Source organism: Epinephelus fuscoguttatus, linkage group LG8, assembly GCF_011397635.1.
Source record: "Epinephelus fuscoguttatus linkage group LG8, E.fuscoguttatus.final_Chr_v1".
Classification (NCBI taxonomy): Eukaryota; Metazoa; Chordata; class Actinopteri; order Perciformes; family Serranidae; genus Epinephelus; species Epinephelus fuscoguttatus.
In genome coordinates this window covers 44,607,579-44,730,861 of record NC_064759.1, presented here as the reverse complement: position 1 = coordinate 44,730,861, position 123,283 = coordinate 44,607,579, and the positions used below count along the sequence as shown (strand labels likewise).

General features: G+C 40.5%; 1 protein-coding gene across 2 annotated transcripts; it reads right to left on the bottom strand.

Moving 5' to 3' along the window:
• Positions 1 to 24,106: 24,106 nt before the first annotated feature.
• On the bottom strand, positions 24,107 to 120,880 carry LOC125892859 (aldehyde dehydrogenase, mitochondrial-like). 2 transcript variants are annotated; one of them, XM_049583180.1, is made up of 13 exons: positions 120,651 to 120,880; positions 82,585 to 82,689; positions 82,262 to 82,402; positions 73,976 to 74,055; positions 71,002 to 71,113; positions 68,310 to 68,438; positions 63,439 to 63,552; positions 57,689 to 57,791; positions 55,337 to 55,521; positions 50,474 to 50,638; positions 36,993 to 37,150; positions 24,837 to 24,951; positions 24,107 to 24,469 (listed from the first exon to the last, which is right to left on the bottom strand). In XM_049583180.1, the coding sequence occupies exons 1-13, from the start codon at positions 120,765 to 120,767 to the stop codon at positions 24,437 to 24,439; spliced, it is 1,557 nt and encodes a 518-aa protein (XP_049439137.1). In that variant the 5' UTR covers positions 120,768 to 120,880; the 3' UTR covers positions 24,107 to 24,436. The 2 variants fall into 2 exon arrangements, with proteins under 2 accessions (XP_049439137.1, XP_049439138.1); XM_049583181.1 differs by lacking the exon at positions 68,310 to 68,438.
• Positions 120,881 to 123,283: the final 2,403 nt, after the last annotated feature.

Sequence of the window (123,283 nt, the reverse complement as noted above, 5' to 3'; positions counted from 1 at the left end):
CTAGCTCCACACAGTTAGTGCATCAGTATAAACACATTTCAACATAAAAATTACAGGAATTGTCCCATCTTTAACATAACCACTCTTGGGACTGGCATGTTTAATAAAATTATAACAGACAGTTATGTTAATGACTTAAATAAAGTGGTTTCATTAGTACAGTGTTTGGAAACCCTCCTTACCTTACAAGACACAAAACAAACTGTGAACTACGGTGGCTGCGGAGGGTCAAAAAGACTCAAAACTACAGTGGACCAAAAAGGACAGAAACATAAATACCGCCCTCTGCTGGTGAACATAAACTCACTCCCTTACACACACACACACACACACACACATATATATATATATATGTATACATATATATATATATATATATATATATATATATATATATATATATAGTCTCTGTTATGGTAATGTCTTTGTGACATGTCATACAACTCCGGATAGACGGACACGGCCAGCAGCTTCTCCTCCATTTTCTCTGGTTATAAGGGTGACGGAGCGGCCGCACAAAAAGGAGGAGCCGCCGGAAAAAAAGACGCTGGGCGCAGCGCATTTTCCCTAGGCTGCCGCATGCTGCCGCAGACGCTCCCTCCTCATTGGGAACAATTGAAAAAAGACCGTGGCCTTCTGCTTTTCATTTTCTCTTGATTCCCAGTAGTTGTAGCGCAGATTCAGCCGTTGCCGGCAGTTTTTTTTCTCCCCTCTCGATTTAATTTATAAATCAATAAAAATCGTATAATTATTCAATATTCTGTCTCAAATTATTTATTTAACTGATAATTAGCCGTGTAATAAAACAGCTCCCTTCAGGGGAATAGTAGGGTATGGGTGAATAGCAGCTACAGACAAAATTGTGCTAAGTGGTAAGATTAAGATGTCCTTTAGCCTACTGAACGCAGGCACTGTCACACAGTGCAAATATAAAAATAAGAGAAGAATAAAATCTAAACAATTTGAGTAAAAATATACATATGATGTGAGAAAAGTATTAATAAAAGGGAAAGTATGTACAAATAAATAGGGGATAGTATGTAGCCTATGATACATGCTATATACAGTACAGCACAATGGTGCATATTAACAGGCAATACAATAAAACGTTGTTGCATTACTTCATTGCCTGTCTGTGTGGGTCGAATCTGGTGAGAGGGACCCAACTGCAGTCAAGATGGCCGACTAGGGCGCCGCCATATATCTAGGCTGCGTTCCAAAAACAGTTTGAGTCGCCCTCGCTCACTTGCCCTCAGCCCTTGCTATGACGTCACACGGAGGCCACTTGGAGGGCGGAGGGAAAGTGGGCGGAGGGGGAGTGAAAGAGGTAAATGGAACACACCTGCCCTCGTTCACTCACAGGCCAGACAATCATGGATCAACCACATGTTGTTGGAGTAGCGCTATACTGCCTATTCCAAATCACACAAAATATACGGAGACTCATGTCATTAAGACGGAGACGTATTCTGCGCTTGATGGCAATACGTCGGTACCTGGTAATTATCAGAATTATTAGTTTTGTATCAAATGTTATTTGGGCAATTCATTATTTATTTATTTATTTGTCTTTACCTTATAATTTGTAGACAGTTTTGTTGTTTAAATACATTTAACCTACTTTAAGTTTAGTTGACATTAGTTTTAGTTTTAGATTGTTTTTTCCTGATTATTAGGTCTGTTACCACCACCATCCTCCTCCTCCTCCGTGTCCGGAGCCCGGTCGGGACCGGAGCAGAGACCGAAGACGGGCCGACAGCGCAGCAAGAACGTGAGGAAGAGGAAGATGAGCTACTGAATGAGGAGGGATTTAGAAATAAAAGCCTCCCTTCCCTCTTGTGGTCATAACGTAGGCTATATTTTTGATATATAGTCGCTTTTGAATATAGGTCGCATGGTCAGCCAAACTAGGAAAAAAACGCGACTTATGGTCCGGAAAATACGGTACATTAAAACCTTTAAAATTAGCACACAACAAAGAAGCAAGTAACAGAAATACATTCATATGCAATGCCACAGTAAGTTACAAACAAACTCACTCCCAGGCCAGCTTTGAGGCATTTCTTTTGCCAGTAAAGAGAGCTTCATTTCTCATTCTGAACTTTATGAGGAGCTCCGTCTCCTCATCAGACCCTGTAACAATATGGAAACAATCCCTTAATCACACAGAATGCACAACAAACGACGTGACATCAGAAAAATAAAATGCTATTTAGATACAAGTATTTTGCTTTCTTTTTCTTTTGTCTGTGACAAATAGCTTATATACTTACACTTGTAAACGTGGGTTCTGCCATAACTGCCACGGACAGTCTAATTGCACAATTAAATACCGACCCGTGCTGGCTCCTTAATTCATTTTCTTCTTCTTTGGTGGTAAATAGACAGCAGCCAACGGTGTTTGAGGTTCATTATCGCCACCGCATGGACATATTTTTCGTGCACCACTGCAATGCATTGTGGGTGACATACAGCTCTGGAGTGACCATCGTTGTTGACTCGATCACTCAGCCCTCAAGGGTCGATCTCACCAAGTTCACTTCAGCTGTTTAGAGAAATGGAACAGCCCTTATGATGGCGGCGGGGATTCCCCCGAGGGCAAGTGCTGAGGGCAAGTGAGCGAGGGCGACTCAAACTGTTTTTGGAACGCAGCCCTAGTCTATACCGGAAAGTTGGAAAGTCCCAAGCGGAAGTTTCTTCTTCGTGTAATTTTTTGCTTATTCCGTGGCCATACTGATTAGCGGGTTGTGTTCAGAGAACGAGAGAACGGTAAGAAAAATAATCTTTTAATTATCACCCAACGAGTGTGGTATGGTTTCTAAGATGTAATTCGTGCTATTTACAAATGCGATGCATCGAAGAATTAGAGTGTCATGTCTCGTAAAGGCTGTTTCTCCGCTTGACTCGATGGTCTGGGCTAACGTTAGTTTAGCCAAAGAAAGTACGCAAAGTCGTATGGCAATTTTTTCAGCGTTTTTGGTGTGTGTATTACCCTATACACACACACGCGCATATTTATTTCTTACATATATATGTATGTGTGTGTATAAATAGATACAAACAGTCAGTGTGGGTCAAAATGCCGTAACAGGCTGTTTTATTATGGTGGAGGGTCGCTAACATCAATTTGAAAAAGTTAAAAAAAAAAAAAAAAAAAGTCAAATATTTCGCTGCAGGTGGTGGTGGCACACCGGTCAGCAGGCTGGTGCACTGGCTGTGTACTATATGTGAACAAAACAAGAAATAATTAAATGCCAAAACTAGAAAACAAAATAAACCCTCTTTACCCCAACAGAAACACACCCAAATTAATACCAGTGCCACAGCGAACCTTAAAGGATAACACTACAAATCGACAGGTGAACTCCCACTGCACCAGCTGCTCCTGTGACCAAAGGCCAACACCAGCTGCAGCACTACAACAAAAAAACAGAGTTATAAGTTAGCCATGTACTCCAACTACTAAAAACAAAATCCAAATATAATAGTAGGCCGTAAACGGCAATCAGCACTTTCCCTGTAAATTTAACAGAGCACGTGTTAAATCTCAGGCTACAGACATGCAAACAATGGTTGATAATAAGGAGGCATTCTCATACCTTGCCCCTGGCACTACTGTAGGACTGTTACAAAAAAAAGAATAAATTATTGGCAGACCCACATATTTACACAGTTTCTATATTTACATACTATATACAAATAAAATACCTCAGGGTGCAAAATATATGTATGTATATATATATATATATATATATATATATATATATATTAGTTCGTGTGATCCTGGTCACATTATTATTACCATCAAGGAACATATCTGTTGCCCGGACATAGAACTGTTGGCTGTTGGACTCAGGCCGTGTTATTTGCCAAAGGAGTTTTCACATGCTATTATTATTATCCCTCCTCATCCTCATCCATCCTTCAATCATGTCACCATGGCAACGACACTTTGTTTTTTTTACACTAGTATGTGTGCCACTGCTGTATATATTGTTGCATATATTCTATTGTATTGTACATATTGTTGTACATTTTATATTTCTATATGTTATATATTATACTACAGTCTTTGTTGAATAGGAGCAACTGTAACACTAACAATTTCCCCCCGGGGATCAGTAAAGTATTTTTGATTCTGATTCTGATTCTGATATATTCTTTTCTTCCAGATGCACCCTTCTATAATTGAAACAGGCTGAAGTGCACAACCGTGTCGCCATCTGTATTTGCGTGTCCTCTCTGCCCCAGATTCACTACCAAAAACGAAAGTGTCATCCAGAGGCACTTGGCAAATCATGAGGCAAATGCAGTGCATTTCAAGGGTATGTTCATCAAAACATCAAAAAAAAAATAAATCTGTGCACACCTGAGTGTGTGACAGGTGCGTCGGAGGAAAATTCAACTCGAAGAACAATTAGGGAGACTCCCGCACACTGTCTCGCTTTGTCTTGATTTATTGAATAAACGACGTTTCGGTCTGAACGACCTTCATCAGGTATACTTGCAGCCTGCAAACATTTCTACACATGTGCACGACTTAATGTAGCACTGTTATGTCTGTTGTATAACTCTACTTCCCTACCTGCAATACTGTATGTTTACACTGTTTTTATCTCTATGCAATATTTATTCCACTGTGTATCGCACTGTAAAATCTCGCTGCTAATATTCTGTGTAATCCGTAAATGTAAACATAGTTTACATTGCTTACATGGCTTAGTATGTACATTGCTTAGTATTTTTATTCTTAATGTTACACACCATGTGTGTATTGTACAACTCTGTACACAATTATCCTGCACATATATCCATATCTCTCCCATATATATGTACAAGTGAAAGGTGTATATACTGTAAGTAGTCTTGTGTGTATAGCCCTGCCCATTTAGTACTTAATATTTTATATTTGTTATATTTGTATATCTTTGATTCTGATATGTATATACAAATGTTCTGATTTTTAGCTTAATTTTATAAGTATCCTACTGTCACTTTCTCCTTCCTATCTGTACAGCTTGAGCTGCTGTGACATGACTGAACTCAGTAAAGACGTTGTTTACAAAAAAGAGAACTCCAAGTGAAGTTATTATTGCCAGTATGATAGTATAATATTGTGTTTTATTGGATTCCAGAAATAAAATAGAATTAACAGAAGACTGACAATAGGAAAATATAATTATTGCATTCATTTAATAGCTAAACTGGATAATGAACACATCTCTAGACCCAGGAAATGCCTGTTCTGTTGCAGTAACAAATGTCTGGCGCCATTGTGTTGCCCATGATGTCCCTGCTCATCCCTGAAGATCCCTGGTGGATGAAAATACAACCAGCAGGATTGAAGTCATTTCTCTAAGCTGCTGTTCTGTGCCTTTGAACAAACGGGGTGTGGGGAGCTGTGTCTGCACAGTGTTTGAATGATATTTGTAGCAGAGGCAGATTAATACACCATGAATCTACAACAATTTTCCTTCCTCCCCAGCAGACTGCAGCATAAAACAACACACTTGCCACCACAGACTGATAAAACATCTGCAGCATCTTACTACAGATGTCAAGAGATCTGAGCTTCCTTAAGAAAAGAGGTGGCTCTGCCCCTTTTGTAGAGAGCGTCTATGTGTAGGGACCAGTCCAAATTATTATCCAGGTGTACACCTAGATACTTATGACTTGGCACCACCTTGATGTCCATCCCACAGGTATTCACTGGCTGAAGAGGGCTTGGACCTGCAGAAATCTATAATCATTTCCTTGGTCTTTGAGGTGTTCAGTAGGAGACAGTTCTTGTGACTCCAGTCACTGAAGGCTTTATCAGTTCTCTGTATTCAGATTCCTGCCCATTCCTGATACATGCCACAATGGCAGTGTCGTCCGAGTATTTCTGGATGTGGCAGGACTCAGAGTTGTATTTGAAGTCTGCTGTGTACAGTGTGAACAGGAATGGAGCCAGGACAGTCTCCTGTTGAGCCCCCGTGCTGCTCATTAATGTCCCAGAAGCACAGTTCCCCAACCTGACATACTGTGCGCTTCCTCTCAGGTAATCTGTGATCCAGGAGATAAAGGAAGGATCATATGATTAATGCATAATGTCTGGGCAGTACAACCCTTACACTGTACCACCAATGATTTACAGTGCTTTCTTTTTTACTGTTAACATAAATTAATATTAACCATATGCTAATGTAAAAGTAAGTATGACATTTGTTGTGACCATGTGTGCATGTTGCAACTGCAGCCTAATCTGAAAGTGCTGTTTATTTGGTTGTGTAAATTCTCATTTTTTATTAAATCTCAGTTTATTTAATCTGAGAATTCAGTTTATTTAACTTTAGTTATTCTTCAGTCCTATTGTGAATGTGTGTGTGTGTGTGTGTGTGTGGCCACCACCACACAAACATAATATTTACATTCGTATTCATAACGTTGATATTAAAGTTAAATCCATGAAACGTTAGCATTATAACTTAGTGATATTATTGTAGGCTTTTAACTAACTTCTGAGTTTTACAGTAGCCTATAAAGTCGTGGCGAGACAATTAACTAGTCACTTATACCGTTACGATAAACATGTAACTGCACAAAATGCATAAAATTATGTTATGTGTAAACGTACGTGTTTTTTAAGCTTTTATTTTTGTTTTAGCTCGGTCATATTTCCGGGATCGAGCGGCGATTAACCAACTTCCGGTTGTGACTTCCGGCATGGATTGGATGTATGGGGCGGCGCCCTAGTCGGCCATCTTGACTGCAGCAAGGTACTCTTGGCGCCTTGTCGGCCATCTTGACTGCAGCAAGGTACTCTTGAATCTGGTCAGGGTACCTTCAGGACGGAGGTACCTTTTAACCGTTTGTTTTCCGGGAATAACTGACATAATCAGAAACATAGAAACAAGTCTTTATTTCGTTTTTTCATTTTTGGGAGAAAAACAAAAAAACAAAAAAACGGTTCGTTTTTTTGTTTTTAGTTTTTGGCAAAAAAAACAAAAAACAAAAAACAGAAATTCAGCTCAATTTCTTGGTCAAACTAATAGCTATTAATTTAAGTGTCCATTTGCACAAAAGGGGAAGACAGAGCTGAAGTACTCCAAAAGTAATGGAAAGTAATCAAGTTACATTACTATTGTGGTAATTAGATTAAATCCAGGTAAGGAGGGCTCTGAGCAGTGAATATGATATACATATATGTAATACATAATGTCACACAGTGCGACATCTGCTGGTCATTTTTGGTAACTACTTTTGGCGTCTTCGCTGTGGGATAATATGGGGATATAGGACATCTATTTTTTTGATAACTAGTGCAGTGTCCGTTGACAGACTGTCATAGTAGGCCTACATCCTGCCGAAGTGTTTTCATCTTCAAAACAGACATAATGCGTTATGGTCACTCAGCTGCACGAACAGGCAATAGCTAAATAAAACGTTGCATTATATAATCCACGCAGCCAGCGACAAAACAAAAGGTTAAACGCTGATTTATCACGCCATAGTCCCCCAAACACTCCTTTTAATACAGTGGAAAGTCGCTGTTTAATTCTGCTATATGCGCAGCAAACCTAAATATTGAATAGAAAAAGTCACAAAGACAACTTTCTGTCATAATTTTAAAAATGCTACAGTAGTCAATAATGATCAATTATTAAAAGCTTAAGAATCTGCTGTCTATTACAGTAGTAGTGTCTATTTACAGTAATATTTTTGTGTCGACAGTGTCAAACGGAAGAACTTTTATTTTGAAGAGTACAGTGAAAGGAAGTACACTTGTCAATCGGAGGGCCCGCCCACCAATGAAACGAAACATGGAGTGGTAAATTTGTTTTGGGTTTTAGCACAGAAAACAAGGAATTGAGCTGAATTTCGGTTTATTCGTTTTTGGCAAAAAACGAAAAAAGGAACCGTTTATTCGTTTTTGTTTTTTTACCCAAAAACGAAAAAACGAAGTAAAGACTCGTTTCTGGGACCAAGAAATTGAGCTGAATTTCTGTTTTTTATTTTTTTTTGCCAAAAACTAAAAACAAAAAAACGAACCGTTTTTTTGTTTTTTGTTTTTCTCCCAAAAATGAAAAAACGAAATAAAGACTTGTTTCTATGTTTCTGATTATGTCAGTTATTCCCGGAAAACAAATGGTTAAAAGGTACCTCCGTGGTCCGTGTATATTTTGATAGTTTGATGTTTCGTTTTCAAAATAAAACGGATTTACAGAAATACGGCCGTTTTTCCGTTTTTCGTTTTGAGACACAAAACCAAATAACGGAAGTACTTCCGTTATTTGACACAAAACCAAATAACGGAAGTACTTCCGTTATTTGGTTTTGTGTCTCAAAACGAAAAAACGGAAAAACCAAATCGACAAAACGGCCCAATTTTGATTTCTGCAAATTATTATTTTTTTCTTTTTTCTTTTTTTTTTTTACCGGTGACAACGACCCACGGGAAGCGGATAATATAATTGTCATTTAAGCTTGAGTGCGTGAATGCATTTTGTGGAAAAACCTTACGTTCCCTGAGCATCTATAACGTTAAGTCACAGAGGTCCCGGTCAATAGGCTAGTGGCCTGTTAGTATTGCAATTATTATCAGCAGCAGGCATTATTGGAGGCATTATTTACAAGCTAATCATTTGAAAATGAGAACTTGTTATGGCTTTAGTGTACTTGGTGTTTAGCCACAGGGTGGCGCAGTGTTTACACAAATAGTAGACATGCTTTGAGGTTCAAAACAGCAGGCTCTGTGTCTCATCAATCATTGCATTTCAACCGAGGTGTGTGGAGGTCGATTCAATGGGGAGCTGCAAGGAATACAAATTGTGTTTTATTAGTCCTTTGGCGATCATTTTATCCGACTGCTAGTCATTTCTCGGCTTTGCACGGCGTCATCGGTTGCTATAACAACGGCGACAGAGACTCCTTTCCGAGTCAAAATCCTTGAGGCCAACTGGCCGTGATGACTTCTGTATTTTAACTGCTACACTACTCAGCCGTTATAAGCAATGTAAACTGTAATGTGACCTCAATTTAACAGGCCACTAGCCTATTGACCGGGACCTCTGTGACTTAACGTTATAGATGCTCAGGGACCGTAAGGTTTTTCCACAAAATGCATTCACGCACTCAAGCTTAAATGACAATTATATGCCTATCGCATTCTTCCAAACAACCAGCTCTTATACTTTCACAGTAGTAAAATAAATATGAACCATATGGTTTAGAAAGAGAGCGGTAGCCTGTAATATAAGAAGTTAGCAGTTAGCACGCTAAAGTTTTATTTTGAAGTTCTTACACTTAACTTCCGCTTCCCGTGGGTCGTTGTCACCGGTAAAAAAAAAAAATAAAAAAAAAAAGAAAAAAAGAAAAAAATAATAATTTGCAGAAATCAAAATTGGGCCGTTTTGTCGATTTGGTTTTTCCGTTTTTTCGTTTTGAGACACAAAACCAAATAACGGAAAAACGGCCGTATTTCTGTAAATCCGTTTTATTTTGAAAACGAAACATCAAACTATCAAAATATACACGGACCCCCTCCGTCCTTCAGGCACTTCGTTTTTTTTTGTTTTAAACCAAAAACGAAAAAACGGAAATACCACGGGGTTTTTTTTGTTTGTTTTTTTTTTTTTTTTTTTAACTTTTTGGTTTAAAACGAAAAAACAAAAAACTGAGCCGTTTTCCGTTTTTGTTGTCAGAATCAAAAAACGAAAAATGACAAAACCAAATTCAAATAACAGCCCGATTTTTTTTTTTTTTTGCAGATTCATTTTTGTCATTCATTGTTTTGGACAAAAAGTAGAACTGACATCAGAGGCGGAAGTAACTTCAAAATAAAAGACAGGAAGATAAGCTTGCCTAAAACTTATAAATATCCTAAAAAACTTTCCCATGTATCTTTTATTTCCACTTACACCTGATGTTTTGCGCATTTTGAAAAGCAGCCTGCCATTGCTGTGAGGAACTTTTTATTCATAAAAATAGAAATAAAATGTTACGATCGCAAATTTTATGGTTACAGTAAAACTTGTTGTTCAACCATAACGTTGCTTTTCAGAGGGAAATCGTCATGCATATTGTTCCCATGAGGGACGTATAGGGATTCCCTCAAAGGTTGTGTTTTAATATTCATTCGCCTAATTGTTTGCAATAAAATAATCGAGAATATAATAAATTATTGTGTGTGCTGCGTTGTTACAACCTGGTTCCAGACCATAGACCCCGCCCACTCAACTGAGTAGGCTTGCATCTCTGATCTGGCATACTTCAATGAATTTGCGATTTATCTCGTCCAAACGATGGACGGACCAGTGAACGCCGGGGGTCTAGCAATTAGCCAATCAGCGCCACGCTGATGTCAAACTGTACGCCGGTGGGTAACTGGTGAGGATAGCAACAATGGCGACCGCTACGTATTCTACAGACCACATTAACGATGCTATCGAGGTATTTCGCCACTACTCGTGTTAATGGAGGACCAAATTAAGGAAGCTGCTAAACTGGATTTAACGGCGATGCAGCTGGGCGTGCACGACGACGGAGACATTTTAAACGGGCAATGCTCGCTTGTTTTCGGCACCCCCGAGGCATGGATACTAATGACATCAGATTCTGGGTGAGCCGTTGATCTCTACTGATTGGTTAGGGAAAAAATCAAATTCCCTCCCCCTTGTCAATCGCCTTCAATGGAAGCCATGTCAGACTGAAGGTTTTGGAAGCTTCAGTCAGGCTAGCGTTGTTACTGTTAACACGGGTTTTCTCCATAACGCATCGTTGTGTCAGTGAAGTGTCAAGCTGATGTTTGTCCTTTTTACCAGCAGATGGCAGTAGGCCTATGGATTTATTTGCTGTCATTGAATGCCTGGTTTTCTCTTAGTTTCTGTTGGATTATACAGACCTGCAATTCTTCAGGTTTTTGATACGGACAATTCAAATTACATGCAGCACATATTTACTTGTATTCGTTTATATTGTTGTATGACATAGGCTTATGCATTGTTGGCAGAGATGGGCAGCATTTTAATTACATGTAGGCCTATTTAAAATGTTTTATCACCTACTATGACAATAGAAATGTCATACGCAAATACATCCTGTGCCTTTTTTCAAAATCTGATTAATCGAATAAAATAATCAATGATTAATCCATTATTTTTTTTAAAAAAAATATATAAGTGGCAGCCCTAACTGTATGCAACACATCTGATTCATATTATTTTAACCTGTTAGTGTTTCTTGCAATGTCCCTCACAAATAAACTAATAAATACATGAATACATGACTAACTCCTTAGCTACTGTTGAACATGTGATTGTGATGAGGAACCTTTAATGTTCATATGAAGGCAAGTGAAGGAGCTGCTATGTTACGTTCTGATAACCTTTCCTATTTTAATTTAAACTTTTTTATGTCAACCTCCCAGTGAGGTGCAGTTTCCTCATCGCTGCCCTGTGCATTGAGGCCCTCCACACTGGACTGCCACGGACTGCTTCATCTTTGGTTTGCAGTCCGTCGACCAACAGTAAAACAAGGAAGAAGCAGCCACCGAAAAACAACTCAGCTGATTTAGACAATGCAAACTTTTTTGCATTGCTGCGGTAGTTAGCCAGCCGGTGCGGAGCCACATAGCATAGCCTTAGTCTCTGCTAGCTGTCCTCCGGTAACTCCCGTTCAGCCGGGAGGTTGGGTTATGGTTCACTAGAGGCACAGCTCCAAGCCGAAGCCCACGGCTCACCACCAGCCTGTTCACGTTTCCAACCACTTTTCCCCACTCAGTGACTCACCCGCTGAGGTTAAAACTCTGGTTATTTGCAGCTCTATTCTGAGGAACGTGAAGTTAGCAACACCGGCAGCCATAGTCGAATGTATCCCTGGGGCCAGAGCAGGCGACATTGAATCAAATTTAAAACTGCTGGCTAAAGCTAAACGTAGATTCAGTAAGATTGTTATTCACGTCGGCGGCAATGACACCCGGTTACACCAATCGGAGGTCACTAAAATTAATATATTGCCTCGGTGTGTGAATATGCAAAAACGATGTCGGACTCCGTAGTTTTCTCTGGACCCCTCCCAAATCTGACCACTGATGACATGTTTAGCCGCATGTCATCATTTAATCGCTGGCTGTCCAGGTGGTGTCCAGCAAAAGATGTGGGTTTCATTAATCATTGGCAAACTTTCTGGGGAAAACCTGGTCTTATTAGGAGAGACGGCATTCATCCCACTTTGGATAGAGCTGCTCTCATTTCTAGGAACCTGGCAAAATTTATTAGTAATTTAAATCCCTGACAACCCAGAGTTGAGATCAGGACTCAGAGTCGAGGTCCTATACGCCTCTCTGAGCTTCTAGTTCAGTTACCCAGCCATAGTTTTCATAGTTTTATACAAACGGTGTCTGTCCCCCGACCGCCTAAATTATTTAAATCTAAAATTAAACAAAGAGGAGTTGTGCATAACAACCTCATAAAAATTAAAACCTCTTCTGTGACAGAAAGGCAAAACAGGAGAATTAAACGTGGACTGTTAAATATCAGGTCTCTATCGTCTAAAGCAGTGTTAGTAAATAAATTAATATCAGATAAACATATTGATTTACTCAGTCTCACTGAAACCTGGCTGTGTCAAGATGAATATGTTAGTCTAAATGAGTCCACTCCTCCCAGTCATAATAATACCCACATTCCTCGAGGCAGCGGCCAAGGAGAGGGAGTTGCAGCCATTTTTAACTCTAGCCTGTTAATCAGCCCTAAACCTAAACTAGATTATAATTCATTTGAAAGCCTCGTTCTTAGTCTTTTACATCCGACCTGGAAAACCTGGCAGCCACTTTTATTTGTTATAGTGTGCCATGCTCCTGGCCTGTATTCTAAATTTGTATCTGAATTCTCAGAGTTTTTATCCAGTTTAGTTCTTAAATCAGATAAAGTTATTATTGTAGGCAATTTTAACATTCATGTCGACGTTGATAATGGCTCCCTGCTTACCGCGTTTATCTCATTATTAGACTCCATTGGCTTCAGTCAGGGTGTACATAAACCCACTCATTGTTTTAACCATACCCTCAATCTAGTTCTGACGTATGGAATTGAAATTGATAACCTAACAGTCTTTCCACAGAATCCTTCGCTATCAGATCATTATCTGATTACTTTTGATTTCTTTTTACTCGATTACACGCCACTCAGCAACACTTACTATACTAGATGTTTATCAGATAGTGCTGTCGCAAAATTTAAGGAAATGATTACTCCGTAGTTAAATTCAATACCAAGTCCTTCAGTAACAGAGGCTTCCCGTACAGACTTTAACCTCTCCCGAATTGATCATTTTGTCGATAGCGCTGTAGACTCGCTGCGAACAACACTCGACTCTGTAGCTCCTCTTAAAAAGAAGTTAACAAAGCAAAGAAAGTTGGCTCCTTGATATAACTCTCAAACCTGTAAGTTAAAACAAATATCGAGAAAGTTTGAAAGGAATTGGCGATTAACCAAACTGGAAGAATCTCGTTTAATTTGGGCAGACAGCCTCAAAATGTATAAGAGGGGCCTCCGTAATGCCAGAGCAAACTATTACTCAGCTTTAATAGAAGAAAACAAGAATAACCCCAGGTTTCTTTTCAGCACTGTAGCCAGGCTGACTGAGAGTCAAAGCTCTATTGAGCCTTGTATTCCTTTTGCCCTTAGCAGTAATGATTTTATGAGCTTTTTTAATGACAAAATTCTAACTATTAGAGGCAAAATTCATGACCTCCTGTCCCCAGATAGTAGGCCTACCTATCTAACCTCAAACACAGCTGTAAGACCTAAATATATTTAGATTGCTTCTCCCCAATTTCTCTTCAAGAATTGACCGCAGTGATTTCTTCATCTAAATCATCAACTTAGACCCCATCCCAACTAGGCTGCTTAAGGAGGTCTTACCTTTAGTTAACACTCATATATGTTAGATATGATCAATATATCCTTATTAACAGGCTATGTACCACAGTCTTTTAAGGTAGCTGTAATTAAACCTCTACTAAAAAAGCCCACCCTGGATCCAGAGGTGTTAGCCAACTACAGACCAACATCTAATCTTCCCTTTCTTTCAAAGATCCTTGAGAAAGTAGTCACAGACCAACTGTGTGATTTTCTCCATGATAACAATTTATTGGAGGAATTTCAGTCAGGATGTAGAGTGCATCATAGCACTGAGACAGCACTAGTTAAAATTACAAATGACCTTCTGATTGCTTCAGACAAAGGACTCGTCTCTGTACTTGTTTTATTAGATCTTAGTGCGGCGTTTGACACTATTGACCATCAAATTCTGCTACAGAGACTGGAGCACTTAATCAGCCTAAAAGGTTCTGCACTAAGCTGGTTTAAATCTTATTTATCTGATCGTTTTCAGTTTGTTGACCTTCATAATGAGTCATCCTTGTGTACTAAAGTTTGTTTTGGAGTTCTGCAAGGTTCTGTGCTCGGACCAATCCTATTTACTCTATATATGCTTCCTTTAGGCAACATCATTAGAAATCACTCTGTAAATTTCCATTGTTATGCAGATGATACACAGTTGTATTTATCTATGAAGCCAGAAGAAAGTAATCAATTAACTAAACTTCATAATTGCCTTAAAGACATAAAAACCTGGATGAGCACCAGTTTCCTGATGTTAAATTCAGACCAAACTGAAGTTATTGTTCTTGGCCCCAAACAACTCAGAGAGTCTTTATCTGATGACATAGTTTCTCTAGATGGCATTGCTCTGGCCTCTAGCACTACCGTCAGAAACCTCGGAGGAACATTTGATCAAGATTTGTCTTTTAATTTTCATTTAAAACAAACCTCACGGACTGCATTTTTTCCATCTGTGTAATATTGCGAAACGTAGGGCTATTCTGACCCGAAAAATTGGTCCACGCTTTTGTTACCTCAAGGCTGGATTACTGTAACTCTCTATTATCAGGTAGCTCTAGTAAGTCCTTAAAAACTCTCCAGCTAATTCAGAATGCAGCAGCACGTGTACTAACAGGAACTAAGAAACGAGATCATATTTCTCCTGTTTTAGCTTCTCTGCACTGGCTCCCTGTAAAATCCAGAACTGAATTTAAAATCCTACTGTTAACTTATAAAGCTCTAAATAGTCAGGCTCCGTCATATCTTAGAGAGCTCATAATGCCTTATTATCCCACCAGAATACTGCACTCTGAGAACGCAGGGTTACTCTTGTACCTAAAGTCTCCAAAAGTAGATCAGGAGCCAGAGCCTTCAGCTATCAGGCTCCTCTCCTGTGGAATCATCTTCCTGTTGCGGTCCGGGAGGCAGACACCGTCTTCACATTTAAGACTAGACTTAAGACTTTCCTCTTTGATAAAGCTTATAGTTAGGGCTGGCTCAGGCTTGCCTTGTACCAGCCCCTAGTTAGGCTGACTTGGGCCTAGTCTGCCGGAGGACCCCCCTGTAATACACCGGGCACCTTCTCTCCTTCTCTCTCTCTCTCTCTCTCTCTCTCGTATCCTATTACTGCATCTTGCTAACTCGGTCATATCGCAGCGGTGCCTGGATAGCGTGACGTGTGTGGTTGTGCTGCTGCTGTAGTCCTGCCAGATGCCTCCTGCTGCTGCTGTCATCATTAGTCATTAGTCATACTTCTACTGTTATTATACACATATGATTATTGTCACACATGTATACTGCCAGATATTAATATATACTTTGAACATATTGTACCACACTAGCCAGAACTATAACTATAATATTATTACTTTCATTAATGTTGTTGTAAGCTACTGTCATTACCGTCTGTCTTGCATCTCTCTCTCTCTCTCTCTGTCTGTCTCTCTCTCTCTCTCATTGTGTCATACGGATTACTGTTAATTTATTATGCCGATCTGTTCTGTACGACATCTATTGCACATCTGTCCGTCCTGGAAGAGGGATCCCTCCTCAGTTTTCTTCCTGAGGTTTCTACCGTTTTTTTTCCCCCGTTTAAAGGGTTTTTTTGGGGGAGTTTTTCCTTATCCGCTGTGAGGGTCCAAAGGACAGAGGGATGTTGTATGCTGTAAAGCCCTGTGAGGCAAATTGTGATTTGTGATATTGGGCTTTATAAATAAAATTGATGATTGATTAAAAGAATCAGAACAGGAATCGTTAAAATTCAAACAATGCCTGATCCTAGTGCTTTTTTTTAAAAAAAAAATCAATTCACATGAAAATTGCAATTCTTTTCTTCGATGATTCCGAATCGATTCATTAATCCAAAGAATCGATTTTTTTTTAAAAAAAAAAAAGAAAGAAAGAAAGAAAGAAAGAAAAGCACTAGGATCAGGCATTGTTTGAATTTTAACGATTCCTGTTCTGATTCTTTTAAGAGGTGGGTTCAAAATGTTTGCATTGTCTAAATGAGGTGAGTTGATTTTCAGCGGCTTCTTCGTTGTTTTTCGGCGGCTTCTTCCTTGTTTTACTGGCGGTTGATGGACTGCAAACCAAAGACGAAGCACGGATGAAAACTGTTTACAAACTGTTTAGGGGAATCGAAATTAAAACTTCTTAATGATTCTGATGAAACTGAAATGTTAGAACAGGTTCAATTCGATTCTCGATGCCCAACCCTAAGCAGCACTTTCAATTTATTTTTTGATATCTTGAATCTATTATTCTTGAAGTCACTGAGAATTCAGTTTTCATTTGTGCAAGTTAAGCATGAATAAATGTTACCTTAAGTTTGCCTTTGTATGTTTGATTATTGCAATCAGTTGATTTGACTTTTTCACATATAAAAATGACATAATTTTGAACATACTTTACTCTGCTTTCATGCCATAATTTTCCACACTGTCTCTTTTCGTACAAGCAGACTGGAGTAGAAATTAAACACCCCTATGTACTGAATCAAGAATCAATTTTTGAACCGGGAATCGTTTTGAATCAAGAATCGATTTTGAATCGAATTATGACCCCAAGAATCAAAATGGAATCGTGAGGTACCCAAAGATTCACATCCCTAGTCGTCATGGCTCAGGCAGGATGAAGATGGGGCCTCTGCGCAGTATGTGCTGCTCCTGAGAATCACCGGCCCAAACCTCCCGGCAGACACGTCCCCGGCAACGCTGAGCACAGCGAGAGTCTCCTGACAGTTTCATTTTTAATTCCAGCCAGGACAAAACAGGAGTTTTTTTCTCTTGTGTTCACTGAACAGTAAAGATTTGTAAAAGATTTGTTATCAGACTGCTTGTGGTCCCCACTTTATGCATGTTGTGGTCAACACAAGCCTGGCCTTAATACTAGTAACTTTAACTGGTAGGCCTACACACCTACATTTTGAATCTGTCATTACTGTGCCACTTCAATATTATTCAGTTTGGATTTGTTGGATCCATTTCGATCAGCACCCGCTGGGCGGTGCTGTGACAATAATATACCTGTTTATTTAAAGGCCACACTAATTGACACAGGTGTGTCGCATACTGGAGGTCTGTTGTTTTTGACCGTAGCATGGACTGTGTGATGACAGTGCTCTTTTTGTTGAATTTTGTGAACTCCAAGCGGTAAAATAAATGGATTGACATATCCGCTCAAAAGCCATATGAGTGTGGACGGCTGATTTTGTGAATTTTGAAATATATTGGTGTTTTTTACGACAACGGAGGACGAGAGCACGCCAGCCACAGGAGGAGCCACGCGTCCTTTAACAGAACCAAACAGTGCGTCAACATTAGTCAAAACAACCTCTTAAATTAATCATATAGAAAAGTTAAATTATAATCCCGACCTGTTCGTTGTTCATCACAACCTCGGCTCACGCTGGCTGACGGGGAGACCTGAGCATGTGTGTGTATATACACATTATATATATATATATATATATATATACACACACACACATATACATATATACACACATATACACATATATATATATACATATATATGTATGTATATATATATATATATATATGTATATATATATATATATATATATATGTATATATATATATATATATATATATATCTATATATAGATATATATATATATATATATATATACATATATATATACATATATATATATATATATATATATATATATATATATAGAGAGAGAGAGAGAGAGAGAGAGATATATATATATATATATATATATATATAATATATATATATACATATATATATATATATATATATATATATACATATATATATATATATATATACATATATATATATATATATATATATATATATATATACATATATGATATATATATGTCTTATATATACATATATATATATATATATATATATATATATATATACATATATATATACATATATATATACATATATATATATATACTTATATATATACATATATATATATATAGATATATATATATACATATATATATGTATATATGTGTGTGTATATATATATATATATATATATATATATATATATATATACATATATATATATATATATATATATATACATATATATATGTGTGTGTGTGTATATATATACATACATACATACATACATACAGTACAGGCCAAAAGTTTGGACACACCTTCTCATTCAATGCGTTTTCTTTATTTTCATGACTATTTACAGTGACTGTGTTTACAAGGTCTTCAGTATCCCGGTTTTGATTGGGTTTTTTAAGTATCCTGTTTTTGTGTTTGTGCATGTAAACACCATATCCTGAATTCAGAAACCGGGTTATGCCCTTTTCCCGGTTTCAAGAAACCCGGTTTTGCCACCTGGAGTACTCCGATAGAAGCCGGGATACTGGAGCATGTATACGCCTTATCCCGGTTTCATGAATGGTTCAACTACGTCACACAGCCGGCTGAAGAATGCCCTGCTCATTCTGAAGTTTTTTCTCCACTCTGAATCTGTAAACTCCATGAGAACGATCCTATCCCACCAGTCACAGCTATGTATTTTCATCCACTGTTGCCTTGTACTGCGTGGTGGCAGTGACAGCCGAATACCTATCAAAGTTGGTAATCAAAGTATCGAATATTTGTTGTCGCTCTCTCCTCCCATTGCTGAAGATGAAGTGGATGAGCCATAGCTGTAATGCGACGTGAGTATTTACTAATGCTAAGCCCGCCAGAAGCCACAGAGGTCTCATTTTTGTCTTACTTCTGAATATAATAAATATATCACATTTCCCGCTCATTCTGTTGCAAACAAAAGACGTAAAAGATGTAACACATACCTGCGCAGATAGGATGCAGTGATCAGAAAACGGGTTACTGGTATTTATCATGTATACAGGGATGTGAATAACCAGGTTTCTCTATGTTCCATGTAAACATCATATCCCAGATATGCTCAAAGCCGGGATAAGCCTCAAAACCGGGATACTAAAGACCTTGTAAACACAGTCATTGTAGATTCTCACTGAAGGCATCAAAACTATGAATGAACACATGTGGAGTTATGTACTTAACAAAAAAAGGTGAAATAACTGAAAACATCTTTTATATTCTAGTTTCTTCAAAATAGCCACCCTTTGCTCTGATTACTGCTTTGCACACTCTTGGCATTCTCTCCATGAGCTTCAAGAGGTAGTCACCTGAAATGGTTTCCACTTCACAGGTGTGCCTTATCAGGGTTAATTAGTGGAATTTCTTGCTTTATCAATGGGGTTGGGACCATCAGTTGTGTTGTGCAGAAGTCAGGTTAATACACAGCCGACAGCCCTATTGAACAACTGTTAAAATTCATATTATGGCAAGAACCAATCAGGTAACTAAAGAAAAACGAGTGGCCATCATTACTTTAAGAAATGAAGGTCAGTCAGTCCGGAAAATTGCAAAAACTTTAAATGTGTCCCCAAGCGGAGTCGCAAAAACCATCAAGCGCTACAACGAAACTGGCACACATGAGGACCGACCCAGGAAAGGAAGACCAAGAGTCACCTCTGCTTCTGAGGATAAGTTCATCCGAGTCACCAGCCTCAGAAATGGCAAGTTAACAGCAGCTCAGATCAGAGAGCAGATGAATGCCACACAGAGTTCTAGCAGCAGACCCATCTCTAGAACAACTGTTAAGAGGAGACTGCGCGAATCAGGCCTTCATGGTCAAATAGCTGCTAGGAAACCACTGCTAAGGAGAGGCAACAAGCAGAAGAGATTTGTTTGGGCCAAGAAACACAAGGAATGGACATTAGACCAGTGGAAATCTGTGCTTTGGTCTGATGAGTCCAAATTTGAGATCTTTGGTTCCAACCGCCGTGTCTTTGTGAGACGCAGAAAAGGTGAACGGATGGATTCCACATGCCTGGTTCCCACTGTGAAGCATGGAGGAGGAGGTGTGATGGTGTGGGGGTGTTTTGCTGGTGACACTGTTGGGGATTTATTCAAAATTGAAGGCACACTGAACCAGCATGGCTACCACAGCATCCTGCAGCGACATGCCATGCCATCCCATCCGGTTTGCGTTTAGTTGGACGATCATTTCTTTTTCAACAGGACAATGACCTCAAACACACCTCCAGGCTGTGTAAGGGCTATTTGACCAAGAAGGAGAGTGATGGAGTGCTGCGGCAGATGACCTGGCCTCCACAGTCACCGGACCTGAACCCAATCGAGATGGTTTGGGGTGAGCTGGACCGCAGAGTGAAGGCAAAGGGGCCAACAAGTGCTAAACACCTCTGGGAACTCCTTCAAGACTGTTGGAAAACCATTTCAGGTGACTACCTCTTGAAGCTCATGGAGAGAATGCCAAGAGTGTGCAAAGCAGTAATCAGAGCAAAGGGTGGCTATTTTGAAGAAACTAGAATATAAAAGATGTTTTCAGTTATTTCACCTTTTTTTGTTAAGTACATAACTCCACATGTGTTCATTCATAGTTTTGATGCCTTCAGTGAGAATCTACAATGTAAATAGTAGATTATAGAATAGATATAGTAGATAATAGAAAATAAAGAAAACGCATTGAATGAGACGGTGTGTCCAAACTTTTGGCCTGTACTGTAAATGTTTCTCTGAATAATAATGTATGATATAGTTTTTCCGCAAAAAATTCAATTATCTTGTTAAAATCCTTAAAATGACATCTACACCTTCTCCCTCATTAAAAATGCTAGAATCTATCAATATGCCAATTTTATTCTTCATCCCAAAGGTTTCACTGTTAAGTCCATTCTCAGTGTATGTGCACTGGAGGCTTCAAGTTTCCACATCACACTTGTGTGAGTTGAACATTGGACCATGACTGGCTTCTAAAATATTTGTGATGTCACAAATCATGCTTGTAGCCCTTCCAAAGAATAAACGACATATTTAAGTTTTTGGCTTTTGATATGCAGACATATTTTAATTAAATGGTTCAAACACAGGCTACATAAGCCACCAACATAGGCTCGTAGCCCTAGTCCTTAAAATCATATGAACATTTTCAGCAGATAAATGTGAAAACAGCCTTCGAGTGTCAAGCTCTGCACATACATCATTCTACACAGTGAGGCTCAAACATTCATCTGTAGGAACAAGAAGAAAACACTTTTTTGAGTGGAGGAGGATTAAGTTATTATAAACCATGGTTTTTAAAACCTTACAACCTGCACCTGACCCCCTATGAGAGCCAACCCATCCCGCAGCGCCGCTGTCCGAGGTGCTGAACAGGTACTGTAGGCCAGATGCTGCAGAGAAATCCGTATTAACAAGAGGCAGAAGAAAATAAAATAAATCCAATTAAATGACATATTTGATGCCACAGAGTAATTCTGTGAACTGACAAGGAATGACCAGTGTGTGTGTGTGTGTGTGTGTGTGTGTGTGTGTATGTGTGTGTTTCTGTAAGTTATTTCTAACTTACTCAGAACGCTGCTGTGTCACTCTCTGACCCGCCCCACCCGACTTGCGGGTTGCTTGTCAACACACACATCACTATTGGCAGGTGTATAAGTAAACAAACAAACAACAACAACCACAAAGATCATTATTCAGTCTCATATTACATTTGTGGGAAGTTATTACAGTTTAGATTTTCACCTTCCCACATGTAATAATTTCCTGCAAATGTAATAGTTATTACATTTGCGGAAAATTGTGTGTTACGTTTGTAGTAGGCATCTGCTATTACATTTGTGGGAAATGTATTACATTTGCGGGATTATTACATTCAAAGCTGCAGATTTGTATTACATTTGTGGTTTATTACATTTGTGGGCGGCTATTACGTTTGCGGGTGTAACAGTCCTCTAGTAGGACCTGTGCTTACAGCCCAGCACTGTGCAACTCGGCATTTGCCAGAGAACACCAGAATTGGCAGGTCCACCATTGGCACCCAGTTCTCTTCACAGATGAGAGCAGGGGTACACTGAGCACATGTGACAGGCGTGAAAGAGTCTGGAGACGCCGTGGTGAACGTTATGCTGCCTGTGACATCATCAAGTATGAGCAGTTTGGCAGTGGGTCAGTGATGGTCTGGGGAGGCATATCCTCGAAGGGTCTCACAGACCTCCATGTCACAGCCAACAGTATCCTGATTGCTGTTAGGTACTGGGATGAAATCCTCAGAGCGACTGTCAGATGTTATCCTGGCTTCCTCCTGGTGCAGGAAAATGCCCAGCCTCACGTGGCCAAAGTGTGTAGGCAGTTCCTGGATGATGAAGGCATTGATGCCATTGACCCATTGGCCCTCTTGTTCCCCTGACCAAAATCTAATTGAGCTCCTATGGGAGGTTATGCATCGGTGCATCAGTTGTTGCCAGGTACCGCCACAAACTGTCCAGGAGCTCACTGATGCCCTGATCCAGGTCTGGGAGGAGATCCCCCAGGACACCATCTGCAAACTTATCAGGAGCATGCCCAGATGTGGTCAGGAGTGCATACAGGCACGCGGGGGCCATACATACTAATGAGTCACTGTGATGGAGCGGCCTGATCACTGACTGTGGGCAGCGCACACACGCACGAATATGTGTACGTACGCGCGCGCGCGCACACACACACACACACACACACACACACACACACACACACACACACACACACACACACACCCCCTGCTACCTTTCTGCCTCATGAAATGACTCGCGCATCTCTCTATTTTATCTCTTTCCCCGCTGTTTAGTAGCGCAGCCAAGGGTGCACACTTGGGTAATCTACTTTCCTCTTTTATGCATACATTTATCAGTTTATGGACGCTGACTTACCAGGTGACGGTGTGATGAGTGTTCACCTCGTATCTCCTGATTAGTCGGTCAAACCAGGGCTTCCGGTATAACTGTTTGAGCGTCGTGAGTTTCCTTGGTCACATGACCTGTCACATGATTTACGTTGCTGAGATTTTTCTAATTTATTAGTTTTCTGCAAATATATCTGGTTTTGGGATTTAAAGTGAATATTTCTGAATATGTATTTAATTCCTGTTTATGACGTTTATGTACTGAGAGTGATTAATACTTTAGTTGAAGAAGGGTTGAATTTATTGTATTTTTTTCCCTGTATTGTTATGCATGATGGGAATGGCTTCAGGTTTAAAAGGAGCGGTTCAGCTCAGGTAATGGCAGTCTTGGTCTGGTTGCAGAGAAGGCAACATCTTGGATTCACCTGTGTATTGGACTGTGAGTTTCTTTCCCTCTTCTGAGTTTTTCCTGATTATTGAGGTTTGTTGAAGAACTTTTTTGAAATAGTTTTTTGTATTCAAACTTTTTGCATTTCTTTTTGTATTTTATTTTTTTCGTAAATAACTCACAATTTGCACCTTGGGAGGCCGACAAAATCAAAAGCCAAAACTTGATTTTTCGACTCTGCCTGTGTTTTTGGAGTTTTTGAAGAGTTTTCAATAGAGCCCCGCTACAGTCACATTATGAGTTGCCATGATAAAATGAACACCAGCTGAATCAGCCTGTGATTTCAATTTTTTACTTTGATTTTTGGTGTGATTTTGAATCCAGCCCTCAGTGGGTTGGTGAGTTTGGTTTCCATTGATGGTTACTGCATCATTTTGTTTCACAACATTTGTTCATCAAGGTCTGATGTGTGATTTTAGTGTTCCCTTAATTTTTTGGAGCAGTCTGTATAATGACACACACAAAAAGACATTGCAATGCAAACTAGAAATTGGCTCCTGCTTTAACATTTCTTGTAAATAACACACACAGATGACAGCTACGTCCCTCACATGCATTTATTATTAAAATCTATAAATGTCAAAGCCCACAGGTTACAAACACGGATAATGTCTGGATTCGTTTATGATTACATTGAATCAGGTGGAAAAGAGTGTCATTATTGATGGACAGTGGGTTGATTTTTTTTACAGCAGAAAGAGCTCATATGAATGGGATTTCTTCCTACAATGGGTTTGTTCTGTGCATGATTGACAGACAGCAGTAGAATTACTTTTGTAGCGGTGCACAGGAGCAGTGTGTCAGTCTGCTGTCAACCAGAGAGCAGCTAGGAGGAGACATGAATTAGCTGCTAACTGGGCTCACTGCACATGTCTAAGAGTTCTTCTGTGGCACCTTCATGGTCACCTGACAACACAGACAAAAAGATAGCTAATTCTCAGGAGTTCAAGGTGTAGAATATTTAGTTGTTGTGTATCTCAGTGTATTATCAATCACATATTCAAATAAATATTGTTAACTCAACTCTTGGGACTAATTTAGTTTCAGACTGGAAATTAGTGCTATTCTGAACGTAACATCAATTCTAAAGGAATACTAACAATGTTTCCGAATTGTAATATTATATTGCTGACAGATCATGTCTAATGATGTTAAAGCTGATAAAGACTGACATCGGCATTAGCATTAGCTTTGCATCCTGGAAGCCCTGATTCAGAGCAATTCATCTGATAAGCTTAACATATTTATGATAGTTTTTTTTTTTTATAATTACCGTCTTGACTTCGGTGTAGTTGTCCAGGCCATACTCTCCAAGCTCTCTGCCATTACCAGAAGCCTTGTAACCTCCAAACGGAGCCTGAGCCCCAAACACATCATAACAGTTGATCCTGCAGAGGAACATAAAAACATGCATTAAACTCTACAATGTTTGGGGATAGACAACCTGCATCCATCTATTAGGGGTGCAACAATACACGTATTCGTATTGAACCGTTCGATACAATGGTCTCGGTTCGGTAGGCACTATGAAACGAACAATACGCAATTTTATTTATTTATTTTATCAACTTCTGACGATGCGCTCTATGCTGAAAGCTCAGTGGATCTGCGCTCGACTATGCCGCCTTAGGCAGCATAGTCGAGCACAGATCCACTAAGCTGCGCCTCTCACATTCATTCAGACCAAAACAAGCTGCTGAGACAGAAGCTACATGCGAAGCTAGCTCGTTGCAACATGGCTAATGCCTCAAATATACCTGAAATCGAAGATCCTCCACCATCCTTCAGATCTGGCGTGTGGAACTACTTTGGTTTTCGTTTTAAGTATGACCCTGATGGCAAGCGTGTCGTGGACAAAAATACAACGGTATGTCGCAAGTGTCACACAACGATAAACTACAACAGTGGAAATACAACAAACATGACAACACATTCACGCCGACATCACCCCGATGCGAAAATAGGTGGAACCAAACAAAAACAAGGAGCGACAACAACACACAGGCTACAAACTTTACCCGGGGCATTTAGAGAGCCATTAGCACATGATTCAAAGAGGGCAAAAGAAATCGACCGGGCGATTGCTACTTTTATTGCTGTCGACATGCGACCCTTTTCTGTTGTGGAAAACGCCGGGTTTCAGGACATGCTGCGGACACTTGAGCCCCGTTACAAGATTCCTTCACGAACCTATTTCACCGATACTGTAGTTCCTGCTTTGTACAACAAGACAAAAGCCTAATTTGAGACAGCAGTGTCCGTAGCACCCGCTGTTGCTCTGACCTCAGATGGCTGGACGTCAAGAGCTACACAGAGCTACCTGACTGTTACGGCACATAGGGAGCTATTTCTTTGTAATATATACTCTGCTGCTAAGAATGCACCACAGAAGATGGGTGATTTAAAAAAAATGGGGCAGGTATAGCTGCACCAGATACATTTAATTTAATTTAAAAACTGTACTTTTGAGTTGAAACAAAAATGTTGATAATTTTAATAAACTACAAGTAAAAAAAGGCATGGAAATTTCTCTTTTTTTGTATCGAAAAAATATTGAACCGTGACACTAAAATATTGAACCGAACCGAACTGTGAATTTTGTGTATCGTTGCACCCCTACCATCTATCCATGTGTATGAATCGTAAATGGACCTGCACTTGTATAGCGCCTTTTTAGGCTTCCGACCACTTTACACTACTAGACACATTCACACACACACATTCATACACTGGTGGCCGAGGCTACCAAGCTCAGTTTATTAACACACTCACACACCGATGGAACAGCCATCTCAGGAGCAATCAGTATGCAGACATGCACACTGGAGGAGCTGGGGACCGAACCGCCGATCTTCTGATTGGTGGAAGACCTGCTCTACCTCTAAGCCACATCGATTTGAATGCACCATAGTTTTAATAATGAGGATAGATAACTTGACAGCTCCCCAAAAGTGAAGCAAAATACATTTTAATCACCCCTTGGTGTCCAGCTGCAGCGTAGGTCATAAACCCCACCCCAGGTGAGCAGATGGGACGTGGGCCAAAATAAAAACTCAAAGTACACATCAAATAAATTTTTCCCAAAAACTGTTTCTGTCATTTTATGTAGTCCTCCTAAACCTCTCAGTGCTGCCTGGTGTATCTGGTACCTTCTTCCTAACCTCAGTAGGGTGAATAGGCAGTTATCTGAGCAGCATCTGGTATAAACATGCTTTATGCAGGGTAGATGAGCACCTATAGTGCATTCAGCTAAATTAACCACTCTTTGCAGGGCCTTGTGGTCCTGTTTGGTGCTGTTCCCGTACCAGGCAGTGATGTTCCTCGTCAGCATGCCTTTGATGGTAGAGGAGTAAAAATTCCTCAGTATTTGAGGGGATACCCGGAATTTCCTCTGGCATCTCCAGTGAAACATTCACTGCCTTGCTTTTCTCACCACTGAGTCAGTATGCAACACCCAGGTCAGGCTCTCGCTGATGTTGACACCAAGGTATTTAAAGTTATCCATCCTCTTCACTGTGGACCTGTTGATACTAAGGGGAGCGTAGTCCTTTTGCTGCTGTTGTTGTGCTGTGCTGACATTCAGAGTAGGTTGTTATCCTAACACCAGCTGGTCAGGTCTTCAGGTAGGTGTTTTTATTGTTTTCTGTGATGAATCCCACCACAGCTGTGTGGACAGCAAACTAAATGACGGTGTTGGAGTCAGAAGTGGCTACATTTGATGTAAATACTGCAGATATTGTGAAGCAAGGACAACAGAATTCACCTTCTCTGTAAACTAAATTCCTCTTCTGTCAGTCCCATCATTCTCTGTCGTTTCTATCAGTCTTTTAGTGAGAGCCTCCTGTGGTTTTCATTTATCTGCTGATTTCTCAGCCTCACATAGAAAGACAGAAGCAGTCTCAATAGCATTGTTAAAATCTGCTCTAAGATCACAGAAGTGACACAACGGGACTTGGCTGTTTTTTGCAAATAAATCCTCCTGAAAGCCACAGGTATTTAGGCTTCTTCTGGAGAAGAATCCTCTGTTGCCATCAGGACGTCATTATTCAAAATCTTTTATTCCCTCTATTAGTCTTTTAAAATCTCTGTAAATATTTTTATTGCTTTTTAATTTTATTGATAACCAGTCTATTAACTTACAATAATAATAATAATAATAATAATAATAAATAACAATTATTATTGTTGCTGTTGTTTATAGATTCTTTTATTCCACTGAACTTCTTAGCATATTTTTTTTATCTTTGATTTTTATTTATGTGCCTACATGTAACTGTATGTTTTAGTCTGAGTGCAAGGCAAGCTGTTCAAACAAATTGCCCCTGGTGGGATTAATAAAGTTGTCTGAATCTGAATCTGTCAGTTGTGTGTGTACCCTCCTTGAATTGTTGTTCCACTTGCTTCCTGTAGTCCCTGTTTGCCTCTGTTACTGCTCTTCTTGCATTTTAAGCTGCCGCTTTACAGGCGTCCATGTTTCCAGACTGCAGTCCTAATTTGTAAACTTCAGTGTTTGTTTATGGCATCCCGAATGTTTCTGATTGATGTGTATGTATGTATGCATTGATGTACTGATGTATGTATGTATTGATGTATGCACTGATGTATTGATGTATGTATGTATTGATGTATGTATGTATGCATACATGCATACATACATACATACACACATACATACATCATCAATCCATGCTTTTATAACAAACAGATATGATATCTTGGCTAAAACTGTCAACATTAATATTCTTGCATTGTCTAAATCTAATGTATTTAGGTGGAGAGCTAGGGATTTTAATTTTCCAAACACAAAATATAACAGAATGGTCACTTAAACAGTCAGCCATAACACCCGATTTGATTATTCTTTCCGGATTGGTAACAAGTATCCAGTCTAACAGAGAGGAAGAACGAATATCAACTCTGGTTGGTTCGTTAATTGACTGAGTTAGATTTATACTGCTGAATAAGTTTTGATGACTGGAAGAGGAACGGTCAAGCCAATTAATGTTGAAGTCACCTAGGATTATCATTTCATTGTGTTTCTTGAGAGAAGTAATAGTGGACAAAATGCACATTGTAGAGTCACTTGGAGCAGATAAAGGGCTATAAATGTTGCCAATAGTTAAATGTTTGTTTTCATGGAGACTAATGAAAATAAAAATTCATTCAAAATTAAGTGGTTCTACAGTAGGAGTAACACGCTCAGCAACAAGATTTGCAGCAACATATGTGGCCACCCCACCTCCTCTAGTAAAAGTTGGTAAGACACAAAACAAGCACACACACAAACAGAAACAAAAAAAGGTCAAAATGGCCAAACAATTGACCCAGGACCACATGGGCCCATAGGTTTTGGATAATAAGCCAAAACCACAATCAATCAGAAGTGCTGATCTATTTCATTGGAAAGTTTTATAAATGTAGCTTAGAGAAGTCAAAATTAAAGAAACAAAAAGCCAGAGCCTTATGAAATAAAGGAGGCTGCTGCTTATAAATAACTATGATAGCCGGATAACAAGACTCAACAGAAAACTTGCAGTGCAATAACAGTTTTAATAAGAAGTGAAAGAAAATCATCCCTCAGGGGGAACGCCAAAATTACTTTACAACACTTTACGACAGCTGGATATAAACAGAAAACTAAAAATACTCATGAGTCTACTGAATATAAACAATACAATCACAGCAACAAAAAATAACAGAAAAAAACAACAATGGAAGGCAGTATCACTGAACAACTTCAAAAGTCACTGACCGTAAAGCCAAAGAGTGTCAACTTGGAGTTATAGCGGGACGGTTTCACCAACTCCATGGCAGAAAGCAGACTGAAGCCAGCCATCGGTATCAGCAAAAGTTTAACGTTAAGTTGAAGAGTTCGTGGGGGAGTTCATGGAGGAGTTTATAGGCGGCATGAAAGTGGCTTAAGCAGCTTTGTGATTGCTGAATTTTTGTTCATTGCCATCGACCCACACACACAAAGTGCAGGGTTATCGGAGGGAATACTTTAATTTAAGCTCCTGGAGCCTGTGTTTCACCAGGTTGAAGGACCAGCGCCTCCTCGTCAGGTCTGCACTGTAGTCGGGGTAAATGAAGCCTCGGGCTGGATCTGTCATTCTGACGGAAAGTAGGGGTGCAATGAGCCCTCTCGATGGCCGGTAGAAACAACGAGATCCACTTTTAAGTCAAAATATACCAGCATGTCGATTTTTGACTGCTGGATGGAATCAGATAAAGTTTTCAGCTGGCTGATGGATCCATTGTGTGGAGACTTAGGCCTCTAGTTTCGCAGACCGGGCGAGGCGGAGGCACAGCACACCTGCGCTTCGCCAACTGGGTGTGGCCAGGCGGATTTTGCAAGTTTGGCACACCGTGCGCGCTGGTGCAGCTACTCCTCTTTCCCACCTCCGTCCCTCCTACCTGCACAAGTCGGAAAGAGGGAGGAGAGAAGGCGTGGAGTGGGTTTTACACATCCGATTCACATCACACCAATCAAATGAGCCCCTCTCCTCGCCCTTTAATGCGCCGTGCGAAGGCGTAATGAGAGAGTTTACTCAATTCGCCATGGCAGAAGAGAGCAGCAGTGTCAGACGGCCAAACTTCTCCCAGGAGGAAACTGATGTTTTGGTCCGAGAGGTCCAAGCTCGCAGTATCCGAATATACGGAACTGCGAGCAGACCTCCACAGGCTGATGATGCAAAGGTAGCCTGGGAGGAGGTCACCACAATTGTAAATCAATGTTGCGTTTCTCTCGTGTGCGTGCTCTCTCTTTCTCTCTCGCAGTCTCACTCTATTTCTTTTCTTTTGACTTTTCTAAGATGACAGATGCTGAATATATACTCCCTATCTGATGTTGTGGTTGTTTGTGGTTGGCTGAGAGGGATGTGAACTTATTAGTTTGCAGCTGTGTTAATCAAATCAGGTTGGGTTTCCATTACGCGTGCCAAATGTGCCAAATGGTGCCAATCCCCTTTGATCTGACATCAGATGTGAGGGGACAGTTGCTATAGAGATACATTTATGTGCTGATTGCAGATGGTTGCATTGAATAGTGGTTTTTGTGGGTATTTATTGCATCGTTAATGTGCCTGACATTCTGGAAACCTGCCTGTGAGGTTTTGGTGACGTGTGCGCACTGTCCGCCAGTCAGCCAAACTTCGACTTACACCGGCTGCGCTGACAGTAGACCTGGATTCAGCTGGCGAGCTTTTAGCGCACCTTTGGCGAAGCCTTTTGGCACGAAACTGTTACTGCGCCAAGCTGGATCTGTCGACACCTCCCCCGGCTGTGCCGCCACACCCATCTCAGCGCACCTCGATCTGCTAAACTACCAAACTGAGCGCGCCTCAGGTTGTGCTGCTCAAAACTAGCTCTGCACGAGGTTTCGCCACCCTGCGCCGCGCTGGGAAACTAGAGGCCTGAGGCTTGAAAGTTTCACAAGTGAAAAAATAATAATCAGTCCAAACAGCAGACACAGTTGTTCAACTGCCAAATATTTAAAAATGATTATTTAGAAGTGATGTGAGTTGGAAGCCATGAAACGCCACAAGTTCAGGAAGAAAAGGCAAGCAGACACCAGCTCAGAACAGCTTACTCTCTCTGTGGCCGTATTTCCACCATTTTTTTTCTTTTTTCTCTCAAGGCTCCATCGTGGTACCCATCTTATTTGCCCTATGCCTCTGCGAACCAGATAAGTTGCAGTTACAGTTAACATCATGACCAAATTAGTTGTTCCTACAAAGACGAGAGAGGAGATGCTTGAAAAAATTCATGAGGCACATATAGGAATGTGCAAGAGACATCCTGTTTTGGCCAGGAATGGCAAAACAAATTGAAGAAGTTGTGCAGAAATGTGCAGTGTGCAACAAACACAAAAACAACGATCCCAGAGAGCCCTTGACACCTCATCCAGTTCCTTTAAGAGCGTGGTCAAAAGTTGGAATAGATCTCTTCCATTTCAATAATGCAGAGTACATCATGTGTGTCGACTACTACTCAAAGTACCCAGAGATTTCAAAATTAAGTGGTACTACAAGCAAGCACATCATTACGGCACTTAAGTCTGTTTTTGCCAGACATGGTGTACCTGATGAACTTTTTTCTGACAATGGGAGACAGCTGATAAGTGCAGAAATGCAAGACTTTGCGACCCGCTGGGAGTTCAAACACTCTACCTCGAGTCCAGAGTTTCCACAGTCAAATGGACAAGCCGAGAGAGCTATACAAACAGTGAAGAATCCATTGAAAAAAGTACAGGAAAGTCTCAAAGACCCACATCGCTCTTTTGGAGTACAGAAACACGCCTTTGGAAGGAGTAGGCTACTCTCCTGCGCAGCTGCTTATGGGAAGGAGGCTGAAGACAAAACTACCTGTGTCAAGGAACCTGTTAAAGCCAGGAGTGTACACACATGTACGGAGCAGATTGATGAACAGACAAAAGAAGCAGAAACGCTACTTTGACCGTGGAACAAGGAGATCCCTGTGGTGGGAGAAGGAGAAAGAGTAAGAGTCAGACAGCAGAACCAAATACAACCTGCTGTCATACTGAAGAGACATGATCAGCCAAGGTTGTACATAGTACAGACTGACAATGGGCAAATCTACAGAAGGAACAGGAGACACATTTTGAAAACCAAGAAAACCTCAAGATCCCCACAAGCACAACATGAGACTTTTGACAGTGGTCATGATTCTTTGCCACTGATGGAGAGCGGCCAGCAGAAACTGAACCAGAACAGAGTGACTACCAAGAAAGTCACATGCCTGCAAGGTCTCTACCACAAACACCGAAGTCATCAGTGATAAAAGAGACTGTGAGCACTGATAATCGTGCAAAAACCTCACGTTTTGGTAGACCTATAAGAGTTCCCCTTAGGTACCAGGAGTAATAGCTGAAACTATGTTCTGTTAGGTTCTAAACTGTTTTATTGAGAAGAACTGAAAAAAAAAAACAATCTAAAGAAAGGGAGATGTTATGTATTATGTTGTAGTACTGGAGTCACCACTAAGTGCTGTGCTGTATATGTTGAAGCTGCACTAATAAACACTGTTCAGTCTGATTCAAGCCGTCTCCTTCTTGAGTCCCATATATTACAGTCTGGGTCTCTTAGTTCAGTGACAATGTGTTCCATCCTTTTGGCAATAACTGACGCAAATAATTTGTAATCCGTATTTAAAATAGATATTGGCCTATATGAACTGCATTCTCCCTTCTCCTTGCCCTCTTTGGGAATAATAATAAATAATAATAAATTACTGCTTCATTCCATGACTGGGGCATCTGACCCTCTTTAAGGGTGTAGTTAAAGCATCTGAGGAGCATTGGCATCAACTCTGGCTTGAAAGTTTTATACCATTCACCGATGAAGCCATCAGATCCAGGTGCTTTATTTGCCTTAAGTCGGGAGATAGCATTATTCAGTTCAGTAATGGTTATCTCTGTATTCAGTGCACTGTTTTGGCTTTCTCCTATTGAGGGAAGATCAGAGAGTTCAGGAACTGATCAATTATTGAGATATCGGGTTTATTAGGTTGGGCTATTAGGCCTTTGTGGTAGGTTTCAAATGTTTGCTGAATTTCTTCTAATTTGTAACACATTTTATTATTGTTTGGATTTCTTATTTTGTAAATTGTCCTCTCAGCTTGTTGTTTACGTAATCTCCAAGAGAGAAGCTTTATAGCCTTAGGGCCAGTTTCATAATACTTTTGTTTGGTGAACCTCATTTTCCTCTCAATTTCTTCAATCACAGATCTTATTAATTTCTTGTTGGATACACTTTAATTGGGCCAAAACTTGTGGATCTCTTCAAGTAGCATGTTGAGTTTCTAAGTTTCTCATTTGTAACTGCAGGTCTGAGAAGTGTCTTTGTTTTTCCTTTTTCCTAAAAGCTGTGTAAGTTATGGGTTTACCTCTTAGTACTGCCTTCCAAGCATCCCACATATTGGGTGATACTGATACATTATCATTATTTTGCAGGTACTCTTTTAATTCTTCCGTTATGTATTTCACACACTTTTTATCATTCATTAGACTGGTATTTAACCTCCATAGTGTGTCCTTCTGTATATTATCTAAATGCAGTGTGAGGTACACTCCGGCATGGTCCGAAACATCTCTGACACCGATCTCACATTCACTTATCCTGTGTCTATCTATGATTGGGATGAAAAAATAATCCAGTCGGGAGTATTCTGCATGACAAGGGGGAGTAGTAGGTAAATTGTCTGTCTGAGGGATGTCCCTCCAAACTACATCGTTCCTTCAACAGTTTCCGCATAGTTGATGAGTTTTGGTTTTGCTTTTTTATAGAGTCAAGTTTATGTTGTATCTCGATATTCCAGTCACCCCCACAGATTAAGGTTCCTGATAACTCTTGGGTTAGTAAATTAAAGTTACAATGTGTAATTTACGTGGTTGTTTATTAGCAAATATCAACTATTGCTTTCATAAAATATATATATATATATATATATATATATATATATATATATATATTTACTAAAGTGTAATGCAATTCACATACAAATGGAAGCCCTCTCATAGGCTTAAGGCCAAAACACACCAGCGCCGTATGACGCGCATCAAAACAGCCGCCCCCATTATTTTCTATTTACAAACCCACACGCGTCGACGTGCCGCACCGCGGCACTTTACGCTATTGTCCTATTTTTCCAGTGTTGCCGCCCTTGAAAAAGCGCTATTTTGTACTTCCCAGCCTAGCGGACTGGAGTGTGCAACAGAAATCCGGTTGACGCCCCGCAGCGCAACGCTTTTTGTGTGTGTTGGGGGTGGCACTTGACTCGCGTCAATGACACCGCCGTCATATGACGCCGCCGGTGTGTTTTGGCCTTTAGAATGATTTCTCTATATACACACAAGCAGGGCGCAGTCTGCTGGAGGCTGCCCTCTTGCGTCGCCATATTTGAATACAGTGGCCGAAAGGGATATACGCGCTTCGCCTTTCGCGTTTACCTAGAACTTGCCATCACTGGAGACGGTTAAGGTGAAGATCAATCCGGGGCGCTTCTGCGTGAACCTGCTTTGTACTTTTATGATTCTGTAGCACTTTAAATGGAGGACCACACATGTTTTACCCCGTGAGAGGGAAACCACGCCACCAAATAAAAGAAAAAGATCAGATAAGTGAGGACGGGACAAAACGTGAGTGAATATCGCGTTGCTTATTCCAGGTGGAAAGAACTCCTGAAGGAGGATTTCACAAGGGATGCGGAGGTTGCCTGCTTTCTGCTAGACAGGTGATTCAATCTGATATTTTAAAATCGTTTTGGCTTCATGTTTGCAACTACTTTTCCCTCTCGTCTAAGTTCGAGTGATGGCTACGTTTACGTGCTAACCTTATCCTAGCCTTGGCTAACGTTATCCCAGAGCTACAGCTAAATGGTTAGCCTAGCCTACAGCCTAATCTGTTGATTCCTCTCGCGCTGCTGCGAAGGCTGCCACCCTCTCCTCCTCCTCCGAGACACACCTCTTCGCCTACCCGTTCCTGCACCGCCTCTACCCCCTCGCCCCCTTCCTCTCCCTGGTCTTCCTCATCTCCCTCTCCCTCTTCCTCATCTCCCTGTGTCCTGCGGAAGAACACTTTGGAAACGCATATATTATAATCGTACCAACCTATATTTGCTGCACTGTGCCATGACTATCACATAAAACGTGTTATTTTAGCATTACTGTGCTAATGTTTGCTCATGTTACCAAAACAATTAGAAATAAAACACTCCTAACATATAGGAGGAGGAGGAGAGGGATCCCTCCTCAGTTGCTCTTCCTGAGGTTTCTACCGTTTTTTTTCCCCCGTTAAAGGGTTTTTTTTGGGGAGTTTTTCCTTATCCGCTGCAAGGGTCCTAAGGACAGAGGGATGTTGTATGCTGTAAAGCCCTGTGAGGCAAATTGTGATTTGTGATATTGGGCTTTATAAATAAAATTGATTGAACTGATTGATATATCTCACAGATAACCTATATCTCACTGGTAAGGTATAACAAATCGTAACATGGTTTAGATTCCTAAATAAATATTCACCTCATCGCTAGATACTCCTGAAAATCTCGAAAAACTCTGCTGTCTGCACAAGGCTTTTTGTCCTACGAGGCCACCGTCACTTACCCAACGGGAGGGTGAGTGAGTGAGCGCGAGTGAGCGCTGCAATCTAGAATCTGAACACTGATGTCACTGTTACTCACCATTTTTACACACTGAGGCTTTAAACATTTTTTTAAATAAAAGATATATCATGACCTGGTGGCATATACACGTTGCACATCTTGCCTTTAACTAAAATAAAGTGTCCTTCCTTATCTTTAATTTGAGTAGTTAATTCAAAATTTACCTTATTAGGAAGGAATGTAGCCACTCCCCTCTTTGTCCTGATTTGTGGGATGAGTGAAATGTATTCATGTACCCTTTTTTTTTTTTTTTTTAATTTTTCATGCTCATGTCCCCCTTTTTTAAGATTAGTTTTTTTCAGGATATACGCAGCATTTTGCAATAAGTTTAATATCACATTGTAACCTGACTTATGTATCTTAATAATATCAAATCATGAGGCCTCTGGTGATTCCAACCCCTACAAAAGCACACACCTCTTCCCTTTTTTTCCTCAGAGTCCTCTGTTCTGTCACATCCATATAGGGGAAAGGAGTCACCTGGTGAAATGTCGCTGTCCGGTATCTCAGGACAGGGCCAAGTTTCTGTGAAACAAAGTCCATTACAGTTCCTGATATCCTGCTCGAAACTGATGTGGGTGCAGAGATCGTCCAGTTTATTATCCAGTGCCTGTATGTTAGCTCATAGGTTGAGATCTGAGCTGGTGTTTGATCCCTCCACGTTTGCCTCCGTGCCTCCTCAGATGCAGAGGTGGATGCAGAGATGGTCTTGCTTGTCCATGCAGTCAGGATTGTAGCTGGAGCTCATCTTTCCCACTTTTCCCTAATGTCCTTAATTTCCACTGGCCAGTTAGCAAAGTCAGCAGGAGGAGAGTTCACAAAGCGGTGAGTTGATTTAATTATCCTGATGAGTGACTCAAAGTCGTCGGTTATCACAGCTGATAGTTGTAAATAACTTAAATAGCATTGGTTAGCATACATTTTGGGGAGCTGACAGAAAGGTGTCAAAAGTCCGTTCCTAGCAACCATCTGTAATGTACTGTAATCTGTGTGATCTATAATACTTCTCTATTTTTTCAAATTTTAAAAACCTGGTTCTTCTTTTCATGATTTTTCCCTGCTGGACTTCACATATCCCTGACCTGAGCAATGATAGTGAGAATAATATAGCTGATCGAAATAAAACAAAATCTTTGCTGTAAAATGCCAGTTTTTTCTGTTAATACTCATGTGAGAACCCTGACAGTTCTTAATATCTGCAACTGAGGGACTTAGGTTTGCACAGTAATTATTTCAGTAACAACACCCCTACCAGACTGTGCCAGCACGGAGCCCGTTGGAGACATAGCTGGCCTTATCGATGTCCTTAGTAAACACAGCGGCTGCTAGACCATATTTGGTATCATTGGCTCTGTTCACCACCTCCTCCAGTGTTTTAAACTTCAGGATCTGCATCACTGGACCAAAGATCTGCAAGAGAAATGTGACAGAAAAAAAGGAGCAAAGATTAACAACTCAGTTCTATGAATAATTAACATAAGACGAACAAGCAAACCATTTATTCAAAGTTTTCTCCTCTAACATTCACATCTCCACCGCCTTCCACATATCCACAGGAGGGAACACACCAGACAAACAAAAAAATTCAGTTGCCCCCTTGTGGTTGTATGCCTCTTATCACCAATTAAGTTTCTAGGGTGTCTCCAACATGTTTGCACCTGTTGTCATTTACGCAATCACTCTTAGTAAATCACCTGCAAACCACGGTTCAGCCCCACATGCAAAATTCTAGATTGCGCAGGCAAATTAGTACACGCAAATTGGGATCTTAGTAGATCTGGCCCAAAGTGTACATAAACATACAATATGAACTATAACAACCCCACCCCCAACCCACCCACCAAGCATCTCATCTATCAAGGTTAACAGAGGAAAAAAAAACAACCAACCAGTAAGTAAATGAAAAAAAAAAACAAAAAACATAAAATTACAAAATTAATTACATAGTGCAATACCATTAAAATGTATACATACAACAGAGTGACACTACCCAGAGGACTATAGAGCCAGTGTAGAGCAAGGCATACAAATATTATTGCGATACACCTAATAGCAGATAAATTTATGGCATAAAAAAAATAATCTCTTTTTCAAATTAACATAGAGTGCCTATGTTATGAGTACTTACAGGACACGTTAGGAGGGAGTTTCAGGATCAAGGGTATATTGCAGATCTGTTTTTTCAAGAAAACGTAAGAAAAGGCCCCAGATTTCATAAAATTCACCAAGCCTATGTTTAAGACTACAAGTCAGCTTCTCTAATGCCAGACATGATGATAATTCTTTAAGCCAATGACTAATAGGGGGACATGACATATTTTTCCAGTACATGGCAATGAGACATTTTGAATGGACAAGGCAAAGATTAATCAATTTGATTTCATGCGATTTTAAGGAAAGATTTTCAGGGTAGAGGCCTAAGATACAGAATTTAGGAGAGATAGGAATAGGTTTGGAAATTATTTGGGAAATTATATGTATTACTTCTTTCCAAAATGTTTGCATCTTCTCACATCCCCAGATGCAATGGAAGAGGGTGCCTTTATGAGTTTGACATTTCACACAAGTGTCTGGAATGTCTGGATTAAATTTATTCAGCTTTACTGGGGTAACATAGGTCCTCATTATCCAACTATATTGTATCAATTTAAGTCTAGAGTTAATTGAAAGGCTCTAGGCCTTTGAGCATATCTGACTCCACTCACCGTCCAGCACACATTCATGTAAATCCTCACTCCATGACCTCCTTTTTGAGTCAGATGACTCTCTAGAATGAGATGAGAATATACAGTCAGGTCCATAATTATTTGGACAGTGATTCAGTTGTCATCATTTTGGCTCTGTACACCACCACAATGGGTTTTAAATGAAACAATGAATACCTGCTTAAAGTGCAGACTCTCAGTTTTCATTTAAGGCTTTTTTTCAAAAATGTAGTATGAACCATGTAGGAATTACAACCATTTCTTCACACAGTCCCCCGACTTTAAGGGCTCAGTATTTAGATTTAGTATTTAGACAAACTAACATAATCATCAATTAAACAGTCAGTTTTAATACTTGGTTGCAAATCCTTTGCAGTCAATGACTGCCTGAAGTGTTGGACACATAGACATCACCAGATGCTGGGTTTCTTCCCTGGTGATGCTCTGCCAGCCCTTTACTGCAGCCGTCTGCACTTCCTGCTTGTGTTTTGGGTGTTTTGCCTTCAGTTTTGGCTTCAGCAAGAGAAACGCATGCTCAGTTGGATTCAGGTCAGATGATATGACTTGGCCATTGCAGAACATTCCACTTCTTTGCCTTAAAAATGTCTTTGGTTGCTTTTGCAGTATGCTTCAGGTCATTGTCCATCTGCACAGTGAAGCATCGTCCAATGAGTTTTGAAGCATTTAGTTGAATCTGAGCAGATAATGTAGCCCCAAACACTTCAGCTTTCATCCTGCTGCTCTTGTCAGCAGTCACATCATCAATAAATACAAGAGAACCAGTTCCACTGGCAGCCATACATGGCCATGACATAACAGTACCTCCACCATGCTTCACTGATGAGGTGGTGTGCTTTGGATCATGAGCAGTTCCTTCCCTTCTTCCTTCTCTTGTCTTCCCATCATTCTGGTAGTTGATATTTGTTTTATCTGTCCATAGTATGCTGTTCCACAACTGTACAGGCTTTTTAGATGGTTTTTGACAAACTCTAATCTGGCCTTCCATTTTCAAGGCTAACCAATGGTTTGCATCTTGTGATAAACCCTCTGTATTTATTCTAGTGAAGTCTTGTCTTGCTTACAAGAGCAGCAGGATGAAAGCTGAAGTGTTTGGGGCACCATTATCTGCTCAGATTCAACCAAATGCTTCAAAACTCATTGGACGATGCTTCACTGTGCAGATGGACAATGACCTGAAGCATATTGCAAAAGCAACCAAAGACATTTTTAAGGCAAAGAAGTGCAATGTTCTGCAATGGCCAAGTCATATCATCTGACCTGAATCCAATTGAGCATGCGTTTCTCTTGCTGAAGCCAAAACTGAGGGCAAAACACCCAAAACACAAGCAGGAAGTGCAGACGGCTGCAGTAAAGGGCTGGCAGAGCATCACCAGAGAAGAAACCCAGCATCTGGTGATGTCTATGTGTCCAACACTTCAGGCAGTCATTGACTGTAAAGGATTTGCAACCAAGTATTAAAACTGACTGTTTAATTGATGATTATGTTAGTTTGTCCAAATACTTATGAGCCCTTAAAGTTGGGGGACTGTGTGAAGAAATGGTTGTAATTCCTACACGGTTCATACTACACTTTTGAAAAAAGCCTTAAATGAAAGATGAGAGTCTGCACTTAAAGCAGGTATTCATTGTTTCATTTAAAACCCATTGTGGTGGTGTACAGAGCCAAAATGATGACAACTGAATCATTGTCCAAATAATTATGGACCTGACTGTATTGTAAAGTGTAGAGATCTGGCCTTTGCTTCACTGATGCTGGGTTGCAAACCGTTCTAACACTGTTAAAGGGGGACAGTTAGATGAATGATTTAACTTAGAGTGTACAAAACTTCGCAGCTGTAGGTATTTAAAAAAGTGAGACTGTGGAATGTTGAATTTATCTTTGATTTCGTTAAAAGACATACGTAAGTGTATCACCATTATAAAGGTCTATGATCCCTCTTATCCCTTTGTGTGACCATTGTTTGAATCCTAAGTCATTCTTAACCAGGTTTGAACTCTGTGTTTCCCCAGATAGGTGCAAGGCAAGACAAAGGTGGGATGTCACCTACAGCATTATGAGCTTCATGCCATTCTATCAAGGTGTTTCTAACAAATGCATTTAGTGTGTTTTTCTTCAAATTCTTAAAAGAGTCAGAATATAAATCTGAATTTAACGCTAGCCCTCTTGTGGACGATGCTTCCATTTTTACCCAAAGTAACTCTGGATGTGATGAGAACCACAGACGGGCAGCTCGGGCTGCCCAATAATACCATAATAGGTTTGGTACCTCTAGGCCTCCTCTGTCAAATGGGAGGTATAGTACTGTGAGTTGAAGTCTTGGGCGCCTATTTTTCCAAATGAACTTAGTAAGAGTTTTTTCATGTCTTGGAAGAATTTAGGAGGAGGCGGGGGTGGGACTGACTGAAACAGATAAAGAAATTTGGGAAGGACATTCATCTTGAAAACATTTATACGTCCAATCTCAGACAAGGGGAGTGAGATCCATCTGCTTATAGATTCCTTCACTTTTAAAATAACTGGGTCCTAATTGCCAGAGATTAATGAGTTTAGATTGGGAGTAATAAAGATACCAACATACCTAAATCCTTAAGGTGCGTTCATAAACGGGTGCCGGACCGTGGGACGGGGTCTTTCCCACTCATTGAGGAAGAGAACAGAGGATTTGGTTTTGTTAAGTCTGTATCCTGAGAACTTCCAAAACCTATTAATCACATCAGCAAGGGCGGAGAAAGACTGCTCCAAGTTCGTCAGAAAAAGTAATGTATCATCTGCGAATAAGGCTATGCGATGCTCTACATATGCAATTTGAATTCCTTTAATAACAGGGTGATTTCTAATGGAGATGGCAAAGGGTTCTAGCGCTAAAATAAAAAGCAGGGGGGGCAAGGGGCACCCCTGATGGGTCCCACAATGAAGATTGAATGGTTTGGAAATAATGTTATTGGTCATAATCTCTGCGCATGGTAGTAGTACAAAAACAAAAGTCTGATCCACTGCCTAAAGTAAACACTGAAAACAAAGCAGGAGAGTACTTCAAATAGATATGGTCATTCGATTCTGTCGAACGCTTTTTTAGTGTCTAGTGACAGAATACATGAATCTTGTGTCTCTTTTTTCATAAATTATATTTAATAATCTTCTATTATTATAATATGCCTGGCGGTTTTTAATGAATCCATTCTGATAAATATTTATTAGAGATGGAAGGCATTTCTCTAACTTTAAAGCTAAAACTTTAGCAATTATCTTTGTATCTGAGTTCAATAGAGAGAAAGGTCTATAGGATTCACATTTAGAAGGAGGTTTGTCTGGTTTTAATGTCAATGTAATAAGTGCATTTCTCAGTGGGGGGGGGGCAGAGTACCATTTTGAAAAGATTCTTCATACATATCCTTCAATGCACTTATCAATTCATTTTTAAATAATTTATACACATCAACTGGGAGTCCATCAGGACCTGCTGTTTTCCCTCCTTTCATGTGTTTTATAGCTTCACACATTTCCTGACTTTCAAGTGCATGGTCCATACAGGATTTATCGTCTTCAGATATGGTGGGGACTGGGAGTTGGCTGAGAAAGGGAGTTTGATCCTCCTCTAATTCTGATCATTTTGATTCATATAGGGTCTGATAGTATGCAGCAAAAGTATCATTTATCACTAAAGGATCAACAATTATATCACCATTTGGAGTTTGGATACTATTGATGGCTCTTTCTGTATCTAACTTTTTTATTTGCCAAGCTAATAGCTTTCCACTTTTCTCCCCTTGTTCATAAAATGTTTGTTTTAATCTTATTAAACAATTTTCCGCTTTAGCAGCAGAAAGTGCATTATATTTTGCCCTGAGGGTTGCTAATTTCTTGTGTATGAGGATTTGTCTTGTCTACCTCCCTCTCAAGTTGTTTAATTGACTTGTCTAAAGTTAGCATTTCTAAATGTTTTAGTAGTTACTGAACTCGTGTAACTAATTATTTGACCACGAATATAAGCCTTAAATGCCTCCCATCTCACAGAGGCTGAAGTCTCATCCTTATTAATGTCAAAAAAGTAGTCTATTTGTGTTCCCACAAATTTCAGAAAGCTGGGATCATTTAGCCATTTAGGGTGGAGCCGCCATCTCCGAACACCCCGCATAAGTTTTTGGTTGTTATATATAAGAGTAGGGATGCACTGAAATGAAAATTTGTGGCTGCAGCCGAAGCCAAATAAAATTAAACGCTCGGCCGAATACCGAATACCGAGTACGGATGTTTAGTTTTTCATTAGTTTTTGCAGATGAACCCCCTCCAGATTAGTGTTGTCACGGTACCAAAATTGGGACCCACAGTACGATACCAGTGAAAGTATCACGGTTCTGAGTAGTATCATGATACCACAACGAAAATGAGGCAGATGTGCCTTTTATCATTTATAAAAAGATAAATCACTTCTTTATAATACATCAATGATATTTGAATGGAATAAATTACTTATTGACTTATTCATACTTCAAAAACAGCATCAATAAGTGATTAACATAGGGGGGATCAAAATAAAATAAATAAATAAAATAAAAATCAACCAGCGACCCTCCTCCCCTGACAAGTCACTTCATAAGTAATGAACAGTCCCTAAAGTGCAGTGAGGTTTGTGGGCCGTTACCTGCCACAAAGAGAGAAATGTGAATGGCTCGTTTCTCCTCTGACACGTCACATACCTGTGTGCTGCCACGGCTCGGCTGTCCAGGTACTTTTGGGCAGTCATGACGCCAAGAAGAGGACATTATTGGAGCCAGACTTCTCGGTCGCCGGTAAGCCTTATCTTGCGCAGCGGAGCACTATGGCCGCCGTATTTGACAGGAATGCGTATTCCTATCTGTGTCTGTGTCTGTGACCCCCGTTCAACCCACAACCGGCAGGATTTGGCTTTCGTTTCTGCTGCTGGTTGAAATCTGTACTCACACAGTGTGCTCCTGACTCATTTATTTTGTGCGCACAAAACCATTTTTTAGTTGCAAATGCAAGTGCGGTAACGGACGGAGTAAAATATCGCCACACTGCCGACATTTTACTCCGTCCGTTACCACACGCTGTTTGGCTGCTTTATCAAAACACGGCGCTATTATTCGGCCTTGCTTTTCACTTACTCCACCAAATACCGAATGTGTGGGTTTTTTTTTTTTTGCAATATTCGGCCGAATATATTCAGTTACTGAATATTCGGTGAATCCCTATATAAGAGATGCTGGACCATGATCTGAGATTACGATGGAGTCATAAACACAATCTGTTATTCTCGGAAAAAGATCACTGGACACCAAAAAATAATCAATCCGTGACTGGCCTTTGGATACATTTGCACAACAAGAGTATTCTTTGTTATTAGGAAACAGTCTCCTCCAGGGGTCAAGTAAATTTAGCTCTTTTATAAAATTCTGCAGCGTTTTCCTACTCTGTATATGAGTTGTGTCAGTGCCAGAAGAGCGATCAAGGTGAGGAGAGACTGTGCAGTTGAAATCTCTACCAATTTGTAATTTTCCTGGTAGTGAGGCTAATGATAGGAATAGCTTTTCAAAAAATTTGGGGCAGTCACCATTGGGTCCGTATAAGTTAACCATTGTAATATTTTCATTAAAGAGTGAACCTTGCAAAATCAGATATCTTCCAGTAGGGTCTGACAGTTTTCACAACTTGAAAAGGGAGAGACTTGTGAATTAATGTAATGACTCCCCAAGCATTAGTAGAGAACGAAGCAGAGTAAACTTGGCCCGTCCATTGCTCCTTACCTTTAACATATCACTCGACATTAAATGAGATTCTTGTAAAAATATAACTGTTGATTTAAGATGTTTAAGCCTCGTCATAACCTGCTTTAATTTAGATAGTTCCCCTAAGCCTCTCACGTTCCAAGTAGTTATCTTAATACTTGAGTCACCATCCATTATCATCAGTAATATTTTGTAGTGAGTACCGCACTGAGTGTCGTTTAAACACAAACAGTCAAAAAGCGTGTGGAATGATTGAAATGAAGACAATAAAAGATCTAATAGCACTATGACATTAAATTGAAATCCAATGAAAGATGAGAAAATCCCTCCCCTCCAGAACATGACAGCATTCCCTGCGAACCCAATCAGTTGAAAACACAACATACGTAAGGCTGGTCTGATCCTACAGAGAGCAGCAGAGTAACAATACTCAAACACATCCATCATCAGGTGCCCCAACCAAACGGCGTAAAGAGAAAAAAAAACAGAATACTCAAAGAAAGAAAAGAAAGCATTTAACAAAAGCACACTTCCTCTAGCTGTCTCGTTATTTCCATAAATCTTAAGTAAAAAAAGATAAACCAGGAATTTCCACTATTATCCTCAACCTCGGTAGTTATGTCCGTCATGGTGTTATTCCCTACAGAGTCCATTCAAGAAAGAAAAAAGAAATTCGAATGTTCCATTCATTATCCTCACCTTCAGGATCCAGACCGGTGTCCGTGACACATCGTGCCACCCAAAGGAGAGACTTCGGGCAAACGCCACAGCATCCTCCAGGTTGTCAAAAATCTGGGATCGACCTGTGTGTGTCACCCACAGCCGGGCTGGGTGTAGGATTCCATACTGGACGTTCAGGGCTTTAAGCTGCTGCTTCACTTCGTCAAAGTGCTTCCTTTTGATGTGTGTCTCCCTGGCAACATCCTGGAAGAATTTCACCTCCTGCTCTTTAAACATCACTTTTCCTTTGGCCCTGACTGCCCGGGTCACTCTTTCTTTATCTTTAAAGTTGAGGAAGCGCATTATTAGCGCCCTGGGGACACTGCCATCTTGGCAACCTTGCAGGCTGTGGGCTTGTTCGACGAAGACCGGGTAAGGGAAGGATTCAGCCCCAAGTACCTCGGGAAGCCATCTCTCCGGTGTCACGTCCCTCTGCTCCCTCCAGCAGGTTGATGAGGCGAAGGTTGTTGCGCAGGCTGCGGTTCTCCTGGTCTTTAGTCTTAGCAGTGAGAGAAACTACCTGCTTCTGTAGCACAGTGACTACCTTTTGCAAAGTAGTAACATTGTCCTCCGTGTCTCCAATACGCTGTTCAGCCTCCACAAGTCTGTTAGAAAACTTGCTGAAGTCATGTTTAATACCTTGTATGGCTGTTAGGACCCCTGCAAAGTTTGCCAAGAACTCGTCTCTCATGTCAGTTATAGCTTTCATGATCATGTTTCCCCCATCAGTTTCCATGCTGCTAGCTGCACTGCTCACTGTTAGCATGTCTGGAGGAGCAGAGGCAAGTGGGCCCAATTAACAGGATTAACAGGATTAACAGGCTGGTTTGTCTCGTTTTTCTGCTTTCTGGCTCCCATTTCGAGCACAGAAGTTGTAGCGAATCAAATGAGATATTTTCGAAACTATTTTTGAGTATTCAGGATACTGACTGCAGGATTAGCCGCTAGCTCAGAGGGAGCCGTTGAGACTCCATATTTATATTTCAATAAACATTTATAAGTTTATGCCTTCATTGTCATGTTTTCTTCATATCAAAAATTTTATCAAATATGTATATATATCTCTCTCTCTCTCTCTCTCTCTCTCTCTCTCTATATATATATATATATATATACAGAGAGAGAGCGAGATACATAGATAGATAGATAGATAACATAGATATAGATAGATAAATATAAATATATTTTAAGGCATTTTGTCAAAGTTAGATTTGGTTTTCTGGTATCATGACAACATTACTGTTAAGTTACACTGTTCTTTGTGTGTAAACACACACAGCATCTCTTTCATTGGGCAGTCTGTTGTGAACCAGCAACAGAAAGCAGTTCTGTAGCTGAGAGTATTTTCCTCATAAGTTAGGTCCTATTTACCGACTTGCAGTCCATGGGTGTGTGCGTAACAAGCAGAGTAAGTGCGCTGTGAACCCATATACACTGTATGTAGGTGGATCTTACTATCTGAATATGCACTCTTAAAAGAGCAGGAAAACACTGTGCTATTGACTTTAGAAAAGGTTTTTGTTGTTAAATGGCGCAATCGTTTTTTTGCTGCCTCATAATAATAATGTGCCAGACATGACCCTATTTTAAGACCTACACACTTATGGGTGCACAGACGGATACGGAAGTAGTAAAAATAAAATAATACTTATCGAAGTACTATTCAAGCTTGTACTTTATGAAATATATATACATGTGTTGCCACTGTGTCCTTACAGAGAGAGTAGTGTCTCTCTGTCCACACTGAGTCCACTAAATATGAGCTTCTTTTATGTCATGTAAACAAAGCACATAGCTTTCAACTGAGTGCTCAGATCAGACTGGAGACTTAACCATTTAAAGGATGGGTGAGCGGCCTACTTGCTGTCTTCTTATGTTTGGACTTTTTAAACATAACACACATATTTTCTATTGTGATATTTACTGGAAATGACAAACAATATAGCCAACAGCATGTAAGCTATTATTAGTGATTGTCATTTACCAGAACCCTTCTGCTCCCTGCCGATCTCCCTGCAGCCAGCTGCCACCTTATTTAGGTTTTTGTAGTGAAATGAGGAGCTATTATGTGCTGTGTTTTCCCTTTACATAATGAAAGGCCAAAATATTTTTTTCTTTTTTAATAATAAGCAAATCATGATGAATAACAAAAACAGTTGTTTTGTCTATGAACCTTAACAGTTGTTATTGAGCCAAATTTCAATGCTGTGTTAATGCCAAAGCCATGTTTTATGTGTGTCAGTTAAGTCAATTTAACTGATAACTAGAAAAGCACTCGGAGAGCGCAGACCTCCACCAAGCAACTCAGATTTCCTGCCTTTTTATTATTTTATCCACGCTTCAACCGATCACCACCAAAATTTTATCATCTGTTCCTTGTCCCATTATCAAACCTTCCCAAAAATGTCATCAAAATCCGTTCAGAACTTTTTGAGTTATTTTGCAGACAAACAAACAGACAAACACCGGCGAAAACATAACCTCCTTGGCAGAGGTAAATATTAGAATTAAAGCCCTGACAGGGCAGAATCCTATGCAGTTTGAGCTGGTTTATTATTATTCATTGACTTCTGTCGTGTCTCAATTTGCTGTGAGTTGGAATGAGCTACATATGTGAAACATGGCCCAGTAACTCGATATGATTTGCAAATGCTTCCCCCTATTCGGTCACATGGTCGCGCTGTAATTAACACCCAAAAATATGATTTAAGAAGGGCCACACTCCTTACACGGAACGTGCGACTGACTTGAAATTTAGGATGTATATCCGGCTCAATGGGCCTTAATCACCAATATCTTTATCAATATCAAGTTTTACTTAAATTTGTTATCCACAAATGTCCTAAGAAAGGCTATGCCAGATTCATGATGTGTTTTAAACAATGGAACTGTTAACACTTGTGTTCTTATAATGATGAATCCTATTGTCCTCTTAAATGAAAAGCATGTGCCAGGTGATCTCATTCTATTAGTACCAAATTTGGTATACAGCATTGTGGGTTGGATCTAAACAATTCCCAGGCATGAAAATGGTGGGTCAGGGGTGAAAAAGGTGAGAAGGATACGAGACCCGGCACCTGCTAGGGGGTCCCGGGGTTATGCTCCTCAATTGGTTTTTTTGGTGGAAAAATGAGCTTCTAAATGGTCATATCTGATTTCTCCACACACAGGCGCGCGCGCGCGCGCGCACACACACACACACACACACACACACACACACTGGAGTCCCCACACAGTCCATTCGTTAGTAATGTTAGTACCAAAGTTAGCCATCTAACGTTAGCTAACAATTCATGTTTCATTAACGTTACTTACATCGGGCTTTGCGACTGTCACCAACTAAGTGAGCGGAGTCCTCTCACCATACATCCATGGTTCTCACAGCAAACAAGTGCAGCTGACATTCTGTACGTTCAGGGCTGCCCCTGACCAAATTGGGGCCCTAAGCGAAATTTTATTTGGAGGCCCCAATCCCAAATGTATCATAGGTACAAAATGACCGTACAACAACTTGCCATTTAACTTGACAACCTTTACTGGCAATAACAAATGTACTGTAGATACAGTAGTTTGGCTGTATGAGTCAATTAAAATAAAAAATTCAACCTGAAATAAATAAATAAATATTAAATAAAAATAACTTCAAACTGAGTCACAAATAGCCATCAATTACTCATCGAAAGAAAGTAACTTCCACCACCTCAATCCCCCACCCTTGATTAAACACTGAAAATAAAATAAAAGAGGGAGACAGGTTTTTCCTATTTAATCTTATTTTGTTATATTTCTCCCTCTCCCCTCTCTGGAGGCGTCCGATCTCCCTCAGTCCTCCGCCTCTCCCACCTTAATTAAACACTGAAAACAGAAATAAAATACAGAGACATTCTTTTCTATTTTCATTTTAGCTATATTTCTCCCTCTCCCCTCTCTGGGAGCATCTGACCTCCCAGCCCCGCACATACCCCCGAGGCTCGGGTCTCTCCCTCCGTGGAGCCCGCCCACCCTCCCGTCCCTTCACATACTCCTGAGGCTCTTTTGGACGACATGTGGACAACTCGCGCACCCCTCTTATTGTTCAGATGTCCAGTGCTGTCAATCATTGCAGCGACGCATGGGCGGTCAGGTCTCTTCTCTCCTTCCTCGCCCTGATTCTACGCGCACCTCACGGTAGCGCATGTGCGCATCCATTGTGCATATGCGCAAATGCGTCCCCTCGTGCAAAATGTGGCCCCCCCATGGAAGATGAGGCCCTACGCACAGCGCGTGTTCTGCGTTTAGGGAGGGGCGGCCCTGTGTACGTTGCCCGACCAACAGCCCAAAGCACTTCACGCTCATAGCCACGCTGTACTGGCTCCGTTTCATTAATAGCTCCATGATTGGCTCCCTTCACCAAGGAGTTTCACTCGCACATTCTGTTTCAGCCCTTCACCCGCACGCATATGTTTGCTACGTCTTTTTTCTGTGGCTTCACTCCACAGCCCCGAGCACTAAAATTCTAACACAATGTGAATATTCAAAATAATAAGGAATTCAAAGGGGAGTATGGACGATGTGATGGCCGCACTTGCAGCCACACAGCTGCATTAAGGTCTGTCCCCCGGTGGCACTCACACTTTGGTTTCTTTTACATTTGTAGTTCATTTTTCCCTCATTTAGCTAATCTTAATTACATTTCACATTACAAACAAATAAATGACAACACATTGGATTTTGTTTCATACATCATACTCATTTTATTTTACAGTTTTGACAGTACATTAGTTTCTATTTGTAGCGCGCACATTTGGTTAACTTTTGTACAGTCACTAGTTTCTTTAAATTGTTCTAATTTTCATTTCTTGAGTTACCAGTGTGCAGGTGCTGCTCCTGAAGGACATCTGGCCACGCTCGAGCAAAGGATGTGCCCCAGGAACTGAAACTGTTAAATACAGGAAGTGGCCAATTGGGCTGTACCAATTCCTGCCACCTCATAGGGAGAAACTGTTATTTTTCCGTTTAGTTATATTGTTTGTTTCTCTTGATTAAAAATTTAGTTTTGGTATTTTTGGTTTGGTTAATTTAGTTGAGTTAACCTTTTTTGGGGGAATTATTCTGTTTTGTTATTTATTGCTTAGTTGGTAGTGTTTGTCTGTCTGTCATCCCTCTTGTGTCTTAATGGTCTGATCAGCCAGTATATATGTTCCCCATTGTGTCCACTTTGTAAGGTCTGTTGTTGGTGTTAAGGTCACTTCAGTTCAGTTTTGTTTATTTGACCTCTTTTATGGGCCCAGAACTTTAGTTATACATTTATCATTTGTACCTTTTTTTTGTAGTATTTGTGTAAAATAAAAGCCTTTTTTTGAAAACCACCTGAGTCTCCTCTTGTCTGCCAGCTCGGTCCCTTACAGAGGAGAATTAACAGCTCTACAGTAAATACATTCATAAAAAGTAAATCCATATAAAAGTGTGCACTGCATTTCACTTAAGAGAGATAAGATTGTAACTGTCATTTGTAAGATGAGTTTTTATTTAGTCATTTGAATCTTCCATACTGTCCTACCTCCTCCCTGGCAATGGTCATGTTGTCCTGGACATCTCCAAACACAGTAGGCTGGATGAAGTATCCTCTGTCAGCAGCCACTCCTCCTCCACACATCAGCTTGGCTCCCTCTCTCTTCCCACTGCTGATGTAGCCAAGAATCTTGTTAAACTGCTCCTGATCTACCTGGTGAGATCATCACAGAGGGAACAGTACTGTGGGTAAGAATGCATGCCAGAGTAATGACAATCTCCATGAGTATAACTGCTAAATAGGCTCCTGAAGTCCCTATTATTTTTTTTAAGTTATACACATAAACACTTTTCATACTATTGATGCATAAAATGACTATGTGAGAGGGATTGCTGTTTTGCTAGTGATATCAAGAGCTCTGTAGTTCCTCTGAGTGCTATGAAGCTTTTAGCGTGTGTTCTATGCATTCTGTGAGTGTGTGTGTGTGTGTGTGTGTGTGTGTGTGTGTGTGTGTGTGTGTGTGTGGTCAGCTGCTGTCAATGTCAAATCATTAGTAAATTATCAGTATGATTTAATATGCTTAATAACTGGGTATTTATACTTTTAGATGCCCCGTGGCAAGTCCTACCGTTGCTCTGAGGCGGCTAAGTGGAGGATGGCGGAGCGACAGTTGGCCTCCAGTGACGCTGGTGCATGTATGTGGCGTGCCTTCTTGAAATCAACTTTTCATGTATATCCTTGCTGTATGACTGAGTTAAACTCTTAACTTTGTGTATTTTTATAGTCTTGAAAAGTTCACATATTGTGTTGAAGTGCTTGAACTTTGAATTTGGTCTCCTTTTTAAAAGCACACTGGGCGCCAGCATAAATTGGTCATTCCAGTTGACGTCCCAGGCAAGACGGTATGTACAATTCATAAAGATTTCACTGATGATTACAAGTTTTAGTTGTGTGTTTTCAGCCTAAAAGAAATCCTGTCTTTTGTTCCAGCTTGTTCTTCTTGTAGGGGCGTCCCATCTGCGCTCCCTTGCAGATGGGATTGTGCTGATGCCAGAGAATTGCTACACCTTTGGCGTCATGTCCACTCCAGGGGTGTCCACTGACCAGCTCACGACTGAGGATGAAAATGCTGTTCTTCCTCGGATCTCTGATGCTGTCTGTGTCATGGCCCCTATCAACAAGCTGACGGCCAGCAAGATGCCTAAGCAAGGAGGCATAGCTTTTGGCCACTGTCTGCAGCGTCTGGCCGACTGCACAGGCAGGTTATTCATGTATTCTTTTTAACGAGGCTGATGTGTACAGATCAATATGATTTTGTCATTAACCATTATTATTTTGTTTAGGTCTTCGCTGGGACCTTGTCCCACACTTGACAGTCCTGGGGGATATCCAAGAGTTTTTTCCGGCATGAATTTCACCGCATGTCAGGACATCTCGGTATGTTTGAAAATAATGATACATGGTTCTAAACAGTTTTATGAAGGCTTATGAGAATTATATATTTTACATATAATTTCTAATATTATACCCATTATGGTTTTCTAATAAGAAAGTTGACATTGCCTTTTTAAAATGTGTTTTTCAAAAACTGTGTTTCTTTTCTTGTTCCTTTTTTTTTTAAAGGTGTGAAATATTTTCACCACGCTGACCGCTTCCCCCTGAACAACTGCAAGCTGTGGTGCTGTGATGGTGTAAGTAGAATATATTATTTTCATATCATAAATAGAAAATTATTCAACACAGTATGTTTGACAGTAAAAGTCACATTTTTCAAAATAATATTTAATTTTTTTTTTTTTGTCATTGTTTTGTGTTTGTAGATGCACCCCAGTGATGACACGGGGATGCCTATCCTCGTGGAGTCGCTGTTGGCTGCCACCAAACAGCACCTGGAGATACCAGCACCTAAGCCACAGGTATCGCACCCGGTGTCTCCCAAGCCTCTGCCAAAGGTGGTTCCACATGTGATTGTGGTGGGGGAGGTTGTAGTTCCACGCCCCCCCCCTTCTGAGTGGACGTCTGTACAGTTGGGCAGGAAGGTAAGAGAATGAACTTTGTAAATATGTTTCATGAAATAAAGATAAGGTTGTGAATTGATCCACATTTGTTTTTTGCTTTTTGTCATTACAGAGGAACCACTCTGAACATGAGCATGGCTCTGGTTCATCACAGAAATGAGTGGTTCATCATGTGGTATGTGATCTTTCATTTAACCATGATATTTACATAACAGTGATAGTTTGTGTGCTTTATCTAAGAAAATGACAAATGTTAGAAATAATCTACATGTCTGTCAACACTCTGCCTTGCGAGAGTGTTTCATTCATATTGTATATGGATTACGCTCGCGTAATATCACATAGGATTACAATTGTGCGGGTCCTAGTCCTTTTTTTGTCAACCAACTGGTCTTTTTGTGTGTGCTGGGGTAGTTCCTAGGGGGTAGTCTAGCTGTTCTTAAGTGCATTCACAAGACACCCGAAGAAGCCCATAGAGATACTGTTTGTGTGTCACAGAGGATAGTCAGGTGTCTGGTTATGACAAGTTCAAAGAGACAACTCCGTAGTTCTGGTTGGAGGAGGGTTCCTTGGGGGTAGTCTAGCTGTTCTTTTAAGTGCATTCAATGGCACAAGACATGTTCCTGATCAAATATGTAATGTAATTAATGTATGTAATAATTAAGCAATATCACACGAGAGGGAGTGATATTGTACTGTGATATTGTCACGGCTGTGATTCGGTCGTAGGCACGAGGCCGCAGGCCTACAACGCAACTGCTGACCTAACTGACACTAACCGTCAGTTTTGATTTGATTGTTGATTGCAATAAGCTGTGAGGCGGAGTGATACACACACAGTGAAATAACCGTGATGTTGTACTCCAATATCATCACGGTTTTACTGTCTCTCGACCAATCAGATTGCAGGGCCGGAGCTAACTGTTGTATAATTTGCAATAAAATTGTATGATGTTTTACACCCTGGTTTCACGTCTCACCTGAATACTGAACCATGATACTGAACTGGTAAATGGTAATGAATGGGACAGTTTCATCATCAGAAATTGTAAGAATGTTGTAATTTAAGAGTAAAAGTCAAGGAATGAGTTGTTTATATGTAGTCATTGTTTAATAGTAAGACAAAAGTAATTAAGTGGTAATCATGTAGAGTTTCAGTAGTAATTCAAAAGGGTTGTGTAGCAATGAAAAGTAATTCAATAGTGATGAATAGTGATAAAACCCTACACACACAGAAGGATGTAGTAATTCCATAGGGATTGTGAAGACATACAGCAGTAAATATGTAAGCATTGTGTCGTAATTCAATAATGAATGTGAAGGAATGAGTAGTGATTATATAGTAATTTCCCAAAATCCAATAGTGAGACAGAAGTGATTAAGTGATAATCATGTACAGTTTCAATAGTAATTCAAAAGGGTTTGTGTAGAAATGAAAAGTAATTCAGTAGTGATAAAACACTACATACACAGAAAGATGTAGTAATTCCATAGGGATTGTGAAGACATACAGCAGTAAATGTGTAAGCATTGTGTAGTTATTCAATAATAAATGTGAAGGAATGAGAAGTGATTATATAGTCATTTCCCAAAATCCAATAGTGAGACAGAAGTAATTAAGTAGCAACTGTGCAGGGATTTGAATAGGCATCATGTAGTAATTGTCAGTAGTGATCAGTAGTGAAATCACCCAATACATTACTCATTACTATTCAAATCACTACACAAATCACTACACAGCTCAATAGCAATCAAGTAGTGAAACAGTAGTTTTTGTGTAGGTATTTAGTAGTAGTGATGAGTAGTGATTCAGTAGTGTTTTTTCATGAGGGTTGTGAGGAAAACATGTTCAGCAAAAGACGTGTTGTTTGAAAATGGCGTTATGGTGTTTAATGTGTGTTTTGAATCAGTCAGACTTTACAGCACCTTACAGAAGCCCCACTGCTGACTAGTATTTTGAATCTGTAACTGCAGAGTGACACAGAAACACCATTGTACAAGTATATTATGTATTAAAAGGACATGAATACATACAGGACCTGTATGAACCAGAGAAAGCAACTATACTGGAACTCCTGAGAAGCGCAAATGCTGTTGCATTAACCAGGGAATTGGATGTCAGTTAATAATCAAAATTATATCAGAGTGACTGCACTTTCTCAGTGTGGAACAGAGATATCCTCACCAAAAAATCATCAAAAACAAACAAACAAACAAACAAACAAACAAACACCCTGCATTTGACATACTCAGCACTTTGAAGTTGTCTCCTACGTCAAAGTCATGGTTTCACACCATACTGTTGTAGCAGTGCAGCACTGATTTGAAATAAATAAATCTAAAAGTCAAGATCATAAGGTGAATTTCTTTGCATTCCCAATCAAGACACTCGGGTAAGAGCTACTTCACCTTGTTAATATGGATTTCAAAACTGTTTTTAAATGCAAAAAGAAAAGAATTTTAAACAAGCTTTTAACTACTGAAATTCAGCGATAAACATTAACAAAAAAAAAAATTCAGTGATTTAGATTGTGAACAAAAAAAGAAATTCAGCAATTAGCTGATTAAAATATTAACTGTTTGACAGCCCTAGTACAAAAATATAAATTTTAATTCTTTTTTCACTTTCTCTCTTTCTTGAACTGCATTTTTCGCTGTTGTTTGTCACTTGTAAAAATGCTCAATCAATAAAATTAGTAGTAATCCTGGACATTATACAAGGATTAAAGTGTCATATTAATGTAAACATAATTAATTTGGACGGGGTCTGCTCTAAAAAAAAGAGAGAGAGAAGTGAGGGTTTTGTTACTGTAGGTGTGTTGTGAAAATAAGAAAACAATGTTGCCATGAACAGCAAAGTAGCAGTGTGTAACAGAGAGTGAGTGTGTGTTACCTGAGGACCCTGCTCGGTCTTTAAGTCAAAAGGATTTCCCACCACTCGTTTCTTAGCTCGCTCAACACTCCTCTCCACAAACTCATCATAGATGTCTGCCTGGACGTAAGTTCTAGAGCCAGCACAGCAACACTGGCCTTGGTTGAAAAAAAGAGCAAAGTGGGACTGCTCCACTGCATCTTCCACTGGAGGAGGAGATGACAAAGACAAGCTTAACTTTCACCATGGCAGAATTCCAAAAAATAAAACAGAGTTGCAAGCAGCATTCCCATTCATTCCCGGCCAACACAAGGAAGCAGCTCAATTGCCAAAATTATAGCCGCAAGCAGCAGTGAGCAGGTTCTTAGGCTTCACAAGGCTGAGAAAAGTCACTTCAAGTAAAACCAATCACACACTGGTTTGCTCATTATGATGTATGCACACTTGAAAAAAAGTCTATTCATATTACTGTTTTTCAAATTATGCAAATAAGCAAAATCCCATTATGGTGGACTTTCAGGCTTTTTGGAGAGAACACTAAGCTGCATATGTGTGCCAACTTTCAAGTCATCTGGACTACAGTGTGAGAGGCATGGCCTCTCCAGAATCACATTTTGGGCCTTCATCACAGTGTCACCACGTGGCCAATTACAGCCATCCTTCTAGGGAAGTAACACAGAGTTTCAATAGGTAATCGCCATTAATCACACTTTTGAATTGCAGGTTTAAAATTCCATTGTTTTGCATTTCAATTTTATTTTCATTTGAAGTCCATATTAACAAGATGAAGCAGTTCTTAGCATTGATTGGGAATCAAATAAATGCAAAGAAATTTACTTTCTGATCTTGACTTTTAGATTTCATTATTTCAAATTAGTGCAGCACTGCTACAATAGTGTTACAACAGTGTGGTTGACCCTCTGAGACCCACATACTGTAGATCCATCATTGTCTTTCTTTAAAGGGTTTGTGGTAGTGGTGGTGGTGGTGGGGATTTTTTATGGAGAACATAGTGGTATAGATCACCTGAAAACTGGAAACCTTAAGATTAACTTGACATGCAAGTCAGCACTGTGTCAACTCTTTCTAGTCACAAATCAGTAATAAACACTGCAAAACAGTGCATAGTTTGTATCCAAAACTGTACAGGACCAACATTAAGTGGACATGTCTGTAAAGGGGAGACTTGTGGGTAACCACAGAACCCATTTTCGTTCAGGTATCTTTAGATGAGAGGTCAAGGGACCTCCGTAAATATGGCCATGTCTTTTCCCTCACCATAATTCAGCCTAACTTTGGAGCATTATTTAGCCCCCTTCCTGAAAAGCTAACATAACATGGTTGGTACCACTGGATTCTTTAGGTCTTCTAGTTTGATATGATCCAATCATATGGTATCATCACTTAAGCTATAAAACTCAACACTATTAAAAAAATGTACACATAATGTTCGAGCATATATCGCATCGCGAGAAATGTACATGTATATTCATGTACACTCAGAAGGTCACTTTATTAGGTACACCTATTCATCTGCCCGTTAATGCAAATAGCTAATCAGCCAATCACCTGGCAGCAACTCAATGCATTTAGGCATGCCGACATGGTCAAGACAACCTGCTGAAGTTTGAACCGAGCATCAGAATGGGGAAGAAGGGTGATTTAAGTGACATAAAATGTGGTATGGTTGTTAGTTGAGTATTTCAGAAATTGCTGATCTACTGGGATTTTCACACACAACCATCTCTAGGGTTTACAGAGGATGGTCTGAAAAAGAGAAAATATCCAGTGAACAGCAGTTCTCTGGGCAATAATGCCTTGTTGATGCAACAGATCAGAGAAGAATGACCAGACTGGTCCAAGATAAAAGAAATGGTTCAGACTAGTGGTGGTGGTGTAATGGTGTGGGGAATATTTCTTAGAACACTTTGGGCCCCTTGGTACCAGCGGAGTATTGTTGCTGACCGTGTCCATCCCTTTATGACCACAGTGTAGTCCTCTGATGGCTACTTCCAGCAGATAACGAACCATGTCACAAAGCTCAAATCATCTCAAACTAGTTTCTTGAACATGACAATGAGTTCAATGTACTCCAATGGCCTTTACAGTCACCACATCTCAATCCAATAAAGCTCCTTTGTGATGTGGTGGAACGGGAGATTCCCATCATGGATGTGCGGCCGACAAATCTGTAGCAACTGCATGATGCTATCATGTCAATATGGACCAAAATCTCTTTTACGTTTACGAAAGTTATGAATGACCAATAACCAACTGCCCCACAGTGAAGCTGCTGTTTAGGATGTGAGTGCTGTAGTTCTATCTGTAAAGCATACAAACACAGTAGTACACAGCAAGAAACAGAATACATACTGTTGGCGTCAGATAGGATGATATTAGGACTCTTTCCTCCCAGCTCCAGAGTGACTTTTTTCAGGTTACTGCTGCCTGAAGCCTGCTGGATTAGATGACCCACCTAATGGACACGGACAGGGAAAGAGATAAACCATTTTATTGGTATAGAGGTCAGTGCTATATAAACTTCTGCAGCTAACCTAAGGTGGCACTGCAAAGTACAACGAGTCCATTATTAGTCAGACTCACTGGTTAATGTTTCATTTAAGATCCTCATATGAATCACCTACAAATCATATACTGTACAGGCAAAAGTTTGGTCACCCATGGTCAATTTTTCTTTCTTTTTTTATTTTACTGTAAGTGAAAAAAGATGACCTGATTTCCACATATATATATACACACATATATATGTATATATGTATACACACACACACACACACACACACACACACACACACACACACACACACATATATATACACATATACAGTACAGGCCAAAAGTTTGGACACACCTTCTCATTCAATGCGTTTTCTTTATTTTCATGACTATTTACATTGTAGATTCTCACTGAAGGCATCAAAACTATGAATGAACACATGTGGAGTTATGTACTTAACAAAAAAAGGTGAAATAACTGAAAACATCTTTTATATTCTAGTTTCTTCAAAATAGCCACCCTTTGCTCTGATTACTGCTTTGCACACTCTTGGCATTCTCTCCATGAGCTTCAAGAGGTAGTCACCTGAAATGGTTTCCACTTCACAGGTGTGCCTTATCAGGGTTAATTAGTGGAATTTCTTGCTTTATCAATGGGGTTGGGACCATCAGTTGTGTTGTGCAGAAGTCAGGTTAATACACAGCCGACAGCCCTATTGGACAACTCTTAAAATTCATATTATGGCAAGAACCAATCAGGTAACTAAAGAAAAACGAGTGGCCATCATTACTTTAAGAAATGAAGGTCAGTCAGTCCGGAAAATTGCAAAAACTTTAAATGTGTCCCCAAGTGGAGTCGCAAAAACCATCAAGCGCTACAACGAAACTGGCACACATGATGACCGACCCAGGAAAGGAAGACCAAGAGTCACCTCTGCTTCTGAGGATAAGTTCATCCGAGTCACCAGCCTCAGAAATGGCAAGTTAACAGCAGCTCAGATCAGAGACCAGATGAATGCCACACAGAGTTCTAACAGCAGACCCATCTCTAGAACAACTGTTAAGAGGAGACTGCGCGAATCAGGCCTTCATGGTCAAATAGCTGCTAGGAAACCACTGCTAAGGAGAGGCAACAAGCAGAAGAGATTTGTTTGGGCCAAGAAACACAAGGAATGGACATTAGACCAGTGGAAATCTGTGCTTTGGTCTGATGAGTCCAAATTTGAGATCTTTGGTTCCAACCGCCGTGTCTTTGTGAGACGCAGAAAAGGTGAACGGATGGATTCCACATGCCTGGTTCCCACTGTGAAGCATGGAGGAGGAGGTGTGATGGTGTGGGGGTGTGTTGCTGGTGACACTGTTGGGGATTTATTCAAAACTGAAGGCACACTGAACCAGCATGGCTACCACAGCATCCTGCAGCGACATGCCATCCCATCCGGTTTGCGTTTAGTTGGACGATCACTTATTTTTCAACAGGACAATGACCCCAAACACACCTCCAGGCTGTGTAAGGGCTATTTGACCAAGAAGGAGAGTGATGGAGTGCTGCGGCAGATGACCTGGCCTCCACAGTCACCGGACCTGAACCCAATCGAGATGGTTTGGGGTGAGCTGGACCGCAGAGTGAAGGCAAAGGGGCCAACAAGTGCTAAACACCTCTGGGAACTCCTTCAAGACTGTTGGAAAACCATTTCAGGTGACTACCTCTTGAAGCTCATGGAGAGAATGCCAAGAGTGTGCAAAGCAGTAATCAGAGCAAAGGGTGGCTATTTTGAAGAAACTAGAATATAAAACATGTTTTCAGTTATTTCACCTTTTTTTGTTTAGTACATAACTCCACATGTGTTCATTCATAGTTTTGATGCCTTCAGTGAGAATCTACAATGTAAATAGTCATGAAAATAAAGAAAACGCATTGAATGAGAAGGTGTGTCCAAACTTTTGGCCTGTACTGTATATACATATACATACATACATACATACATACATATATATATACATATATACATACATTATATATATACATATATATATATATATATATATATATATATATATACACACACACACACACACACACACACACACACACACACATATATATATATATATATACACATATACACTAGGGGTGTAACAATACACAAAAATCACAGTTCGGTACGTACCTCAGTACACAAGTCACGGTTCGTTTTTTTCGGTACAGTAATGAAAAAAATAGACAACTATTAATTATCTTTTACTTATTGGTAACCTTATTAAAACATACCGCCACAGCAGTTAACTCTTTTTGCACATTTTTTAAATGAAACAAATATACATAAAATCCTGCTTTTTCACATTGTTTGAATGAAAATAGAAATATTAAAATTAAAAATAAAATCCTGCTGTTTTTTTAACACATTGTTTGAATGAAAAATATAAATATAAATTTCTGCTTAAACAATTTTACTCAATTAAAATAAAAAGTATAGTGCAGCTGGTCAGCTTTAAAGCCTGCTCAGATTCAGTTTTACTAGGAACTTACTTAGCTTTCCCACTCTGTTAAAGTGCAGTAAACAAAACATGCTTATATCTAAAGTGCAGCTTAAACAATTTTACTCAACTCCAATGGCGTTGGTTATTTCTTTAGCGCGATGGTCAGGGAAACGCTCTTTCTTTTTAAACGACGACGATATCGTAGTTTGCACCAGATTGCTTTTTCTAGTCGTGCCGGTTAACGTTCAAACTCGGGTGGTGTCGCTTTAGATGCGTTAGCATGTTAGACGTGTTTCCAAGTACATACCCGACCACTGTTCTGCAGTGTCAGCATACTGCTTTTGTCTTGTCAACTTGTTTATTTCCATCTTCGTATTTTACCCTGAAACCAAAGTGTTCCCAAACGGAAGACTTAAGGTTTGCGGGTGGGTCTTCAGGTTCGTCAGGCTCACTTGCCATGTTGTCAAAATGCTAGAATGTGCTGCACAAAGCGAAAGCGGAGATTTACGGTCGGACTCGGTCCGTCACTCAATTATGACGGTCGGAGAACTAGATATTTTAAATGGTTCGGCTCGCAAAAACGGAATTAAAATAAAACAAAATAAAATAAAATAATATCCTGCGCCCAATAATTCGGTATAGGGTCGTGCCGAACCAAAAGTTGCGTACCGAACGGTTCGACACAAATACATGTACCGTTACGGCCCTAATATACACACATCTATATATACATATACATATATATAACAATAAAGGCAAAGGACCTGAAGCAATAGTTTGGGCATCCTGCATGGTCAGTGCTTATTAGTGTCCCCTTTGGCAGGTATCACAGTTTCTTAACGCTTTTTGTAACCTGCTAAGAGTCTTTCAATTCTTGTTTGAGGGATTTTCATCCATTCTTCCTGCAAAAGGCTTCTAGTTCTGTGAGATTCTTGGGCTGTCTTGTATGCACTGCTCTTTTGAGGTCTAGCCACAGATTTTTAAGGATGTTTAGGTCGGGGCAGTGTGAGGGCCATGGCAAACCCTTCAGCTTGCTCCTCTTGAGGTAGTCCATTGTGGATTTTGAGGTGTGTTTAGGATCACTGTCCTGTTGTAGAAGCCATCCTTTTTTCACCTTCAGCTTTTTTACAGATGGTTTGATGTTTGCTTCCAAGATTTGTTGGAATTTAATTGAATCCATGCTTCCCTCCACCTGTGAAATGTTCCCAGTGCCACTGGCTGCAACACAAGCCCAATAAATTATCGATCCACCCCCTTGTTTAACAGTTGGACAGGTGATCTTTTAACAAAATTCTGCACCCTTTTTTCTCCAAACACAGCTTTGCTCATTGCATCCAAAAAATCCTATTTTAACTTCATCAGTCCACTTGCAAAGTTCTGACGCTGAATTTTGTGGTAAGGATGCAGGAAAGGTTTTGTTCCATGAAAATCACATTAGTACAGGTGTCGCTGCACAGTAGAATAGTGCACTACCACTCCAGAGTCTGCTAATCTTCCTGCAGGTCTTTTGCAGTCAAATGGGGGTTCTGATTTACTTTTCTAGCAATCCTACGAGCAGCTCTCCCAGAAGGTTTTCTTGGTCTTCCAGACCTCAACTTGACCTCCACAGTTCCTGTTAACTGCCATTCCTTAATTACATCACGAACTGAGGAAACAGCTACCTGAAAACATTTGCGATCTTCTTATAGTCTTCTCTTGCTGAGGGGCATCGGTTATTTTAGTTTTCAGAGTGCTAGGCAGCTGTTTAGAGGAGACCATGGCTGCTGATTGTTGGGGCAGTGTTTCGGGAGTAAGAGTATTCATAAAGCTTTAAAATTTGCATCACATGGCCTTTCCTAACAATGACTGTGTAAGAGTCCTAACAAGCTAATTAAGGTCTCAGAGCCTGGTACAAATTGTCTGAGAGCTCAAAATGTCTTGAGGTGCCCAAACTTTTGCATGGTACTTTCTTTTTTTTCCCCACTCTAAAATTGTACAAAACAAAAAAAAATTACACTGATCTTGCTTGAAATGTTTTTTTGTTTTGTTATTAACAGTTTTATTATTTCTTTCTTTTAGATTTAACACATAATTAACAAAGGAAAATCAGATAGGAAAGACAAAGGACACAAGACAAACAAAACAAGACAGTACAAAGGAAACAAAAAAAGGGGGGGGGGGTGCAAGGGTGACATTCACATAACATATGTAACATACAATATATCTCATACAATATGTATGTAAATGTATGTAAACTGGGGGCTACCGTTTTAAACGTGTAAGGACAGTGTCCCAGTGGCCTTCCAGCCCCTTATCAAAGTCTTTCAACAGGCAGGCTGCACATTCCATGTAAGTATTCCTTCAACCAAGTGTCCCTTGATCTTGCTTGAAATGTCGAAAAGCATGCTTCAACTTTAACTTCATGCCTTTTGGGGATCACTTCATCTCTTACTCACTCAACTATTCACAGTAAAAGAAATATTGATCAGGGTTGCTTACACTTTTGCATGCCAATGTACTACTTTGAAGCCAATCGCTCCATAGAAAAAGAACATGTGCTATGTAAAAAATAGGAGAAGGTGAGATGGGTTACAAGAGAAATTGAAAGCGATATAGTGAAGCTATTAGCCCGAGGTACAGGTGAATATGAATATTTCTCAATATGAAACCATGGTGGTGTATGCTCAGGAGCTAATGATCACTGTGCTAAATGCCAGGGACTAAATGAATAGTGATAGGGATGAAGATAAGGCAGCCCCAGTCAAACGCAGTCTACTCTTCTTTGTGGTGTAGGTCGTTCCTTGGTCCAAATAAATGCATTGCAGTTTTTATATTTATATTTTAAGTTGTAAATGTAAGGAAGACGACCTGTTGATATCTGAACTGACTGCTTCAAGAATGGTTTCTATATACACTTAACAGAAATCACACAACACAGTGATAGCAAATTGTTTTATATCACTATCTGGCCATCTGACCTGAAATAATGCTGTTAAGAAAACTTAAGGGAATAACCAACTCATTTTGTATTTTTATCCTCATGTGGTCATAAATATACCTGCTGGACTATGAATTAGTTTTACTATGTAGACAGCATGTCATTGTCCTAACAATAACTTAAGGTATAAAACAGAGCATTGTCCTACCTCTGTTGACCCAGTGAAGGCCACCTTGTCAATATCCATGTGCTTTGCAATGGCAGAGCCAGCTGATGGTCCGAAGCCAGGCAAGATATTCACAACACCTTCAGGAAAACCCACCTGGAAACACAATCCAGTCAACTAAAGCTTAAAACAAGTTGGTCATTAGGACTGAGTACATCCAAAGAAGAAATTTCTGTGTAAGCTCTGTCTGCAAGCTTAAGAATTATTTTTATGAAAGTTATCAGCTACAGTTTCAACATCCCTTTCCAATTTGAAAGGATAGTGCATGGTGTGCAAGTATTGCTAGAGTTGTACTGTAGCAGAAATATATAAAACTTGGCCTTCCCAGCTTTTACATTGTGTAACATTTTCTGATATACAAGTCAGAGGAAACCTTTCTGATATTTCAGGAAGTAACCTCCACCAACATTTCCAGGAACTTTTATTACCAGGAATTTGTTTACCTGGGTAAAATAATTCCTGGTAATCTGTGTGGTTTGCTACGTTTTCCATCGTCGTTAAATTCAATACCATGTCCTTCAGTAACCCAGGTTTCTTTTCAGCACTGTAGCCAGGCTGACTGAGAGTCAAAGCTCTATTGAGCCTTGTATTCCCTTAGCCCTTAGCAGTAATGATTTTATGAGCTTTTTTAATGACAAAATTCTAACTATTAGAGGCAAAATTCATGACCTCCTGTCCTCAGATTGTTTTATTAGATCTTAGTGCGGCGTTTGACACAATTGACCATCAAATTCTGCTACAGAGACTGGAACATTTAATAGGCCTAAAAGGTTCTGCACTAAGCTGGTTTAAATCTTATTTATCTGATCGTTTTCAGTTTGTTTATGTTCATGGTGAATCATCTCTACGTACTAAAGTTTGTTTTGGAGTTCCACAAGGTACTGTGCTCGGACCAATCCTATTCACTCTATATATGCTTCCCTTAGGTAACATCATTAGAAATCACTCTGTAAATTTCCATTGTTATGCGAATGATACACAATTGTATTTATCAATGAAGCCAGAAGAAACTGATCATTTAAAGGGCCAGTGTGTAATATTTGGCATGGTTTATTGTCAATCTGAATCTGAATCTTCTACCCATTAATGTGTTTATACAAGTGTATAATTGCTATAAAATAAAATTTGTTTGGTTTTCGTAGCCTTATAATTATGCTTTTATATATATATATATATATATATATGTATAGCAAGGGCGTTGCTTTAGAGAGGTCGCCGTCTTGCGCCGCCATGTATGTACGGCAGACCAAGCGGACAATCCAGCCAGCCAGAGAATGCATTTCGCATGTATAAATGAACCAACAGACAGACAGCGGAAGGAAAGAAGAAGGAGGAGGAAACAGCAGAGAGTGTTAGTAGTTCGTCGATAGAGAGTAGTGAAAAGTTTTTTTAGTTATAAAGTTTGCAAATGGACCACACTTACCACGCAACAGGAGAGAATGAACCCGAACCGTCATCTGCGAGGAAAAGAAGACGCAACTTCACTCCTTATGATGCACTCTCTGTGGCGCTTTTCCTCCTGATGATATATCTCCCCAACGATGGTAGCAGTAGCACCGAATCCCATTCTGTGCATTCAGCCTCTCTTCTTGCCTGCTCAGCATCAAACACATGGAGTTCCTCCTCTGTATGCTCCGGCTCAAACAGGTATGGCTCTGGATCTGTCCGCTTCAAGAAACTCTTCAAAATCGCGTTCAAAGTCGTCCATTGCAGCTACTATAGTCCGGAGATATTGCTAGGCTAAATAAACAGCTGAGCTCTGTTTACCGGCGACGCTGTCAGTCAGTGTGCAGGCTGGAGATTGGTGGAGCAGAGAGGGGAGGAGGTCCCCACTCAGTATGGTAAATGAGTATGTGTGTATGAAGTGTGTGTGTTACGCTAGAAGAGTCAGAGTTTGGGACAGAGTCTTTTACCCCCTGGAGTGTTACCGGAGTTTTTGGAGTACTCAAATAAACTGGCCTTTTTCCCAAACGCTCCTCTGGTCTCCTGCTTGTGAGGGATTCATTACAATATCGTAAAATGGTTTAGATTTCTAAATAAATATTCACCTGGTCGCTAGATAGACCTACTCCTGAAAAACTTGTGCGCAAGGCTTTTTGTCCCTCCGAGGCCACCGTCATTTACCCGACGGGAGGGGTGAGCGAGTGAGCCCTGCAATCTAGAGTTTGACCACTGTTGTCACTGTTTTCAACCCATTTTACACACTGGCCCTTTAACTAAACTTCAAAATTGCCTTCAAGACATAAAAACCTGGATGAGCTCCAATTTCCTGATGTTAAATTCAGACAAAACTGAAGTTATTGTTCTTGGCCCCAAACAACTCAGAGACTCTTTATCTGATGACACAGTTTCTCTTGATGGCATTGCTCTGGCCTCTAGCACTACCGTGAGAAACCTCGGAGTAATATTTGACCAAGATTTGTCTTTTAATTCTCATTTAAAACAAATCTCACGGCCTGCATTTTTTCATCTGCGTAATATTGTGAAAATTAGGCCTATCCTGACCCAAAAAGATGCAGAAAAATTAGTCCACGCTTTTGTTCCCTCAAGGCTGGATGACTGTAATTCCCTATTATCAGGTAGCTCTAATAAGTCTTTAAAAACTCTCCAGCTAATTCAGAACACAACGGCACGTGTACTGATAGGAACTAACAAACGAGATCATATTTCTCCTGTTTTAGCTTCTCTGCACTGGCTCCCTGTAAAATCCAGAATTGAATTTAAAATCCTACTCCTAACTTATAAATCTCTAAATGGTCAGGCTCTGTCATATCTTAGAGAGCTCATAGTACCATATTATCCCACCAGAACACTGCGAGAATGCAGGGTTACTTGTGGTCCCTAAAGTCACCAAAAGTAGATCAGGAGCCAGAGCCTTCAGCTATTGGGCTCCTCTCCTGTGGAATCATCTTCCTGTTGCAGTACGGGAGGCAGACACTGTCTCCACATTTAAGACTAGACTTAAGACTGATAAAGCCTATAGTTAGGGTCGGCTCAGGCTTGCCTTGTACCAGCCCCTAGTTAGGCTGACTTAGGCCTAGTTTTCCGGGGGACCTCCTATAATACACCGAGCACACACTCACTCACTCTCTCACTCACACTCACTCTCACTCTCACTCTCACTCTCTCACTCACTCTCACTCTCTCTCCCTCCCCCATGTCCATCTCGTTAACTCGGCCGTACTGCATGTCACTAACTCGGCTTCTTCTCCGGAGCCTTTGTGCTCCACTGTCTCACAGGTTAATTTATATCGCAGCGGTGCCTGGATAGTGTGACGTGTGTGGTTGTGCTGCTGCCGTGGTCCTGCCAGATGCCTCCTGCTGCTGCTGTTATCATTAGCCATACTTCTACTGTTATTATACACATATGATTATTGGCACATATGTATACTGTCAGATATTAATATATACTTTCAATATATTGTACCACAATAGCCGTAATAATAATTACAATTATAATATTATTACTTTCATTAATGTTGTTGTAAGCTACTGTCATTACCGTCTGTCCTGCATCTCTCTCTGTCTCTCTTTCTGTCTCATTGTGTCATACGGATTACTGTTAATTTATCATGTTGATCTGTTCTGTACGACATCTATTGCACGTCTGTCCGTCATGGAAGAGGGAGCCCTCCTCAGTTGCTCTTCCTGAGGTTTCTACCATGTTTTTCCCCCGTTAAAGGGTTTTTTTGGGGGAGTTTTTCCTTATCCTCTGTGAGGGTCCTAAGGACAGAGGGATGTCGTATGCTGTAAAGCCCTGTGAGGCAAATTGTGATTTGTGATATTAGGCTTTATAAATAAAATTAATTGACTGATTGATTTGCGTTTCCACCTCACTTCAAGTTCCGGAAAATTTATTCAAATTAGCGTGATGACGTAGATGATTCGGCGTGTTCCCTGTATTTGGCTCTGCCAGCTTGGCTGGTTACGTGCTGGTGAGGGAGTTGGGGCTGTTTGTCTCAGCCAGCAGCTAAGTTTAAAAGTATTTTAAGATTAGTTCTAGATCTTTATAAGATTAGTAGTCTACATACAGACAGCTGTCATTTGAGCTTATTAGTAACAATTCACTGTCAGCCGAAGTAGCGTGCTGTCCTTGTGTAAGACATAACATTAGTGTCGGTGGATGAGAGACTGTGGGCAGAGCATATTGAATATCACTGTCTACATCACTGTCTACATGTTTATGCTTGCTGAACACGTGTATTGATAAATCATTCGCTTCTTACTCACTAAGGTTTGATTTCACTCACAGTACCGAGTTTAGCTGCCGTCACTTTGTTTCCACCGCAGCCGCTCAGCTGTTCACCAGCTACCGTGTTGCATCGCTGTGTGTGTAGATGTGTGTAGAGGAGATCAGCGCCGGCACAAAGGAACGGAAACAGCTAGCACTTATCAATACTACGGTCTTTAATAATTTAGCTCCGGGGCTAAATTAGTACCGGGTTTCGGTACCCATCCTTAAGCAAAACACAAACGAAGTGAAGCTTGTAGAAATGAAATAAAGTTTTCAGCAGCTGCCTGTACCAGGAAGTGGGGAATGCTGCAAGTCTGTGTTCCACCAATCAGTATTCTTCAGCAAACAGCCCCGCCCCTCAAGAATTCTGGGTAATCTGAACAGTCGTACCCCCTACTAGGTACTTTTTCCAGGGTACATTTGGGGTTGAGGGAAAGTTTTTTACCCGGGTAATTTCGGTGGAACCGCGGAGGTTTTTCAAAATTTTGGGTAATTGATAAAAGTTCCTGTGGTGGAAAAGGGGCTAATGTTCCTTTGTATTGCACTATGATCACTGATATTTTTCTGGTAAAGTCACATTAATTGATTAGTATTAATGAAGGAAAAAGAATCAAAGTACCTCTTTAATCAGACTGGCTACATAGAGAGCTGTAAGTGGTGTCTGCTCTGCAACTTTCATCACCACAGTGTTACCAGTTGCAAGGGCAGGGCCGAGCTTCCAGGCCTGCATCAACAGAGGGAAGTTCCACTACAGGGAGAGAAGGTAAGAGACATTAGGAGTAAAGGCATGTTCGTATTACAATTCCATTTTCATTCACTTCTACTGAAGCCAATGTGATGGAGTAATCCATGCATGTATTGGTGGCTACTGGTGGCTCTGGAAAATTCACAAATCAGAGTTCACCTTTGTTTAACTGTGACTGAGCTGATGTGCTTGGTGGGCCGACAGAAACACTGCAGCACTGTGTTTGGAAACTATGTTATTATTCTTCCTTGTTTCTTCTTTATTTCTAGTATATTATCACACTACAACAAACTCTAGGTTACTCTCTTACACCTTTTACAGTTGTGATTATACATTTATTACCTGCATCAGTAATGTGACATCACAATCTTTCTGTGGTGAAACTGAACTGAAATGTACTGTGACTGTGGCTTAAGGACAAATGAACTTGTTTAGCACAGTGCATGAACCCTGAATGATTTGAGCTTTATGACTGTGTTAAGGCTGTGTTCAGAACACCTTGGAGCCTGTGTGAAAAGAGCCAGTCAACACTGCAGGGCTTTTCAGCAAAACCACATCGTCCAGCAAGGTGTTGTGATGACCATTCACACACATCCAAGGACACATTCCTGATAGATGACTTGTAATATGAATGCAGTATTTCACAAGATAACGTATTTGCTGCCAATGATAACTCTTCAGAGTTGTAAAATCTGTGTGTGAGTATTACAAACTCTTGTGCAGTATTTTGGCACATTCATCACTCCACCTGTCCTTCTTGGATGGCAGTGTTGGGGAGGCTACTTTCAAGCACAGCTTTGCAAGCTACAAATGACCCCAGATTGGTTCTAGCAACATAGAGCCAGTTTCATTCTTCCATTGCATAATTTTCAACCATTCAGAGCTTTTGACCGAAAATAAATTGGTCCAGAAACCGAAAAGTTAGTTCTCAGCTAGAACCAAAAAAACGTCTCAAATGGTTAACTTAAGTACAAACTGTGATGACATCAGTGGGCGTGTCATGTTGTACAGATTGGAAAGAGAGGATGGAGACGTCAACAACAGAGAAGTGGTCAGAAAAGAAAACAGCGTGCAGTGGTCTCATTGATAGTTGATTCATGCTTGTTTTTTGGAAAAAAGCAAATATCAGAATTGAATTATGTCACTATTTTTAATCACTGCACCCCAAAATAACTTAAAAAAGGCCAAAACACTTATAATATGCACTTAAACATATTTTTAGGCTTTTTTTGCCTTTAATAGACAGGACAGTGAAGCATGATGGGGGGAGAGAGAGAGGGAGAGACATGCAGCAAAGGGCCACAGGCTGGACTTGAATCCGGGCCGCTGCGGCAACAGCCTTGTACATGGGGCGCTTGCTCTACCACTAAGCCACCGACGCCCCATAATATGCACTTAAACCCAATGGTATACTTCTCACTTCCAATGTACTTGTACGTAAGAGGAAAACATTATACTACTACATTTACCTGACAGAGACAGGTTACTGGTTACACCATAGATTCAGACTTTACTCACAAAATATAACAATTACACTATGATATTTATTATTTATCAAACTATCCAGCAATAAATTAGAATTGAAAGCTCCACCTTAAATGGACATTTAGTAAATTTAAGTAACTTGTGCCTTCCTTTATTGTGTCCTATTATTCTCATCCCACCCCCTGCTTCATCCATCCAAGAACACATGCATTACATTTTTGAACATCTGTATGGTGTAGAGAGAAATTAGAAAAACTTGACATCATGTATAGCAAATGATTAAATGGTGTACAGGCCACAAAATAATTTTAAAGTTGACAAAACTGTTAAAATCATACCTTTTTTTAAAAATCAGACTAATATTAGGACTTAATTCATGGAAAACAGTTTTTTATTGAATTTTAAAACATGAGGCACATAAAAATGTTTTTTCTACGGGCGAAGTTAATATTTAGTGACACAACAGTGTATAAGGGCAAATTTTATTAAATTTCTTTTCTGTGTTGTACTTTGTTGATGCTCCCTGGGCACATGGCTCACAGCAGGCTACACACATACAGTAGAGCAACGGTATTTGCCCAGTTTAGAGGATGAATCATTTCTATGTTTGTGTTTTGGCAACTTTTTGCTGATGAGTTATTGATCTAGGAAGTTCGACTGCCTGAGTATGGTATGGCCTTTTAGTGGTATGGAGTACTGGACCGTACCAGTCTCCTTTCACCCCTGGTTCTAAGTTAATAGGGCAAAGAAAACCCCAAAGATCTACTTGCATAAGAAACATGACATATACATGGCGAGACATATGTTCGACTCACAGTCTGCTCTCTGCAGAGCCCTGATGCCCCACCCCCACCTCTGCAAAGACCGCTGTTCACTTGTTTATTCAAAATGTATTAATATTTAATGTGTTCCAAGTCCAAATTGCACCAAATTCGAAGAGGCACAGCCTTGGGTTCCCAGCAGTACACCCACCAAGTGTAAAGTAGATTGGATGAACGGTTCTAGAGATATGTAAAGGGCAGACAGACCTGTAAAAACTGTGCCATAGTCCCTACCTACCCCCACACCCCACCCCTCTCACCGGTATGATCTGTCCACAGACTCCGATGGGTTCATGTCTGGTGTAGCAGAAATAATCTCCATCAATAGGGATGGTCTTTCCCTCCCATTTGTCAGCCCAGCCTGCATAGTACCTAACACAACAGGTTTAAACGTATGTTAGTACAATATCTGTATTCACATCAAAGTTTAAAGCAGAGCAGCTTCATTTGTCTTACCACCCAGGAGCTGGATCAAACAGTAATGTCCACCAAGACTAAAGTAACCACAGACATCGGCAAGAAGTAGGGGTGTGCCATATCATACTGTTTATGATAATACCTATATCATTTTTAATATGATGAAAAAAAAAAAATCACATCATCATATTGGTAATACTCCAAATTTTTGATGCAGTGACATCATACGTTTATACACAACAGCAAGCATGGCTGAAAGTAAGACTTCTACCGGCTCTACCGGTTTAAGGGCAATCACTGTTCTGAGTCAATGTCAGTCCAAAATGGAGGAAATCCTGCAGCAAGTCGATTATCTGAGGGTGGTTCGGTTTCAGTTTGGTTTGGTTTGTGCCACATTTAAGGAAATTCCCTCAAGGAGTTCTTAAGATATCATGTTCAGCAAAATGGGACAAACAGATTTACAAATGACAATTAGATGTACAAATAGGGACAGGGACAAACAATGTAAATGTGTCGCTGTCACAAAGAAATACAGTGTCTTACAAAATTATTTTGTTGAATTACAACCTGTAATTTAAATTGATTCTTTTTTTATTTTTTGTAATGAGTGTACCCATAAAACTTCAATTAATAGCCCAAGCTATTATTTGCATAAATCACTGAACTCAACAGGGGTATATTTGGGACAGGCTGTTCCTCAGCAAAGATGGGAAATATGATCAAACTGTTTTTATTTAAACCAGTATGATATTACTTATATAAAAATTAGGCTTCAAATAACATATCAATTATAAATCACTAATTTGATTTAGCTCCAACAGACAGCGCCTTAGAGAGAGAGTTACGACACTTGGATTACAGCACCCGGCATACCAACACAACGACTATTTATCCTGTTAGAACAACATTCACAACTTGGATTATTTTTTAATAATAAACCCTTTTGAGTCTTTTGATCAGTGGATCCTTATGGACTAAAGGAATAGGAATAACTTTCCGTATAACCAAGGGATGGACACAAATTCTGACTTTATGACCACTTCAGAGATTCGGAGTCACCAGTGGCATCACCAAGCATTTTTTCCGGGGCTTCAGCCCTGGATGTTTTGACTCTAGCCCCAAACGTATTTTCAGTGATTCACACCTATTAGGTTCAGGGGTGCCCAGACAGGACAGGCAAACCAGGCAATTGCTTGGTATCCGACGGCCACTCATATTAGGCACATTTGCAGTGACAACCATCTTAAACCTCCCAGTGTAACGGCACCTCCGCAGCTCTGCAGCTCCCAAACCCCCTTAGTAGGGGCCCCACTCCTTCTAGGTACTAACGTTAGCTTGAATCTAACGCGCGTGAGGCAGCAGGCTACTCTGTATTACAAGTGTATTTATTGTGCATACTGGTAGCCAGCACCAAGTCGCCACATTTTACTTAGTCTTGTACACATACAACTATCCGTTTCGTTTTTGTCATGTATTTCCCACTCCAAACTGACCACACACACACCATCTAAATGTGAAGCAGATTTTCTCTTCTGTGTTTTGGAGGCTCTATCTCCACAACAGATTGGTCGATTTCAGTGATTGACACCTTGTTTGATTCGTTAGAGTCAACAGAATGAGGCTATACCCACCAAAATGAGATTGACAGGACTGTAAGCCAATCAGAGTCAGCAGAACGCCGTTGTGGGGCCGGAACCTAAAGCCTGTCATGTTCGCCCAGATTCATTTGAACACAACACAACATGTCCGTCTACCGGGAATGTTTACCAGGAGAATTTCCATTTCACAACGGTAAGAGAAATACTACAACTATGGCTCTGCAAAATGATTTCCGTTGTTGTTGTTGTTCTTTGGCCTCTATCTCTCTGAAGCGTTGGCATAGAGTGCTTTGGCGGATATGTGTGGAAACAGCCGAGTCTCTTCTTTCATTTGAGATGAATGGCGTGTTTTGCACAACGTGGCGTTGAGGTAGAGCCCAAAATATGCCAAGTGGGTTGGCACATCGATGCTGTATGGTGTTTGATTTGTTGTTGTTTATTTAGTTGTTGTTTGAGCTGTGTTTGGGGCATGTAAAAAGGGTTTATACAACCGTGTAGCCCAGGTTCTGCTGTTTAATTTGATGTGCAACATCACTATATTTCTCGTGATTAGTGCATTGTTTTACTCTGTGTTTGCAAAGTCGTTCTCAAGTCCTCCAACTGGGGGACTGTCAGGTTTTTAACCAACAATTTGGGCAGCCCAATAGAAGACGAGTGCTCATTCTTTGACAAAATTCTTACGTTGAAATCACACCCCCAGGTAGAAGACACTTTAGCACTTCAGGGTTAAAGCCCTGGATGTTTTCAACTCCTAGCAACGCCCCTGGGAGTCACCACTTTTTTTTCATCTTTGTTTACTAGGCTGGTTAATATGAATGAATTACTGTATTCTCTGGTGCTCCTGGTTTCAGTAATATTTCATAATAATAGGAATACTAGAATTATGGAAAATCTAACCAAGCCAATCGATGTGTAGCATCTTCATATTGACAAAAGTTTAAACATTTATATATGACCATGCATATTTAAGGATTAAACAGTTATGGTATTTCAGAGAAAATATGAAAATCTCACAATATGTTTTTATTAAGCAGCATAGCCAAAAAATAGTGAGATATTATCTATAAGCTGTATAGCACAGAACTTGTAATAAGTGATAAGACAGTGTTATATCAGGGAAACATTTTGTGACTTATGAAAACTCTATGCTTCTCTGTTGACAAAAAGGCCTATATGAAGTTTTAAAATGCAATGAAACCCTCTGTTGTGTGTTTGTTACCTGAGACATTTCACCACATTAGGCAGATCCACGGTGTAGGAAACAGCATATGGCTTCCCATTGTCAAGGGTCTCCAGCTCCTGTACAAAAAAAAACACATCAGTTTTACATGCTATGTGCAACGATGGCACTGTATACAGGTATGGCATCTCAAGATGCTGATTAAACAGTATTATTACTACACAGGGGTGTCTTGGGATGGTCACAATAAAAGGACACACTAAAAATTGCAGTTTGATCACTCAGCACAATGCCACAGATGTCTCAGGTTTTGAGGGAGCATATCATGGCCATGCTTACTGAAGGAATGTCCACCAGAGTTGTTGCCCATGAACTGAATGTTCATTTCACTACCATAAAGACATCTCCAATGTTGTTTCCCTGAATTTGGCAGTACATCATGCTCCACTTGTCTAGGTAGCAGGAGGGACCACACCCTAATGCTGCTGCTTTGAGCCTTATGCCCTTTCCTGACAAACTGGGTCAGCTACTGTGCTGTTACAGGCTGGCCCTGTCTGCCCCCAGCCTGCTTGCCTCCAGGATTTCGGCTAGCTAACGCATGACCTCATCCTGACTGACCCTGTATCAGTTCTGCCTTGCACATTATACACTGTTCTATTTTGGGCTGTCCCAGACGAAAGATGACCATGGTGAAAGAAACATGGCGATATCTTTGGTCGTGGCTCTAAATGTGGTCCTACGTTTGACAGTGAGAGAGGTTCAAGGACGGCCGTTGTCATGGTCTTGCGATCAAAGACAGCCTAAGATAAAATTCTGACAGTGTCAGAAAGTTGGGATGACCATCTCTGTGACTACTCTTACGTCCTACGTCTACTAACCAACCAATAAAAGTGCAGCATGAAATGATACACTGACGCTAATCCAAACAAACAGATGGATAGCAGCTCGCCATGGAGACAGAACGCCTTAAAACAAATTTGTAGAATTACAGCAAAGAGGAAAACCTTGTGGAATTGTGGCAGCGGAAGTCTTGCTTGTATGATGTGTCCTCCAGCTCTTGCCATGATCACGTATAGAAGGACGAAGCATGGAAAGAAACAGCGGTGTAGTTGCAGCTGCCAGGTAAGGAACCTAGCAGCTAGCAAACACACACACAGACACACCGCAGTATAAAGTGCCCACAAAACTTTAGGTTATCTAATAATGTGACCCTCTATCTTGTGCTTCACACACTTATTATGGAAAGCTATTGCATCATACACTGTAGCCTACGATTTAGTAGGCGCTGTCACTGTACAGTCTGCATACATCAAACTTGATGTCATACCCAGATTTATTAGATCAATGTCGCACAGTGTAGCTTGCACTAAACATAAAAGATTGCTAAAATCTCACAGTCTGTGGGAGGCTTTAAAGGATGTGCTGCAAGCTCGGGTTATGGGAGTCACAGAGTTGGCAGGTCTCTGAGCTGTACCAGAGTTGCAGTTTCCAGTGACTGGGAAGGGCATCCTCCACATAGGGGCTGAGTGAATCATCATGCTACCTACAGTACAGGCCAAAAGTTTGGACACACCTTCTCATTCAATGCATTTTCTTTATTTTCATGACTATTTACATTGTAGATTCTCACTGAAGGCATCAAAACTATGAATGAACACATGTGGAGTTATGTACTTAACAAAAAAAGGTGAAATAACTGCAAACATGTTTTATATTCTAGTTTCTTCAAAATAGCCACCCTTTGCTCTGATTACTGCTTTGCACACTCTTGGCATTCTCTCCATGAGCTTCAAGAGCTAGTCACCTGTAATGGTTTTCCAACAGTCTTGAAGGAGTTCCCAAAGGTGTTTATCACTTGTTGGCCCCTTTGCCTTCACTCTGCGGTCCAGCTCACCCCAAACCATCTCGATTGGGTTCAGGTCCGGTGACAGTGGAGGCCAGGTCATCTGCCGCAGCACTCCATCACTCTCCTTCTTGGTCAAATAGCCCTTACACAGCCTGGAGGTGTGTTTGGGGTCATTGTCCTGTTGAAAAATAAGTGATCGTCCAACTAAACGCAAACCGGATGGGATGGCATGTCGCTGCAGGATGCTGTGGTAGCCATGCTGGTTCAGTGTGCCTTCAATTTTGAATAAATCCCCAACAGTGTCACCAGCAAAACACCCCCACACCATCACACCTCCTCCTCCATGCTTCACAGTGGGAACCAGGCATGTGGAATCCATCCGTTCACCTTTTCTGCATCTCACAAAGACACGGCGGTTGGAACCAAAGATCTCAAATTTGGACTCATCAGACCAAAGCACAGATTTCCACTGGTCTAATGTCCATTCCTTGTGATTCTTGGCCCAAACAAATCTCTTCTCCTTGTTGCCTCTCCTTAGCAGTGGTTTCCTAGCAGCTATTTGGCCATGAAGGCCTGATTCGCGCAGTCTCCTCTTAACAGTTGTTCTAGAGATGGGTCTGCTGCTAGAACTCTGTGTGGCATTCATCTGCTCTCTGATCTGAGCTGCTGTTAACTTGCGATTTCTGAGGCTGGTGACTCGGATGAACTTATCCTCAGAAGCGGAGGTGACTCTTGGTCTTCCTTTCCTGGGTCGGTCCACATGTGTGCCAGTTTCGTTGTAGCGCTTGATGGTTTTTGCGACTCCGCTTGGGGACACATTTAAAGTTTTTGCAATTTTCCGGACTGACTGACCTTCATTTCTTAAAGTAATGATGGCCACTCATTTTTCTTTAGTTAGCTGATTGGTTCTTGCCATAATATGAATTTTAACAGTTGTCCAATAGGGCTGTCGGCTGTGTATTAACCTGACTTCTGCACAACACAACTGATGGTCCCAACCCCATTGATAAAGCAAGAAATTCCACTAATTAACCCTGATAAGGCACACCTGTGAAGTGGAAACCATTTCAGGTGACTACCTCTTGAAGCTCATGGAGAGAATGCCAAGAGTGTGCAAAGCAGTAATCAGAGCAAAGGGTGGCTATTTTGAAGAAACTAGAATATAAAACATGTTTTCAGTTATTTCACCTTTTTTTGTTAAGTACATAACTCCACATGTGTTCATTCATAGTTTTGATGCCTTCAGTGAGAATCTACAATGTAAATAGTCATGAAAATAAAGAAAACGCATTGAATGAGAAGGTGTGTCCAAACTTTTGGCCTGTACTGTATTTTAAATAGTCAAATTTGCATTAAGGTTGCAGCGATTGGACAAAAATGGAAGCTTGCACACAATGCACAGGGATTGGCTGAACACACCCAGGGCATTCCGATCCCTCCTTGACCTAATGCAGACCTGAGCACTGTTTCAGAAAGCGGATTTAGTGAAAATTGTTAGTTACCCTGAGATGAGGGAAGCTCTTTTTACACAGAACCAAACAATAGCAGCATCATTCTGCCCCAGTGTGTGATTTATAACAGCATGTCAGCATCACAGAGGCAGAAGAGGTGGGACGGGCATGTAACAACATCGTCGACCTCTAGTGTGACATATAACACACTTTTCTGCAGCACTTTATAAACAATAACAATGGCATTACATGTAAATATCCTTTACCATCTCTGTTCTATGGCGGCTGATCTCATCCTCTGCACAGAGGGTAAGACGCTCCTAGACCTCATTGTTTTCACAGTTTGTGGACATTTACGGCCGCTGTTCTTCTTCTGTGAGTTAGCTGATAACTGCTAACAACTACTTGTTAAATCTCCCGCCATGGGCCAAAAACAGGAAGTCCAGGAGCTTCTTACCTTCCGAGCAGAGGACCAGATCAGCTGCCATATAACAGGGACGGTAAATGATTATTATTGACGTATTAATGCCATTGCTACTGTTTACAAATCACAGCCAACATGTGTGTATCAAATGTCACACTGGTCACACTCTGCTGAACTCCAGTGTGAGGGGAGGGGCTGTGCCCCCCCCACTTCGAAACACCACACACCATAAACGAAATGGAGTATGACACTGTTTAGTTTCATTACTCACTGAAGTTACAAGCACTCATAAATTTCAGCTCAGTGTGAGATTCTGTTGTCAGAAAGCAGCATAGAACCAACGACAAGTCACCTTGCGCTGCAAGTGCAACAAAAGCCCATCGCGCAAAAATCAATGAGAGAAAAATATTGATGTAGTCTAATCTGCACAAAAGATGTGCAGAAGATTAAAATAAACACTGCTGAGTACAGTTCATTCAGGTAACTCAGTCAAGGCTACACCAAAGCAACAAACACTGGAGGATACTCTTTTGAGGGGACAGCAACATTCCCTCGAAACAGTGACAAAGCCAAACAGATCAAAGGGAGGGTTTGTTATTTTACACTTTGTTATTTCACAATAGTAAATAAAGTAAATAAATAATAGGCTAATACATACATTAAAACACATTAAGATTTTTTTCTTAATGCACTGCAGAACTATTCAATTATCAAGCAGAGGCTATACATTGGATTGATTTAAATAATTTTAATGTTTTTCAAGTGTGCACTGTGCGGCTGAAATATGTAGGAAAATTGAAATATCAGATCGGAAATTGGTATCAGCAGACACTTAATGTTAAATGACTCAGATTGTGATTGGGGGGGGCAAAGAAACTTGACTGAGAAAGTCTCTAATCTGCAGGTCTTATTTTGTTATTTTATTATTGATTTATTTATCATATCTTAGAGAGCTCATAGTGTCATATTATCCCACCAGAACACTGCGCTCTGAGAACGCAGGGTTACTCGTGGTCCCTAAAGTCTCCAAAAGTAGATCAGGAGCCAGAGCCTTTAGCTATCAGGCTCCTCTCCTGTGGAATCATCTTCCTGTTACGGTCCGGGAGGCAGACACCGTCTCCACATTTAAGACTAGACTTAAGACTTTCCTCTTTGATAAAGCTTATAGTTAGGGCTGGCTCAGTCTTGCCCTGTACCAGCCCCTAGTTAGGCTGACTTAGGCCTAGTCTGCCGGAGGACCCCCCTATAATACACCAGGCACCTTCTCTCCTTCTCTCTCTCTCTCGTATTCTATTACTGCATCTTCCTAACTCGGCCATTCTGGATGTCACTAACTCGGCCATTCTGGATGTCACTAACTCGGCTTCTTCTCCGGAGCCTTTGTGCTCCACTGTCTCTCAGATTAACTCATATCGCAACGGTGCCTGGACAGCGTGACGTGTGTGGTTGTGCTGCTGCCGTGGTCCCGCCAGATGCCTCCTGCTGCTGCTGCCATCATTAGTCATTAGTCATACTTCTACTGTTATTATACACATATGACTATTTTCACACATGTATACTGCCAGATATTAAGACATACTTTCAACATATTGTACCACAGTAGCCAGAACTATAACTATAATATTATTATTTTCAACAATGTTGTTGTAAGCTACTGTCATTACCTGCATCTCTCTCTCTCTCTCTCTCTCTCTCTCTCTCTCTCTCTCTCTCTCATTGTGTCATGCGGATTACTGTTAATTTATTATGCTGATCTGTTCTGTACGACATCTATTGCACGTCTGTCCGTCCTGGAAGAGGGATCCCTCCTCAGTTGCTCTTCCTGAGGTTTCTACCATTTATATTTCCCCGTTAAAGGGGTTTTTTTGGGGAGTTTTTCCTTATCCGCTGCAAGGGTCATAAGGACAGAGGGATGTCGTATGCTGTAAAGCCCTGTGTGGCAAATTGTGATTTGTGATATTGGGCTTTATAAATAAAATTGATTGATTGATTGATTTTTCATTAAAACCCCACATATAAATGGATTTGATTATTAATGAGGTTCATTTGTTTATCATTATTAATAAGGAGACATTTTTTCATTTTGAAGGCTTGTGAGAGATTTGTATTTCCAATAGGGTGGCTCGATTAATCGAATTTTAATCTAGATTACGATTTGGGCTTTCAACGATTATGAAAACAAAATAATCGACACTAAATGATTATGCGCTTCTTGTCAGTTTACTCTCGTTGTCTTGTGTTGCAAATCAAATGCACCCGGAAGCCTATGTGCAATACTGCCCCCTACCCTCTCCTCTATTCACTCCACAAGCCAGTCAAGTAGGTGAAATCGAATAATGTGAGGGGTAGGTGATGGCCGAAGATTTCAAAAACAGCATGCGGAAAATGGCAGAGGGAGAGCGAGAGAGGTTGGTCTCTGTGTGTGTATGTGTGTGTGCGCGCGCGCACGTGTGCATGTGTCTGTGTGCACATCAGGGCCGAACTCTGCCATGCGCGATACAGAGAGCAGAGGAGAATTATAAACGTGCGACCATGTGGAGACAGAAATGACATGCCGTTGTGTAAATAAGTCATCATGTGCACCGCATAATCGTGATTTCAATTTTGACCAAAATAATCGTGATTCTGATTTTTTTCCATAATCGAACAGCCCTATTTTCCAAGTAAATCTTTTTTATATTATGTGGTTGGGAACTGGTTCTCAGGCTTCTCCCCAACCATTTGAAATCTGCAGAATCAGTGCCGCCAAAAGATATTTTGTCTTGAATCTTGAGTCTCTGAAATCTAGAGCTGTAGTCTCCTGGTCGACTAGTCAATTATTTTGTCGCTATGCTCTCATCCGACCAAATTCTCATTATTCGAATAATTGCCATGTTACTTTCATAAGGAGGAAAGTGCTACATCAACAGCTTTCCAGGATTAATCCATTATTTCCTGCAGCGGGGGACAGGCTAAGTTACCTGTTGACAGAAAGTTGGACTCGCCCACCCTACGCTCAGCGTCACGGTGATACAGACCTCCTGTTTGTAGCCTCTTTCACACAGAGCGCGATTTTCGCAGCGCCCACCACGGGGTAGGGCGCAGAGCAAACGGAGAGCAAGGTGCGCAAAACAGGATTTGGGGGACTACAGGCTTGTTCAGGAGCAACAGCTCCATGGTGACCGCTTCCAGGTCTACTTCAGGCTCTTCTCTGCTATTGGACGCACCGAGGTGTCGTCACAGCGCGTTGTGGTGAAATTAAAAAATTTTCAATTCGAGCGCAGGCTGGCACCGCGCAGACGCCGCGACATGTGCCCTCTCGAGCGCCGCTCAGCTCGGCAGCAGAGCGGTGCGCTCTTGCGGTAGCAGATAAATAAATTGTGAAGACAGTAAAGCCTCCACTAAAATAGCATTTTAAGTCTTGTGTGTGATATATCCCTTAGAGATTTATACTTCGGGATTTATCCTGGCTTCATATGAGCAGAGGAAATCTCTGCTCGTCGCTAGGCTAATTTTTACAGTGTAAAATGCCATAGGCTGGCGCTAATAGCGTTAGCATGTTGTAGGCCTATTTGCTTGGAAAACGTTTAAGTTTTAAGACAGTTTTTTTCTCGGTGAATGTTGTGAGCTCTAATGGAGCCAAACTGTGTACCATTACCTTTGTTACATGTTACTGTTGTCCCATGGTTTCATATGAGAAGAGGAAAAGATCGCTAGACACTAGGCTAATTTATACAATGTAAAACGCCATAAACTTGTGCTAATAACGTTAGCATGTTGTATTGGTGGGGGAAATGTGTCCAGATAAAGACAAGTGTTTGTCCATCAGTTCTGCAATTTATAGTGAAGCCAATTTGCGTACTTGTGTTTGAAATCGTCTCTATTAAGCCATATTTAATGTGTGTCTTGAATCAACTATATAAATAAAGTTTGATTTGAACTAAACTTTACAGCACTTAACACAGTCCTCCACCGCCAACTAGCATTTTGGAGGTGTAACTGCAGAGTGACACAGACACACCACTGCAGAAGTAAAAATAACGTGCAGATTTTTTTTTCCCTACGACTAATCGATTAGTTGAAGATTATGCGCGACTTTAGTGGATCAAGATTTTCTTTGGTTGACTACAGCCCTACTGAAATCATAACTATAAGCAGGACTTTGCCTCTGTGTTTCACTGTTCCAAATCTAAAATCAATCAGATTTTCCATTCTGTTCTCACTGACTGAATTCAGCACAGGGGAATATAATGCCCAGATGTTTCAGGTAAGCTGTCTTTAGTGTGCAGAAGCACTATTTTGTTAAGTGTAGTTTGATCTTCCAAAAAGACTGATAAAAAAAATCTTGCATTATTTATTGAGATATTTTTTACTGATGTAAGTAGTCTTATTCAATTAAAGCACAACAGTAAATATAAGTCATTAATAAAAGTTTGTTTTGATTCTTCATCCATCTTTACTTTCTGACATATTCTATAAATGATGTGCAAAAAGAGACATTTTCAAAAACATAAGTACAATAAAACTGTAAGTCAGTAATGGACATTCTGTACTGGTCTGTCCTGGGATTATTGAAGACACAGGTTAATTTTTGGTTTGTGTTTTGATATTAAATCATGACTCACAGCAAGGTAGGCAGCATCCCTCTCTATGGCATCAGCCAATCGGTTAAGAAGCAGGCCACGGTGAGAGGCGTCCATCCGTCGCCACGGTGACCCCAACCTAAAGGCATCACATGCTGCTTTCACCGCCTTGTCTACATCTGCCTGGAAATATAACAGCACAACATGATTAACTCAGTGAGTGTCTCTGGTGTATCTCATGCTAGACAGGTGGAGGTTAAAGAAGGCAGATGACATTTACCAAGGATTCCAGTGGTGACAAACAGTTATAACATTAAATTGTGTATAAAGTATCAAATACTCTATGTATCAAAGACTTTGTTTACCACATCAGCTTCTGCAACTTGACAGATGACTTCACTGGTTGCAGGGTTGATGGTAGGGAAGGTTTTCCCACTCACTGCATCCTGCCACTGGTTGTTGATAAACAGCTGAAACATTCAAATGTATCATTACAAGGGCTGCATTGGTATCAAAAAGACATTTCATCCACTGCTGAAGAAAAAGTGAAAAAAGAAATTAAAGCCACAAGCAGCATTTATTAGGGTCCAACCAGACTGCAAGCATTTGAATGTTTGTTGCTATTTTAATTGACAAAAGGTAAAGCTCTTGATGTTCTTTAAAATGATCCATGGTGGTCATCACTATATGCTGATGCTCTTGATGTATATTGTATTTGATGTATACTTGAGTTGAATATATTGGATATTTGAGATTTATCACGGGAGTCTGGGAATTTTAGTTTGCAAATTACTAATGTAGCAGAGGATTTGGCACGTCAACTTTTAAACCACAAGAGTTCACAGCCACTGTACAGAAACAGGAGATCTACCCAGGAACAGGTAGTTTCCTGATGACCTCTTCAACCCCGCCCACGAGCTCCAAGGCAAAGAAGGCAAACCAGCCACATAGGCCGTAAGGTGAACCCTGTTATAGTTTCATTCCGTTCCACAGTCACGGGACCACACAATCTTTACTTCATAAAAAGATCGATTTGTGTTTAGCTCAGCAGCAGGGAGTTCGTAGCTCATAACCCCGCACGAGTCCTGTGATCACGGCTGTAATTCAGCACTAGCTCCTGAGCAAAATGAGATTTTAGTTCCAGGGCTTGATGCTAACTTTTTTCCCAAGGAGCACATGTGAGAGACATCCCTCAATTGGGACCCACGGTACGATACCAGTGAAAGTATCATGGTTCTGAGTAGTATCAGGATACCACAACGAAAACGAGGCAGATGTGCCTTTTGTCATTTATAAAAAGATAAATCACTTCTCATCAATGATATTTCAATTGAATAAATTACTTATTGACTTATTCATACTTCAAAAACAGCATCAGTAAGTGATTAACATAGGAGGGATCAAAATAAAATAAATAAATGAAATAAAAATCAACCAGGCACCCTCCTCCCCTGACAAGTCCCTTCATAAGTAACGAACAGTCCCTAAAGTTTCTCCTCTGATACACCACATACTGTGTGCCCCCATGGCTCAGCTGTTCAGGTACTTTTGGGCAGTCATGACAACAAGTTATTCACCTGGAGCCGGACTTCTTCGCCGGTAAGCCGAAATAATATAATATAATGTGCCGCCGTATTTGACAGGAATACGTATTCCTGTTCGTGTCTCTGACCCCCGTTCAACCCACAACCGGCGGGATTTGCCGTTACTCTTTATCGCCACACTGCCGACATTTTACTCCGTCCGTCACCGCACGCTGTTTGACTGCGTTATCAAAACACGCCGCTATATAATCGGCCTTGCTTTTCACTTATTCCACCGAATACTGAATGTGTGTTTTTTTGCAATATTCGGCACGCCGCTGCTAAATGAATGTAGCGGAAACACTGGACTTATATTCATTATGCTGACAGTGGCTTGGAAAACCGCCCATAACCGTGTCACACAGGGAAGAGGGAAGGCGGCTGGAGTTCCTCCAACATTTGCGGTTAGATTATCATATTTTGTATTGACAAAAACATAGGCTGCTTCGGCTGATTTTTTTTATGCGCACATGTGCCCCTAAATATTTTTTACAGTTCGCACACACCTATTTTTAGTCGCAAATGCGAGTGAAACGCTCACACTGTCGAGCCCTGAGTTCGCAAGTGGTGGCACAGCCGTCACACGATCGTGCTACACCAATACAGTAGCCTACCTGCTTCTCGTAAACAGAAAAGGAAGATGGTAGTCTCTGGGGTTTCAGTCAGCTATAGCCATGAAGAGGAAAACATTCCCTAAGTCCTCAAAAGCGAGCAGAAAGGAGCTTTTTAACAGTATTATATACATCGCCGTGTCCATGAAGAACGATGAGGCAAATAGACAAAAAAGGGAATTTAGCAAAAGTGTCTTAAAATACATTTGAATCGATACCTGGGCATAGCCTTTGTGTTTTTCCATAGACAACATTGCTGTCCTGAATTTGTTAAATGGCTATTGAGTTGCTGTATTCTGAAAAATGTAAATGAATGAATGAATCTAAATAATAATAATAAACAACCGTATGCTGATGTTTTTGCTTGCCAGTTCATTAACACATGAACCACTTATGAAATAATCTTTAATGAACAGCCAGAGCAGTTGTCATTTTTAGAGCAGAGGTCTTTGTTAAGCAATAACATATACAAGGACTTCTTCAATTCAGATCAATGAAAGGTAGCACCAGCAGGCTGAACAGTTTTATCACAGTGCTGTATGACTGTCACACTTTTTAAATGGTAAAATTTTAAATGATTTCTTCTTTTGATCATGACTGAAGCGAGATAATTTTTAAATTGTTTTTGTGTATACACTTAATGACAATTAGAGCTTAGATTCTCTGCCCAAGTCGGGCCGGGAGTATTACTGAGATGCCATTCTGTGGCAATACACCCCACAGCACCCCACATCTCACATAAAAAGCTGCACTCTCAGGGGCTGTCCACACCAGCGCGGGTATTTATAAAACCGTGACTCTTTGCTCATGGTTTGGCCTGTCATCCACACGTAACCGCAGTTTTGGGCCCCTGTAACCGGAGTTATTTGTAACCGGAGTCCAGGGTGAACTTTTTGGAAAGGTCTGGTGTCAGCAGTCATGTGTGGACAGGAAAACCGCAGTTATTTTGTTTTGTCTCCATTGTATGACGTCACAGTGTGTGACGTAAACAGAAAACAGCTGTGTTATTACCCGATCCAGTGTGTGCGAGAGACAATTTGAGGATGGACCTAAACAAAATACTGCTGCTATTTAGCAACATATCAGCGCTTTGTGGCTGTAACATACAACTAACACTACTCAACAACATCCAGCAACAGAGGCGCAAGAGTGTGCTATTACGGAGACTGCTCCTGCTGCATAATAGTACCCCAACACACCGACACCACTGGTTCTTGTTCCGGTAATGACGTTTTACTGCCTTCTGATTGGCTACAATGGCCTTACAGTTAGGAGTTATATCGCCACCTACTGCTTTGGCATGTGTATTACATTGTTTGATAGTGGTATTTTTATTACACCGCTCGTATGGACACAGATTTTTTAAAAACTGGAGGCCAAAAAAGTTCAGTTCAGTGCTCGTGTGGACTAGGCCTTAATATACACAATTGAGACACCTACATAAGCAGGGTTCAACGCTAAGGTTTTTTTTTCCACTTGTCCAGTCGGGCAAGTTGGTCAGAGATCTACTTGCCCAAAGTCAGTTTTTACTTGCCCTATAAAAACTGTTTAATTTAAGCAGCTATCAAATAACAAAGACTGCAGTTATTTTTATGTTATGTAATCTTTATTCACACTGTATTTATTAATTAAAACAACATATGTCATGTATTGTAGCTTAATTCCTACACAAAAATGACAGTGTCAGGGCTTAAAATGAAAAATTTGTCAATCGTTCTCCGTCTATAATTTTGTGCCCTACTTGAGCCATGCCCACCTCTATTTATTTTTCACCCCTCTCTCCGGTTCTGCTGTATTAACACCGAGTTTAATATATATATTGTTTCCATCTCTCTGCCCTGCTCTACTCTACTTCAACGCTACTTAGCTCCCTCTTTACTCTACCAGTAGACTACCACATTCCCCTGTTGCACAAAACACACACAACAGTGTTTCCCCTAGGATGGAGTTGTAGCAGCAGAGGTGAAGCACACGCATGAAAAATAATTTTCACATGCGTGAAACTTTTTTGTATGCTTGCAAAGCACAGCCTGCTGTGATGTTTCTATGTATCTACAGGCACCATGAGGGCTCTTTAGGACTAAGTACATACAGTACATGTGTGCACAGTAATGAGCAGGTGAAATGTCTGTCTAGCTTACATATGAGGTGTCTCAAGATTTAGGAACATACAATTTTATTGAATATAATAAAGTAAAAAGTCACTTGACATGCTGCTGTTTTGTGCTATGATCTATTTAAGTGTTGGAAGTTGTTATTTACGTGACAACGCCTGAACGCAACACAAGCTCAGCATGAGTGCCGTGCTGAGCTGCTGTGTGAGCAGAGTGTTTGTCTGTGCATAACAGCAGTCTGTTGGTTATTTACACACTGTCCATTTCAGTAACTTTGTCAGCTGACAAACTGCACCGGGCTCGGGGTCAGGTTTGGTCAGGAAAATGCGGCCCGAGCCGCTCTAGCGTGATCACCTGTGTGTGTGGCGGAACTCTGCCGTATGCGATACAGAGAGCAGAGGAGATTTGTTAACGTGTGACCATGTAGAGACAGAAATGACACAATGGCATAACAACATAAATAGTATATTGTTATGTTATTATATGAAGCGTCCGTCGCGCAAAATAATATCAATGGGGGCTGTGGGCAGGACATTGTTACACAGCTGTGCCTGTGGCTTCAGGCAGAGAGACTGCTGCATCAGAGCAGAAGAGCACATTTTAAAATACATTTATTTTATCAATTAGTTATTAACTTTTACTATTTTTAGCAACTTGCCCGATCGGGCAAGTGAGTTGTTAGTTTACATGCCAGACCGTAAGTTTTATTTGCCCCGGGCAATCGAGCAATCCTTATTGTTGAGCCCTGATAAGTCAGTGCAACACAGTCCTGCAGAGACACAGGAAGACACAGGTATCTGCTTGTCTCGCAGATACCATGCTTACAACTGCAGTGTACCACATGCAAAACACTGTCGGGGCCAGATTTCCTGTCATCCAGGTAACTTGTCAGTTTCCATCCTCTAGGTGCCAACCATAGCCAGCAGGTGATGAAGCACATATCTTAGCTTTCAGAGATGACTTCAGTATTGCTGCTTGGTAGTTTGCCCTTTTGCACTGTTGGTGGAGGGCATCACAGGGCTCGACAGTGCAAGCGTTTCACTTGCATTTGCGACTAAAAATAGGTGTGTGCGAACTGTAAAAAATATTTAGGGGCACATGTGCGCATAAAAAAAAAATCAGCCGAAGCAGCCTATATTTTTGTCAATAAAAAAATATGATAATCTAACCGCAAATGTTGGAGGAACTCCAGCCGCCTTCCCTCTTCCCTCTTCCCCGTGTGACACGGTTATGGGAGGTTTTCCAAGCCACTGTGGGCACAATGAATATCGTGCGCGATGCCAAGGGTAGCGGTGCCGCTTTGTCAGGCGTTGCTGCCCTCTCCATAGACAAACAATGGCACAGCCAGCGCAAAGCAAAGTCCTTTTCACACAGAGCGTGCAAAGTGCAGACCTCTGCCGACGAACCCATTCATTGTGTATGTGCTACCGTGGTGCAAGAGTGCACCGCTCTGCTGCTGAGCTGAGCGGCGCACGCCGCCAGCCTGTGCTCGAATTGAATTTTTTTTTAATTTCACCACAACGCACTGTGACGGATCGAGACATCCCTACTTACCATTCCAAATATAAGCTATCATTAAAGAGTCAAGGGCCCTAAAAATAAAGATTTTGGGATAAGAATGGGGAGACACTGAAATAGATATAGGAACTTTGGAAGCAGTGTCATTTTAATTGAATTTATTCTTCCAGTCAGGGACAAAGACAGAGGAAACCATTTAGATAGAATCCATTTTGCCTGATCAAATAGAGTGAGAAAATTTGATTTAAATAAGTTTTTAAATTCTCTAGTGACACATATTCCAAGATAGCTTAAGTGATCTTTCACCACCTTCAATGGGAGATCCGTATAATTAAGTTTGAGAGCTTCTTTATTAATGGGGAATAGTTCGCTTTTATTTAAGTTGAGTTTATATCCTGAAAACTGACTGAAAAGCTCCAAAACAATGAGGGCTTCTTGAAAAGAAGTGGCTGGCCTTATGTTCGACTCCTCCCCTCCATATGCCCTGTATCTGCCTGTTGCTAAGATAAGATAAGATAAGATAAGATAAGATAAGATACACCTTTATTGATCCCATAATTGAGAAATTCCAGTGTTACAGCAGTCAAGGAGAAAGTCAGATTAAAGATTTCAAATTTAAACTTAAAAAACTTAAATAACTAGGTATGCAAATATGTACAAAAAATACAAGAGACAGCGATAAATAACAATAACAATAGTAATAATAAAAATAATAGGAAGTGGATAATAATGAGCAGCAGTGAATGAAAATGACTAGTGGATAAGATGCAAGTGATTGTATGTGCAAAAACAGCAGACTGCTGCGGTGTCCATAAAGTGTCCATAGTGTCTATAAAGTGTCCATGGTGCAGTTTACTGTGAGCAGTGCTGGTTAGGTAGCCTGACAGCAGCAGGCAGGAAGGACCTGTGATAGCATTTCTTCACACGCTTTGGGTGAATCAGTCTATCGTTGAAGGAGCTCTCCAGAGCTTTTATCTCCTCCTGCAGAGGATGGGAGTCATTAGTCCTCAGGGATGACAGCTTGGCTGTCATCCTCCTTTCTCCCACCACCTGCACAGAGTCCAGAGAGCATCCCAGGACAGAGCTGGCCTTCTTGATCAGCCTGTCCTGTCTCTTCCTATCTGCAGCCAAGACGCTGCTGCCCCAGCAGACCACCAAGATGGCTGATGCCACCACAGTGTCAAAGAAGGTCTTCAGGAGCGCCCCCTGCACTCCAAAAGACCTGAGCCGCCTCAGCAGGTAGAGTCTGCTTTGGCCTTTCCTGTACAGTGCTGTTATGTGATCAGTCCAGTCCAGTTAATTGTTAAGATGAACACCCAGGTACTTAAAAGATGTCACCATCTCAATGTCCTTTCCCTGGATGTTCACCGGTGTTGGGGAGAGGAGTCTGCACCTACGGAAATCCACCATCAGCTCTTTGGTTTTCCCCGCGTTGATCTGAAGGTGGTTCCTCTGGCACCAGTCCACAAAGTCCTGGTTCAGTTCTCTGTACTCCCTGTCGTCCCCATCTGTGATGAGGCCGACTATGGCAGAGTCGTCAGAGAACTTCTGCAGATGACAGGTGGGGCTGTGGTATGAAAAGTCTGCAGTGTAGAGGGTGAAGAGGAACGGTGCCAGCACTGTCCCCTGCGGGACCCCCATACTGCAGACAACCAAGTCCGATACACAATCCTGGGTCCTGACATACTGCGGCCGGTCCGTGAGGTAGTCCAGGATCCAGGATGTGAGGTGATTAGCCACCCCTATGTGCTCCAGTTTGTCCCTCAGAAGTGCAGGCTGTATGGTGTTGAAAGCGCTGGAGAAATCAAAGAACATGATTCTCACAGAGCTTCCAGGCTTCTCCAGATGGGAAAGAGCTCTATGCAGGAGGAAGATGACGGCGTCGTCCACCCCAATGCCAAGCTGGTAGGCAAACTGCAGCAGGTCCATTGAAGGGCCTGCTGCGGGGTGGAGACGAGACAGGACCAGGCGCTCCAGAGTCTTCATGAGGTGTGATGTTAATGCCACTGGTCTGAAGCTGCTGAAGTCCTTGGGGTGCGGAGTCTTGGGCACAGGTATCACACAGGATGTCTTCCACAGCTGTGGTACTCTTCCCAGCCTCAGGCTGGGGTTGAAGATGGTTTCAACTATCCTGCACAGTTGGTCTGCGCAGGACTTCAGGAGCCTGGAGCTGATGCTCTCTGGACCCGCAGCCTTCCTCGTCTTTATCTTCCTCAGCTGATCTCTCACCTGACAGATAGTGAAGGACAAGCTGGAGCAGGGGGGCTGTGTGCTCTGGGGGGTGGGGGTGATGAGGTAGGGGAAGGAGTGGGGGTTGGTGAGATGTCCAGGGGAGAGGGGGTGGGGGAGGTGTCGAAGCAGTGTGCCAGGAGTGTAGGTGGGAGGGGTGGGGGGGGGGGTGAAGGTGAGGATGAGGGGGGTTGCAGCCGTGATGTCTGGGCCAGGGGAGGGGCAGACTGATCAAATCTATTGAAGAACAGATTCAGATCATTCACCCACTGCTGGTCACCTCTGGCCTGGGAGTCTGGTTGTTTGTGTCCTGAGATGGTTTTCAGACCTCTCCAGACTCTGCTGACGTCGCTCTGCTGTAGCTGTTCCTCCATCTTCTTTTTAAATCCTTCCTTTCCCCGCCTGATGTTTCTCCGTAGCTCCTTCTGCACGGCCTTCTACGCAAGGCAATCGCAAGAGGCTCAATGGCAATCGCGAAAAGGAGTGGGCTAAGTGGGCAACCCTGCCGGGTCCCACGGTGTAAATCAAAATATTCTGAGTAATGGCTATTGGTCAAAACAGAGGCTGAAGGACATGAGTACAGTATTCTGATCCAGGAAGAGAAGACAGGACCGAAACCAAATTTTTCAAGTGTTGTAAAAAGGTAGATTCCACTCTACTCTATCGAATGCCTTCTCAGCATCCATAGAGGCAAGGCACTCTGGGTCAACATGTTTTGTGGAATATAAAATGTTAAATAATCGACGGATATTGTAAAACAAATGCCGTCCTGTCCCCATTACTATTCGCAATTGCTATTGAGCCTTTGGCAGAGGCTATCAGGCGAGCACCCTCTATCTCAGGTATCTCAGTTGGTGAAAAAAACTCACAAAATATCTTTGTATGCTGACGATGTTCTCCTGTTTCTCACCAAGCCAGAAGTTTCAATACCAGCAGTGCTAGACCTGATTGGTTGCTTCAGTCAATTTTCAGGTTACAAAATTAATTTTTCAAAATCAGAAGCATTTCCTTTAGGTGGTCTCCACCACACAAATATATCACCCCCTCTATCTTGCCCATTCAGATGGACGCCACAGGGCTTTACATATTTAGGTATTGCGATAACTCCATTCCTTCACCAATTATATGCGGCCAATTTTACACCTTTACTTAAATGTATATATGAAGACCTCGAAAGGTGGACTTCCTTGCCACTATCCATGTTAGGCAGGTCTTCATTACTTAAAATGAATATTTCACCTAAACTTCTGTATGTATTTCAGATGCTTCCAATGTTGCTCCCTAAAAAAGTGATCAAGGAACTGAACGGTTGATTTAGCCCATTTATATGAAACAGAAAAAGACCCCGTATGAGCTTAGCCAGACTTATGAAGCCTAAAGAAAAAGGCGGCCTATCAGTTCCTGACATCAGGCTGTACCAGCTGGCCTCACAGCTGCGTTACATTGCTGACTGGATCCAAAATGATAATGAATCTACGTGGCTGGACTTAAGAGTCCTCACAGGTTGGCTATCCCTTGTGTGGTCTCCTGTTTGCTTCCGATCAAAAAAAGATTAAAAATTCTGTCGGTGACAACATGATTATAAATACAACTATTAAAGCTTGGAAGGATATAAAGAAATTGGAAGGTCTTGAGGGACAGTTGTCCTCCCTTTCACCGGTATGGGGTAACATAGATTTTTGTCCTGGCACTAAGGACAGGGGCTTTGAGTTATGGAGAAGTAAAGGCATCTTTACTATTGGGCACCTATATGAAAGAAATGCAATGCTATCATTTAGTCAAGTGTGTAAAAAGTACCATCTTCCACAAAATGAGTTTTTTAGGTTTCTTCAGATACAGAGTTTTTTAAACCGTCAAAAAGACACAGACTTGGATATCAGGCACTCCTTAAATATGACAAGGGTAAACCTGCTTTCATGAGCAGAGATTGGACTAATGATCTAAATATGGATGTTGACGAGGCGGTGTGGGAACGGATATGGGAATCAGCAAACAACATCTCGGTCTGTAATAGAACAAGAGAAACCCAATTTAGACTTCTTCAGATCACTCCCCAGTTTAGACACAAACTAGATAACAGTAAATCAGAATTGTGCACTAAGTGTAATGTCGAGGTAGGGAGTTTATTCATTGTGTCTGGACTTGTAGATATACTGACAAATACTGGCAAGATGTAGAAAATCGACTACATTTAATTTTTGACATTAAACCTAAAAAAGATCTGGTGTGTCTACTGTATGGACTGGCGGACACATAACTTAAAAGTGCACATTCCAAAAGACTCTTCTCTATTCTCACTTTTTGTGCAAGGAAGAACATATTGCTGAAGTGGATAGACTGTAAACCCCCCACAATAGCTGGATGGCAGAAAGTTATTTTTGACATGTTGCCCATGGAATACTTAACATACAGGTCCAGATGTATGACTGAGGTTTTCTATGGAATCTGGTCCCCATTCCTGACTTATATTGGTTCAAGACTAGCTACCATTGTGTTGAAGGGCTTGGTGGACCATAAGTGAGAAAATACAGTATGGATCAACACATAGCGGGCTACCTGAATTACTATGCACTTGATGTTAATGATGCTGCTGTGGTGGAATGTAAAAACTGGATGCTTTCTTTGGGGGGATTCCCCCCATTCTTATTTTTGTATATCATATATGATTCTTTTGTTTATGAATGATATGGCCCCATCCCCTGTTGTTCTTGTTGTTATGGTTGTTTTTTGTCTAAGACAGCACTGTTTGTTTGTCTCTGTGGCTGTCTATGTTGGTTTGTGTTTATGTATATTTGGCTACTCATAATGACATGTTGTGTATGTGAAGGAACTGAAACTTCTTTATTTTTGTCACACATGGCATAACCTTCCATTCATGTCTTTCCAGCCTGTTGTCCTATATTTGTATGTTGTTTTTGTTTAATAAAACATAAAAGCCAAAAAATAAAAAATAAAACTGGGTGTGCATGACTGGGGATATATCTTGTTTCTTGTTCTGATTCATGTCCCTTATTTTTTAAGTCTTTGAAATCTCTCTATTCTTTTGTTATCTCCTAGTTATTAAGAAATTATTATTAGAAGAAGATTCTTTATTGTCCTTTCTCAGCACATTACATACATTGAAATGAAATTTGACCTCTGCATTTGACCCATCCTACTGTATACACTGGGAGCAGTGGGCAGCTGCAGTGCAGCGTCCGGGGACCAACTCCAGTTCTTTTGCCAATGCCAGTGGTCAGGGTCACTGACAGGAGTATTCACCTAACATAGCCTACATATCTTTAATTATATAATTATTTATATGTCTCTATGTATATTTTTTACATAAATCCCCAATATTTTATTTGCCTTTAAAAAAATCCTCTTCCTTCATTTAATTTGACAATGTTTATTGTATTGTATGTATTGTATTATATGTATTAGTTCTCTACAGGATCTTGTATGTTCTTTAATGTGTGTTCAATTTATTAAAAGAAAAAAACAAAAAAACATTTTGGTGAAACCTGCAGCAAAGTGAGCCCTCTTCCTCAGAGAGGATCTTTGCCTCCCAGTTTGTTCCTGGCAACAGAGCAGAGTGAACCATCTTTTTTCTCAGAGGATCTTTGTCCCATGAGAGCAGGTAGCACGCTGTTCTTATCTATCGCTCTGCTCTCCATGTCTACATTTAAAACAACTTTGTGTTCTACATGAGCTAACGTTAGCGGGTAAAGACTGAGAGGCTGTCCGGTATGTGTGTGTGTCCGAGTCAGTGCTGCTTGCCCGATCGGGCATGTCTGCGCAGGGTCTGCTGGCCCGCCGGCTATTTTTACTTGCCCCAGGCATTCGGACAACCGTTAATGTCGGACCCTGAATAGACTCTTGTATTCCAGATCACCTGGTTTGCGCGCCTCTCTCATTACCGAGTCCTTCATCTGGTATCAACGGAAGTGAATGATACAGGGACGCGGCCTGTCCCGTGGGCCGGGTTTGGGAGCGAGGCTGTGGCCACTGTTATGCTAGCTGCACTGCTAGCATTAGCCATGGAGCTTTCTGCTGCCGAGTCTTTTCTGGGTTGTTTCCTTGATTTAGACATATTTTCTGCAGTAGTATTGGTGCTGTTAGCAGTCGGACTTAGACAATCGACGTTGTAACGAGAAAAGAAGGGTTTGAAATGGTAAATGAAAAGCTCAAGGCAGGAGCTCAAGGACTGCACTCCTACTCCATGCTCTGCATACCGGAAGTCCGAGGTCAAATAATGTCCTTCTCTGCAAATTTAAATAAAACATGTAATTTCAAACTGCAGGAACTCTCTACTAGTATTAGTAAGTTAGAAGAAATAGCTAATTGCTTCTCTCCCAGTTTACTGAAACGCCGTGTTGATTTGCAGACTGAATTTGATCTTATCACAATCACTGATGCCGAGTGCCTTCTTTTACGCTCGCGCTCCATGTATTACGAGTACAGCGATAAGGCGAGCCGGCGCCTGGCTCACCAATTACACCATCAGGCAGCCTCACGTATGATTACTCAGATAAAAGATTTCTCAGGCACTTTAAACATGGACCCTACTACACTTAATTCTGTCTTCCATTCGTTTTACTCCTCCTATATCTGAATCCCCATCTGATCCAACTGAAATTAACTCCTTTTTAGACCACCTGAATTTTCCTGTGATAAATTCAGTTGCTGCTAAAGAACTTGACTCTCCATTAACTGTCGAGGAAAATGATTCTGGCTATGAAAATTATGCAAAATAATAAAGCTCTCGGTCCTGACAGATTTCCAGTTGAATTTTTTAAGAGATTTCAATCGAAATTTGCTCCATTATTGCATTCTGTATGGAATACCATCAACCCAGCTCCCTCCCTCCTACTTTAACCCTTAGATGCATGACCTAATGGGACTACCTGCACTCTTCCATAAGTGGGGTCAAAAATTACCCCAATTAGAATCAATGCTTTTTATGTGATAAACTTGATTCATTCATTCATTTTCTAACCGCTTCATCCTCTTGAGGGTCGCGGGGGGGCTGGAGCCTATCCCAGCTGACATCGGGCGAGAGGCAGGGTACACCCTGGACAGGTCGCCAGACTATCGCAGGGCTGACACATAGAGACAGACAACCATTCACGCTCACATTCACACCTACGGACAATTTAGAGTTATCAATTAACCTAGTCCCCAATCTGCATGTCTTTGGACTGTGGGAGGAAGCCGGAATGCCCGGAGAGAACCCACGCTAACACAGGGAGAACATGCAAACTCCACACAGAAGGGCTCCCACACCCGGGATCGAACCTCTTGCTGTGAGGCGACAGTGCTAACCACCACACCACCGTGCCGCCCCCACAAAAGAATGATTTCATGTTCGACATGTTCATTTATCACTTTTTATTAACATTTTGACAACTAATGACATCACTGAATAATCAATGATAGTATAATAGGCTACCTAACAGGTATCATTATCCTTGACTGAAAGAATTAACACAGTTAAAATGAATATCCTGCCCAAATTTCTATTTTTGTTCCAGCCTCTCCCTCTCTTCCTGTCGAATCATTTTTTCAAAAGCTATTGATCAAACTATTTCTAGCTTTTTATGGGCTGGAAAATCCACAAACACATCCACAAAATCTTGTTCTTGTTTAAATCAACAGATCTGTCATGGTCTAAATTAGAGGCACGGTCTTGTGTTTTATCTTTACTTATAGCTCTGATTACCTTTGCCATTCCAACCAAACCCTCTGGCTTTACAAACAACCAAGTTGTAACTTCCACCCATTCCAGAAGCACTTTAGACTCACCTCAGCATCTTCCTTAGCTCCTTTACTGAGGAATCATTTATTCCGGCTTTGCAGACTTATCAAGTGAGTTTCACCTCCCACCGTGTCATCACTTCCGCTACTTTCAAATTAGACATTGCATAAAATCCTTGTTTCCTTCCTTTCCCCGTCTACCTCCAAATCAACTCTTGGATGAGTTTCTCTGTTTTGACCCCTTTCAAAAGTCACTACTTTTAAAGATGTATGGCATTCTTCTCTCCTACGACAGTACACCTGTTACTAATTTCAAGGTCACCTGGGAGCGTGAACTTTGGATGAAATTAGACGATTCCTGGTGGGATGAAGCTCTTAATAAAATCCACACAAGTTCAATTTGCGCTTGTCTCCCACTCATACAATTTAAGGTACTTTTCAGGATCCACTTCTCCAAAGCCCGATTGTCTCAAATCTACCCTAATATCACTGACAATTGTGACAAATGCAGTGCTTCTACCTGTAATTTATCCCACATTTTTTTCTTGTCCATTACTGTTTTTGGCAGAACTACTTCCATACTATATCAAAAATTCTCTCAATAACTATAAATGTCTCTCCCCAAATTGCCAGTTTTGGGTTTCCAAAAAACTATAACCAATACACCTCCTAACAATTAGAAGTTGTAGCTTTTACCACTTTACTGGCAAGACGCCATCTTCTTCTCCACAGGAAGTCTACTACAGCTCCCTTAAGCACTCAGTGGCTCAATGATATCATGTCCTTTCTAAAGCTAGAGAAGGTTAAACATTCAATCAGAGGTAAATCAGATCAGTTTTACAATAAGTGGCAGTTCTTTGTTACATTTTTTAACTCTCTTCAATCCCTGTCTCACGACTGATGGACCCTGCCTCCAAAATCTTCTTTGGATTTTTTTTCCCCAATTATCTTTTAAATTTGTTCTTTTTTTTTGACCTGGTTTAGCATGATTGGTATGATTGCATCATACAGAAATAACTGACACTCATTGCTGTACTGACACTGCTCTGTTTGACCACGTGCTACACCCTTTAATAAAAATATTAATTAAAGAAAAATTGAAAATGCCTAACTTCAAAATGTATTGATGTATCCAGATTTTCATGATAATCTTATATCAGTGATGTCCACAAATGATTCTGCCAAGGTCCTGGGGTGACTGGACTAATGGTCTGGGACACGTTTTGTGAAAGTTTGAGAAAAAGTCTCAAACTTTGACATTTTTAGAGCAGAAGACCATTGGAGCCGAAAAGCAGATGAATTGAGAGATTAATATGGTTAAAGAATTTTGACTCTAAGATAATTTGAGATAATTGCGAAAATGTACAGCACTACCTTGAGTGTCACTTTTGTGCCTGAGTAGTGGGTGGAATTTGCAACCCACCACCGATTCTGGTGAGTTTTCATTGCACCATTTTTGCTGCACAAAAACTTTTAGCAAAGAAGAAGACAAATGAAAGAAAATAACAAGAACAAAAACAACAGGGCTCCAGCAGTGAGTGTTGCTGCTTGGATCTTATCTGTTTCAGATCTCTTTTGTCCATTTCATGTGCTACTCTGACATGCAAATCTGCCCATGGATTAGGGGCTAAAAGTTTAGAGACTGGTCAGGGTTACTAATGTAGATCTTACAACATAATGACACTGATACAGGCCGCGTTTCCCAGTTAAGATCGATCTTAAGACTTAACAGCACAGTTAAGAACGTCTTAGCTAAGAAGGGTCACTAAGATAAGAGTGTTTCCTAGATGAGCTCTTAATGCCCTGGATCGCTCTTAAGATCGCTCTTAACCGGAGCTGTCCACTACCTTGGTGCTGAAACTAAATCAATTGATGTCAGGCAAATCGATCACCCACCACTTAATCAGCGCATAAGTCACACACATTGTGCTACCTAAGCACTAATTCCCTGCTGCTCGTGTTTATGTGTGTTCTAATAATTCTAATGAAAAACTAAGATGATAAATATTTGTTAATGGCCTATTTTCATGACAAAAACAAGACTACAACTAAATAAGAAGTAGTCTTGGTAAGAGAATCTTGAGGAAATGTATTATTTAAACAAAAATATGAAAGACGGACGAAAGGACAAATGAACTTAAGGACCTGCATTGTATCCTGACCACACTGTATCCTTCTTGCATTCATCAACGTTTTGTCTCTGCTAATGATCATTTTAACATGACAGATTTATGGACTATATTAATCTACACCAAGAATCAGACAAAACACCAGGTATAAACTATGAAAACACAGTAGCACGCTGACAGTTGTAAAAGAGTTAATATGACATGTATGTGCGGATGTGTGGAGACACACAGCTGCTACCTAACGCACTAATGCCCTGCTGCACGTGTGTATGTGTAATTACAGGTAACAAATGTATCCAACAGGCATATCCAAGTACACATCCGTTTACGCACAGCTATTGGTTAATGCAGATATAAAATGACCTGTGGGTAGCTAGGTGCAGACATTACAGAATGGCAGAAGCAAGGCGCAAGCGGGCCAAGCTGTCACCTGCATTCAGCCAAGAGGAGATGGCCATCCTGGTGGATGAAGTATGGCAGCAGCGGGACACACTCTTCGGCAGAACAAAAGGCAAAAGAAATTTAGTGGCTAAGAACCGCATTTGGCACACCATCACCAAAAAAATGGCTCCCTCCAGCCCCTGCGGCCTGCAGCCATGGTATCTACACATGTGTGATGTGGCAACACCTTTATATAGAGTAGCGGGTGGAGCGTGTTACGGCTGCAGGGCTGTGTGTGTGTGGATGGTTGTTTTTTCTTTCTTCTGCTGTCTCCAGGTTTGGCTCCTCCCCTTCTACTGCCACTGGCTGGTAACGGCTCACACCTGTGAGCCGTTACCCATCAGGCCCTGGGGCAGCATAAAAACCTTCACAGAGAGGCACATTCTCCCCTTGGAGTCTCCCGAGACAGCCACTTGGTGAGCGTTGTGTATCCTTTGACCACTTCTAGAGGCGGTTGTGTGCCGGTTGTCGGTAAAATTACTCTTTTGGTGAACAGTGTGTTATTCAGCACTATTTTGTAGGTGGCTTGACTGTCTAGTAATATCCGTTGTGTTTTGTTGCCCTGTTTAGGCAGATCGGCCTCACCTTTTGGAGAGCTCGCTTTCAGTTGTCGTGGAGACCTCTCTTGTATTTTTTTTTTTGTCTATTGTAAATAAACCCATAAGTTTGTACCATCCGTTTTCCTCTCATCCTTTTCATCCCGGTTCTTTTCATTGTGTTACGCCCTCCGTCCCCTGGGCTCCATCAAGGGCCGTAACAAGCGTCCCTTGATGAGGTTCCAGCTGAGCTCAATTACACCTGTCAGTTGCCTGATATCTGTGAAATGTCACAGGTTTGGAGGATGGATGTGTTTCTGTTGTTCCCTGATGCATTTTTTGGGTGCAGTAAACTATCTCATATGTGCATGCAGATGTGCGATATGTGCGGACAAATTATGATAAATGATAGTCATGATAATTCATTTTATTTGTGTGCCTGATGTGAACAGCACATACAGCAACAAACTTGTTATCCCTCATACTTATTTTACTTCTTATTATTATCTTTCTTCCGCCAGATTTCAGTGCGTAATTTGTGCCACAGCTTTGAGTGCACATAGGGTCTTCGTAAAACTTATAGATTCAAGATTCAAAGTGTTTATTGTCATGTGCACAGTAAGGACACGCGTTTCCCTGCAGAATGAAATTCGTTCTTTTGTCACCAATTAATGCTAAACGATATAAATCTGAAGTATAAAATAGATCAAAATATATACTGTGTGCACTGTTTTAATTTCTCCTTGCTTAGTGTAATATTAATTTGCCTGACGCAGCTGGATCTGTGAGCGTTTGGTTGCTAAGAAGACTGTTAAGAGTGGGTCAGCTCGATCTTACAACTCCTTAGTGAAAGATCTTCTTAAGCTAAGTGTGAATCTGAGAAACGCGTTTTTCTTTCACATGAGGCTTAAGAGCATTCTTAAGAAGCTCTTAGCGCTAAGATCTTCTTAACTGGATATGGGAAACGCGGCCACAGTCAGTAAATACTGGCTGACAGCTACTGACAGTATGAGGTAAGTAAGTGTGACTGACAAAAAATCTGACAAAAGAAAAAGCTACAAAGGCCTTAAAAATGTAAATTCACCCAAATAAAAACAGTACATCTTCCCACATACCTTTACTGGTTTGGTTTTAATTCTGAGAGTTCTGCCATCACCCAAGTACAAGGGAGGTCCACAGAATTGTATTTCAACTGAAAAATGAAATATTCAATAGTAAAATCTCTTTACAAAACAATGTGTGCGTACAACTAATATGAGTGTGTATATCTGTGTTTGCGGTGGACTTGTGGAATGGGCTGTCTGATGAGTTGAAACAAAGCACAAATATAAATCAATTTAAAAAAGTACACAAAAAAGATATTTTTTGGCAGATATATAGATGAGGAAAGGTTGTGTTAGGAGAGTGTATATTTATTTTGTAACACTGGGGGTACTTCGACCGTAAATAAACTGGGGTTTTTTTTAACATAAACTGGGTTATTTTATCGGATGGTAAATAGAATGGGGACAGGTGTATATTAGTTGTAAATAAACTTGGGAATTTGATGAAATAATATGAGTTAAAAGTACAAATGTAAGAAAGGGGTAGGGACATATAAGTTTTACTTATACCTACTCTTTTATACTGACACTTTCATCTTTGTCTTTTATCTTTCTTTTTTACTGTTTTTTTCTATTTTTGGTGCGATATAAAGTCATTCATTCATTCAATGTTTTCTAGATTTTCTAGAGTCACCATGACATTGGACCTCATTAAAAATATGTACATAGAAATGGTCTTATTCTGTGCATAAAATGATCAAAATCACTGTCAGTTTCATGACGTGTGCACAAGCTGATTTTGTTCTTACCATAACCCTAATTAGGCCTGTCACAATAACAAATTTTGCTGGGCGATTAATTGCGTCATAAATTACTGCGATAAATGATAATATTGCGTAATATTGTGCTTTTAAGACCATTTTTATTATTGTTGTAATATTGCTGTTTTTAGACCATTTTTAAACTTATATAATGATAATAAAGGCATAATGATGCAACTACACCCTTTTAAAGAGAAATAAACATTTATTTAACGAGAATATTTAGGAATGCAAAAAAAAGAAAATTTTAATATCCAAAATATCATGTAAAAATACCAAAATAAATAAATAAATACCTTATAAATACAAAAAAAAAAGACTCTCAGTCCCTGTTAAACAAAATCAAAAACAATCCATGTCTTTCTCTTGCTCATCTCTTTTTTTTCTCTGCCTATTCTCCCCCTTCCGGAGATCGCACTGTGTGTGTGTGTGTGTGTGTGTGTGTGTGTGTGTGTGTGTGTAGCCCATAGCCTCACTTCCCCCAAAGAGACAAACATACTCGATGACAAGAGCTTTCCCTCCGTTCATTACGCTAAAGAACCAACTCACCTGGCTGCCAGATGATGCACGGCAGTGAACGCTCTTGTTGTCCAGTCTCTTTGGTGGAGAGAGACGAGGAAAACAAACACGCATGAATATGGCAATTAAACGCGGCCGCAAAACTTACCGACTCCCTTTAAATTTACAGTGCAATTAACCAACTTATCGCATATCGCAACAGGCCTAACCCTAATACAAGTATATTTACAATTATTTGTAACTTTATTGCCTCATTTATCTATTTCAAGGTTTATAGGCATATACCTTTGTCTAATATAGGGATGGGTGATATATCTAATATACTTGATGTGTTTTTGTGTGTTTTCGTACCTGCAGGGCACCAGGCCACGACTATTTAGTTGCATTTTGTGACCATGGAGGACTACTGCCACTTGCAAATACTAATAATTTATGAACTGCAGAGCTGTTAGTGCGTTTAGAGCTCACAGTGAATAACGTGCATTTAAAGGCATAGAAGATCAACTTTGTGCTAACTGCTCACATCTGACTGTTGACCAGAAGCTAACAGCAACACATCCTGCCAGACGCTTCAAAATAAAAGCAGTGGTTCCGCTCTGAAATACTTTATTTAACTTTATAATAACAGCACTTGATTCAACTTCATTATAACAATGCTTTGTTTAACTTAATCATAACAGTATTTCATTTAACTTAATTAAAACAGTACTTTATTTAAATTAATTATGACAGAAGCTACTTTATTTAACTTTATTATTAGCATTAATATAAAGTATTAAAAACTCAAAATTGAAGAGACTTAAAATAATGCAAAACAATTGTGGAGAACTCCGAATAAAATAATGGGGAGAAATTTAAATGTGCCTGCCTCTTTTGAAACAGAGATTGTATTTATTACTAAACCATATGACACTATTAATTATTTTAATAACTATTTTATAGGCAAAGACAGTAAATAAAAAAAAATTGAAATTATTAGATCTTATTGATTACATTATCACGCTTGAAGATAATTTGGAATGAAGGGTTTGAATTATTGCATGTGATTATTATCAAATTCTAGGCTAGCAAGATTTTTGCAACAGCAACAAATACATAGTAGATGACACAAACATGTGAGGTCGTGTACTCTTCAAATAAGTGAATAAAGCACTGCATAATGTAATTAATTGATGTGGTTTAAGGCTTCAAGCCACTGAATAGTGGATAGATAAATAGAGGGATGCTCTTACTGCCCAGTGCATTATATATCAAATACCCACCTCAATCAAATCTAGTCTATCTACAACATACAGGTGCATCACCATAATTTAGAATATCATAATACGTTCAATATTTTTTGTCATATATATAGAAATTTTTGTATATATTTGATTTAAAGGCATCAATCTGGTAAATTCTGAGAGCCAAGTTATGATGGCAGAATATGCCTAGATTTCAATATCTTTGTGCTTTTTATGTGTGAAAAATGTTCTATTTTTACTGATAAAAACTCTAGTGGTATGTTATGGTGAAGGGTTACACTTAAAATACAGCTAAGGATTAGTGGTTAAACATTTCAGTAATCAAAAGAAAAATGACTAACGTACTAATCTGCCTCTGGAGGGCTAGTGTTTCCCCTATATGCAACTATATGACTGCCGCTAATGATTCCCCCCCAACCCCATCTTAACTCTTTAGAAATTACTGTTATATTATCTGGCGCTACAGATGATTCATATCCAGGCCTATAGAACAGGCCTATACCTTGTCCTTTTATTAAAAACTAAATAGCTTTTGTTATTTATCTTATTTACATGACGGCATGTCATTTCTGTCTCTACATGGTCGCACGTTTACAATTCTCCTCTGCTCTCTGTATCGAGCACAGTTTGTGCGCGCACGCACGCATGCACACACACACACACACACACACACACACACACACACACCACTCGGGCTGCATTTTCGCCCGCAGCACGGCACTAATGGAGCGGAGCCTGTGTTGCATTCAGGCGTTGCCGTTGTCACGTAAATAACAAAGCCAAAGAATTGTCAGTAGGCGCTCCAGCCGGTGACGTTCATTTACCGGAAGCATTTTGTATCTGGCCGATTTTTGGAGACTATGGCTGGGCAAATTAGACTATGGCGGGTCTCGTCAATGTATGGGAAACACTGTTCACTCACCTCGTCTGTTAGCTAGCAGTATCGTCATCTTCCTATCAACTGAATTCAAGTTTTCCGCGTTCCACCGATAAATCGGATAACTTCCTGCGTGTCATTTCAAAATAAAAGCTGTCCGGTGTGTTAATGTGTTTACCATGCTGTTTGGGGCTTCTTCTATTTTTTCCTCTTTTAAATTTTTACTGAGGTCTGGACCTCGGTGACCTCATAGCTGGCTACGGCCATGCATTTGTATTAAAGAAGTATTCCACTGCTGGCAAGATGGCCTTTAAATGAAACTGGGCCATCTATGCAGTAGAAAGACACAAATACTTTTGAAATTGGTGCTACATATGGTCCTGGCACCCCATGTACAGAGGCAATGCCTCACTGCAGAGGTCACAGGTTCGATTCCGGCTTGCTACCCTTTGCTACATGTCATCCCCCCACTCTCTCTCTCTCTCTCTCCTAATTCCACACTGTCTTGTCAATTAAAGGCAAAAAGCCCAAAAAATAATAAAAAAAAAGACAAAAAAGAAAAGAAATTGGTACTACATGACCAGATAAAACAAAGAAAAAGGTTTTGCTCAAGAAGGAGAAAGCCTACAGTTACCAGAATGCACTGCACTGCACCAGACCAATAAATGTTCCCACTGGTAGGTGACATAATGCACGTCAGAAACAATGCGACCGGCCAGCAAGAACAGATTTCAAATTACAGTTTAAAAGGTAAGGTAAAACATGTTTCTGATAACACTTGAGGCAAGAAATATGCAACTCAGTAACATAATCTTGATTTATATTTGATCAGCGCTGCTTTATTGTTTATCTCTTTTTTTCCCCTTTTTTTGGACTTGTTTTCATTGTGCAGGAAATAGTATGGTATCCACTTCCTGTTCTCAAACTCTTGCTATTACAGCTAAACAGTACACTAAAATATATTTCTAAAAACATTTTAGGCATGACAGGCAGTACAGTTACATCTTGATATATATTCAATCAGCACTGCGTGGATACAGTTTACCTGGCTTTTGGTTCAAGTTCAAGAGAAATAGGGGCAGGTCTGTCGCTTGAGCTACTTCTATACTCTTTGTGTCCGTGGTGGCAGCATGGGTGGCAGGCAATACGAAAATGCAAAAGTACAGCCTGTAGTTTGAGCAACAGCCCGAGAGAGCCAGTGATGTGTTTTGCATCTATTACTTCCCCCTACAGTCTTATGAACTGTGAAGTGTCATAAATAATAAAAGACCACACTTTTCGATTGACCAAGTAGTGTAAATCAGTAGCGAACATGAGTATCAGACAAGACAGGCCAGTTTAGGATATCTACTACCACCTAGAGCAAAAATAAATCTCCTCAAATCTTCTGTAATTGACACAGCCATTATTAAAATACATATCAGAGCTGCTTTTAAGAAAACATTTAAAGAGTACTTAATACAATTACCTGTATGAACAAACAGTCAATGAAATGAAATGATGTATAAAATCTTGCTTTTGTTTCAAGTGTATAAAATTTGATATGTGATTCTTTTTTTCCCCTTTTTTGATATGTAATGTGATGTTTGAATGTATATAATAAATTGTTTGTTAAATTGTATGATTTATGTGTCTGATGCTAGGGCAATAGCTAATGGGTATCCTAATAAGCTAAGGGAGTGTACTTTACTCATCAAAGGAGGGGGGTGGCTGGGATGCGACTTTGTGGGGGGGTTTACTTGTTGTTGTTGTTGTTGTCGTCATTGCTATTTTTTTTTTTTTTTTTTTTTAATTTTATTTGACCCTCCCTGAAGCTACAAATGTTTTTCCTTTAGCCTCCCACAATGAGTGGCAGAAAATGCAGGACCCTCACTCCACCATAAAATTGTTTTAAAACTTACCCTTTGACGTTGAAAAGTCAAAAGTAAGTTGAAGACAAAATCCTGGAGTTAAAAAAAAGCCTCAGTTTTTAACTCTTGTTGTGCATGCTGGTTAGTACGTGTAAACAGTTAATGTTTTGGGCCAAATTTTAAATGAGATCTTAAATAAAGCGATTTTGATGAAATATTAGGGCTGGGCGGTATATCAATATTTTACAATATATTTTCGGGCAAGATATAGATTTAGACAATACCGTTTATATCAACAAAGGGTCAAGTTACACCACATAACACATACCAGTATTCATCTCTCCTCTTTCATACTCTCCTCACAGCTCCGCCCCACACACTCACTCACAGTTTCTCCATAAACACTCAGAGAGACACAGAGCTGCTCCTCTGTTTAATCTGTCTGTTAATTAGTCTACAGTGTGACATCGGGCTATATGTTGTACAAGCTACGCTAAATCAGTCTGTGAAATGAATGAAGTTACGGCAGTGGCACACGTACAATACTGTGGGCCTTTTCCTCTTTTAGCCGTGTCCAGTCAAATTATGTTTCTGTTATCAGTTTAGACTCCGGTGCCAAGCCAAGCTCCTTCTACAGAGTAGGTCCAAAAGCCGGGCCACCTGCACTCAAGCAGGTAGCGCTGGTGTCTCACCGACAGCAGCCAACACTCGACTTTTCCCTGTTTCTCCCCGTCAAACAAGCCGTGTGTTGAGAGACTCTCCTCACCTCTGTCTGCAGGAGACTCAAGCCCCTTTTACACTGCCAGATTTTCCGCAAATGTTGGGCCGTTTTGCCGGCAAGCTGCAAGCGTTTAGACACACAGGTGCCAAATTTTCAGCCTCGTAGGGTAGTCATATTGGCAGAACCCTTTTAGTTTAAACAGACCGAGGCAGCCTTCCGCAATGGGAGGAGCTGTTGATGACGCCGCACATGCGAGCCACTGGCAGTGGATAAACAGGAAACAGCTGATAGCAGGAATTAGCGAGCAGCTAGTAGCAAAAGGGAAACACAAACCTGACAGACGCTGTGAAGATGAGCAACTGGGGAGACAAGGAATTGCACATCCTCCTTGCCCTCGCAAACGAAGAGGCCATTAATCATCAGATGATGGGGACAGTTAAGAATGGACCAACTTACGAGAGAATCGCCGAAGGACTGACCAGCCGCGGCTTCCCTCCCACGTCACTGTTTACATCACACGCTGAGCTACACGTTTTGTTACTGGCTCACGCCCCCCCCATTGCCCTGAAAAAGGCACATTCTGTATAAACAAAAGTAGGTTGGCGGCATTTTGCCGCACTTCCCGATTTTGTTTTTATACTGCCAATGCTGAAAAAAGACTTGGGCTTTCCTGCAAATTTGCACAACTCCTCTCTAAAAAGGGCTTCAGAGAGACAGGCGTTTTTAAAAGTTTCTGTGTGTTCAGCTCCCAGTACGTCTGTAGCTTCTAACTGAATCTCTGTAGTTCAGAGTTTAGTTTCTCTCCTGTGTCCTGTTCTTACTTTAGATATCTGCTTTATTTTACTTTTTATGTTCGCTATCAGCCGTATCAGAAGTTGTGTAAAGTTGATGCTCGAATACTCAATATTTCCTTATTTTGCTGTTCCACAATAAAAGTTTTTAAAAAGCAAAATAACAGCAGACTTTTATTTTAAAGACTCTATAGGAATTAAAATATGTTTGTTACAGAATTAGCAGACCCTAATTCTAAGACAATTCTAATGATAGGGCAGGGAGGAAGAGTAAAAGCAGAAACAGCCACAGTGAGATGTTGATGAAGAGCTGCGGACAACAGGCTCTTACACCTCTGCAAACAGCTCACCTCCAACAGGTGAACTTCTTTTTTTTTTTTTTTTTTTTAATATTTTTTTATTGAGCATTTGTAACTTCATACACAAAGAAGATGATTTCCAGAAAAATACAAGTATATATATACACAAGTATACCCAGGTTTTTTTTCTTTTTCCTTCCCCTTCCCTTTCCCCCCTTTTTCCCCTTCTGCTGCCCCAACCCCCACCCTCTACCCCCCACCCCGTGGCGCGGTAATACCCAAAACCAGCAAAAAATTAACAAAACATATTTTAAAAATAAATACAGAAAATAACAACAATTATCATCATTACTACATCATCGTCATTATGTCTTCCGTTGTCACCACCAACATTATAATAATGATAATTAAAAAAATAAAAAAATAATAATAAAAAAAAAACACATTACATTACAATACCAGTAGTCAACCAGTAGTCCCCGAGACTGCTCTTTTTGCCATAAAATCTAAATGGGGTTGCCAAACTTTAAAAAGCTCCTGACTCCTGCATCTTAAATTGTGGTAGATTTTGTCTAATGGAATGTAACTGGAGATTTCATTTAACCAGTGTGATACTGTAGGAGAATAGTCAGATTTCCAGTGGATTGTGATGCACTTCTTTGCAGCAATCAAAGCAGGGTCAATGTATTTTTTCTGAAATACATTCCAAGGGTCCATATCGCCTGTGCCAAGAAGACACAAGCGAGGTGATATTGTGATATGAATATCTAAACAGAGTGATATAATATCAATTACAGAATTCCAAAATGTCCAAAGCAAATTACAGGACCAAACATATGACAGAAACTACCTTTTTGTTTTTAACAACACCAGCACAGAAAGGACATTTCATTATTCATCTTATTAAGTTTTTCAGGTGTACAGTAAGTTTTGTGCAAAATTTTAAATGAAGAAAGTTTGTGCTTCATATTATAAGAACATTTATGAACTTCAGAACAAAAAAAGACCAGTCCTCTTTACTTATATTGATCTCTAAATCCTTCTTCCATTTACATCTAGTAACCTCTGTGCTTGTAGACAAGCTTTCTAATAGAGATCTGTATACTTTAGAGGTACATTTAAGAGTTCTACCGTCCTTATAAATGATGTCTTCTATTTTGGAGGTTGTAGGTTCCTTAAGTGTGCCTTGACTTGTCTGTATTATATTGCGAATTGGAAAAACCTAAATAAATGAGTAGAAGGTAAATTATATTTTGATTGTAACTGAGAAAAAGAGACAAATATACCATTATCAAAGAGATTTGTTATTTCCCTTATCCCCTTGTCATACAATGACCTAAATGTATCATCAAAACAGGGTGCAAAATTTGGGTTTCTCCATATGGGAGTATGGGGGGAGAGACGCTCATTATAACTAATAAGTTTATGGGCGCTCTTCCATATTTGTAAACTATTAATGATATTCGGGTTCTTAGTAATTTTCTTAACTTCTTGTAAACCTATGTAAGGCAAGTATTTCAGTTCATAAGGGCGAACATCATAGGACGCCACTCTTGCCCATGCACTTACTGGACTAAGGAACCATTGTTTAATCTGGGCAAGCTGAGCTGAAAGAAAGTAAAATTTAAGATTTGGTACATTTAAACCACCAGCATTATATGGGAGCTGTAAAACCTGCCAGCTAATCCTTGATAATTTGTTCTCCCAAATAAAGGAGGAAAAGATGCTCTACATTTTTTTGAAAAAAACAGATGGTGGGGGATATGGAAGGTTTTGAAATAAAAATAGAAATTTAGGTAATATAGACATCTTAATCATATTAGTTCTACCCATAAAGGAGATAGGAAGTAAGTTCATTCTTTTCAAGTCATGTGTAACCTTATCAATGAGTGGGGAGTAATTAAGTTGATAAACATTTTCTATATTGCTAGGGATGTATATACCCAAATATTTTATTTAGTCTGGGGACCATTTCAAATTAAGCTTGCATTTTAAAGATTCAAAATCAAATCTGGAAATAAGCATGATCTCAGTTTTTGAACAACTGATTTTGTAACCAGATAGGTCTCCAAACTGGTCTAATATTATAAAAAGTGTAGGGATTGAGTGTAAGGGGTCTTGTAGATAAAGTAAAATGTCATCAGCATAAAAGGGAAATAATATGATTCTTACTTCCAATTTTAACACCTTGTATATTTTTATGTGATCTTATCATTGTGGTCAAAGGCTCAATAGCAAGAGCGAATAATAACGGTGACAATGGACAACCTTGTCTTGTTCCACATGATAACTTAAAGGGAGTAGAGTACTGAGTGTTTGTCTTTATGATAGCCATAGGGGAACTATAAATAATACGGATCCAGGAAATAAAAATCGGGCCAAAATTAAATCTTGATAAAACTGCTACTAAATATTTCCATTCTAATCTATCAAATGCTTTTTCAGCATCAATAGATACAGTTACCATAGGGTGCAGTCTTTAGTGTGAAAGAGGATATCAAAGTACCTACGTATATTATCAGACAATAGATGGCCCTGTACAAAGCCTGTTTGGTCTAAATGAATAAGACTAGAGGTCACTGATTCAAGACGAAAAGTTAGGATTTTAGTAATGATCTTATAGTCAACATTTAAAAGTGAGATTGGTCTATAAGAGGCACAGAACAGAGGATCCTTATCTTTCTGTTTAAGTAAAGTAATAGCCGCTATGTAAAGGGACTGAGGAAGCAGCTTTTTCTCAAGACAGGTTGAAATCAAAGAAGGAAAAAAAGGCATTAGCTGCTGAGAAAACTGCCTATAAAATTCAACTGGAAGACCATCCAATCCCGGTGCCTTACCACTTTGGAGAGAATGCATAGCCTTCAAAATATCTTCTTAAGTTATATCTTTATCTAAATATGATCTATTCTCTGGTGTCAGGGAAGGTAAAGAGATATCTTGGGGCGGCAGTAGCTCAGTCCATAGGGACTTGGGTTGGGAACCGGAGGGTCGCCTGTTTGAGTCCCCGTCCGGACCAAAATATGGAGCGTGGACTGGTGGCTGGAGAGGTGCCAGTTCACCTCCTGGACACTGCCGAGGTGCCCTTGAGCAAGGCACCGAACCCCCCAACCGCTCGGGGCGCCTCACCAAGGGCAGCCCCCTCACTCTGAGATCTCTCCACTTTGTGCATGTATAGGTCCTGTTTGTGCATGTGTGTTTCTTTCAGACCTGTGTGTAATTGACAAGCAAGAGTGAAAACATTGAATTTCCCCTCAGGGGGATTAATAAAGTGAATAAACTTAAAACTTAAACTTAAAATGTTTCAAAAAGGAGCTAAGAGTTTCCTCACTGCAATAACAATTGGATTTATATAAACCACCATAAAATTCTTTGAATATCTCATTAATTTGAGCTGGATCCATTGTTACACCACCATCAGCCCCCTCAATCTGCAAAATAGCCTGATCTTCCGATTCTTCCTTTATTTGCCATGCCAATAATTTCCCTGCCATTTTGCCTTGTTCTACAAACTTTTGTTTTGTTTTTAAAATAGTCAATTCGATAGAACGTGTGTTTATATTATTATATTTCATTTTCAGATTATCAAGATGGCAAAGTATAGCAGGATCCTTGGATATATAGTGAAGTTTCTCCAATTTTCTAGTTTCTTGTTCAATATGCTGTAATTCATCTTTGGATTTAGTTTTAAGGGAAGAAGAAAATACTATAATAATCCCTCTAATGTAGGCTTCCAACATGTCCCATGCTGTTAAAGAGCATACTGTTGAGCCCTGATGCACAGCAGCGAAAGTATCTAAATGGGCATTTACAAATTCAATGAACTGCTGGTTGGCCAACAATGTTGTATTAAACCTCCAACTTTTAAATGATGCAGGAGGTCCATCAAAATCAATTGAAAACAATAGCGCAGAATGATCTGATAGTATTCTTGCCAAGTAAACACATTTTGATATTTTGGAAACAAACGCTAATGAGACTAAGAAAAAGTCAATTCTTGAGTAAGAATTGCGCATGGGGGAGTAAAATGAAAAGTCCCTGTCATCAGTGTAAATAGCTCTCCAAATCTCATGAAGGCCCAATTCCTGAGTATTATGAGCCAAAGCAACAGACACATTAGATAGTGAATAATTAGTAGTAGAGGATCTGTCCAAATTTGCATCCAAAATCTTGAATTGTGTGACCATCAATGTGAGATCATTAATGAATTTTGGGTCATCATAATTAGGGCAATAACAATTTAGTAAAATGATTTCAGTCTGGTCAAGGAGACCCCTGACAAAAATAAATCTACCATTTATGTCAGACTTTACTTCTTCAGGGAGAAATGGTACATTCTGCCTGATGAGAATCGCAACACCTCTCAAGTTGGAAGTGAAAGAGGAATGAAACACTTTTCGTACCCATCCAGATTTGAGCTGTTCATGAGTTGAGAATAGAAGATGTGTTTCTTCTAAGCATGCCACATCCACTTGTTGTTTATTCAGATAGGACATAATTTTTTTCCTTTTCAGCGACCCCTCCATTCCTTTAACACTACAGTGGTGGAAAAAAGTTTCCGGACACCCTTAAAATTTAACACAATCTCAAATATTATCGTGAAATATTTGTGGAAAAATCTTTTTTGTGTTTCAAAAGGTGTGGCTGCATTAGACAGATACAAACAAATACAAATTATATTTTTTTGTTTATTGTTTACAAGAAAAACTAACAAAACTAAATTCTTGACAGTTTCAATATGTCAGTTCTCAACATTGTCGGTATCAAAGTCAACAAATAACAGAGAATGTGTTCAAAACTGAACAAAAAATAAATAAACCGTCACATCATCAAATTAATATTTAGCAGTCCTGCCATTGGCACGTAGTAGAGCTCCAATCCTGGCTGGCATGTTCCCCACCAGCCTTTCACACTGTTGAGGGGTAATCTTGTCCCATTCTTCTTGAATTACTGCTTTTAATTCTTCTAAATTCTTTGGTTTATGCTTTGAAACAGACCTTTTGATAATCCACCACAGATTTTCAATGGGGCTCATGTCCGGGGATTGAGCTGGCCACTCTAAGACCTGGACACTGTGCTCCTGCAGCCAAGTTCTACTGGCCTTGGATGTGTGGCAAGGGGCATTATCTTGTTGAAACATCCAGTTTTTACCTCGACGGAACAGTGCACGTGCAGAAGGGAGCATGTGGGTTTCGAGTATGGTACAATACTTGGTAGAGTTCAATGTGCCATCACAGACAGTGAGATGACCAACACCAGCAGCACTCATGCATCCCCAAACCATGATACTGCCTCCACCATGCTTGACAGTAGGTACTGTACATGCTGGAGATAATGCTTCGCCTGGCCTTCTGCGTACCCTCACATTAGTAGGAGGAAGATAAAGCTGGAAACTGGACTCATTTGACCACAAAATCTTCTTCCAGTTCCTGGCTGTCCAGTTCTTGTGTGCCTGGGCCCAACGACGCCGGGCTAACCTCTGTCTCTCATTGATCAGGGGCTTCTTGATAGCCTTGTAGGACCTTAAGCCATGATCTAAAAGTCAGCCACGTACAGTGCAGGTGGAACACTGGACACCAGTTTGGTTTGACCACTGCTGCTGAAGCTCCTGTGATGTCATTCGGCGGTTTTGCCTGCACGTGCGGATCAGGATGCGGTCATTTCTTGCTGAAGAAACCCTTGGACGCCCAGATCTTGGTTTGTCTTCCAAGCTGTTGGTTCGTCTGTATTTCTGCAGAGTGTATCCAACTGCTGAAGGACTGCATCTGCACTTCCTGGCTATCTGGCGGCAGCTGTACCCTTCCTGGCTGAGAATCTTTATCTTCAGGCGTGTTTCCCGCGTTAGGTTCCTTGTTTTAGCCATTTTTGTGTCTGAAGAACTTTCAAATGTGCTGGCTTTATGTAGACACAAAGCTTGGCAAAAAAATTGTGTCTTTTAATAAAAAGAACGACCTTCATCACTGGTACCAAAATGACCCAATACTCAAAATTTCTTATGTATTTTTATGGAACCAATCAATTTTAAGTTTTTAATGTCTTTTTTAGGATTTATTTAGTATTTTGGCTGTGACTGTACTAAAAGAAATTGCACTTGAAGACCTAAGAGTGATTCTTAATGCAATATTTCACAAATGCATGGGGTGTCCGAAAACTTTTTTCCACCACTGTATAAGTTCTGAAATTATATCTAGGCATTTAAAATGATTCAAGGGAACACCTGGATACTTCCTGAGTACATCCTGGGATGTAAAAGGGACGACACTCTCTCCTACATTTATAAATTATTTTAAGGAGATTAAGGAGATAGAGTAATCTCATCTGTCCTACTAATCTACAATTCGGGGGGGGTACCCCAACCATAATCATAATTAAATTGTGCCTGTTGTACCATAAAAGGAAGTAAAGAAAAAAAGTCTTTATATTGATAATAGTGAAAACAGAAAAGAAACTTCAAACAGGCTCCATTATTTTGTATTTTGGGCATATGACCACCAGGAGGGAAAATTATTTAATAGTAGCTACTAAAAAGAATAAAAGTGGTGATAGTCATCATAATCCATTTTCATCATGATTTTCACCATAATTAGGGGAGTAATTTTACCTGGTGCAAAATAAGACTCAGACCTGTTGATTACGTTTGGTCTCTAATTAGGCTCTGTTGTCCTCTACTGAACACTTTCTAAATAAACGTCCCCATTTACATGGCCCACCTAAAGGAGCCTGAAAAGAAAAAAAAGAAAAATCACTTAATAAGAGCCAACCACGTTTGTTTTCAAGTCCTACACATTGTTAGGTCAGGTTAATAAGTTCCATATGTAGCTATTTTAGATAGGGGTGTCAAATTATTAGGTTAATTGCGAATAATTAATTACAGCCATATGTAACGTGCTTGTTTTTTGATCGCGTTAATCTCATTTTTAATCTCTAACTTTACTGTTTCTGTATGCCACAGAGTTGCCTTTTATAAAATCTGTCTGTAGGCGTACGATTGGGCTTCTTTGTGCTTGAGTTGTGGGAGAGCTGCAGCGCTACAGAGCAGAGACCAGCATCAGCACTGATGACTGTCCCCTGCAGTGGCGGTCTGCTCACTCAGGAGCCTACGAAAAGCTGTCTGCCCTAGCACGCAAGTATCTGACCTCCCCGGCAACCTCTGTGTAATTTTCGGGACAATCAGGGCAGGATTCAGGATTCAGGACAACTGCTTGGCTTTCGGGATGGGATCAGTTCAGCTTCATTTCCTGCATCATTTCTGTGCACATCAACCCGTCCTGTAAAGACTTCCAATGGAAGAGTGTAACATGTCACATGAAGAATGATGACATTTAAAAGTAACACTAGGTAAAGTTGAAAGCCAAGCAGTTGTCCTGAATCCTGAATCCTGCCCTGATTGTCCCGAAAATTACACTAGAGCAGAGTCTGAAGTAGTTATTGCCCGATAAAACATTAAAAACTGATCATGGTGGTTGAGTTATCATGCAGCTCCCACTGGCTGCAGATTGGCTGCAGCAGTTCCTACATGAATTATGGGTGTTGTAGTTTGAAGAAGAGAAGACAGCGCAAATTGCAGCCGCAAGGACAGGGAAAGCGCAGGCAGCCACGAGAAGGAGTGATTTGCACGTTGCAGTGCCGCCTCTTGTTCTAACTGTTCAAAACTGTTCGATAAACTGATACAGCTGTAACGCATGTACCAGGTGTCTTTTATTTTGTTAGTTTTTATTTTTTATTAAGTTTAAAGGACAAGTGCACTTACATTGATCACTTCCATGAAATAAAACTAGAAATTGGAAAAGAGGAATATAATTTACAAAATTGTTCAAATAAAATTAGGGAACTGATCACAGATGTATTGTTTCTGTGTGTTTTTACATCTATTGTTGCATTAATCTGCAAGTATGCTTTTAATGAAGCTGACATGTCATCACAGTCAAGCACCCCCCTGGTGGTCGAGACTGAAGGTTGCAGCCCTCTTTATTGGAACTAATCTCAAAAACAATAGAATGTAATGGCTAGGTGTACTGCATCTGTGTTCAAGTGTGTTATTGTTGAAAACAATAATTACGACTTTATAAAACCACTTTTTGTAATATACATCAATCTTTTGATCATCTGCCACAATAATGTAATGAATTTAAATGAAAATACCTCACGTTGAGGTTGGTGCTGACATCTCAACATTTCAGATGATGCATTTAATCAAACTATTTTATGTGAATCATCACATTTATCACATAATTGATTGTAGGTTATGACATTTCCGAAATGATCAGTTTATAGGAAATAGTCACATGACATTTATCTATTGATTGTAGAAAATGACATTTAGCAAATCCATCAATTCAGTGGAGATGAGGAAACCTATAAAGTGAATGCAGGTGATAGCGAATCAATTATCTATTTCTCATCATTTGGGAGTCAGTTGTAAGCTCTATCCCTGATTATATCAAAATAAGGAAAATCCCCTTAAACGTATGGGATGTGCTATAGGATGAGGAACAGACAGACCACAGTGGTGTGTGTCCCATTTTAATGTGGTTGCTTTGTGTCATGGTTAATTCATAAATAGAAAAGATAACCATATGTTAATGTGAACAAATCAAGCCCTATGCATGATGTATGGTGATGCTAGAAATAATCAAAATGAATAAAAATACACCCTTTTTACCACTCTGCAAACAGTTGCCTTACTTAGCCTCTCAGCATCACCAACACTATACAGGAACGTACCGCTAGCAAAGAACCTCAGTGCAATATAGACTGACTGCACAGTGGTCAGAGACTGGCTGCAGCGTGTGACCTTTACAATGTGTGGTTCCAGCAAACTGCATAGATACACTATGCTTTGCCTGCTGAACCGGTACCTCTCCCACAGACAAGAGTCCGTCTGTATCAATGGGTTGGTCCTGTCCTGGAAGACCCTTGGGGCTGGTGGTGGTTGGAAGGCCCACTGAACAATGTGGGCCTCCTCATCAACAGGATCCTCAATGAAGGGGCATGCCATTATTTCCTAATTTACTCTCTCTTGCTCTGTCTCTGTGTCTCTCTGGGTGTGTCCCTCTCCTTCTCTGGCTGTTGTCAGTTGACCTTAATTGGCTGTGAATTTGCTAGCCAATTGGAAACAGAGTGGGGTGGGGATGGGAGGGCAATCACATATTCATGTACAATCTTTTTTTTAATGCCGCAGTTTCATTTTATTATAGTTTTGTTTTATTAAATTGATTTTGGCTTTATTGTTGTAAGTGGTTTTTTTTTAATTATCTTACTTTTATTACATTTTAATTTGTTTTTTAATAGTTATTTTTTTTATTAATTATGTTATATATTCTATGATCTACATATTATTTTATCATTACATGACAGCAGTAAGCTGTGAGTGTGTAAAAGCACTGGCAGAAGTGTCTTTTAGGTGTCTGTTCTTGTCTATTGAACATTTTTTGATCATAGATGGAGCTAATCCTCACCTTAATCCTGCTACAGATCAGGATTGCCCGGCAGCATAAGTTACCATGGTTACTAGGCTGGGATTCAGGTTAACCACCTTGGTGGAACGGAGTTGTGGCTCATTTTGATGGAACGGAAACCGGAGTTTAGCTCGATGTATCAGGTTTAGCCAGAACCATGGTTTCCATGGTTACCGATGTGAGGCTAATCTCAGCCACTTTGATGGAACAGAACTCTGGCTTACATTAGCCAGACTTGGCCATTTAAGCCTGGATTTGCCTTTAGCCTGTTTGATGGAATACCCCCCTGCTCTGCTGTGGATAAATACATGCAGTAACAATAACAGAGGACTTTAGCCATTAATCAGCTTGCAACTGAACATGTAGCCCACCTCGTAAAATACCGGGATATACAGTACAGGCCAAAAGTTTGGACACACCTTCTCATTCAATGCATTTTCTTTATTTTCATGACTATTTACATTGTAGATTCTCACTGAAGGCATCAAAACTATGAATGAACACATGTGGAGTTATGTACTTAACAAAAAAAAGGTGAAATAACTGAAAACATCTTTTATATTCTAGTTTCTTCAAAATAGCCACCCTTTGCTCTGATTACTGCTTTGCACACTCTTGGCATTCTCTCCATGAGCTTCAAGAGGTAGTCACCTGAAATGGTTTTCCAACAGTCTTGAAGGAGTTCCCAGAGGTGTTTAGCACTTGTTGGCCCCTTTGCCTTCACTCTGCGGTCCAGCTCACCCCAAACCATCTCCATTGGGTTCAGGTCCGGTGACTGTGGAGGCCAGGTCATCTGCCGCAGCACTCCATCACTCTCCTTCTTGGTCAAATAGCCCTTACACAGCCTGGAGGTGTGTTTGGGGTCATTGTCCTGTTGAAAAAGAAATGATCGTCCAACTAAACGCAAACCGGATGGGATGGCGTGTCGCTGCAGGATGCTGTGGTAGCCATGCTGGTTCAGTGTGCCTTCAATTTTGAATAAATCCCCAACAGTGTCACCAGCAAAACACCCCCACACCATCACACCTCCTCCTCCATGCTTCACAGTGGGAACCAGGCATGTGGAATCCATCTGTTCACCTTTTCTGCGTCTCACAAAGACACGGCGGTTGGAACCAAAGATCTCAAATTTGGACTCATCAGACCAAAGCACAGATTTCCACTGGTCTAATGTCCATTCCTTGTGTTTCTTGGCCCAAACAAATCTCTTCTGCTTGTTGCCTCTCCTTAGCAGTGGTTTCCTAGCAGCTATTTGACCATGAAGGCCTGATTCGCGCAGTCTCCTCTTAACAGTTGTTCTAGAGATGGGTCTGCTGCTAGAACTCTGTGTGGCATTCATCTGGTCTCTGATCTGAGCTGCTGTTAACTTGCCATTTCTGAGGCTGGTGACTCGGATGAACTTATCCTCAGAAGCAGAGGTGACTCTTGGTCTTCCTTTCCTGGGTCAGTCCTCATGTGTGCCAGTTTCGTTGTAGCGCTTGATGGTTTTTGCGACTCCACTTGGGGACACATTTAAAGTTTTTGCAATTTTCCGGACTGACTGACCTTCATTTCTTAAAGTAATGATGGCCACTCGTTTTTCTTTAGTTAGCTGATTGGTTCTTGCCATAATATGAATTTTAACACTTGTCCAATAGGGCTGTCGGCTGTGTATTAACCTGACTTCTGCACAACACAACTGATGGTCCCAACCCCATTGATAAAGCAAGAAATTCCACTAATTAACCCTGATAAGGCACACCTGTGAAGTGGAAACCATTTCAGGTGACTACCTCTTGAAGCTCATGGAGAGAATGCCAAGAGTGTGCAAAGCAGTAATCAGAGCAAAGGGTGGCTATTTTGAAGAAACTAGAATATAAAAGATGTTTTCAGTTATTTCACCTTTTTTTGTTAAGTACATAACTCCACATGTGTTCATTCATAGTTTTGATGCCTTCAGTGAGAATCTACAATGTAAATAGTCATGAAAATAAAGAAAACGCATTGAATGAGAAGGTGTGTCCAAACTTTTGGCCTGTACTGTATATTGTGCCATTCAGCCTGGGATATGATTTTTTGTCCGTATCACCCAGCCCTAAGAAACATCACTATTTTAAGCTTAGATCTGGTTATTTTTTTCTGCAGAAGCAAATGTGTCCAAGGATAATCAGTAATTTCAAAATCCAACGATAATTTCTGTTTTCACAGTTTATGGCTATGAAAAATGGTGTAATTTTGCTGATTAAAATATTTGCAGTAAAATAAATACAAAATTCAACCATTTAAATTTGTTTGCTCCTCCGCTAAGCCAAAATAAAAAACATAAGTCCCTGCCCAGTGCTTAAAAAATGATTTAACATGCCTCCCCATTTTTGCACCACCCCTTCCCCACTCATACATAACAAACAGTCTTTTTGGCAACAATTACATCGTAGGCAACTGGACTTTGATTTTGTCTAGAAGACGTTTCGCCTCTTATCCAAGCGGCTTCATCAGTTCTCAACGCATCGGTCTGACTAGTCCTCACTAGTCTGACAAACAGTGGAGTAAGACTCAGGTTTTTAACCTCTGTGGAGGTGTACACCCACCACCCTCATAAGACAATACTTCGTTAGTGGAGTTTCACTGGACCATTGTTTGGGTCAGGTGAGTCACACTAGTGAACAACAGTCGTTAGGAGTGAGTGGGGCCACTGGTGAGCAACAGTCGTTAGGCATAATGTGTGGTTACCAGTGAACGACTGTCGTTGTGTTTCTTTGAGCCACTTGAGGTTAGTTTCGGGCAGTCTTTGTTGTTCAATCTCTTAGGTACAGCAGCAAGGGCCGCATTGTAAATGGGGGATAGGTGGTGTCTCAGGCCACCTCCCCTATTTAGAGACGGCTTCTCTATTTTAACGTCTATTTTTACGTTAAAATAAATACGATTTAATTGTTGCCAAAATGGAATTGACCTGGATAAATGAGAATATCCACAGACAATAACAAACAGTCACTAAACTAGTACTAAACATGGATTCAAATCACATGGACGCACATTAATACGCTTGTCCGAGATGAGCCAGGCCTGCACAGAATCGATCACTGCTGATTGCTGCACAATTCATGCCCATTAGATTTGTGTCCAACTTCGACCTGACTTGCTCTAATGTCATGCACAGGTGGACAACAATAGATAACCTCATAAGAGCGATGCGGCCGCAGTTCTTAGAGCCAGGTGCTGCAGTTGCTCTCCACCATCTGCAAGACCCAGGGCATGATGGTAAACACCCGATTCTCACCTGATTCTCACCTGCTCTAACAGTTGATTGGTTTAGACGTTGACTCAACATTATGACATTTTTGATAAACTTTTTATTTTTGTTGAATTAGAGAGATCGTGGTTTGATTTGTCTCTTTTGACTGCTGTGACTTAAGAATGAAGGCTGCTGAAAACTGTCGATTTGACCCGAAGTGACCGCGGCTTTTTGTCACCGCCTCCTGGCCGTTTTCCAGGCGAGGCGCAGTTCATACCAAGCAAGCCTAATAACTGACATTATGTAACCTCACCAAGTGATAATTATCGCTTCTAAGCAGAATTTCGCAATGCCATTTGGTCTAGATCATCACAGAGAGACTACTTTTTAGCGTGACTTCACCTGTGTGGCTGCTCTTAAACAATCCAGCAGCATCTCATGACATGAGACGGAAGTTAGCTCAATAGAAAGTTAGGGGGTCTGCATAAATCCTATCCAACACATTTTCCCAGCCAAAGTAAACCTTAGAGCGTCACTTCAGCAAATTAGCATAATCAGTGCAGGGAGCACGGATCATAAATCCTCACTGCTTCTTTTGACTCGATTTACTGCTGTTTTGCGTTTACACACACTTGTTGACTGCGCAGTTGGCCAATGTCCAAAGCCATTTCGAAACACTTGAAATCATCGTGGCTAACTTTACCTTGTTGTAGTGGACCTCAGGCTGGGTGCTGGGTGCAGGGATGGCGGCCGCAGAGTAGTGACACACCAGCGGTCGGTTTAGTTTGGTAATGGCCCGGGACAGCACGGTGCGGAGCATGACAGACGTTGCAGCACGACAAATACAACCCGAAATGTGATCTCAGCCTCCGAACTTGGACTGTGCGGACCTGACCGAGCTCCTCGCGGACTTTAGTCATACGTAATATGACGTATTGCGTCATCACGTAAAGTCTGCGAGGCCGAGAAAGGCACTTCACGGCAAAGAATAAGCCGTTAATAGATGACTCATTCCTGTGGCTACTGTGCGTCAACGTCGCCGCCATCTTGGGGAGGTCACGGCCGGCTGGCTAGTACTGTTGTGTATGGAGATAAGCAAACTTGGCGTGCTCACTCAAAAGTCTCAAAGTGTAGGCTAATTGGGTGCCGGTGTCCAAAAAATTACAGCAAAGCAGAAAAACCCGACAACAACGGATTGCACAGCAGCTCACAGAAATCAGCTGGTTCAGATTAACATTAAAAACAATACAATATCAAAAGATAGACCAATATATATATATATATATATGTGTGTGTGTGTGTGTGTGTGTGTGTGTGTGTGCGCGCGCGCATGCCTATTGGTCTATGTGCAATCCGTTGTTGTCGGAAGCGCTGTAAACTAATACAAGTGAATGGACTTAACTTCATAAAGCGCCTTTCTACAAAGAAATTTACGTTAATACCGATCGTTTATTCATTCACACACACACACTAATATACTTGGGAAACAGTTAGGCACCAGAAACAATGTATTTGATCTTCTCAGATGGCTAAGATAAGAACTTTATTGATCCCACACAGGAGTAATTCACGTTACACCAGCTATAGAGAACAAGGTAGTGCCGAAAAACAATACACAGTAGCCTATATATATATACATACTGTTGGGAATAGAATGCTTTTATGTGTTTTACTATCAGTTGTGTTTCACTATATAAATTTTAGATGTGTGAACAATGAGAATACTGAGATGATTTCAGCTGACCTGAATGTGTTTGCTTTGCAGAAGTGGAGAAGTACAGGAGAGGAAGAGACATGAAGTCTGAGGAGCACATACCGCAATGCTTAGATAATTAGTTTCATATATGGTAAAAAGAATAGAAAGTGATGTACAGATAGTAAGGTACAGCACGTGTAGGGAGTTGTGTTGTTCTCTTGTCTTTCAAAACAAGAACCACGCCCCCACTGTCAGCGGGAAGGAGTCAGATTAACACGAGGCAGGGGCGTGGTGTGGTGAAGGAGGAAGTGGAACTGCCAATGAGAAGAGGACAACGCCACTCTCTGTTACGCTCAAATATACTGGGTCAGGGAAAGGACAGGAGGTCAGACTTCGTGAACTGACACACCTTTGTTGTTCGTCAGGGACGTGAAGTTGAGACCCAGAGCTCTGTAATTTTATTCCTTTACTGCTTAATAAACTACATTAACTGAGACAGAATATCTTCTCCTATTGCTTCATTAAAGAACACGCAGGACTGAGCTCACACATAGCACATTAGAGAGTAGGATGAGACTCTTAGTCCAACAATACATACATACATATACATACATAGCCCGTGGGGCTGGTGCTGCTGCATCGGGATCGCAGGAGAGGGAAGCGCCGGGTCGGTGGAGCATGCTCGGCAGTCACTGGGGGTGACGGTGTGCCCCCAACTCCTCTCCCCAGCATGGAGTACCGTTCTGAAGGAAGGGAAGCGCAAGCCTCACAAGCCCCAAAAAGTGTAGCCTAACTGTGTAGGATATCTGAGTCACCAAACAGCTTAATTTCAGCACTTGCAAATCCTGCCATTAGTATGGTTAGGTTCACCTCAAGGCTTTGGAACCATTGGCGTTTTAGTTTATATGCAAATATTTGCTATTTTTGTATCTGTCTGTCCTTTTACTGTGTCTTGTATTTGTATTGTATATTTTATTGTGTATATATATGTATATGTGTGTGTATATATTAGGGGTGCAACAATACACATATTCGTATTGAACCGTTCGATACAATGGTCTCAGTTCGGTAGGCACTATGAAACGAACAATACGCAATTTTATTTATTTATTTTATCAACTTCTGACATGCGCTCTATGCTGAAAGCTCAGTGGATCTGCGCTCAACTATGCAGCCGAGCGCAGATCCACTAAGCTGTGCCTCTCACATTCATTCAGACCAAAACAAGCTGCTGAGACAGAAGCTACATGCGAAGCTAGCTCGTTGCAACATGGCTAATGCCTCAAATATACCTGAAATCGAAGATCCTCCACCATCCTTCAGATCTGGCGTGTGGAACTACTTTGGTTTTCGTGTTAAGTATGACCCTGATGGCAAGCGTGTCGTGGACAAAAATACAACGGTATGTCGCAAGTGTCACACAACGATAAACTACAACAGTGGAAATACAACAAACATGACAACACATTCACGCCGACATCACCCCGATGCGAAAATAGGTGGAACCAAACAAACCTATGTTACGGCACATAGGGAGCTATTTCTTTGTAATATATACTCTGCTGCTAAGAATGCACCACAGAAGATGAGTGATTTATCAGATGCATTTATTTTATTATTATTATTTTTTACAAGGTGCT

Bases quoted from the DNA above. Each gene is read 5' to 3' on its own strand.
- LOC125892859 (XM_049583180.1), bottom strand. From the start codon at position 120,767: ATGCTCCGCACCGTGCTGTCCCGGGCCATTACCAAACTAAACCGACCG. The intron at 71,114-73,975 runs GTAACAAACACA...CTGTTGTGTTAG, and splicing joins AATGTGGTGAAATGTCTCAG to GTACTATGCAGGCTGGGCTG. The intron at 37,151-50,473 runs GTAGGACAGTAT...TTTCTCTTGCAG, and splicing joins TGACCATTGCCAGGGAGGAG to ATCTTTGGTCCAGTGATGCA.